This window comes from Pleurodeles waltl, chromosome 6 (genome assembly GCF_031143425.1).
Source record: "Pleurodeles waltl isolate 20211129_DDA chromosome 6, aPleWal1.hap1.20221129, whole genome shotgun sequence".
In the NCBI taxonomy this organism is placed as follows: Eukaryota; Metazoa; Chordata; class Amphibia; order Caudata; family Salamandridae; genus Pleurodeles; species Pleurodeles waltl.
The window spans coordinates 202933149-203077327 of NC_090445.1; the positions used below are offsets into that span (position 1 = coordinate 202933149).

The window sequence follows — 144179 nt, forward strand, 5'->3', positions numbered from 1 at the left end:
GCACAACAACTTGTACTCCATAGTGCATAGTGCCATACTCATAAATGAGAGGTAATTCATTTTTATTTTTCCACTAAAGGTGTCTGTTTAGTTACTAGAAAAGCCTTTAAAAGAAAAAAATGAAATCACAGTTTTTTAATCTGGTGTTATTCTGAGTGAATTCTTTTCTGCCAGTCAGTGCTTTTTATGTGAGGCATGTGTAAGTAAACTAAATTGGCCCTGTGACTCTCCTAATCATAATCAAATCAAATTCCAATGTCCCTAGGAGACCAACAACGTAGTGCTACTGTGCCACTCACTACCTACTTTTGAAGAAGTGTTTGTTCAGAGCATTGTTTACAATTTGTCTTTTTTTTTTTTTTGCTTTCCTCGAAATAGCTACTCCTGCTGGTCGACCACCAACCAGGCAGGAGATAGTGGCCTGTCTGCGGCGGCAGAGACCGGAGAACATTTAGGCTAAATACCGGTGGCTGGTGGTCCTGAAGGAGGAAGAGAGTGAAATAGCTGCCTCGGACCCAGGACCCAGCTCAGCAGCACGCCAGCCTCGGCCTCCCTGCCATTACATCGCCAGCAGTGCTGCCAGCTGTCAGGGTCCATGACTGCACCTGCTGCCGCCCCCTCCTGCTCTGACAGGGCAGTGCTCCACCGTATCCTGCAGCAGATGGACTAGAGAACTGGCTCACAATGATGGCGCATAGCATGGACCAGCTCTGTACCCATATAGACAGTGTTCTCTTCTGAGCACTTTAAAAAAAAATTGTTATGATGGGAGTGACTTGTTGTGGGTAGAAAAGATGAGGACAGAGCTGGAATGGGGTTTTCATATTGGACTTTTCATTTAACTGTTTGGGGCCAGGCTATTTGTTTGGGGAGACGGTTGGGCCTGTTGTGGGTGGAAAGGGTGGGTTTTTGTTTTTGTTAAAAATAAAAAGGGGATAATTTATTTTACTTGATTTGTGCCTCAAATGTTTATTTTGGTGTTTTAGTTTGCACTGCTTTTAGTGTAGCCTGCTATTTAAGTCTGCTAAAACAGTGTATGACCTTTACTTATACCCTTGCTCTATTACCCTCTGCAACTACATTGACCACTAGGAGATGATTGTCATTGCCTGTTTTGCCCCCAAAAACCTAGATATCCACAGACGACATCTTCTTCGGATGGAGTTAATTACTAACTAAACAAGTTCACTTCAATCCATAGTTATTCTCTTACCTTTTCTTACCTCCCACCAAGGAACACACCTGGTCAGACCACTATATCCTACACTTAATCCTCTATGGGTCTCCCTATACCGCCCCCATCTGCCACAGCCCCCACTCCCGTGGCTAGACCAAGGTCACTCAGCAGCAATGGACCAACACCCTCAGCACCTCACAGCCCAGCACCACCAACAACTTGGATCAGGCAGTACAGAACTTTAATGACTGGATCATCAGTGCTGCCGACCTGGTTGCTCCGACCAAACCAGCCAAGACCCACAGGGCCACTAAAAAAGCCAGCTGGTACATCCCGGAACTCAGCAAATCAAAGCGCAGGTGCAAACAACTGGAGATAAGGTGGCGCACCAGCAAGAACCACGCCGACCGAGCCACCTTCAAAAGGCCCTCAACGACTACCACCACCAGATCAAAGCTTCAAAAAAAGAGGCTCGACCTGCCGGATCAAGGACAGCACCTACCAAACCAAGGAACTCTTCACCATCGTCAGAGTCTGCCTACCCATCAGCCACTGAAAACTTCATCCCCCTCACAAGAACTCTGCAATGCCCTTGCCGAACACCTCCAGAAAAAGAAAAAGATAGAAAACATCTGCAGTAACTTCGATCCCCAACCCTCCGACCTCCCAAGCATCCAATCAACCTCCACCGCCGACCACCAGTTCTCCGCCTGGAGACAACTCAGCACACCGAACATGATCACACTCATGACCTCCATTTATTCGCGATCAGCCACCGGCCCCTGCCCCCACAGGATCGTCAACCTCAGAAGAAATTAGATCAGCCGCAAGCTCACTATCATCCTCAACGCCTCGTTAACTACGGCCACATTTCCAGAAGCCTGGAAACATGCAGAGATCAGACCCCTCCTCAAGAAGCCATTTGCAGACCACAGCGAGCTCCAGAACTACCACCAGATCTCTCCCATTCCCCACCAAAGTCCTGGAGAAGGCCATCAACCTCCAACTCACCGAACACCTGGGGAGAAACAGCCTGCAATACCCCTCCCAATCAAGCTTCGCCGCAACAGATGACATCCTCGCCCTGCTCACAGATGATGCGCTCAAAAGGATGGCATCCTTCCTCACGGGATGCACCCAGAGAGTCCGCCTCCCCCCCTTCACCTCACAGGTCAAGCACACCATCTGTGGCATCCCCAAGGCTCCTCCCTAAGCCCAACCCTCTTCAACATCTACATGACACAACTCGCAGACATTGTGAGATCGCGCAACATCAACATCATCTCCTACGCTGACAACACACAGCTCGACCTCTCACTCTCAACAGACCCCACCAAGACGAAGACCGACTTCCACAATTGTATGAAGAACATATCCACCTGGATGAAAAACAACTGCCTATAGCTCAAGACAGACAAAAAGGAGGTTCTGATCTTCAGCAGACATTTAACCCACTGGATCGACTCCTGGTGGCCAGTAGAGCTCGGATTCACCACCACACCAAAAGATCACACCCGTAACCTCAGCATCATTCTTGACAGCAAACTCTCTATGATACACCAGGTCAACGCAGTTTCCTCATCCTGATTGCACACACTCCACATGCTGCGCAAGATCTTTGAGTGGCTCCCCATCGGCACGTGGAAGACAGTGATGTATGCCCTCATCACCAGCCCACTGGACTACGGCAATGCACTCTAAGCAAGCACCACCACTAAAGTCATGCAAAGACTCCAGATGATCCAGAACGCAGCTGCCAATCTTATCCTCAACCTGCCCAAGAGAACCCACATCACCCAGCACCTGCAGGACCTCCATTGGCTCCCAGTCCAGAAAATATGCCATTTCAAGTTCCTTACCCATGCCTACAAAGCCCTCCATAACCTAAGACCCACCTACATGAACTACCGCCTTTATCTCCACCAACCGACCAGGAACCTCAGTTCGGCACACATTGCCCTCACAAAGATAGCACACATATGCTGCTGCTGCGCCAGAGGATGCTCCTTCCCCCACCTTGCCGCCAAAGCCCGGAAAGCCCTCCCCCTCCAACTCTGCATCGTACCCCACTGACCCACTTCAGAAAGGGACTGAAACCCTAGCTTTTAAACACCTGCGCCAAGTGCCTGGATACCTACTTGAGTGACAAGCCATGCTATACAAATAACACCTTATTGACTGATTGATTGACCTGAATAGATGAAGCTAGGGTGTCCTCTTACTGCATGTTTTTTTTTACCCAGGTGGCATCTTAAGGGGGTGGTAGGTAGTAGCTGTAGCAGGCTAGCATGCTTACAGGGAAGACAGAAGGTGCCACTCCCATTTATGCGAAACTACAACTGCAGGATTAATTAAAGGGTTATCCATCACTGTCAATTAGATTGAAAGAAACCAGAGAGTTAGTGGGTCATATTATTTCATAAGTTTAGAAAGACCAAGACCATACTCCAACAATGACAGTATTTAACACAGAACAAAGAAGACCTGACATGAAAATAAAAACTAGCAATATCAACGTCTTCTGAACAATGGTGGGAATCTAGTATTTAAAAACTAAACTTAGGAAACAAAATCATGGGGTCGGGAGAAGTAGGCTGAGAATTAAGAGTGGTTAGACAAGGTTAAGCGTTTACGCAGCACACAACACAAGACATGAATGATGATGGGGCAGGTGTGGAATATTGCTCAGGTAATAGAAGATCATGCAGTGAGTTGGTGTCGCTTTCACCACATCCGCCCAGCAAGTGTGTGATCCATTTATGGTGTAAAATTAAGTCACACCTCAATAAATCACACAGCCCGGGGGAAGAGAGTTAGGGGCTTGATGAATAGATGGGAAAGGGAATTTAGGGAAAGGTGTGACAAAGACAAAAACTACACAAAAGAAAACACAACAATATTCAGTGGGGCGCTGAACAGCACACCATTATCAATCTGTTGTGCAAGGAAAGGATGAAGGGAGCATAAGACAGTTCAGTTAAATGCAACAGTCCTTCTGCTCCAGAGAGAGACCCAAGATAGTATATCTCTAAATGTTATATCTTCTAGGTTTGAAAAACACAAATTATGGAGGATAGAAGTTAATCCACCCAGTTCTAAAAATTATAATTGTAAAAAGGAAAATTATACAGTATTGCCACATTGTACAGTGCATCTCCATTCTTCTTGGAAGGTGTGTCACTCTTGGGTGCCTTGCTGAACCTATCCAGTAGGTAATCTGGAGTCTTGAGCTTTCACCAACTTTTGTTTGTACCGGAGAGGACTAAGAAAAGGCCTGCGAATTGAGGAAAACAGAGTAAAGGTACAGGAGAAGGGCAAAAGGAAGTAAGGTAAGTTTCATGAGGAGTCAGGAGTGTACCAAGAAGATTCAGAGGCAGAGCAAGAACATAAGAAGATGTTTACTGCTGAGTATGAACAGCAAACACATACTCAGTAGCATTTCCCAAATCAGCGCACCTCTCTTCAGTCCACAGAGATGAGTGAGTATTAGGCCTCAGAGTCTTCACCATCATCATGGTTTCTCTTTGAAGTTGAGAACTTTCCCCTTCTAGCTGTTGAGGTAGTCCCTCCCTGAGTCATTCCATCCTCCTCCTCCTGGTTCTGAGTAACTTCGTCCCAGTCCCAAACCGAGCGAGGTAGACATGTGTAGTGCACTGTTGTTGAAGAACAAACAAAGAAACAGAACTGAAATATTTTGTATAGATTTGAGTTTGGTAACTAAAGTGACTGGTCTGGCCTGAGGAACAAGTAAAAAGGAGTGGACTCTGCATGTAAATTTCACTATGTTTCAAAGACCAATCACTTTCAGAAAAAATTATCACCCATCACCCCATAAACATTGCAAATCATCAGAATCAAGTTTACAAATTAGTTGAACTTCCTCCCTCAATACCAGCCACCACATACATCATCAATCATCACTCACAATCACTCATATATCACCATTCATTGGTGCAATAGATAGTAGTTATCTCTTCCAATCCAAGCACAGTGGTTGAACAAACTATTATATCCTCTTTGATGGTAGCAAGTAGCAACACATTGGAATTTGGCATTGGCAGCCTTTCAGTCAATGATCTTCTGGGGCAGCCCTGCTAGGTGATATAAAAAAAGAATAGGCAATGGCATGTGATGGAGGTAGGCATTGTCTTCAAAGTCCTGGAGGGACTGTGGGGGCTTCTTCACTGCACATGAGTCCAACTCCAATACGGTCATATGTGATAAATAAATGGTGGGGCAGCATAAATCCGGCACAAACATAATGTTCCACTAGCCATTGTTTTTTTGCAAAGAAAGAAAGAGTTCAATGAGAAATAATTAAAAAGTTCTGTGGTGGCACTGGCATACTCAGTACGGGATGTAGAGTTTGTCCTCAAACTCAAGTGGTTCACCCAGAGGTTGGTCAGCAGAAGCACTTGATTCTGATCAATCATCCTCTTCCTCCTCCTGTGCTGTTTCAGGAATAATCAGGTGGTATAAAATGCTGGTTCATTTTGATAATGGTTAATCTCTCCTCATTTTGAGGTGAAACACTGGTCCTTCTCACTGTTACAAATGCAAAAGCTGCACTGAACACACGTTCAGCAGACACACTGGCTAAGGACAAACCAGATTCTTTATTGCCAACCTGCTGAGTTCTGGCCCATCGTCCCATATAAATACACCATTGGGTTTTGATCCACATTCACCACGTTTGGGTCATCCAGATACTCCTGGAACATCCTCTGAAGTGTCATTGGTGCTGCCACTTGTTCGGCCTCTTTTGCCTTTGTACCTGCACTGGACTTCAGACCTGCCAAGGTCTTAAGACAAACCAAGACAATGCAGAGGTTGGGTCCAATTATGATGCTGTTGTTGCCGGTGTTCTTGTTGCCAGTTTTGGCTGCTGTGAGACAAGACTGCCCTCTCTGGAAGTTGAAGGTGGCACCCCAGAACTACAGAGTGGGACTCTAAGTTCCAGCCAGTCTTCTTCCAGTTCTCTGGCTTGCGCAACAATCCACCTCTTGTAATTTGAAACATCCCCTTCAGAAAAAGGAATGAAAGTGTGAAGATTTTTTTGTAGTGTGGATCAAGTAGGGTGGTACAAATGTACCTTTTGGATGAGATAATGTCATTTTGCAGCCTTGCACTGCAAGCTAAGCGAAGGATTAAGCTTGCAACTAAGGAATGGGCTTCTGGGTTTTCGTTCACACTTTCGAATGCAAACTTTTCAGAAACCTTCTTTAGCTGCTCCTGTAGCAGGTGCAACAATGGGATAGCTTGGTAGTGTTCTCCTTGCTAACTTACTGTGGGAAAACCTAAAAAGGGAGCAGCATCTGTGTCAGGCATTTGAATTGGCCTCGTTTGTCCCCATCCATAGCCACAGCTTTCCCAATTGCAACCTCTCTTAGAATGACAGTCATTGATCTGTCTGTACTGCTCACACAGATGTTGCAACGTATAATAGCTAGAGTTCCACTGTGTTGGCACCTACTGTATTAGCTTCCGGGCTTTAAAAGAATGGTTGAAATGAGTGCAGATTCATCTGCAGGTGCTCAGTATGTTGCTGACTATATCTTCTTTCTTGAGAAAGTCTTGTACCACCAGGTTGACGCAGTATGCCAAACACAGGACCCTGAAAAAGCCACCATCTGCCATGGCCTTGATTATGTTACTGCCATAGTCCGTGGCAACAAATCCAATTCGGAGATATTTGGGTCGCAGCCATTCAGACACCCTGCTATTAAATTTGTCCAAGATGTTTGCAGCTGTATGTGATTTCTCCATGGTGAACATGGCTACTACTGCATGCAGCCGAACACTCTTAAAAATGTCTTCAAGGCCAAGACCTGTAGCTTGCTTTTGCTTTACCCTAGCAAAAAAGATCCAGTGTGCAGTGTAATCAGTAGCCTGACAACTGGTCCACATGTCTGTTGTCAGGTGGATAGTATGGACTACACTTTGCTGCAAAGCTTGTCCAACCAACTGCAAGACATTGTGATGCAACAGCAAACCTGGCAAAATAGGTCTGACTTGGAACCTTCCATTTTGGGCAGATGGGTGCCACAAACTCTAAGAATCCCACTCCTTCTACAAAAGAAAAAGGGAGGAGGTCCATTGCTAACATGTTTGCCAGCTTCCTATTGTACATTGGGTGGTTGTAGTCATAGGGCCCCTCCTGCCAAAACATGTCTGTAATAGTAGACTGGATTTTCTTCTTTTGGGAGGCCACTGACGCAGGTGACTTTTGAGATGTAGGTGGTGGTAGAATCAATGTGCGTCGTGGTGCAGTCACCGTATGTCGTGGTGTCCATCTGTCTCGAGTCTTCCTGTGCCACTGTGAGGTCACCTAGGTGGATGATTCTGGCGCACTGCTATGGAGAAGGTTGCTTTGCGCAAGGATGTCACCTTCTTCTTCCTCACCGTCCACATTGATTTGACCAGTTATAGCTGATTTTTGCTGGCTCTCCTCCCCTTCACCACCGCAACCATGTTCAGCAATTTTTTAAGGTGCTCCTCCGACCGGATTGCAGGATGTTTTTCACCTGGATTGTCTAGCTTCTTGTACCATAATGTGAACCAGGCATACCTCGACAAACACTTGTGTGGCAAATGAAGCATATCACAATGTTCTGCTCCTGTTTTCTGATCATAAAAAGGGGAAAGTACTTTTTTACTGTGCCACTGCCAATGCCTGAAGAACAACTGGAGGTAGATGGGCATGTCGATTGCCTCTCTGCAGTGCATACTTCTACTGAGGTACGGGTTGGTGCAGCTCTCTGCTGGGGCCTTACAAATATGGGTGCTGGCAGTGCTGCCTGTGCCACATCCCTCAGAGCAGGTTAAACTGTAATGTCGGACTCCTCTGTGCCAGATTCCACAATGACTGTCTCATTATCATCATCCTCCTTATCATCGCCTTCCATTATTCTAAGGCTTTCTGGAACTTTTCAATTCCCTTGCCTCTCCTGGCATCTTCTGGACTCTGCCGGTGTCTACTCCATTACCCTATCATCATCATCAGAAGTGGTGCTTGGAGAAGAAGGTGGAGTAGTACCCTTCGTTTTTCTTGCTGGAGATCTGGGAGCCATTGAATCTAAAATCTTACTCAGTAGTAAGCTTCACCTCCTGTTCTGCTCCAACTTCGGGAAGAGCTATTATTGCTGGCTGCGGATTCTGTCCACTTTGCTCTGTTTCCTGAAACGACATTGTACTACTTTGCAAAAGTGACAAATCCAATTCAATGTCACTGCTTGTCTCCGTCGCCATGACTGAAGTGCCTGCCTCAGTCTCAGACATGGTCTTGGACTTAGGTTGGGGTGGTGCTGTTGATGCGGGAGAGCTGCTCCCAAGTTCCTCACTTGAGGCCGGTGTGGCAGGCACACGTCTTTCAAAAAAAGTTGCAGCCGGCACACCACTGGTGAAAAGCTGCTTCTTCTCATTGACCACTTTCTTGGAAGCAACTTTCTTTGGGGCCATCTTATGCTCTCAGTTGGCAGTGGCAGTAAGATGCACATGCCAAAGAGTTTGGGGGACCAAAGTAACTGTACAGGCCTTCTCTTTGGCAGTACTGCGGGTGATGTGACATCTCTTCTCTTGTGCACCTAAAAGCAACCAAGTGAGAAAAACATGTAGTTAGTGAAATGCGGCATTGTTGCAGGTTGAAATAGTAGAGAAAAATGCAATATGAGTGCCATTGGTTACTTATGTAATAAATACATACCAATTTAATCAAACATTGTAAAGTCAAACCACGCCATAAAATGTCATTTCAAATCAAACAGCACAACATGCAGATATAGCTTTTTGCTTCACTTCCATCTGTTTTAAAGGAGGAACCCGTCGTAGCCAGAGAGTTGCATGGGTAAATGGAATAATCTATGGCGGTAAGGTGTTGGAAGGGAAATGGAATAATCATTAAAAAAAATATATATATGCTGCTGATGTGCAGTGCACCGCATTCAGGGTATCCAGGAGGAAATGGAATTATTATATGCCTAAAGGAACTGAATGCTATAGCGTGGCTGTGCGCCTTTGGTGAATGGATGGATAGAGGAATGGATGGATGGATAGAACAAGGCATATTGCTGAATTAGATAAAATGAAATACATTTTAAAAAGTGAAAATTAGTTTTTTTTTATTAAATAGAAATTAAAATAAAAACAAGAAATTATAAAATAAAAAACAAAATTAAAAACCTAAAATTAAAAATTAAACTTAAATACAATAAAAAAACAAAATAATAAAAAAACAAAATTAAAAAATAAAATAGAAATTAAAATAAAAAAATGTAAATATAAACTTAAATTAAACAAATAACGTGATCAATAATTGCGGATGTTTGTATGCGTATGGGAAAGACATACTGGCTGGACACACAAAATGGCTGCCAATAACATGGGAAAACAACAACAAGGAGCAAAGAGGCATGGCAAACAAAGAACACATGCAAGCCTGTGGCAAAGGGACACTGTATGGATGGACAAAATGGCCACCAGCCCCATTGTCAAACAAAAAGGAGCAAGTAGACATGGGAAACAAAGATGAACCCAAAGAAGCCTACAGCAAAGACACTCTGGCTGGATGCACAAAATGGTGTCAACAACATGATAAAACAACAAGGAGTGAGGAGGCATCGCAAACAAAGAATACAGGCAAGCCTATGGCAAAGGGACACTGTCTGGATGCAGAAAACAGCCGCCAGCCACATATCAAACAACAAGGGGTAAGGAGGCATAGGGAACAAAAATGAACCCATGAAAACCTATGGCAAAGATATACTGTCTAGATACACAAAATGGGTGCTAACAACATGGTAAAACAGCAACAAGGAGCAAGGAGGCACGGCAAAAAAGAACACATGCAATCCTACGGCAAAGGGACACTGTCTGGATACAGAAAATGGTTGTCAGCCTCATGGCCAAACAACAAGGAGCAAGGAGGCATGGGGAAAAAAAAAGAATGCATGCAAGCCTATGGCAAAGACACACTGGCTGCATGCACAAAATGGCTGCGAAGAACATTGTAAAAAAAACAACAAAGAGCAAGGAGGGATGGCAAACAAAGAACACATGCAAGCCTATGGCAAAGGGACACTGACTGGATGGAAAAAATGGCCCCCAGCCACATGGTCAAACAACAACAAGGAGCAGGGAGGCATGGGGAACAAAGAAGAACCCATGCAAGCATATGGCAAAGACACATTGGCTGAATGAAGAAAATGGCCACCACTTACATGGTCAAACAACTGCGAAACAAGGAAGCATGGAGAGCAAAGAACACATGCAAGTCTACGAACAAACACTACACAAAATGTCCCCTGGCCACACGGCATAGACAACAAAGACAAATGGTGGATGATGACAAACACATACATACAAACAGGCCACAAGGAAGCATGGTGGTTAAAATCAAGAAAACACTAACATTAATTCAGAAATGCAAAACATGAAAATTAACAGAGCTGTAAAAATTTGACAACACACATCCTCCTATGCCATAAAATATTACCCCATAGCATATACACTTTTTGCAAAAAACTCATGAAATGCAAGCAATAGCCAACATTTTTAATTGAATCCGATGCCATCCTTGCCCTAAATGACATTTTAAAAAATTATACCACTAAAATATTTATTTCATTCACTGATGACTACTAGTACTAGCTCCTACTGGCTAGATGGCCCTCTGAAAATCTAGGCCACAGAGTCAAATAATATTGCAAATGTTACAAACATGTGTGAGAGAATGCAAAGTCTCGCAGGCACTCGCTAGCAGCACAAGCATTTCGTGGTGCTCGCTTGCGAGTGCCAAAGCCAAATTTCACGCAAACAAACTCTGCTGTGTACCTAAAGATGGAATTCAGGAACTCTGCATCACTCTGCATAGCGTGAAGTGGCAAAATTCCACAAATCCCACTAGCGGAGTGGAGTTCTACATCTCGGCCTACTCGTTACTTCCTCTTTGCATGTGTGCTGCATCAAGCAGCACACAAGCAAAAATAAACCTTTAAGTACATATTTTGTGCAGGGAGGTATAACTTCCTGCACAAAAACTATTCTGACCAAAACCTAGACAGCCTTGCATGATTGCGCAAAGGCTCCTTCGTTAGCTTTCACAAGTGCCCCAAACAATCGAGAGCAGGAACGCACCATATGTTGATAAATATGGTGCACTGCTGCTCTCTCCCTTTCATGCAACACAACACAGTAAGTTCCCTTGCTGCATGGAAATGTAGTGAATCTGGGCCATAGTGTTTAGCACCAGAATGGTATTCATTTAGTACAAAACTTATGCTAGACTTACTATGGTGTAAAGGTGTGTGTGTGGCACTAAGCAGCCTGGTTGTTCACAGGTGCTTGGACAGAGAGCAGCATTTCTTTGTATTTTTCTGTCCTGCTCTGTCCCTTTTATGCAGTGCTGCAACTTTGATTGCTGCACTGCATGAAATAATAGTAAATGTTTCCCTCAGGTCCAGAGCTGATTCTAATAAATGCTGCATTCTTCTCAGCACCAGTGCCCCTTTCATCCCATGTAAACACTGGCTTAAGGAATGTGTATTTTGGGTGCTGTTGTTTCTGTTGTACTGTAAGATGCATTTTTTTTTTACAGAACCTGTTTTGGGGTGTTTGGGTGAACTATTGGGCCTTGAAGCTGCCTGTACTGGTGGGTTTCCTCGTTCATTCAATACTTTATTTTGGTCAAAGACCATAAAAGCACATACAAAAATACATGGAATAAGATAAACATTTTGGCCCAACACGTATTAAAACTCAAAATTAAACTAATCCACAATCAAATAGGTCTCTACTGTGAAAGAAGAAAACACAAAAGTGCTTACAATTTCTCAAAGAACAATGAAACACAACAATTAAGAACTTTAGTTAAAAAGATGTACTACAGTGCAATACTTAACAGAATTTATCACACTTTATCCTTCTAAAGTCGTGTCCTTGGGACTCGAAGACACTGATCATGGAATCACGATTCATACAGTTCAAAGTGGTAAAGGTCTCGGTTGAATATGCCATGCACTTTCTAAATATTTTCCGACTGAGAATATAATAGAGGGTGTGGTGTCAAACTGAGAAATTCTCAAAGTGATCCATAGATGACTCATGCCCAGGGTGCAACATAATGGGACAATCCAGTGTTTAAATTAGCAGGCGTATTTAGGGCAAAAAAAGGAAGTACTCAACTGATTCCGCCTGCATGGTACATGCTGGACATAAATTATTTCCCTACTTAGTGCCCGTTCAATTAGAAGTAAAGGATGCCAGTGGAAGGGTGCCCAGCCTGAGTCTTATATATAGAGCCTTAATAAAAATGCATCAATCTCGTCTATTTGTGGCTCAAATCGAGGGACAAATTTCACTTTCAAAAAAGCTCTTTGTAAGTGAGCCTGTAGTTACTTGATGGATCAAAGCTGGCCAATCTTTCTCCCAAAAGATGCGCTTCACCACGACGTGATCAACTCTGGGGTAGACCACAATTTGGACAGGTTTAAAGATGCTAGCAACGACCTCAAGTACTTCACCCATAGAAGGGTGACCACTTCTTTTTGTCTGCCTAGAATATATTTCAGCCCATGTCTATATGGTTCCACCTCCGGGGTCAGCCAGATCTTTAAACAATACAGCAATGGTTTCAGTCTTACTGTAGGAATAATAGCCTGAATGTCCAGATCAAGTCTGTACGATCAAGTACGCTAATGGAGTACTCTGAGGGAGCTAAAGGGCAGCCCTAAAAAACGTTTTTCAGCTACTCCCAAAGCATCAATATTGCAATATCTTCACAGTTCTGCCCCATAAGCTGCGGCTGTGAAAGCTTGCACTCTCCAGATTTGCAAGATGGGAGATACAGGATGGACAGAAGTCCTTTTGGCCGGGCCCAGGGCAGCTCCCGTCCTATAATTAAGTAGGAGTGTACTCTTCACAATCTAACTGGCCCAGGAGCTACTACTAGAAAGACATACCCCAGGTAATCAAAGTTCATGACTCTCGCACAACCCCTCTAAAATGGCAATGGGGTGGATTGCCATGAACTTTGTTTTTTTAGTGTTAATGTCCAGGTCGTGGTTAGTACCTAATAATTTAAACCCAGTAAGAAGGTTATCGATCCCCTGAGGTGTTTTAGATACCAAAAGGGTATCATCTGCAAATAATAGTGCTGGAATTCTTGTGCCTCTTAGAGTTGGTGAATCACTGCTGCAACTCTTCAGGAAGTCAATGCAACCATTTATAAAGAGCAGAAACAGCGCAGGGGCAAGGACACAGCCTTGCCTACCCCCTTTATTCACTTTGTGTGCTCTGTGACTTACTCATTCACTCCCTGCCTAACTGGGGCATAGTTGTCCTGATTTAATCGAACTATAACATTCAAAAGTGGGGCAAGAAGACCTAACTCCTTGGGGACACTCTGCAATCTGTCCTGGGAAACCATATCAAAGGCAGCCCTTAAGTCTACAAATGCCACATAAAGGCTTCCTTTGCTGACATCCACCTTCTTCCACCTTATCAACAGAAATCTGAACACCTGATCTACTGTGCTCATTTTTGTATGAAAACCTGCTTGAAATTGTGTTAAGATTTTGTTATCCTCAATACAATCCAGCAAATAATCCAAAATGGGCCTGCAGAAAATGTTCTGCCCTGCATCTATTAGGCTTATTAGATGAAAATTGTCTGGGTTGGATTTGAGACCCTTCTTAAAAATGGGTACTATCTCTGCTCCATTCCAGGTAGCAGAGAAGTGGCCCCCTGCATTGATGGCATTGGCGAGTCGATATAGGTAGGGGGCCCAAATAGTGGGTTCAGACTTAAACAGATACGCAAGGATATTGTCCGGGCCTAGGGGCTTTACCTGCTTTCTGCAAGCAAAATGCACAATGGGTCTCAGCCAAAGTAAAATAACTTGACAGATCATTAGCATTAGTCTGTACGGCAAGTGGATTTAACGCTGGGGGCCCTCCTTCCTTTAACAGGGTCTGGTAGACCTTCCGGGTCTGTACAGTATAGTACCTGGCAATGCCTGACCCAGTCCTAGGGGAGGATGACATTTTCTGGTCTCAAAGTGATTGTTTTGGCACCATGACTAACCACATGCCAAAAATCACTCTGATTACCAGAACCTCCCATTACTGGGGGTTTTTAATTGATTCTGCCTCTCCCACCCTTTCTCTACACCATCATTTGTTCCTCCTGTATTCCATCTTCTGATCAGTCTCACAAGGGGGTACTGCTTGTTCCCTGCACTGCTCAACCCGTGTTCTCCACTGAAACACAGTGAATGAGCCTACCCACGTAATTGTGGAGAGAAAGAATGTGAATTAAAGGGGCTTTAGACTTGTGTATAGCATATATTTTATCTTCACACTGCTCCTTTCCTGAATGTCCTAGTCCTTCTTAACCTGCCCTCTCACCAATACATGAGCAAAGGAGGGTTCTTAGTGAGCAGGATGGATGTAGTTCAGGGGCATCAAATAGAGGTCAACAGAAGAGAACCAGGGTTAAAGTTCCTCCACCCAGTACAGCATCCATTTTAGGACATCCTCACTCCTCATCCCTACTTCTGATCCCTGATTCTCATCCATAATCCGTACTTCTCATCCATATTTCTTATCCATCATCTCTACTTCTCATCCATCATACATCATCCCTACTTCTCATCCATCATCCCTACTTCTCATCCATCATACATCATCCCTACTTCTTATCCATCATACCTACTTCTCATCCATCGTACATCATCCTTACTTCTCATGCATCATCCTTACTTCTCATCAATCATCCCTACTACTCATCCATCATACATCATCCCTACTTCTCATCCATCATCCCTACTTCCATCATCCCTACTTCCCATCCATCATCCCTGCTTCTCATCCATCATTCCTACTTCTCATCCATCATACATCATCCCTACTTCTCATACATCATCCCTGCTTCTCTTCCATCATCCCTACTTCTCATCCATCATACTTAATTCTCATCCATCATACATCATCCCTATTTCTCATTCATCATCCCTGCTTCTCATCCATCATCCCTGCTTCTCATCTATCATCCCTGCTTCTCATTCATCATACATCATCCCTACTTGTCATCCATCATCCTTACTTCTCTTCCATCATCCCTACTTCTCATCCCTCACCCCTGCTTCTCATCCATTCTTCTTTTCCATCATCCCTACTTCTATTCCATCAATACTACTTCTCATCCCTACTTCTCATCCATCTTCCATCATTCCTACTTCTCATGCCTCAGCCATCATCCCTACTCCTCATCCATCATCCCTACTCCTACTCCTCATTCCTCATCCCTCAGTCATACCAACACATTTTCAGTTTTGTGAAACACACCTTCACATTGATTGGCTGGCAAGAGCCAATCAGAGTTACGAGAGAGACCTGCATTTTATTTCACTGAAAAACAGCCTTCTCATTGCATGTGCTGGGTGAAGATGGATGAGAGGCAATGCAACTGTGCATCTGTTTCTAGTGAATTCAAGGCTGTACAACATTTCATTTTATTCACCTAATTGTTTTTCTGTTTACACAGGCCTCTGCAGAAAGCTCTACTGGTTAGGGAAATACAAGGAGCCCACAGCTTGGGCCATAAATCAGCTCTTGGAGAAAGGGTTATAGATTTCATCTACAGTTCAACCAAAAACCTTTCTGGTTTCAGTTTCACATGTAGAAAGAAAATGTTTAAAATCAACTCTGGTGGCAGTGCAATCAAATTCATCCAAACCTTTTCTGGTTTCATTTTTATTTGTAACAAATAAAGGGCCTGATTACGACTTCGGGGGAGGGGATCACTCCGTCTCAAGTGTGATGGATATCCCGCCTGTCGAAATACAAGTCCATTATATCCAATGGAACTCGTAATTCGGCGGGCGGCATATCTGTCACATTTGAGGCGGAGTAATCCCCTCCGCCAAAGTCGTAATCAGGCCCAAAATGTTTAAATCTAAGGCTGTTTTTTTCTCTGAGAGCTGTTTTCTTTTTCTTTTCTGAAACCAGAAAGTTTCCCAGCTCCTATAAAAATTACAAAACACTTTGAGAACATTCCAAATAAATCAAAAGTGCCCTGTGTACATCAATTGAATGTAAGGCTTCCCCATCCCAAGAAGAAGAGGGAAGGGAAAAAGACAGACAAAACAATCTCGTTATCCATATGAGGTAAGCTACCTTGGGCAGATCTTCAAGATCTGTAAAAAGCAAAATACCATTCTCTAGGATTTTCAAGCAAGGGGGTCTGCAAAATAAACAAATCCGGGCTCGACAATTCAGACGAGCTGAAGATATTAAAATCCAGAAAATCAGACTTCTTTGTCAGAAATTTAAAATCAACAGGAGGTAGAAGTTCAAAAGGGTAGGCCAGAAGTGATTTTAAGACCCCATACAAGACCAAAGGAGAAGAAGAAAGCCTTGATATAGAACGAGAGAAGAGAAAATGTTCAGGTCATTGGAAACTGGAACCTCCTCTTCACCCAAACTGATCCAAGGATCCTGAGATGGTCTGATTGTTGCCCATTGTGTTCTTAGAGTGAGGGTAGAAAGATTCTCCTGAAACCCCTCAAAGCAAAACAGTAATACAGAAAGGAGTTTACAATGAATAGAGGAAAGAGAGTGAGTAGTACATCAATGTTGGAAAGATTTCCAGTGTATGTGGAGAAAGGGAAACAGATTGAGTTTCCAAACTGAAAAATTAGACATAGACAAAGAAGGGGAACTGGGACCTGCATTGTCAGATGGATGCATAAGGCTAAGTTAAATGCTTTGTCTCTATTCCAAAGAAGTATCTGAGGAATCAACAGTAAAGGAGTTAAGGCACAGAGTAGATGACGAAGTCAAAGGAAAACATCCACCTTCCAAGGAACTGGCATGAGGTACTGGAAGAAAACATGGCCAGTTGGGCATTTTCAGTGAGGGCACACAGATCTACAAAAGGTCCCCTAAACGTTTGCCATAATCTCCTGAAAATTGATTAACATATGCACGGGTCCTGAAAGGTGGATATATCCTTCTTAATCTGCTTATCTGTCTGACCCTCGATGTGAAAAGCCCTTAAGGAGAGAAGATGTGATTCTTCCCAAACCTCTTAACGCAGGGCTTCTAGTCAGAGATAACTTAACTGAAGTCCTACTTGTCAGTTCAGATAAGCACAGCCATTCTATTTGCTGACTAGAAAAGTTTGTCCCATCATTTGAGGTTGGAAGTGACAGAGATCAATATAGTGCAGACAAATCCCTCCATTTTGAAGTCAACGAATATCCTCCTTGAGCTGACAGTGTCTCTAATGTGGCACTCCATCCTAAGGAACTGACTTCCTTTGTTGGCACCATTGGAAAACCGTCATGAAGTATAAAACCTCTGATTAAGGATTATGTGGCCAACTACAAATGCAGAGGATGAATAAAACTTGCCACAAAAATCAAAAAGGTAATAGTTCTGAGACTCTGTATTCCAATAATGTAATATATAAAGATGAGGATGGTGAGGATGCAAATATACCCAAGAAACTGAATATGTATGAGGCCATAAGTCACTGCTAGGAACAACCAGAAAAAAACATTATTGTGCTTATTTGAAGGTTGAGGTATATCTTTTGAGGATGAGTACCACAACTATGTGAGAACTACTTGATTTGAGGTACTAGCAACAAAGGTTTTGTTTGTATGTAGTATAGAATAGATTTATGACAGAACAAGTAACAAGCAGTAATACTGAGAACTAATTGGAACTCACTCAATCTCAGGAGGAAGGTGTGTTAAAAATCAAATCAGTAATTTGTTACTCACCTCGGCCCCAACACCATGTGTGTTAACCCGCTAAGCTCAATATTTGGAGACATGCACACATAGAAATATTGAATGTCCTTACAGACTAAAAATGTGTGTTTGGTCAACAATCAAGCTGGAGTTCCTTCCTGGACCTGCCTGCAATTATAAATATTTCCCAAGAATTGCCTCTGAAAGAATTGTGTGAGAATTGGCAAAAAGTGTTATCTACTTTAAATAACTTTGCGAAAAATTGTTCTAATATGCTTCATAATAAAATTGGTAAAAGGTGCCTTTTAGTTTTAAATGCACTAAATGCCCTTTCAAACATCACTGACACTAGCCTATATGGTGTCAATTTCACAAAACATTTGTTGTAATCTGATCAGTTTTGTCCACTATATTTACAAAGCACAGTTTATTATTCCATTTTGTCATATGACTCTGAGGTAGTGCTGCCCCATCGCTTGAAGTGTTACAGCAACCAGTGCTTGATGTTTAGCCCTGGCAACTTGCTTTAAGTGTTTGCCCCCCACCCCCTTTAAAGTTCAGGTCTAGTTGTGCCCGTGTTCATGGTACTGTCTCCCACCTGCTGACCCTCCGTTACCCGTGTTGCCCCCCAACACCCGCCCTCCCTCCATGGTCCACCTTGCACCCACTCTCCCATTGCCCATAGCTCATCCCCTCTCCAGGGCCCATGTGTACCGTGTCCTCTCTCCGTTACTCGGGTTACTACCTTTCCAATAAAAACTTTCCGGCTATTTGTTGTTGTTTTAAAAGTCTGCAGAGGCAGGCTAAATAGGACTGAAAACACAATAGGATGAATTCGCTTGTAATAGAACTTGTTTGCCTTTGTTTCCTTTATTACTCGATTATCTTTAGCACATCTGTAGAACACAATTAGAAGTGATTTCTATTTGCTTTTTGACATGTGTACGACCGGGCCATTAAAACACCTTTGGCGCAGAAAGAAAACGGACCAGGTAGCAACCCTATCCTTTGTCCGTGTCAACCCCACTACTCAAAAATAATAATGATAACTCAGTGACGCAACTTGTGTCATAGCCACAGTGACACTGCACCCTTTGCTCCTCACATCCTCTAAAAACGAAAAAAAAAGGCTATGACGCACCATGGCTAAAAAATATTACGAGGCATATTGATATGTCTGGTGTTTCTAAAAAAAACAGTTGGTCAATGAAAAGAGAAAAAACGCACATAGAACGGCCCTCGCCTTCGTTTCCGGCACAAACACTGGTAGCCGAGGTCCTCCGGAACTCCACCCCTCCGGGTCATGATGGCACGTCCCACAAGGGGCGTGGCAAGGCTTGTTTACCCGCTGTGATTGGCAAGAGTGTTGACTTGCGCTGATTGGTTGCATTCAGACAGACGGTTCGTTCGGTAGGAGACGTAGAGTCAATCGAGACCCCCTGGACAAGGGCCATGATAGGGGACCCCGAAATCTAGGAGCGGCAGGAAGAGAGTTTAGATTGAGATCCTGAAGAAATAGCAGGCTGGGAGAGTGGAGCCTGATAACCCTGAAACCGAGCCCAGGATTAGGGCTGCAGAGAGCTGACACACAGCCGCCTATGCACGTCCTCCACTGCCGGCCCCGCTATGAGGATGCAGTTGGTTCGCACCCTGATGCTGGCCGCCAGCAGGGCAGGGGGCGCCCCGAAGCAGATCGACCATTTCTCCAAGTTTTCTCCCTCTCCGCTCTCCATGAAACAATTCCTGGACTTCGGTGAGTACTGCTTGCCTCCGTAGCCAAATACCTTGTGGGGAGCAAACACCAGCAGAGGGGCATTTACAGTGGGGTAAATACTGTGGAAGGTACCACTGTTAGAGGTTGTGTCATTTGGCCGTCCAATAATACAGGGAGAAATGACCTCCTCCCCAAGTATGTTTTTTTTTAAAATGCCAGCCAAGGGAACATAACTGGTGATGCGTATTTTTGGCGATAATATGGTAATGGGAGCCCATCAAGAACACAAGCTATGCAGAAAATGTCTATAACCAAGTGGGTGGGGTGGATGTGCATTTTTTAGTGAATGATCTGTCAGTTCCTGGGCTGTCATATACTGTAGTCAGTAGATTTTACATTTAACAACTTTTTATAATAATTCTGTTTTAACTGTTTGTAATTACCTTACATCACCAATATTACTATTAGCCAATTTAAGGATGCACGAATTGTCCAACTTGGAGATATGAAAGGCTGGGTTCACCTTCCTGGGTGGGATTCTAACTTGTGACCTGTGCATGTATTGAGCACGTATCTGTCTGAGCCATCTTACTTGACAGGGGTGTACATAGCACAGGTAGAGCTGGGAATGTATCGATGTATGCCACATTTACTTGATGTGCACCAATAGGAGTGGGTCACATACAACTTTTGGGGTGAAGCAACTGTTTCTGACTGTATAAGTAAGCCATAAACGGCTAGGGAGAAGGTATATGCTAAATGTTAGAATATGTATATACATCACGGGTCATATATTTGGATAGGTGTATCTATCACAAGCGGAGAGTATATCCCAGGGGTATATTTCACAGACAGGAGTACTGTGTTCATATTGATTTAGATTTATGTAGTGATGAAACATTTGTAGGGCTCCGAGTGGTTTCTGCACTGCAAACATACATTTAGATTTGCTCGGTAATTGTTTATGGTAGATAAACAGGGGTTCTGGCCTCTGAAAGCAGCTGTGATGTAACACTGGGGCTATCCCAAAAGCAGTTTATCTATTACAATAAGAGATTTGTATTCTGCTGTAGATCTTAAAACTCCTTTCGTCTATTAATTTCATGCTACTGCTTTGGCATGTAGTGCAATTCTTCATTTTTATAGGTAGGTGCAGAGTGCCACCACCCACTGTTTATTATTGTTTTAGTTTTGAGGAAGCTGTATTGACTGATAGGTAGATGGTTGGTCCCATACCCATAACCTAAGTGAGACATCAGATCATTGTGGGACTTTTGCCGCAGATATGGATGCCCTTTGAATTTTCTGTAGGTGCCTCACTAGTTTCTTAGGGATGCCAAATTACAGAACCAGTCTTGTCCTATCCAAGAATTACTGTTGCTGTGGTGACTGTGTACTAGTTTTCCTGAGGATTTGCAGCCCACACATTAGTATCCGTCTAAAAGCAAAATTTGAAGGACATCCTCTTTGGTTAGGATCTAGTGTTGAAGATCGGTGCCAAGGTAAACTTTTGGGTGGTGGACCCTTTACATATACTTTTGTTTACTCTGTCAGTCACATAAGAGAGTGGGTCAAAAGCAATTAAAATTGTCTTTTCTTTGGAACACAGGGTAGTTTCATCCATTGGAAAAGATTTGCATTTTGGTGCTAAAATAGTTGCTACATCGTGTGCCCTTCTATCTTTAGCTTGGTCATGTCACCATACAAGGACAACCAGTTATTGTGCATCCACAATTAAATAACACCCTGGTGACAAGTCACAGTCTCAGCATCTTTGCTGTGAGCCGACCCCATAGCTGTGAAAATGTATCCATCTTACATAAACAGGTCGTATAGTGTGGGACCGGCAGTACGCATTAAATGGGCGAGGTCACAATTATGGTTGCGGTTCCCAGAGAAAATATGTCTTGCGTGGACGTTCCTATGCCTTGATGCTTAATATTAATTTTCTATCTAAAAGGGGTATGGATACATGGGCGTAGGAAGTGTGGGGGACGAGGGGGATGTATCCCCCCCAGATTTTGGAGGGTGGGGGACACGGGGGACGAAGGTGGGGGGGACAAGGGGACACAATAATTTCCCCTCACATCTATTATTCAGAGGGCCATTAGCACACAAAAGCGCTACTTATACAGGGAGTGCAGAATTATTAGGCAAATGAGTATTTTGACCACATCATCATCCTCTTTATGCATGTTGTCTTACTCCAAGCTGTATAGGCTCGAAAGCCTACTACCAATTAAGCATATTAGGTGATGTGCATCTCTGTAATGAGAAGGGGTGTGGTCTAATGACATCAACACCCTATATCAGGTGTGCATAATTATTAGGCAACTTCCTTTCCTTTGGCAAAATGGGTCAAAAGAAGGACTTGACAGGCTCAGAAAAGTCAAAAATAGTGAGATATCTTGCAGAGGGATGCAGCACTCTTAAAATTGCAAAGCTTCTGAAGCGTGATCATCGAACAATCAAGCGTTTCATTCAAAATAGTCAACAGGGTCGCAAGAAGCGTGTGGAAAAACCAAGGCGCAAAATAACTGCCCATGAACTGAGAAAAGTCAAGCGTGCAGCTGCCACGATGCCACTTGCCACCAGTTTGGCCATATTTCAGAGCTGCAACATCACTGGAGTGCCCAAAAGCACAAGGTGTGCAATACTCAGAGACATGGCCAAGGTAAGAAAGGCTGAAATACGACCACCACTGAACAAGACACACAAGCTGAAACGTCAAGACTGGGCCAAGAAATATCTCAAGACTGATTTTTCTAAGGTTTTATGGACTGATGAAATGAGAGTGAGTCTTGATGGGCCAGATGGATGGGCCCGTGGCTGGATTGGTAAAGGGCAGAGAGCTCCAGTCCGACTCAGACGCCAGCAAGGTGGAGGTGGAGTACTGGTTTGGGCTGGTATCATCAAAGATGAGCTTGTGGGGCCTTTTCGGGTTGAGGATGGAGTCAAGCTCAACTCCCAGTCCTACTGCCAGTTCCTGGAAGACACCTTCTTCAAGCAGTGGTACAGGAAGAAGTCTGCATCCTTCAAGAAAAACATGATTTTCATGCAGGACAATGCTCCATCACACGCGTCCAAGTACTCCACAGCGTGGCTGGCAAGAAAGGGTATAAAAGAAGGAAATCTAATGACATGGCCTCCTTGTTCACCTGATCTGAACCCCATTGAGAACCTGTGGTCCATCATCAAATGTGAGATTTACAAGGAGGGAAAACAGTACACCTCTCTGAACAGTGTCTGGGAGGCTGTGGTTGCTGCTGCACGCAATGTTGATGGTGAACAGATCAAAACACTGACAGAATCCATGGATGGCAGGCTTTTGAGTGTCCTTGCAAAGAAAGGTGGCTATATTGGTCACTGATTTGTTTTTGTTTTGTTTTTGAATGTCAGAAATGTATATTTGTGAATGTTGAGATGTTATATTGGTTTCACTGGTAATAATTAATAATTGAAATGGGTATATATTTTTTTTGTTAAGTTGCCTAATAATTATGCACAGTAATAGTCACCTGCACACACAGATATCCCCTTAACATAGCTAAAACTAAAAACAAACTAAAAACTACTTCCAAAAATATTCAGCTTTGATATTAATGAGTTTTTTGGGTTCATTGAGAACATGGTTGTTGTTCAATAATAAAATTAATCCTCAAAAATACAACTTGCCTAATAATTCTGCACTCCCTGTAATAGCCCTGTACCGACCATCCTCCAATCTGATGGTAACAGAATGAAGGTGAGTCAGGAAGCCCCCTGGGCCCTCTGCCCTTTTATTTGTCCTGTTCACAGCTGTGGGCATTAAGGGTGCTCATAAGAACAAAGGGCACGAGGAGGAGAAAAGAGTTTTGGATGATTACTGTCTGCATCACCTGCTGCGCCTTGAAGAGGACACTGCAGGAGGCCTTCAAGAGGAGCTGCAAGACAATGAGGAAGATCTAAAGAGAGAACAGAGTCCCACTCAGCCTGACACCTGCAGGCTAGAAAGGAGACTCTGTGAAACACAATTTTTGTATTTGCCCAAGATCACACCAGTTGGTGAAACAGTGAAGTCGAGATTGAGCCCAGATTTTACCTTTTCACACAACAATTTAGCTATTAGAAGGGTATATATTTCTAACATTTATGTTTAATGTTTTGTTTTCTAGGTAATGAAGCGCTTGATTACAGCGTGGCTAACAGGGAGAAGCCATATTTCATTTTGGGCTGTTATGCCTAGCGTTATTATTTATGTTGTTGTTATCGTTACATGCTTAAGCATATTGAAGTATATTATCTTTTCTCTATCTTTTCTTCACTCTACTCTGAAACAATCTACCCTATGCCACTGCACCCTACACCACTTTTCTCCACTCTGTGCAACTCTACGCCACTGCAATCTATGCTGTACCACTCCACTCTACACCACGCCACTGCAATCTATGCTATTCTACTCTAACCATTGTACCCTACGCCCCTGCACTCTGCCAGTGCACTGTTCACCACTTTACTCAAAACCAATGCACTCCATCCCACTGCACTCTATGCCAATCTACTCTGCACCACAGCACTCTATTCCACTGTTTTCAATGCCACAGCACTCTATGCCACTGCACTCTGTCACTCTACAATACACCACTGTACTCTGCGACCCTCTAATCCGCAACAGTGCACTTTATGCCACTGAACTCCACGCCACTCTACTCTGCACCACTGCATTCAATGCCACTGTACTCTGTCCCACTGCACTCTTTTCTGCACCACTGCACTCTAATCTACTCTACACCACTCCACTGTAGGACACTTCACTCTTCTTTAAAATCAGCTCCTCTATGGCACTGCAATCTACGCAACTCTACTCTATGCTATGCCACTCTAATCTATCCTGCACCACGCCAATGTACCCTGCGCCACTCCAATCTGCTCTGCACCACTCTATGCTACTGCACTCTACATCACTATGCCCCACTCTGCAACCATCTACCCTCCACCACTATACTGTACTCTGCAGCAATCCACTCAATGCCACTGCACTCTATGCCACTCTATTGTACTCTGCACCACTGTACTCTACGCCACTATTCTCTACTCTGCATCACTCTACATCACTGCCCTCTACACCAATGCATTCTATGCCACTCTACTCAACAGCACTGCCCTTTATGACACTTTACTCTGCAACAATGCACTCTGCCTCTGAACTATACTCCTCTCTACTCTGCACCGCTCAACTATATGCCACTACACTCTATGCCACTCTACTCAACACCACTGTCCTTTATGACACTGTACTCTGCAACACTGTACTCTGCCACTGAACTATACTCCTCTCTACTCTGCACCGCTCAACTATATGCCACTCTACTGCACTCTAGACCAATGTACTATATGCCGCTACACTCTATGCCACTCTACTCTGCATCACTACACTCCACCACTGCACTCTACACCAGTCTACTCTACCTTGCACCACTCCACTCTACCATGCAACGCATCACTCTATGACACAGCACTCTGAACCACTGCAATCTATGCTGTGCCACTCCACTCTGCTCCCCTCTACTCTTCACCACTCTACGCTACTGCACTGTACGCTAAACCAGTGCAGTACTCGCCAATGCACTCTACACCACTTTACTCAAAACCAATGCACTCTATACCACTACACTCTACAGCAATCTACTTTGCACCACTGTACTCTATGCCACTTCACTCTAGACCACCCAACTCCACTCTATGACACTTCACTCTGACATTACACTCCATGATACTAGACTCTGACACTCTATTCCATTAAACTAACACTTTCTCCACTCTGTAACTCCCTACACAACTCCCTCTACGCCACTCCATTCCACTTTACTCCACTGTATGCCACTCCACACCACTCTATGCCACTTCAATCTACGATACTATACTCAACACCACTGCACAACCCTCTATGCCACTCCACTATACAACAATGTACTATGTTCACTGTAACACTCTACCCAACTTTCTCTATGCCACTTCACATTACTTACCTTCACTCTACTCCAGTTCACTCTTCCTTATGCCTTTCCACTCTATGACACTCTATTACACTGTGACACTAATCCACTCTACTACTACTTTATGGCATTGGCGCTTGATTAGAGATTCAGATCTCCATTGATTGCCTTCTCACTCATATGAGAAGTGAGTCCGATTTATCTTCGCCGTTTTGGTTACAAGCACTCTGTAACCCTTTTAACTCAAGCTTAATGAAGGCTTAGGATGATCCTGATACTTGTCTAGGGGATCGAAATATCTTCGGCCAAAGTACCTTGACTTGAATTTGTGATATTGTACATAAGTTGGCATAAGCATAGGTACTATGAGCTAATGACTTCTTGATTCACTATTTGAGTCATTCATGTAAAAGTCGGTGTATAAGAGCTTGTAAATCATTATTGTGGATGCTAATCTTGTAGGAAAGTAGCCTCTTTCTAGCTTGGTTACCCCCACATTTGGCCTGTTTGCCAGTTTGTTTGAGTGTGTCTACTGGGATCCTGCTAATCAGGACCCCAGTAGTTATGCTCTCTCCTTTAAATTATGGTTGTTGCATACTGGTAACCCAGTATTTCACCCAAAATTGGCATACTGGTGCCCCCTTATAAGTCCCTAGTATATGGTACTTAGGTACCCAGGGCATTGGGGTTCCAGGAGCTCCCTATGGGCTGCAGCATTTCTTTTGCCACCCATAGGGAGCCCATGCAAAGGCTTCTGCAGGACTGCCATTGCAGCCTGCGTGAAAAGGTGCATGCACCCTTTCACTGCCAGTTACACTGCACCAGGTCACTTATAAGTCACCCCTATAGCAGGCCCTCCAGCCCTGAGGGCAGGGTGCAGAGTAACTGTGTGTGAGGGCACCCCTGCACTAGCAGAGGTGCCCCCACGACCTCCAGGACCATTTTCCCAGACTTCCTGAGTGTGGGGATGCCATTTTACACGTGTACTTGAAATAGGTCACTACCTATTCCCAGCTACATAATGGTAACTCCGAACATCGGTATGTTTAGTATCAAACATGTTGGAATCATAATCCAAGGCTTTTGCAAGCATTGGTTGTATGATTTCATGCACTCTCGGGGCTCTTTAGAGGACCCCCAGTACTGCCATTCCATCCTTCTGAGGTTTTACAGACAGCCCCAGCTGCTGCCACCTCTCAGACAGGTTTCTGCCCTCCTGTTGCTTGAGAAGCTCAAGCCCAGGAAGGTAGAACAAAGGATTTCCTTTGGGAGAGAGGTGTTACACCCTCTCCCTTTGGAAATAGGAGTTACAGGCTTGGGAGGCGAAGCTTCCTTCCCCAGGCCACTGGAAATGCTTTGAAGGGCACATTTGGTGCCCTCCTTGCATAATCCAGTCTACACCGGTTCAGGTACCCCCAGTCCCTGCTCTGGCACGAAACTGGACAAAGGAAAGGGGAGTGACCACTCCCCTGTCCATCACCACCCCAGGTGTGGTGCTCAGAGCTCCTCCAGAGGGTCCCTGTGTTTTGCCATCTTGGATTCCTAGTTGGCAGCGAACTCTGGGAGCATCTGAGTGGCCAGTGCCAGCAGGTGGTGTCAGAGCCGTCCCCTGATAGGTGCTTACCTGTTTAGCTGACCAATCCCCCTTTCATGGCTATTTAGGGTCTCTTCTTTGGGCGGTTCTTCAGATTCGGATTGCAAGACTCCAGCAGAAATCCTCTGCATCCTTTACTTCACCTTCTCACTGAAGAAACTGCATCTGGACCCTCCAGGAACTCCACAAACTGCAACAACGAAGCAAAGACAACTTCTGCAACATTGTATCTTCAGCTCTTACCAGGAAATGCAACTGTTTCCCGGTCGTGCATCCTCACAGGACAGCCTGTCTTCAGCCTGCACCAGAAGAATGAACAAATCTCCCTTGGAGTGAAGGAGTCACTCCCCTGCTTCAGCAGGCACCTCTCTGCAACGACGACCATTTGCTTGGGTCCCCTCTCCTGTTGAGTTGCATGGATCCTACATCACGGGTGGTGGACTGAAGTGGTCCCGATGGTCTGGCCGTCCTACTGTTCAACTTTGGTGGAGGTAAGAGCTTGCCTTCCCACGCTAGACAGTAACCCTGTTCACCACGTGTTTTTCAGTTGCCAAGGCTTGTTGGCATCCCTCTATGAAATTCTTTGTGCACAATGTAACTCTGGCCCCCAGCACTCCTTCCTGCAATGCACAGCTTCCTGAGTGGTTCTCTGGCGGTGTGGGATCCTTTGTTTTTGTGCTGCATGGGCCTCCTTTTGCAACTCCTTTGTCCCTGTGCTGGAGGACTCCTGTGTGCATTGGCTGGTCTTCTCTGGGCTCTATCAGTTGCTGAGAGCCCCCTCTGACTCCTCCTCCTGGGTAGAGTGAACCAGGTCCCTCCTGGTCCCAGGCAGTGCCATTTTTCTAATCGTGAGCTTTGCGTGTGCCAAGGTTTGTTGGTGGAATCCAGCGACGCAAACCAGACTGCAATCATCCATCCAGTGTGGGATATCATCTGCACCAACCAGGAACCCGCATCCATATTCTTGGGTGCAGTACTGACTGTTGTTCTTCACCAGTGGTTCTTCTTTTGCACCTTGATTCGGGTTAGCAGGGGCTCCTGTCCTCCCTGTACTCTTCTGTGCTTCTTGGACCTAATCCCATTCTTCCACAGGTCTTTAGGTCCAGGAATCCACCCTTTGTGTCTTGAAGTATCTTCTGGTTCTTGCATTATCTTCTTTCTCGTGTTCTTGTGTGTTCTAGGAAAGTTACTGTGATTTACTCTTGCTTTCCTGGGCTCTGAGGTGGGTTCTATTACTTACCTTTGGTGTTTTCTAATACTCCCAGCGCCCCTCTACACGCCACACTTGCCTAGGTGGAAAACCGACATTCGCATTCTACTTTCTTAGTATATGGTTTGTGTTTCCCCTATGCCCATTTCTAACCATTGTGATTTTCACTAATTGCACTTTTCTAACTGGTTTTATTGCTATTGCTGCATACTTGTGTATATAATTGGCGTATTACTTACCTCCTAAGGGAGTATAGTCTCTATGGTATTTTTGGCATTTGTGTCACTAAAATAAAGTACCTTTATTTTTGTAACACTGAGTATTTTCTTTCATGTGTGTGAGTGCTGTGTGACTACAGCGGTATTGCATTAGCTTTGCATGTCTCCTAGATAAGCCTTGGCTACAACTACCCCTAGAGAGCCTGGCTTCTAGACACTGCCTACATTTCACTAATAAGGGATAACTGGGCCTGGTATAAGGTGTAAGTACCATAGGTACCCAATACAAACCAGGCCAGCCTCCTCTAAACCACTGTACTATATAGGTTACTTTTTACATTTTTCTTGTAATTGGTGACATTGGGTCATCCAGATAACTTGTGTAATGCCCGAATACCAGTCTTTCTCGATTTCCCCTGTTGATGGTTTCCCAGTACATTTGATCTTTTATATTTTGATTGAATAAATGTATGAAACATTCCATTTGCATACTACTTTAATATCATTGTTTATGGGAGTGGTGTTGCATTTTATTCAAGGGACCCCTGTTCCTTTAAAGTTAGTTTACTGCTCCATTTTAGGACACTCTACTTACTACATGACACTACGCCACACCAGTCGATGACACATCATTCTCCTTTATGCCATTAAATTTGAGCCATGCTGAATAGTAGTCTCACTAGTGTACAGCATGGCTAAAACACATTGGCAAAGGCAATAGAACTTGCATAGGCGAGACCTATTGGCTTTGCCAATGCTTGTTTATAATGTATGATCTTCAAGGTGACTTGCAATATCCTTATGTATGCCAGGGGTATTTTACCCAATATAATACATGGTCACACTACCAACTTTCCTTAAAACCTTAGTGCATAGCTTCTGTCATTCCAAGCTATTAAAGTAGAGCAGAAGAAAGAAAAGCAACATTCAATTTTTTGCTTTAAACAGCTGCATTAATTATGCTCTGTGACCTGATCTGCCTTTTACCTTGGCTGCTAGCTCTGGCAGAAGGCACTGTAATGTCAGAACTCGACTGTAATAACCCTATCATAGTCATTTTCCGATGTCTTTTCTTCGGTGCCTTGGTGCATCACAAACAGCCGTTTCTAAAGAAATTAGTGACTGCAGTTTATACAGAGATTAGAGAATCCATGTTCATATAGCCTTTAACTGCAAGAGCTTCTTCAGTTGAAATGCTTCTAGTTATGACTGATGTGGAGCTGAGCTGCCCAAGATCACACACAGGAGTAGAAGTGTTGTTAGAACTATGGTTTCCGAGCACAGTTTACAACTCTTGTACATAATCGCTTTTTGATATCTCCAGTGCGGTTCCAATTGGCATGAGGCGAAGGGCATGGTGGGTGTGGGGCGCAAAGGGCATGTTCTTCCTTTTTACCCTCCTGCCTTTATTTGCTTGGTGCATGAAGATGCAAGGTTAATCAACATGTTATTTTCACATTTGAGCTAATTACTTTGTGAATGTAAATAACAATTAAAGATACTTTCAGACTGTGAAAACATGCCTTCCTTTCTCCCTTTCTCCCTATTTCACTTCCAGTATATATGATTGTGTATATTTATCGGAGCCTGCAGTTCGTAAACAACGAGCGATTTGTATAGGGTTGATTGAAAGTCCCCAAGACTGTCCCTGTCCCACCCAGAAATTTACTGTCTCCTACGCCCCTGTGTGGATATCACCTACTGGTATTTTCTGAGGTGCACGCTACCTATTCGAACCCTGCTAGTACAGCGGAGTGATGGCTAAGGTCGTCAAGTCGAGCAATGATAGCAAGTGTGCTTTAGCTCTGTAGGCCTCCATTAACAGCAGTTTTTTGGCAGCGGCCAAACAACCTCTTTCCCTGTATCTCAGCAGAACGCTGGTTAGCAGTCGTAAGACTGAATTGTTTTTGAATACAGGAACCTTGTTCGGACTGATAATTCCTATTGTTCTTGGGCAAAAAGCGTTGTTTTTGATTGAGGACTAAAGCTAACAGAATTTGATGGGTCTAGGCTCAGGGAGGAGCAGGAGTCACATGTCAGAAGCAGAGAAGTATATACCGTGTTGAGGCATGTTTCAGACAAGAGGATCATTTCAACGGAAGTGACATAGACAGTTTCCTAAGGGTAGCACTTGGGTGCACTTGTCACAGGTAGAGGGCACGTACTTGTGCACAGATTTGTGGGAGGGGAACGTGTTCTAAGGCAAGCCACCTAACTGCATCATACCAGCGGAGTTATATAACACAAGGACTGCTTATAGCACCTTTAAGATACATGTATGGAGGTTAAACTGGGCCTTCCTTTGGGCACTCGAGGGAGCTTAGCCTCGCATTGGAAGCTGTGTTGTGGGCTTGTCGTACTTGGTTCCCTTCCATGCTGGAACCTCCTGCGATTCAGTTACCAGGGAACTCCAGGCAATAAAGTAAATTCTGCATCTTGTGTGATCGCCTTGATTATTCACTCTACTCTATAATAGCTTATGTTCAGTATACTTTTCTGAAGTTTAAACCATATGGCATAGACTCGAGTTACTATTTCGGACCAAGACAACTTTAACATCAAATAACATGTTTTTTAATTTAGAATGAAGGATGGCAGTAATACGATCTGCATAGGAATGTAGACGTGTTTTATAATTTTGTAGTATTATTTATATCGTGAAACATTGCTTATTAATTGATACCAAATGTTTATGTTGTTTTATGAGCTAGAATACATGTGTGTAATTAAATGAAAACCAAGGGAAGGCATTTCCATGGAATACAGTTGCGTCCAAGTCCGAGGGATACTCAAAAGGTGGTAATTCGACAGAACGACATTGCCAGAAAGCATGTGTAATTTCACCTTTCATTAGGTGTTTTTCGGGGAGGAGTGGGGTGGGGGGATGAGCGCGCGCACATGGTGTAGTAGGTGTTGTCAAGAGATAGGCAGTGCCACGCAGTGCCACTTTGTGTAAGTCTGAAGTAGTGCCCTGACTTTGCCATAGAGGTGCTATGGGCCATCAGTGCTAGTTACATTGTGAAGGAGAGTTGCAGTGAATAAATGTGCCTAAATGACAAAATGCCAAAAAAGAAAGGAGGTGGTATAGGCTATGATAAGGAGTTGTCTCCAAAGGGGCTGATCAAGTCAAGGAAACAACATAGATCGTGTCAAAGCAGTAAAAGAGTGGGAAGACAGTACAATGTTATGGGTAATGGGGCAGCCTGTAGTGAGGGCAGACAATACTTGGCAATGAACAAAAAGGGTCAAAAGACTTAATTGGACAGAAGGACCCGTAGGAGCAAGCTTCACACTGAGGGAGGGTTAGAGGTACCCATCAGCGGGACGCCACGGCAGAGATCAGCTTGAGTACTCAATATTAGGAAAAGTCAACTAATTTGTGGTAAATCTGCACTCGCTGACCCAGTAACTCGGCTATCAGTTGAATATGTTGGGATACTAAAGCCAGCATAAGATTATACCCTTAAACTACTCAACATTCCTAGCTTCACCACAAACTGCCAAAGTGGGTAAACAGGGCATAAGTTGGGAGGGCTAACCAAGTTAGACAGTATACAAGTGACATCATGGTGCGTGATATCGCATGTGACATCACAGGAAGTGACATCGCAAGAAGTGACATCCGATCTTAAGACCTTACAGATGTGTTTAGCAGGCCTATAAGGAGTACATTTGAGCGAATTACCAGATTTAATAAATGAGATTTTGTGTTGGGGTTGTGCCAAAAAAAGTGACACAACCTGACGCAAAATCTGGGCCTCAACCTCAAAATCAACATTTACTTTTTAAAATCTCTGCCACAAAGACACTTGGCAGGATGGACGGCGTCCACCTTGGGAAAATAGTGGTTGGACGCCCCCGAATTGTGCCCGGTGGATAAACATTCCCCGTATTTGTCATTGGTTTTCGATTCAGTGAGCAATTGTTTATGATATTGCTTTGGGTTAGCGGGTCTATGGTCGAAAGAATGATTGAAACAAGGATATTGCTATGACGTGGGGAGCTGTTCTCTTGGTTAGTAAGATGATGCCTAGTTCTCCTTGCTCAGTAATCTTGCTGTCCTTTAGTTCTCATTAAGTAAGGCTGGAGCCGTTGTGATGTTACGTCTGCGTCCCACCTTTGCTGAGTGAATGAGACCGGATCCAAATTCTTTTTGGCTAAAGTCTGTGGGTTTTTTGTGTGCCGGGTAAGTTAAGGCCATCGCCATGTTATGGTTGTTAGGTCTGTGATGCTGTAATGAGTAAGGCGGGAGCCGGGATGTGACGTCAGAGTTATGTCTGCCCCCCTTGTGCTGGGTGCCAACCATGTTGTGGTGGTTGGTTTGACTCCAGGGGGCTTTGCATTGGGGGACTCATGTTGGAGCCAAGTTTTACTGGCGGGGTTAAGTCTGCGGATCTTTGTGATGCGCGAGTAAGGCTGGGTTCATGTTGTTTTGGTTGGGTTAAGTCTGCACTGCACCCCTGTGCTGCGGCAGTAAGTAATTTGGCATGTTCTATAACTAGTACGCGAGGCAGTTTACCCTTTTGGGTAAATCTATCGTACTGATTGTGTTCGTCAGTTGACCGATACCAGTGACGTTTGAACCAACGTGTCCTAGCTGTCGGAGACTGCTATCCTGGCCGGGAAAGGCTATCATCTGAGTCGGGTTGGGGGTGATACTGCCTTGACTGGGGAATGCCGTTCTTCTGGCTGTTTGTCACTGTTTCTTTCATTGAAAAAACTAGTGGGGGAGGCAGCGTCTTCAGTCACTGCTCAGTGGCAGCTCGTGTCTCGCAGGAGTCTTCACACTGCCCACGTCGTGTGTCCAGAGTCTGGTCCACCTTTGACCCCACCTCATACTGCCAGATAGGAAAACATGACCCTGCAATAAACTGCACCGATTTCATCAGCAGTCTGCGCTGCGCGCGCAGCGTCAACAACACACCCCCTCATCTGACAACGCCCCCCTCCAGCGTGTTCCTGCCAGCAGCCCAGGTCCACGCCTAACGCCGGGACTCCAGGAGGTGGGAGGCAGGCGTTTACTTGGAGAGGTGCCCTCTGTCCTCCTTCGCCAGGTCGTTGATGTCTGCTTCATGTACTTTCACTGCAGTTTTTTTCTTCCCTTGTTTTCCTCCCTTGTTGACGTTGAGCTTTGCTCAAGGGGGCTTCCCGTAGAGCTTGATTTCTACCGCCACATTCACTAAGGCACCTGTGCATCTGCTGTTTCTGTGAATCACCGTGTCTCAGCAACGCCTTTATGGTTTTGAGGAAGTTTCGAGTTTAGGGAGTTAACGTTGACATTTTCTTTACTTGTTTGAACGTTCCATGATTGCTGACCAACACAATGTCACCCCTACTTCAGTAGTCCACTGAACCAATATCACATTGATCTTTGCTGCATTATGGTTCTTGTAGGTCTCGTCGAGGCACGTTGCAGCTGTTGTCAATAAATACAGCATCTCTACAGGCAGCTATGTTACCCATCGACTGTGGCACCGCATTTTCTGCTTTTCTCTAGCTCTGTCTTTGCCCTTAATACAGGCGTTTTCAAATTCGTCAATGACTTGGCTTTCTGCACCACTACTGCAAAGCAGTTCGGTGCATTCCGCCCCTTTCTTTCAGATAGAAGCTCGGTACTTTTCGTACAGGTTTAGTCTTCATGTTCTAGAACCACATGGCTGCCTTTTTACTATACTTCTATCCTTGGGCATTCAGATTTCTGTCGGAGGGAAGGGGAGACTTCAAAGGTTGAAGGTCAAGATCAGGGTTTGCTGCAGAGGTTTAGGCGGCTCACACCTCAAGCCAGCATGCCAGAAGTTGAGGGGTAATGGGAGGGAAGTAGACGTGTAAATATCAGCCGCGTACAAGTAGCAGGACTGGGCCGCTAGGGGGTACATGCTCCAGGCACTCCTTCGCAGACAACAGGCCTGGTGCCCATTGTAGTAATCAGATGCGCTCTGTTTAGAGGTCTTCCCTTATTTATTTCTTTGTGCTACTCGTTCAGATATCGGTTGCAGCCATTTTTTAAAGACAGCTTAATTTCCTAAAGTTTGTTGCCCCCACAGGTACAGGTTTCTTTCTTGTGTACAATTTATTTTGTTTGTGTTTGTTGCCGGCTACATCTACCCACCAACGTGTTGTACTAACACGCACTGTTGTGTAAATTTGAAAATGATACCCTTAATATCCAGGTCATAGAGCAGTAAGGTATGTGGACCCTGTTGAAGGTAATGGCTGGATTTCAGTAACAGGAGGCTTTTTTTATTTAATTTAATTTAGTGGATTGATATTGTACCCCTGAACCAGTGCACTTTGCTATAAACGGGATAGAACAACACAGCAAAAACAACTGTACATTGATCAAGTTAGAGGATTACCTCTAGATTTAATTGAAAGAATGGTCATTCAGGTCTGCAGGAGTTTCAGTGGGTAATGGTGACTCAGAAGAAAATTTAGTTCAGAGCGTTGGGGGCCTTGAGCTTTCGGTATTTTTAGATACTGAGTATTTTGCTCTTGCGATGTTGTTGACCAGCAACAATGTTGACTAGATTTGCCAGGTACGGGCGCTATTGTGACTGGATAGGTTTATAATTTAAATATGGATGTGTTGCTCTTTGAGAATGGGTGGAGTGTAATCAGATTTTTTTTATGGATGATTTACGTCTTGCCATTCACTGAAGGGTTGCTTTGATGGTAGCAAGTGAAGCTTGAGACATTTCAACAAGGTTGGCTTTGGTTTTAGAGTGTGCAGGAGAAAGGATATGCTTGATCTTTTTTTCTTTTTCTTTACGTTTTTCTTTATTGGCATTTGTCTTTTCAAACAGTACACCAAAAAGCTGCCACAATGTGTAGTAATTTGTTGGCAGAACAGTATAGCACACCACAGTCTCCAGCAGGAACAGACACTGCGATAAGCATGAGATGACCATACATTATGTCATGTCAAGGTCACATAAGAACACATGCAGTATTTCGTTCTCAAAGGAGGTGTTGGGGCAGCTTAATTATTGCAAAATAATGACATAGGAGGTCCCTGTGAACCTCGGGATGGCCACAGGCAACTTAAACATAAAGAAGGTGGAGGGCTATCCCTCCAAACTGGTATCCGCTGCGGTAGCGGCTGCTGCCTGTGTATCAGGGTTTGTTATGAAGGAAGGTGATGAAAGGCCCCAAATATTATTAGCGCAGAATATTTGAGGCATAAATTCCCAGAAGTTTGTCAGTTGTCCTGACAGTACACTACATCACTCAACCATGTCCTGGTGGAGGGAGTCTGTTTCCTACCCCAGTGTATAGCCACTCTATGCTTATCCATGAGAAGTAGCATGGCAATCAGACGACAATACATGTTGGGTACATCTTTAACTTAACTCAGCAGGCCCACCAAAGGGATGAAAGGGGGGGAATGACCAGTTATGTGTATAGTTTGAAAGACGTCTGTCCAAAAGAGTACCACTTTCGGACAGAACCATGCAACGTGAATAAAAGATGCTGGTGTGAAATCACAGCACAAGCTCCTAGAGTCAGGAACCAGCCCCATTCTGAAAAGCTGAAGGGGAGTGCAGTAAAGGCTGCGCAGAAAGTTAAAATGGATAAGCCAAAGTCTATAATTAGGGGAAGTTGTAGTAGCTGACCGCAGGAGAAGGACCACTGTGATTCTGTGAGGGACAGGTCCAAATCTTTGTCCCAATGTGAACACACACATGGGGGAGCTGCCGGCGGCGAGTTCTGTGTAGTATTATATAGGCGAGTGATCAGTTTGCGCAGAGAAGGGGAGGTGAGGATACATACTGATGTCAGGAACGGCAGTGGAGGGGATGGAATGGTGTCATGTAAAGCGCAGCATGTGGGGTGTGGTCTCTAAGCCTAAAAACGGTGGGAACAATCGGCCATCAGGATAAGGATCCGAGAATGTATTAAGATTTTGTTTGCAGGCGCGAGCAAGTGCATCCTTTTCCAAGAGCAGTGGCATCATAAGGTTGTTGGCAAGAGGTAGGGATGGTACATATAGCAATGAAAAGCCCGTTCTCCTCCTCAATCCCTCCCATGCCCATCTCACACACTCAACTGTGTTGATTTCAGCCTGAGGGACTTTGTAAGGCAGGTATAAGGCTGTCGAAAGCAGCCAGGGCGTTGCACGGTCAATCTCCAGGGCTACGTGGGGCTGGAATGGAGTTGGGTGGAGCCAGAAGTGTTAAACTTGGGCTTGAGCGCAGAAGGCGTATAGTGTCATATCTTGGGCTCCCAACCCATCTTGTGCAAGTGGTAGGGTCAGAACCTCCAAAGAGATCCATGGCTGCTTCCCCACCCAAACCAAGGAAAGCAAGTTAGTCTTCAATCGCCTCAGGAATTTGACTTTAAGAGGGAGGAGAATATTTATGAAAAGGTAGAGAAACTTAAGAAGAATGATCATCTTGGCGATCGCGATGCAACCAGCCACAGAGAGGGGCAGTTTGGACCATACAGGTATTCTGTCCTGTAACCAAGACATGGCACAGCTGTAATTTGCGTGCCATATTTCTTCTGAGTCGCGACTCTGCTAGATCCTGAGATATGCGGTCAGCATCTCCACCCACTTTATTGGGTATTCAGTGGAAAATGGGAACGTGCTATCAGTAAGAGGAAATATTATTGACCTGGCCCAATTGACCTGTATGCCTGAAAAGCCTCCAAATTTCACCACTTCCCTGGTCAGTGCGGCTAGGTTCTCCCAAGGGTTACACGTTTAGAAGGTGACGTTTTCCTCAAACATTGAAACCACTAAGCCCCTAGTGGTGAATCCTGTACCCCTGTTAGCATGGCATTGATGCAGTCTGGCAGCCAGGGGCTCCATTGCAATAGCAAAGAGTAATGGAGAGAGCAGGCATCCCTGCCTCGTACCTCGGAACACTGGGAAGGGGTCGGAGGAGAGGCCATTAAGTTGCATTCTGGCCATTGGTTATGTATAGAGAAGTTGTATTTGTTTAATGTAATGTGTACTGAGGCCGACCCGTGCTAGCAGAGGAAAGATGTAAGCCCATTCCAGGGAGTCCAACGCTTTAGTGGCCTTGAGCTGATATTTGAGGGTTTGGATGATGAATAATAGCAAAATCAGTTCGGAGGTTATGTGATGTGGCCCTACCCAGGACAAAACCATACTGGTCAGGCCTCACTGTCTTGGGTAAGAGAGGTAGCATGTGATAGGCAAACACCTTGGCGTCGATTTTATTGTCCACGTTTATGAGTGAGAGGGGTCTGTATGAGTTGCAACTGTCAGCTGATTTATCTGGTTTGAGGGGGGGGTGATAATTATCACCACACGAGGGCGGGAGCGAGCCTGTATGTAGGGATTCCTGATACATTGCAAGGATATGTGGGGCTTAGACGGGAGCATATTCCTGGTGAAAGCCTGTAGTTAGCCCATCTAGGCCAGGCGCCTTGTCTCTAGGGAGGACGCTTATAACCTGGATGATTTCTTCAGAAGTGATCGGGACGTCTAGGTAGGCACGGTGGGTCTTATCAAGCCATATCAACTGTATGTTGTAGAAGTATTTAGTGAGCTCCTCCATGCCAAGAACCGGAGTGGCTGTGTCAAGTTTGGCATAGAAACTTGACATTGCGTTCAGTATTTCTGGTAAGGATGACGCTACGTTTGGTGAGTCGGAATCATAAAGTTGAGCGATATATCCTGAAGTCTGTGATGGATGAAATAGATCCACCAGTGTTTTGCCCGTCCAATCACCCTCGCTGTATCGTTGAGGCTGTGCTTCCTAGTGTAAATAGCGAGTTTTACAGAAGGCCTTCTCCTGGAATTTGTGGCGGAAATTAGCCAGCATGTCAGTATCCTTGGAGTGAAAGTATTACGTTTCAAGGGTGAGAATTTCCTGCTTCTGTCTGGTCAAGGACCCTCCGATTGCTCTCAGGACCTCTGATTGTTTTGCGACACAGGAACCTCGCATTACTGCCTTAAAGGCTTTCGAGAGTGTGGGTGGCGAGTTTACAGAGTCATTGTTGTGAGTGAAGTAGTCTATGATTTCAGTGCCGATTTCCTCACTGAATACAGTATCCCGCAATGCAGCTCACAGTAGCCTCCAAGTAAATGCTCAGGGGTGTCGTTGGTGGCACTTCCAGAGGACCCAGATCAGTTCGCCTGGTCACCCAACATGCATCAAAATCACTGCCCCAGAAATGAGCACGGGTACTAAATCCGATTATTTTGTCCAAAGGTTGTCGAAAAACTCAAGATCGTCGGTGTATGGACCATACACCACAGCTAGAGTCACTGGGTGCCAGTGAAGGGCGCCCGCAAAGATGACTTTACGTTTGTCAGGGTCAATAAGGAGAATTATTATATGGTCAATGCAAAGGGGAAGTAATCCTAGATTTCCATGGCATGCTGTCCGTGTGATAATTACGTAAAACAATTATTGCTACATTAATTGTACTTTATTTCTTTTAGCTTTCTCAAAGAAATGTAACAGCATATATTGCACATTTTCTTTATAAGGTATCTGTGATAGTAGGTGCTCCTATATTGAAAAACAGTGAAAAGTGAATAAAAGTGATAGTGTTATATACAATATGTACAGAAAGTGGTTAAGAACAATATGGACTTCTTACGGCTCCGTCAATCCAGGAAGCCCTGAAGTCACAAAGGGGGTCATTACAACCCTGGCAGTCTTTGACCGCCAGGGTTGTTTTGGCGGATTTCACCACCAACAGGGTGGCGGTGAAATCCTGGGGATTATGACTGCGGCGGAAGCGCCGCGGTCGCACCGCCGGGACCGGCGGTTTCCTGCCACTTTTGTCCCTGCGGGAGTAATCCGCCAGGGCAGCGCTGCCCAGAGGATTACGAGTCCCCCTCCCGTCAGCCTTTTCATGGCGGTTTGCACTGCCATGAAAAGGCTGGCGGAAAGGGGAGTCGTGGGGCCCCTGGGGGCCCCTGCATTGCCCATGCCACTGGCAAGGGCAGTGCAGGGGCCCCCTGCCACGGCCCTGTGCAGCTTTTCACTGTCTGCTATGCAGACAGTGAAAAGCGCGACGGGTGCAACTGGGCCCGTCACACAACCGCAACACCGCTTGCTCCATTTGGAGCCGGCTCCTGTGTTGCAGCAGAGATCCCCGCTAGGCCGGTGGGCGGAGACCAGGTTTCCGCCCGCCGGCCCAGCGGGGATCTCATAATGACCGGCGGTCAGACCTTGGCGGGCGGCTTCGTAATGACCCCCAAAGTATTTTTACAATTTATAATCCACATTCAATCTCAAGTCAACGTTTCAACCCCATTACATGACGTAAATCAATAGAGGGTCCTCATCAGGACTGGGGATATTTCTTTCGGTAGCACCTAGAGATACCAGTAATTAGTTATGGTCTTCTGGTCAGTGTCTTGTACATTATCGGTATTTGTATTATTTAGCATTGACCATATCTCAATTATCGCGTCTTTCTGTGGTGCATTTCAGTGGGCCAGCCGTGACGGTTCTTAAAAAAATATATATATTTCCCCGGCTACACGAGCGTAGATAATACAAATACCGTGTGCCTCCCCAGCCACCATTATTGCACGGCTGGCCCACTGAAATGCACCACGGAAGGACGTGATAATTGAGATATGGTCAATGCTAAATAATACAAATACTGTGAGCCTCACCAGCCACCATTATTGCTTGGCTAGCCCACTCACGTGAACTTAAGAAGGACGCCACAATTTGGAAATACAGAATTTATCCGGGCTTCGCCTACATCTTTAATAATAATTGATGATGTACAAGACACTGACCAGAAGACCATAACTAATTACTGGTATCTCTAGGTGCTACAGAGAGAAATATCCCCAGTCCTGATGATGACCCTCTATTGATTTACGTCTTGAAATGGGGTCACAACGTCGACATGAGATTGAATGTGGATTATAAATTGTAAAAATACTTTGTGACTTCAGGGCTTCCTGGATTGACGGAGCCGTTAGAAGTCCGTATTGTTCTTAACCACTTTCTGTACATATTGTATATAACACTATCACTTTTAGTCACAATATTCACTTTTCACTGTGTTTCAATATAGGAGCACCTACTATCACAGATACCGTATAATTAAAATGTGCAATATGCTGTTACATTTCTTTGAGGAAGCTAAAAGAAATAAAGTACAATTAATGTAGCAATAATTGTTTTACGTAATTATCACATAGACAGCTTACCGTGGAAGTCTAGGATTACTTCCCCCTTGCATTGACCATATAATAATTCTGTTTATTGCCCTGGTCAAAATGGTTAGAGGGTTTTGCCTCATTGCTTTGAACTGGGGTCAGTAAGGAAGCTGAATAGCTGCCATGGGAGCCCTCCATGAAGCAGAATTGAAACACCCTGAACGCAGTTAGAGTACGTGGAGGAATAGGAGTCCCTGCACCATCTTGCGCGGACGGTTAATGGTCTGTGCATATGGGTTTCCCGAAGAAAGCATCTTTCTGTTTTGTGTCTGTTGAGATAGGAGTGTAGCAAGCGTGCTTTATTGTGATCATTTAGGCCCCGGATATTCCAGGTTACGCAATTGAAGGTGGCCATGTTATGTGAGGGGTTAGGGCACTAAGATTGATGAGCAATTGCTGTGTGACCTATAGCAAGCGGGTGCTGTTGCAGAAAAGTGTGTCCTGTGGCGAGGACTGAACAAGAAGCTACAAACTCAACAGAAAACCATCATTAGAAAACAAATCCTTGACCTGGTCAGTGCACTGCTCTGCCTCCTGTGGCTCCACCTTGCAAGTAGAGCCCTTCCCCTGGCTCCTCTGAACTCCTGACCCCTGTCAGAAGTTCGAGGCCCTCCTCCACCTGCAGGCTTCTGCCTGCGCCTCATCCCTGGTGTCTAGTGGGAGAGCTCTGCTTTCCTACTAGGCTACCTTTTGCCTCTCTCCTCCTTTTCTCTGCTTTGCTCTCTGTTCTGCTTCACTTCTGTCCCTTTGTGCTCCTTTTGCTTCGCGCTACACTCTTCCTCGTTTTTCTCTCACTCCGCGCTCTCTCACTTTCGCTCTCCCCCCTTCTCACTCTCTCCTGCCCCTGTGGCCCCGCCCCCTCCTCTCTCTTGCGCTGCACTCCAGCCGCTGTTGCCCCGCCCCCTTTTTCGTGCAGTTTTTCGCCCCTGCTCCTGCCTCCCAGCTGTCCTCAACCCCCCCACCACCCCACTTAATGCACCTTCACCAGCCTCCACACCAACGACCCACCCACCAAGGCAGGACGCAACCATCTCGGATGTATCGTCCTCAAAGCCTGCTCCATCCACAAGCATGCAGTAGAGCTATGGAATCTACTCGACTCAGCCTCCCCAGACGTCGCCTTCCTGACGGAGACCTTGATGAACCCCTCCCTCAGCGCCTGATATCGCCATAGCCATCCCGGACGGCTACAAGATCACCCGCAGGGACCGCTCCAACAAACCAGGAGGAGGCATCGCCATCATCCACAAGAACACCCTCAGGATCACGACCAGCACCGAAGACACCCTCAGCACTGCCGAACACCTGCACTTCCAGATCCACACTGACCCAAACACCACCCCCTGAGGGACCCTCGTCTACAGGCTCGCTGGTCCCCGACAGCAGTTCAGCAACTCCATCATCAACATCATCAGCACGAACGCTCTCGCAAACACTGACTACATACTCTTCTGGGACTTAAAGTCCCACCTTGAGAACACCAACGACAACAACACCGCCGCCCTGCTCGACAGCCTCTCCAACCCCAGCCTTACACAGCTCCTCACGACACCGACCCACTCCGCAGGACACACACGCCACCCTATTTTCTCCGCCAGCAATCACGTCTTCTTCAGCCACACCCCTGAACTCCACTGGACAGAGCACTGCTGCGTCCACTTCTCCTTCAAGAAACCCACAACACACCACCATCCACAACGGATCCTCCACCGCAGTTGGAACAAGGTCACTGAAGACCAACTTATCGCGACCCTCTCCCGAAACCCACCCATCAATACCACCGACACTGATGCAGCTGCCCACAAATTCAGGCAATGGGTCGACATCTGTGCCAGTACTCTCACCCCAATCAAGAATCCCTCCAACAGACACACCGACAGAAAGGCCTTCTGGTTTACCGCCGACCTCCACGAATCTAAGCAAACCTGCAGAAGACTCGAAAGAAAGTGGTGCCAAGATTAGACTCTGGACAACCACACAGCCTTCAAAAACGCCATCCGCAGACACCACCAACTCATCCTAGCCGCCAAGAGAACCGCCTTCAAAGACTGAATCAACAACAACGCACACAGCCACAAGGAGCTCTTCAACGTCGTGAAGGAACTCTCCAACCCCAGCTCCACCGCCAACGACATCCAGCCATCCCAAGACCTCTGCGACTCCATAGCCTCTGACTTCCACAGCAGGATTGCAGACATCCACGACAGCTTTAGCACCAAGACCTTCCCCGGCAACCACCAACACCACAGATTCACCTCTGACCAACCTCCTGCTCCCCTGGACCCCCATCAACAACAACGACACTCCGGCTCCCCATCTGACCCCTGCCCTCATCACATCCTCAACAAAGCAAGCTCCATCATCGCACCCAAACTACGGAAGATCATCAATAGCTCCTTCGAGTCCGCCACCTTCACGGAGAGCTGGAAACACGCTGAGATCAACTTCCTCCTCAAAAAACATAAGGCGGACCCAAAGGACCTCAAGAATGTCCGGCCTATCTCCCTGCTCCCCTTCCCGGAAAAAGTAATCGAGAAGGCTGTCAACAGACAACTAACCCGCTTCCTCGAGGAGAACTTCACCCTGGACCCTTCCCAATCCGGATACCACTGCAACCACAGTACTGAAACAGCCCCCATCACCGCAACCGACGACATCAGAACCATATTGGACAATGGCAAAACCACGGCCCTCATCCTCCTGGACCTCTCGGCCGCGTTTGACACCGTAAGCTACCACACCCTACGCTCACGCCTCAGCAGTGCAGGAATCCTCGACAGAGTCCTGGACTAGGTCACCTCATTTCTCAATGAGAGAACCCATAGAGTCCGCCTCCCCCCTGTTCCACTCGGAGGCCACAGAAATCATCTGCGGCGTACCCCAGGGTTCATCCCTCAGCCCGACCCTCTTCAACAACTACATGGTCCCACTCGCTAACATCGCCTGATCCCACAACCTCAACATCATCTCATACGCCGACGACACCCAGCTGATCCTCTCCCTCACCAAGGACTCTGCCAAGACCAACCTCCACAACGGAATGAAGGCCAACGCCGAATGGGTGAAGAGCAGCTTCCTCAAACTCAATTCCAACAAGACGGAAGTCCTCATCTTCGGCTCCACTCCCTCCGCATGGGATGACTCCTGGTGGCCTGCCACTCTTGGAGCCGCTCTGACTCCCACCGACCAGGCATGCAACCTAAGATTCATCTTGGACTCCTCATTATCCATGATCCAGCAAGTCGGCGCCATCTCCTCCTCCTGCTACAACACCCTCTGCATGCTCTAAAAGATCTACAAATGGATACCCACCGAAACCAGAGGAACAGTCACCCAAGCCCTTGTAAGCAGCAAACTGGACTACGGCAATGCCCTCTATGCACGAACCACTGCCAAACTCTAGAAGAGGCTGCAACGCATTCAGAAATCTTCCACACGCCTCATCCTGGACATCCCCCGCCACTGCCACATCACAGACCACCTGAGAAACCTGCATTGCATCCCAGTCAACAAGAGAATCACCTTCAAACTCCTCGCCCACGCTCCCCACAAAGCACTGCACAACACCGGACCAGAATACCTCAACAGACTGCTCTCCTTCTACACCCTGACCCGGCATCTCTGCTCTGCTGACCTCGCCCTCGCAACCGTCCCACGTGTCTGCAGAACTACAACCGGCGGTAGATCATTCTCACACCTCGCCGCCAAAACGTGGAACACTCTTCCCACCCACCCACCTGCGCCGGACCAAAGACCTCCTTACCTTCAGGAAACTTCTCAAGACTTGGCTGTCGAGCAGTAGCAGCATCTCCCCACCCCCCACCTCAGCGCCTTGAGACCCTCACGTGAGAGTAGTGTGCTTTACAAATTCCTGATTGATTGACTCCCCCACTCCAACCCCCCAATCAGGTTGAGAAAAACCCACCCTACCTACACTCTTCAAACCTACAACCCACAATGTGAGAGCAACGGGAAACAACCCTTGAAGCCGGGGTATACCAGGCGACAGCCCTGCTATGTACAACAAGGTTGGCCGAATGAGAAGTGGAAGGGGCACCCCAACATGTATGAATGCATTGATAGATTAGCACGGTTGTGAGATATCATTAGCAAAGAGACTGAGAAATCAAAGCCTCCAGCACCTGGGCCACTAGGAGGGGCATCATGGGACACATCAACATGAGCGAACGTGATTGAGTTGGTACAGTGTTTGTTAATCATTATCGCTCAGTGGGGTCTCAGCTCTTCATAGCTTGTTTGGTAAATTTCAGAGCAGATTTAGCATCCGTGAAGAAATGAGGTTTGCCCTTGTGAGAGATTCGTAGTTTGGTCGGATACAGGAGGGCATAAGGGATCTCCGCCTTCTGGAGAAGCCTTTCAACGGGCATGAAGTTGCGGCGGGTGCACAGGATGGCCGGTCCGGAGATGCCTCTTCCCTCCAGACGATCTTGCCCTACGGGAACGAGAGGACCACCTTCACCACAACCAGTGCGAATGAGTGTACTCCCAACAAAGGAAGCAGAGGTAATGAATTTCAGGGTGTGACCAGCAGCTTTCGTTATATTAAAGCGTGGAGTGGGATTTCTAGAGCCATCAGGCCAAACAGGCTATGCGGGCACATGTTGGATTGTGAGGTGAAGGATTGTGATGCCTTTATTGGCCGTGAAGGCCTGTACTTCCTGCAGGCTCAGATCTCTGTTGCCCAACCCATAGTCTATGCTGCCAGCAACGGTGACTGCGCCGGTTAGCAGCAGTGCGAGGCCACCGACCTGCGGGCGAGCAGCACGGGCACCCTGTCGCTCTACGGCTCAGGAAAGAAGCAATTGTTTAGGGCCGCTAGGCCACACCCAGGTCCTCGGCGGCCTCGCCTGCCCGCCTAAGTTTCCTTCTCCGGTACGACCCGGTGGGCCAAAGGAGAGTTCTGCCTGGTCCAGGGGCCGCCTCAGGGACCCCGTGCAGTTTGGTTTCAAGCGGTGGGTGTCCCGTTTATGTTGGATGGATGGTGGATGGTTCGTTCGGCTGGCAGAGCTCTCTACCTAGTGGCAATCTTGCAGCCCAGGGTAACCAATCCCCTTCGCGTTTTTTTTTTGTGAGTGTAGTTTATTGGCTTTTCTGTTCATGTGAGCAATAAGAGTCAGTGCGGAATCAAGTATGAATCCCAATGATTTTACTTAAGTTGAGAGTGAGGGAGTGAATCCATGCACTTTGTGTTCATCAGTCAGCGCTGCGTTAGTTTTGTTAGTGTGAATGTGAGGTAACTGAAGGGAATCAGTTTTTAATCATACTAGCAGTAAGAAGCAAGTCCAGATCTGCAGTTTAGCAAGGCTGGGTTCGAGTCTGTAAATATCATTGCTGAATGATGATTTGGTGTACTGCTGATTATTTACTGGTGTGTATTTGTGTTATGAGAGATAGCATTCAGTTGTATGGGTCAGATTGGTGTGGCGTAGAGCAGTGGTTCCCAACCTGTGGTCCGGGGACCCCTGGGGGTCCGCGAAGCCTTCTCAGGGGGTCCAAATATTGACAAATTAGGTCCCCAGATTTCAGTAATGACTGGGGGGGGGGTGTCATGATGATTCAGTGGGGGTCCCTGGGTTCCATTAATGTTAAAGTGGGGGTCCACAGAAATCAAAAGGTTGGGAACCACTGGGTAGAGAATAGGCCTGTAGTGTAAGCAACACTGCAGTCCTGTTCTTCTTACACTTCCAACGTCATTCCCTTAGTGGGGGAATTACGGTGGAACTGTGGTGGATAGTCGGAGTGATATAGTGATGGGTGTGGGACAGAGGTGATCTGTAAGGGGTGGGTGCAGTGTATTAAACCGATTGGAGCAGTGTGTCACACTGAAGTGCATGTTTGAGGGAAAAAACAGTGCATTCCAGTGCTCAGAAGAGTGATGTCTTTGGGCAAGAAGGGTGTATTGCATGAATTATATGGCGGGCCTTTGAGGTGCATCGGAAAGTATGGCTCCATTACAAAGCTGATGTATCCTTCTTCTCCAATCCAGGATCTAGCAATGCCTGTGAAAAGACATCCTTTGCCTTCCTGCGCCAGGAGCTGCCAGTGCGCCTCGCCAATATCATGAAAGAGATTAACTTGTTACCAGATCGACTGCTGGGAACCCCTTCAGTTCAACTGGTGCAGAGCTGGTAAGAGCCAAATCCACTACATCTTTGTCCTTTAACCTATTCTACAACTTCAAGGCCACTGCCCACCTCCCTGAGCCTTACCCTCTAACGCATTTACCCAGTGTCATGAAGTTCAACAACCGAGTGTTTGGTGGGCACACCGTTCACTCACCACACTTCTCAAAGAGCCTGCTTATGCAACCAGCTATGACTGGTACCAGACAGGCATCCGGAGACACTTCTGTCTAACTGATGGCTGCACTGTCCGCTGCAGAACCGCCAACCGCAAGGAAATACATGGTCCCGTTTACCAGCATCATTGGTGCTACTAGATGAGAATCAAAATCAATCTCTCTCCCTATTTTTTTGTGTTTTTGCTCCACAAAATGCAAGATATCAAAAATGAATGGAAGATCATGGTGAGGCTTGGTACATTTTGTTATAATAAAAAAAACAGCTGCAATGAAATCTATGCTTCTTGAAGAGGGAATACATTTAGTTGGAGCATTTTCTAACCCCTGAAACCTTTACATATTTTTGTAAGTTTATGTTTAATTCACGTTCTATATGTATGGTTTTTCACTGCTGTAACCCGCCAGAATCAAGGGTGTTCATGTTCTTGACCTTGTAATGAAGGATGAAGAAGCGGAGTCCGACCGCAAGGTTTGGAACCAACATGTTGTACAAATGTAAAATGAACAAATCCACAAACATGTTTTATAACGTTACCAGAAGGTACTACTGGTTGGCCACAAAGACCCAACGATATCACTTGATACAAACAGTGAAGTTTGCATAAAATAGGAAAGATGAAATGTCCTATTTTTAGTTTTCTACCTGGGGATAATTTCCTTCCAGTTGACCTTGATGGGAACAGTTCCCATAGAAACCTTGGTCTGGAGAGAGTGAATCTGGCCTAATGTGCCTCATTTAGGCACGTTTGTCTGCAGCTTTTTTTTTTTTTTACGATGTTCACCTTTCCCCTACTTTCTGGCTGGCGCATGCCCGGCAGCGAGCAACCTTTGCCCTATTTTGTGGTCACGTGGCAGCCTGTCTAGCGTTCTGTTGTGAACGTGCTGGGGTGTACGTGCGGCTACGCCACGCTGCCGGGGAAGAGAGGATAATGGAAAGAGCCGTCAGCAAGTGAACTGGAAACACGATAACGTGACGACCACCTTATGTTTGTGTTTGACAGAACTGTGCAGGGAGACAGCCAACGAACAAATGAGTAATAGGACAAGCACGCCAGATAGTTTATTTTCATACTCTGTGTTAGTTTCTCTTCTTGATAGAGTAGTGCATTTCATACCTCATTTGTTTCACCGGACTCCATTTTTTAAAATCAAGATAATACCTTTATTTTTGAAAATTATAGGAACTTTGAATCATATATACTGTTTCTATTGATAAACGGTGCTTTTGCATTTTCTGCACCGACGGGTTGTGAACTGGGATGCAGGGAGTGATGCCGCCTGATGCCACCTATAAGTTAATAGGTTGCATCGCAAATCCATACATGGCAACGTTTTGTAACAGGAAAGTAGGAGCTGGATTTAAAAAATCGGAGCGATTTATTTTCCCCATTGACTAACATTGAAAAGGGCAATTTTAGGGTCCGAATAATCTAAAGTAAAGCCATTTTGGCTTTAAAAATTGTGAGTCTCCTGCCTAACGCATACCATTTTGGCATGTATGCAAATTGTCCATGAATAGGAGATTTCAAAAAGACCTGCCTAAAGAATATTAATTGAGCAAGTTGCAGTTTGCGACGCACCGTGATTAGTTCCAAATGATTTGATGAAGGCCTCCAGTGCTCTATCTCTTCATTTACATTTTTGAACTAGAAATACTTTTCTTTAAAACGCTGCCAGTGTCCATAAAATGGACAGTTGCTGCTTAAAAAAAAAAAAAAAAAGTTTACTGTTTGGCAAGTCAAGAGGAGGAGTAGGCAGCGCTCCCTTTTCCTATTGCTTGCTCCCCACAAGACCAACAGTACAATTACTAAAGGGAAGGATGCTGTGGAACACTATTTCATGGCGATTCAGTTACCACTCCAACGCTGGGGTCAGTAACTGATTAGTGATTTGCGACTGTTGTGGTCCCAACAAACCAATGCTACATAACCTTTTTCGAAAAATAAATAATCAAGGGGCAATGCCTCTTTCACACCTACTCTTATTTGCAGTTTGGAAAGGGTAAGCACTTTTATGAGCCGGAAAAAATCTGACTCCTAAACGGTCTTTTGTACATAGCAAAACAAAAATCTCTTTTGCAGTCACAAACTGTGATTCTCTGAATCGAACGCTTTGCGAATGCAAAAGACCATTGTAATATGGTCCCTCATAACGAGGGTATTGTGCAGAATTTGTAGGGTGTCCTGGAAAATGTTAACTCCCAAGCATTTATTCAAAATATTGCTGTAGGAGCCCCCAACTTGCAGGAAACAGACCTTATTGAACTTAGAAAAGGTGTTCAATTTCCAGAATAATGTGGAGAACTTTGTTAATGTGATTTTCGAGTTGTGGAATGGAAGCACAGGGAGGCATCACAGGTGTAACACATGGATGCATAGAGTGGCAGTGTTCTCTGGACTGCTGACCTAGTGGAGGAGAGATAGGTTTGTGTGTGAATGCTTTTAGTTGTGCATAAAGAACATGGACTAAAACTGTTTGCACCCAAGGATAATGTAAAGGCATATGAAAAAAACCCTGCCCTTTCGTGAGAGCCAATATGGAGCTTTTAATGCTGTGGAGTCTTTTCTCTAGAGATTTTCTGCCAGACATATTCCTTCAAACTGTACCCTCTTAAGTGCTGCATGGCCAGGCTCATTAAAATGGCATCACCATAGTCTAGGTTAGTGTCTACAACAACTGTATTGAAGGATGCCTGTGGGGATGGAGGAATAAAGTTGATTACCTTGCAAAGTTACAGTACAGGATGTAGATTAGATCTACAAATGGATACCCACTGAAACCAGAAGAACAGTCACCCAAGCCCTTGTAAGCAGCAAACTAGACTACGACAATGCCCTCTACGCAGGAACCACGGGCAAACTCCAGAAGAGCCTGCTATGCATCCAGAACGCCTCTGCACACCTCATCCTGGACGTCCCCGCCACTGCCACATCACAGACCACCTGAAAAACCTGCACTGGCTCCCAGTCAACATGGGAATCACCTTCAAACTCCTCACCCACGCTCACAAAGCATTGCACAACACCGGACCAGAATACCTCAACAGATGACTCTCCTTCTACACCTCGCCCTTGCAACCGTCCCACGCATCTGCAGAACTACAACCGGCAGTAGATCATTCTCGCACCTCGCCGTCAAAATGTGGAACACTTCCCACCCACCTGCGCCACACCAAAGACCTCCTTACCTTCAGGACACTTCTCAAGACCTGGCTGTTTGGGCAGTAGCAGCACCCCCCTGCCTTCTTCCCCCCCCCCTTCTCTTTCCACCTCTCCTCCTCAGCATCTTGAGACCCTCACAGGTGAGTAGTGCGCTTTACAAATCCCTGATTGATTGATGTGGTATCAAACGTTACCAGTAACAGTATTAATATGAGCATCGTTAGATGGAGCGTTGTCAAGGTGGACCACGGCCTTGTGAGAGATGGTGTGTTTAAAGAACAGGGAATAAAGACAGAGCTTGGTTTTTATCACACAAGCCAAACAGAATAACTTCTGTTTTCCCTTGGTAAGGTTGTAGCCTATTTTATCCCATTTATATCTTGAAGCCATTCAGTCACCTAGTGGTTTATCAAAAATTGTCTCCGGGTTATCAGTTGTTAATAATACACTGGTATTTGGGTGTCTTCAGCTGAGGACTGAATACATAGCTGATGATGACTTGGAGGTCTGTGACGGCTAGGCAATCATGTTACTTTAGTCCTCCACGAAAGCCAATCCGGTGGCCATCAAATGTGAAGGGGCATAAGTCAACCCGTCAGCATCTGGCCCATCTCATCTATGCTTCGAGCCCTCCCAGACACACAAAGTGCAGATGGTGATATGGATGACAGTTCTGTCTCTGGCTGATGCTGTCCATGGCTCTGAATTCTGTCTGGACCGGAGTCTTCATATTATGCTTCTCTTTCTTTTCTTAGCTTTCACAGGAGCCACATACCAAAACATATATAACTTAAAATTGCATATCCCATGAGCCCATAGCCCACTGTCTTCTCCAGTCACAGGTATCAAGTCCCCTTTAAATGTTACTAACACCATAATACGTGCTCTTTCTTTGCTGCTGCAGCAGTTGAGCTAAGAGTTTTGTTCTTATTGATTGTATGCATTTATTTGCATACTACAATTGGTTTAACAGCGGTATACCTACCGTGAGAGAGGGCACTTGGCTATTGCTGCCCTTTGTGTATTGCCAGTGTGAAGTGGGAGCGGGGAGTCAGAGCAGTCTACGCGCAGAACAAGGATGTTGTCCTCATTCTATGACTGTGCTTGTGCATGTGCGCGTAGCAGTTTTTGTCTTTATTTCAGTCCTGACCGTCTCCTAAATACGTGCACAATCTAAAACACTCTTTGGCCACAGTGAACGCCTGATGGGGCGAATAAACAAATATAAAGGCTCTGCTTTAGGGAATTTGTCGGTGGCTCCCTGCACAACTATTTGGCTGGCTTTGAAGCAGTTTTCAACTGCTTTTTTTGTCCTGTGAGACCTTTACACCTGCTCAGATCTCTTATTCCCCCCTTAAACCTCTTCCAGCTCCTCACTGGTCTTGATTGTTCAAGCAGTATGGTGTACTACGCTGATGAGGAGGATAGTTATATGGAATACAGAGAGGTGCCTTCTGAAGACCAAATGTAAGAGAGATTGGTGGAGTTGCTCAGTAATTAAGTGCAGGATTCCATGAACCAAGCTCTAATTAGGGCTTTAAGGCCTTTCACTTAACCCTTGTTCCGTTTTGGTAGTCAAGAGTTTGGGGGACTTTCAGGGGGACTCTTTGTACCACAATGTTGAGACTAGCGATGGGGGCCTCGCCCCGAGAGCCTCAGGTGGGGGTAATGTGGCATCTTTTGCTTCCAGGTCAGCAGAAGTTCTATCCCAGATTGCTGCCTTAGTCCTATGGGACCATGAGTATGGGAATGCTCTGCCCTTGGGACCATCTGAGAGCTCAGTGGGGCCATCCCCATAATTAACAACGTTGTCCTCCACGTCTTCCCACCTTCCAGTTCTAACAAATCCCCAGATGATCTGCGTCCAGCATCTAAATGCAAATGTAAGACACGTAATACCACAGCCAATCATTCATCTGTGGATCCTTAGAACCTCTTGTTCAAACCAGAAAATATAATTCACCCTTGCTCATCTGATTGGATACCATGTATGGAGGTAGCGCACTACATACAGGACAAACTGCGTAAGGGTTTTGAGCGTGGGGTGCGCAACACTCTCAGGTTGGAATGTCAGAGACAAACCCTATTAGGCAAAGTGGTAGACATGCCGGAATTAGATCCCAACATTCACCTTTTCTCAAAATGTTTGCATAGGACCCCAAAAAAAGGTTTAGACAGGGCATGGGGTGGCTGCAAAGATGAGTTACTTGACATTTCTGGGGCCCTCATGAAAATATTAGAACCGGCTGTCCAAGCGGAGGATAACAATTCATAGTTGGCATGGAGACTTTCAGGAGTCGTTGGCAACTGCCAGGAGTTTCGCAAAATGCTATGTTCTTGTCAGAATCGTGGGCTCCCTCTATACATACACAATACGAGGCCACCTGGCATCGATGGGCGTGTTGGTGTGAGGAATGGAACTTGGTTTCTGTGGGGGCAGGTGTCCATATGATTGTGCATTCCCTCTCAGAATTGGCTAGTCAGGGTCTTGGTTGGGTATATCTGCTGGACACCAACATCTGGATGGGGCCAGTTGGGAAACATCCTTTGGCATGTAAAGTTCTTAGAGGTATTAGGATGGTTCTGCCTCAACAACCAAAATATACTCTGTTATGGGATGTCAGAGCATGGCCAGCTAACGGAGATCTGTCCTTTAAGCAATTGTCAGCTACGTTGACGATTCTGCGATGTCTAAACTCTTGCAGATGGGTCTCAGATATACGGGCCCTAGACTTAGCAAGTTGAGTATTTACCCTTTCCGGGTTTTCCTTTACTGTTTCCAGATGGACAAGATCTGCGTAAGAATGTATCAGTTACTCTGACTTTCTTCACCATCAGAAATTGTGTGTGGTTAAATGTATTAAAGCCTATGAGGAGTGCACCTGTGAATTGTGGAGGGATTCCGCAGGTCAGTTCCTTATTTCTTTACAGAAATCTTTCCGTCCAGTCACGTCAACAACTTTGACCATATGGGTAGATGTCTCCACCGTTGGGGCTCATTCTTTCAGAGGTGGTATGGCCTCTAAAGCTTTTTCTGTTGGAGGACATTATGGCTGCGGTGGATTGGTCTTCTACTTCCACTTTTAAGGTATTTTAGCATAATCCTATTGTGTATGTGGCATCTATGGTGATAGATCAACTTTAAACTAGCATAATCCGAAGCCTCCGGTCCTGACATAGAATACAAACTTTTCAAGCTGATGTGTTAAGAAGTTTCAATTCTATTAACCCCTCTTGTAAGCCACGGACATAATGGTTATATCCGTGGCTGCGCCTCTCAGGCGCCACGGAAGTAACCATTACGTCAGTGTACCGGCCCTCGGGGAAGCGCTAGTGCTCACCCGAGGACCCCCGTGGCGTCTGATGACATCAGCGCGTGTGATCGCGCGCTGACCGCATCAGAGGCCTGCCCCTCCATGCTTGAAGCTGCGCTTCCAGCGCGGATCAGAAGAGAAATGCTTTTGCATTTCTCTTCAGATCACTGGAGGGGCCAAGAAAGGCATGAAAGGACAGGAAAGGCCTTTCCTCTCCTTCTCATGTTTCTCTCAGCATTTCTGCTGCCCGATCGCGATGCAATCAGGCAGCAGAAATGCCCACTAGACACCAGGGAATTAATTTTATTGTTGAAATTGACATGAGGGGAGTGGCCCCTTGGACGAGGGCCACTCCCCAGGGGGGCAATTTCTTTTTTTTTTTTTAGGCCATTTCTGCCCCCGAGGGGGGCAGAAAACCCCTAGACACCAGGGGTGTTATGTATGGGGAGCGACCCCTTAGGCAAGGGTCGCTCCCCTGGGGGGCAAATTGTATTTAGGCCATTTCTGCCCCCCTTGGGGGCAGATCGGTCTATTTTTGTTAGGCCAGTCTGCCTCAAAGGGGGCAGAAACCACTAGACACCAGGGATTGGTGTATGTGTTTTGTTTGGGAGGGGTGCAGCCCCTTGGGCAAGGGTCGCTCCCCATGGGGGCACAATACTGTTGGCCATGTCTGCCCCCCTTGGAGGCAGATCGGCCTATTTTTAGAAGGCTCATCTACCCCCAAGGGGGGCAGAAAGCCCACCAGAGACCAGGGAAGATATTTTTTCAAAATAAGAGGGTGGAGGTATGGCCATACCCCTACCCCAAATAAATAGGGCCAAAGTTGTTCTGCCCACCAGTGGGCAGATTGGGCAATTACCCCCGATCCACACCACAAGGGGGCAGAAAGTCTACTAGTTTCCAGGGAATTAAAAAAAACAAAATAGTGGGGTGGTGGCTACTAACCAGTATGTGCCTGGTTATGCCCCCGCCCCAACTGAAGGGGGTAACAGTCTTTCAGCTTTCCCCCGCACACTAAAACATGTTATCCCACGGCAAGCAAGAGGACGTTTGAATATTTTGGGTTTTGGTTTTACATTTGGGCCAAGGGAGCTTGGCTATCTTTCAAAATCATCCCACTTGGAATGGTGAGGGCTGCACTTTTTGGACTTTGGGACGCTGCGATGTAGAAAAATCCACAAGACCTAGACACATCTGAAAAATAAGCACCTTGGTGAGTCCAGGGTGGTGTGCTTCACATGCACCCAGCACCATTTTCTTACCCACAATGCTCTGCAGACCTCCAACTTTGCTGGAAATCACAAATTTTTCCCACATATTTGTGATGGAACCTTGCGGAATCTGCAGGAATCCACAAAATTCCTACTACCCAACATTGTCTCATCTATATAAATAAAAATTCTGCTGCACTTGTCAGCCTAAGTTTTTTTTTTTTCAAACTACCCTTTTGGAGCCGCTTTGGTTCCCCCTCAATTTCGACATGTTTTTGGCTCTTCCCTGTCACAGGCACTTGACCCACCTACACAAGTGATGTATAATTTTTACCAGGAGACTGAGGGGAACGTTGGGTGGTAGGAAATTTGTCCCGTTGCAGTGATCCCACACACAAATGTGGGGAATTTTTTTTTTTTTCTTCTTTTTTTTTTTTTTTAGCTACATTTGAGGTTTGCTGAGTAATCTGGCTGTGAAAACATTGGGGGATCCACGCAAGTCGCACCTCCCTTGACTCCCTCGGGTGTCTAGTTTTCACAAATGTCTGGGTTTGGTAGGTTTCCCTAGATGGCTGCTGAGCCCAAGTCCAAAAATGCAGGTGCCCCCTCCACCCCCGCAAAAACAGGTAGTTTTGTATTTGATCATTTTGATGTGTCCAGATAGTGTTTTGGGGCATTTCCTGTTGTGTGCAGTAGGTCTACCCACACAAGTGAGGTACCATTTTTATCGGGAGGCTTGAGGGCACGCTGGGTGGAAGGAAGTTTGTGGCTCCTCTCAGATTCCAGAACTTTCTGTCACTGAAATGAGAGGAAAAAGTGTTTTTTTTTTTTTGTCCAAATTTTGAGGTTTGCAAAGGATTCTGGGTAACAGAACCTAGTGAGAGCACCACAAGTCACCCCATCTTGGATTCCCCTAGGTGTCTAGTTTTCAAAAATGCGCAGGTTTGGTATGTTTCCCTAGGTGCCGGCTGAGCTAGAGACCAAAATCCACAGCTAGGCACTTTGCAAAAAACACGTCAGATTTCAGTGTAAAAATGTGATGAGCCCATGTTGCGTTTCCTGTTGTGAGCATTAGGCCTACTCACGCAAGTGAGGTACCATTTTTATTGGGAGACTTTGGGGAACACAGAATAGCAAAACACGTGTTATTGCCCTTTGTCTTTCTCTACATTTTTTCTTTCCAAATGTAAGACAGTGTGTAAAAAAGACATCTATTTGAGAAATGCCCTGTAATTCACATGCTAGTATGGGCACCCCGGAATTCAGAGATGTGCAAATAACCACTGCTTCTCAACACCTTATCTTGTGCCCATTCTGGAAACACAAGGGTTTTCATGATAGCTACGGTATTTCTCAGTCTTTATATTTCAGCAAATGAATTGCTGTATACCCGGTATATAATGAAAACATGTTGCTATGTGCAGCTCATTTATTGGCTCTGGGTACCTAGGGTTCTTGATGAACCTACAAGCCCTATATATCCCCGCAACCAGAAGAGTCCAGCAGACGTAATGGTATATTGCTTTAAAAAATCTGACATTGCAGGAAAAATTTGAAGAGTAAAATGTTGAGAAAAATGTCTGTTTTGTTTACCTCAATTTCAATATTTTTGTTATTTCAGCTGTCATTTTCTGTAGGAAACCCTTGTAGGATCTACACAAATTACCCCTTGCTGAATTCAGAATTTTGTCTACTTTTCAGAAATGTTTAGCTGTCTGGGGTCCAGCATTGGTTTCACACCCATTTCTGTCACTAATTGGAAGGAGGCTGAAAGCACAAATAATATTTAAAATGGGGTATGTCCCAGTAAAATGCCAAAATTGTGTTGAAAAATGTGTTTTTCTGATTCACGTCTACCTGTTCCTGAAAGCTGGGAAGATGGTGATTTTTGCACCACAAACCCTTTGTTGATGCCATTTTCAGGGAAAAAAACACAAGCCCTCTTTTACAGCCCTTTTTCCCCATTTGTTTGAAAAAGCAAAATGTTCACTGTATTTTGTCTAATTTCTTGGTCTTCTTCAGGGGAACCCACAAAGTATGGGTACCTCTAGAATCCCTAGGATGTTGGAAAAAAAGGACACAAATTTGGCGTGGGTAGCTTATGTGGACAAAAAGTTAAGAGGGCCTAAACGCGAGCTGCCCCAAACAGCCAAAAAAGGCTTGGCACCTGAGGGGGAAAGGCCTGGCAGCAAAGGAGTTAAGTACACGGAGGCGAGGATTAACCCACCCTGCGAAGATGTATTAGCAAGCAATGTGAATTGTTCATTCTACATGTGTTCTATTTTTATAGATCATTTCATATATGTTATTTTGTATATGATGCATTGTCAGGAGTTATTGCATTCTAATTATCCCCTCCCTTAATGAAAATGAAATTTCTATGAGATGGGTATTACTTGGATGTCCTTTTATTTCAGATGCAGATGCAAAAGCGATGTGAGTGGTTATATTGAGGCCCTGGTGGCTGAGCTGTCTTAATTGCGAACAAAGTTCTTTCATCTGATGGAGGTCGTTCAGGTGGAATAGTTGTTTGGTTCCAGTACAGTTTTAAGTTGGATTCGAGTTTTAAAAATCTTGCTTATAATTGGCATAGAAAGAGGACAGACTATGGTGTTAGCGACATTTATAGGAGACTTGACACCTGTGATTGGAGGAGATGGTGGGCTGTGGGCTCATGGGATATTCAGTTTAAAGTTTTACATGTTTTGATTGGCTACTGTGAAAGCTAAGTAAAGAAAGAGAAGCATAATCCTCACCTCCATGTCCTTAATAGAATTTAAAATTCTTAATGCCCCAGCTTGAATTTTTTTAATCTTTCTATCAAAAATACATATCAGAAGATTTTCACCTAATATTCCTGGCCCCTTGATATACCTCCGTAAAAAAATTGTTGTTCAGAGATTTTCATTTTTGTTTTGTGTTTTTGTATCATTAGAGAAGTAATTAAGCTTAGGTAGACATTGCTAATTCCGGCTGAATTTTCTGGATGGCATTTTTAAAAATGGCAGATGTGTTGCAGTGATGATGAAAGACTTCAGGAATCATGATACCTGTGTACTTCATTTTGGTGTCAAAACATAGGTTTTGAGGGTCAAGTAGTATTACAGAGACAAAAAATAACTCCTCAGAGCAACCCTTCTGCCATTTTCTAAAATGGCAGCTCTATAATGATGTGTTTTAGCCATCATATTAGTAATTTATTGTAATATTGTTTTTGTTTCAGGTTTTTCATTGATTCAGATTCGTAAACAAAAGCGAAGCAGGTGGGGGCAGAGGATCTTTACCTCCTGACAGAGTGTTGCTAAGTACAAAATCTGAGGACTCCTTCAACAAAGATAAATGTGTCATATTCCAAACTAATCCGAAAGAAAAGTTATTATCAGCTGTGGCTGGACAGAAGAGAGTTTGAGATGCTGCAGAAATGCGGCAAGACCAAGTTCACAAAAGATTGAAACTGATGGGTGAAGAGGATCAAATGTTTTATCATTCTAAGAACAAGTGCTACACGTTGTATACAATAGAAAAAAGCCTGGAAAAAAATTGTCAAAAGATAGCAGAAACCAGTGGATCGCAACAAGAATCCAAGTCTCCTGAGAAGGCAGAGGATCTTCAATGTGTTAGCCAGAACAAGGGCCAAAGGGATTGATGAAAGAATAAAGTACACAGAATGTGAGTCTCAAAGGGCAATCATGTTTTTATCTGCAGCTAGTTTCTTCCAAGATTAAGTTTTCAGCTGAGTAGCTGATCTAAACTGTGAAGGGAATGTATTTGCAGCATATGCCCACCCATTCGAAAATATGGATGTACAATGAGCTCCCAGCAGGAACAGAATCGCCATTCTTCAGTTAAGTTAGCACTCTGACAAAGCAAATGAAGTTTTAAAGCCACTCTTGAGTGTTGGTTACAGGTTCATACTCTGTGAGATTAGAGAAATAATAGTCAGCATTGATGTAACTATATTGATACATAATAATGAAATAAAAAAAATTCTGGTGAGAATGTACGACAGAATTTGTTTTTGTCAGTCTAACAAAAGAATGAGCCACATATGGTGTTCTCAGCTGACTTGACTCCTGAAGTTTTGCTGCCAAAATAAGATCCAGGATGCATTAAAAGCAGCAGGGACCATTTTCAGAAATATCCTGATAGATTTAGATTTTGGACTTCATGACAAATTCTGTGATGCCCCAGCACTCCGCAAATTGTGGGAGTCAACAAGAATGCCTGATGTTGTCTTAACATTTTTTACAACATTGTTCAATACCAGCAAAGTAAAACTGTTGCAAACTAAAGTTATTTAAATCAGAACAGAAACCGACAACATTGATGATGGCTTTGAAGATATAAGTGAAGAAGTAGAAGACAAACCCATGAACCGACAGGCTTATGCTGTGCAGATGTTCTGTCTTCCGTTACACTTGATGACTGCCCACGCAATCTATAACAAGTGCAAAAGTAGCAAGCTAATCACATCAATGAAAAACATAGGTGTATCAACAAGTTATGATGACATAGGACGTAGCAGGAACTTGTTAGCTGCTCATGCTGTAAAATCTTGTGAATCCGACGGCACACCACTTCCAAGTCACTTTACCAGGAAAGAATTTACAATTGCTGCTCTAGATAATTTTGATTTTGAAGATAGCTCTTCTTTGTCTGGAACATCCAGCACACATGATACTGGGTTTTTACTAGTAATTCCATCTCCAGTCACAAATTACGTAACAGTATACACAGCTCTAAAAAAATTCTAAAATGTGCGTACTCAGTTTGAATTATTGTGCCAATTTTCTGCGATAAAGGTGTTTTCAGTATTGTAGCTGACATTTCTTTGAGCAATCAAATAGAATTTGATGATCTTTATCCAGTGATGGACATTTTACACATGACAAAAGTTGTGTTGTGATGTGCAGGAAGTTATCTCAGTGGATGAAGCAAAACTGTCCAGTCAGCGCAGAGCTCATTATGTTTGTGTGTTACAAGGTATGCCCATCATTTCTGAGGCTATGGAAATGCTGCATTGGAAAGGTTTCTGGAACACGAATGACAAATTAGGTTTTGCATATCTTATATCAGAAGTGAGCAAAGCACAGGGTGCACTTAATTCAAAAGACATAATGCAAAGCTAGGCAATGTTTAATACACTCAGTTCAAAATCAGAAAACCTGAAAACCAAGTTCGTAGAGTTTGTCAAAGAATGTGAAGAAAAATCAGAACTTTGCAAGTGCTGGGGAAATGTTTTACATATGATAACTCTTGTGAAAAACTTGGTACAGGCTGATTGGGAAGGTGATTAGGAGCTGCACGTGAAGACTGCGGAGTAACTGATTACTGTGTTTTGCGAATTCAATTCCATAAAATGCCTGAGATATGGGTCCTGATATTTGGAAAGAGTGAAGAAGCTGGAGGTGGAAAAACCATACCTCTAGAAAAAATGCATCCAAAGACACTTTGTGGTAAAAGATTGAAGGTTCAGTGCTGTGTCTCCCGATATGAAGCTGGAACAGGCGATCCAGAGATCACAGACTAGCTCCAAGGGAATTGTTGGTCTGACACGTAAAAGTGAATATGTTGCCTAATGGCAGTTAGTTTACCATGAAGTCCTTTCTCTTTGGACTGTTTTCAGAGAGATGACAAATTCAAAATTAATGGGCCATCATGAAATTGTTCCTCACCACAAGCTTGTGGGAAAGAGAGGGGAACGTTTTAATAACATGTTGACAGCCATCTTACTTTCATGCATCAGCAAGGAAAGAAATCCCTTTAAAATGACTGAGCCTGTGCGACTACACAACTACACAAACAACATGTGGATAATGATACAAAGACACATCTACTAGATGTCCTGGAACATGGATCGAAACTATGCACAGAACCGGAGCAGGAGAGATGTGTATTGAAAGAGAAAAAATTGATATAATCACTAAAGCTAAACTTCCACTTTTTAATTGCATAGTAAGAGTTTCATCCAACCAGTCACTACAAAACAGTTTACATAAAACAACTTTCGCGAGCACATAGACAGATGGATGTAGCAAAAGAAAGGGGTGAATTTATTAAGGACATTCTGTTGCATGATCTTCTTACAACAAACGCATTATTTGATGGAGTTGCTGCAACCAAACCAGTGAAGCACAAACTCGTATAAGAGGTGAAAAAAATCTTTCACCTGAAGAATTTCAATAAAAAAATGTGTCCTCATTGAAAACTGTGGTTGTGGACTATATATCACAATTGCGAATGGTCAAGATTTCATCCATGCAAATCTTCGAAGAGGTCGGTCAGACTCTTCTTCAGCTATCAAAGTCAGTGTGCACCTTGCAAGAACTGCACATTGTCTTTGACAGTTATCTTGAACTATCTGTCAAAAAACGTGAGAGAATCAGATGAATGTTTACAAAGTGGAACAATTGACCTTGCCTTGATCAAAAATTCGACATCTAAAGCTGTGCAACTTGACAAACTCTGGTCATCAACATCTAACAAGATGAACTTTGAGATGTTAACTCGCCAAAACATTGCTGATGCTTCGATGAACAATGAAGTTTTAATTATTACAAGTGGAATGATTGTCAATGAGGAATTGGTGCCTGCAGAGAGAGATTCAAAAGGTACGGGCCATTATTGTTCAATAGCTTAGCAGCAAATTGAAGGAAGCTGACCGTCGTGTTGTGCCAGATGTTGAGTGGGCTGTTCCAAATGGTTCCAATCCAGTCATTGTGCTCGCAAATGACACAGATGTTGTTATTATTGTGCTACTTAGATTTGTTGCAATGTTCATAAGTCCAGGGTTGCTAGAGTTACAGATACATTACAGAACAGGCTAGAAAATACACATAATCCTGCTTCATATTCTGTACAAGAAACTTGACTCCGAGATGCCCAGTGTTCTTATCAAGGCACATATTCTTACAGGTGAAGACACTATGAGCAAAACTGGAACAGAGCCTGGAGCTTTAACTGCTGAACCTGTGAAGTTTCTAAAAGGATTTGCTGAGACAGAAGAACAATGTGACTTTAAAGGTGTAGAATAATACCTTGTGTGTATGTATGGAAAACAAGTTCTGACTGTCACACATTTGACGATCTTTGGTACAGTGAGTTCAAGAGATCAGTCTCACTAAATGACATTCCACCGACGTCATATTTGGTGCGTGGACACATTAAAAGAGCGTTCTGCTTGATCAGAAGATGTGTAAATATTTTGGATCATGCATGTGTGAATTTGGTTGGGAAGATATTGATGGGGTGCTAAAAACCTACAAAATTTCAAAAGCCTCTGCCCACAGAACCTACACATATGGGTACTTGAAAAACCTGTGCTACAAAACATGTCCCTGTCTATATGCTGTTTTCAAATGTTCAACATTCTGCAAATATACCATGAGCGATTTGCCGAAACAAATAAATAAATTGAACTATGAAAATGTTTAAACAGGAGTGATAAACCTATTTTTTCCATATTCAGATCAGAAACATTGTTTGGTGCATACATAAAAGGATTACAAACCATTATTATTTGTCTCATTTCTATGTATGTCTCTTCTTTCTCCACCATAGCCCCCAGTTGGGAAACCAGCAGAAGGGTTGCTCGGAGGAGTTATTTTCTGTTTCTGTATGACTACTTAACCCCCCATAATGTATGTTTTGATACCAAAAAGAAGTATATAGGTCTCATGCTTCCTGAAATATTACATCATCACTGCAATACATCCATTTTTAAAATGTTGTCTATAAAAATTTGGCCCGAATCAGCAATGTCTTCCCAAGCTAAATTACTTCTCTAATGATCCAAATAACACAAATCAAAAATGAAAATCTCTGAACAATTGTTTCACGGCGGTATATCAGGAGGCTGGGATTATAAGTTTTGAGGAATCTACATTTGTCATGGTGAAGCCTGAGACAATTCTTACAGTTTTCTTGTAGGTTTGTCTTTAGTCTTTGGTGGAGTTTCTATATCATGGTATTTCTACAACATGGTGTTTCTATACCATCTCTCACCATGAGGAATCCCTGAATTCTGGGCAGTTCCTTCTGTATGATATTTACAAACCCCTCCAGAGTTAAAGATAGGCTAAAGCTAAGACTTTGGTATCCCCATTGTTGGATGTGAGAGTGAAATATTCCAGTGCTCTTGGACAGCCTTGTTTGAATTACATTAGATGATCATATCATGCCTTGAGATCCTGCTTTGAAACCCACTGTGCTCATGTAGGTTATCCGCTATCAAGGTTACGTACCTCTCCCTTTTGACTGATTTGTTGAGTTACCTTATATCCATTCAAATTCTCACTTATGCCAGCTGTTTGTCCTAATGAGTGACCACAGTAGAGAATATCCTTGGAAACTTTCAATAAAATGGTTGCTCTAGTTTCTGTAGTTCTGGCTTCGCATGCCAGCAGGGTGGCATGATATACTGTGATGTTGTAGCACCACTGGTCATACAGTGGTGTCAATAAGTAGTCTTACTTGTTTCTGATTGGGGCATCTCAGGCTCGTGTAGTGTATTTTTCCAGTACTGTGTCTGCCCAACATTGCCTGATACACCATGTTGCTGCTCAGCAGAGTTCCAAACCGTGCTCATTTGACATAGATTTACTCAGGGGTGTTCCACTTATGCATAGCTAATAACTGAATCGAAGCCAAGCCAGCCAGAATTTAGGAATACAAGGAAGTGCACAATAAGCAACATACATTTGCATGTTTCCACTGGTGATAGCCTTGGGCTCGCTTGTCTTTCTTGGTCTTTTTATTTTAGCATTTGCATTTTAATGCTGTAGCATGGCCAGGCCTAAAATCGTGCAGCAAAACACTGCAGTGAAAAGAAATTGTAGGATTGGAGAATAGAGCAGGTCTATAATACAGAGATAATTGGCATAAGTGCAGACAAATGCAGAGGAAGTACAAAATATCAGTTAACAGCTTATTAAAGTAATGTATAGCATTTTGCAAAAATGACCCAAGTAAAAGTAAAAGCGTGGTTTTAGTTGCGATGAATAATTGGGTTAAGTATGAAATAGTTACTTTAGAAGAAGAGGCTAAGAAAACCCCTTTTTGGCCTTTAGTGAATGTTTTAATAATACACAGAAAATAAACAACATATTTACCAGTTCTGAGCACTATAAATATCATGGTATTTCCCAGTTATCAGTATTCAGTATATTGACCCAAGGAAGCTTGGAGGCGGAGTTTGGCTTATCAGGATGTCAACTCCACGACCTCTGAAACGCCACATCTAACTAAATGGCAAACGTTTACCTCAGTGAACCATCTTGCCAGCTGTTCCGAACATATAGGAAAGAAAATACATCAAGACGGAGGGCGCCCTCTACAAAAAACATGATAAGCTGCAATAGCGTTTTGGGGAAATATCCCTCGCCTGTGCATATAAGGAAAAGTCGGAGATCAGCTCATACTTTTTTTACACATTACTATATTACAGAAGTAGAAGAATGACTCCACCAGCAAGACAAGTGATGATAAGGAATTTTTCTGTTACATCATTCCTGCTTTCTCTGTGGGTATACATTTCCAGGTCTGTTGCAAATTTCTTTTAACCGTTGATTAGAATAGTGCATAATTGTTCTTTGTTTAGTCCTACTCATCTTCATAACCCAATTTTGTGAAGTCAACATTGGTATAATTTTCCACATTTGCATAAGTAACGGACAAGCAATCAATACAGCATTAACAATTGATTACAAGTTTAAGACTAGATACTTTTCAAATGTAGATGCCTACCAAGGAGTTATAAATGTGGGAGGCACAAGCTTTTAATTGCTCTCTGGATTTCAGGGTGGTTGCAGTTTACTCTTATTCTTGAAAGGAATGTGTTCCATATCTTAGCTGTTGGGATTGAGAAGTAGTTTTCTACAATCCCCAATTTATTGACGGAAGGGGCAGACTTGGAGGAGCCTACCCTGATCTCTGGATTAGTTGTAAGTTTGGAGCCATTGATGAATACTCTTGCCAGGATGGCAGTTAAGCTATTGATGAGGATGTCATTGAATATATGGGCTGGTGAAGAATTCATAAGCGATCTCGAAGCACCTTGTGTGTATGAGATGGGTGAAGTAACCACTATCTAGATGATTGAAGAGTAGATTGTATCAAGAGATGGGTTGAGAAGATGAGGTGATGGGCAAGTTGACTTATAGGTCCTTTAGGGTTTAGTCTCAAGATATCTTTGACTTTGTTGATAAAGTGGTTAACTGGTGTCACATCCTTCTTGTATATTGGTGGTTTTGACCACAAAATATATAATTCTCTTCTGAGACATAATTGGGTTAGATCTACATGAGCAACTTAAAGTCTTCATGGAGAGCATGTATAGAAATGCTAGAAATTATTAATGTGCATTGAAATGCAAATACGCATCTAAGCATTAGGTAACTAATTATTTAATATTTTTAACACTGAGATATTTGTGTCTATGTGGATTGGCGTGGCTGGATTTTTGTATCGAAGAATAAAAGTGTTTTGATGACTTTACATTGTAGCTCCAGTGCATCTGTGGACTGAATGATGTCCTAGTTTATGGCTATATAATTGAATTACCTAGGTGCCCCATTGTGATTTTCTGTTGGGATTGTTCTGTGAGAAGGTGGTGTCCGGGAGCAGTAGGACCCATTGAAGGTGTAGCACTGTGACCTCAAGATATATATATATATATATATATATATATATATATATATATATATATATATATATACATATATATATATATGTATATATACAACTGGCGGTCGCCAGTAGGTAGTTATAGTTAGGACCTAGTTTCCGTAGACAGGGCATTTTTTGTTTTGCCTATATTTTAGGCACTGCTTGATGAAACTGCACGAAATTTTTTAAACGTATACTTTGGTAAGTTCAGCTGAGTTTCGGGGTGCTCATCAAGCGGGGGCGAGAAAAAGAGGGCTCCCAAAATGCGTTTTTCACATTCATTTTTTTCATAGGGTCTTTGGACACACCTATAGCCTAAACAGCTGAACGGAATTACACCTTATTTAGCAGGAAGATAGATCCTGTTCTGCTGATTACGCTTTTTGTGGTTTGGTGTAAATCTGTTCAGTAGGTTTGGAGTTAAGACCCAAAAGATATACACTGACGCAGATCCTCTGTAGATCCGGACCCGCGAATTGGGGAAAAGCAAGGCCCTGATTGGCTGGCTGCAACCTGACAGAAAAGTTGCACCGCCATTTTGTCTTTTGCATCGGCTCGGGGAGAGAAAAGAAGAGTGCAGAAACACATAGGACACATAGAGGGCAAAAAATTGCCCAATTATTTATTTTTTCCGTCCGATCTGCGGATCCATGGCTGGATCCACGGATCCGTGAATCCTCTGGTGGATCCACAGTTCCATAAAAAAATTGAAAAAAAAACCACCCCCTGCATCCAACCTCATGCTGCGCAGGGCTGAAGACGGTGCACAGCTTGGATTTAGGTGCATGCAGGAGGGTTGACCACTGGGCCTGGCCATAGGCAAGGCCTCCGGACAATCCCTGCTGTGCAAGGCTGAAGGCCGTATGCAGCGCTGGTTATATATACCTTTGTACATGCTATAAAAAAAAATAGAAATTCACTGAAAACTATAACTTGCGCCTTCGCCATGCACAGCTAAATACTCCACATATTACATCATTGATGACACCTTCTATGGCATCATTGATATTATTACTGCAACATCTGCTATAAAATTATTAATGAGAAAACGGTGCATGGCTGAGGCGCAAGTAATAGTTACCTTAGGACGCGAATTATAGTTACTTGAGTATTTCTTTGGTTTTGTGTGAAGGAATTCAGAACCTAACTAGAACGTCCCTGTAATCTTTGTTTTTTTCAGATATATATACACACACACTCACATTGGTGCAGTCAAGGTAAGCCTTTCTACTGCTCTGCTTTTTGGTTTTTCCTCAAGCCATTGATCATCTGGCAAAAACCGAACTTCAAGATGTTGCCTTTTTGTTAGAGATACTTCTGTCTAATGTAAAATAACTCTCTAACTCAGGAAGACCAATCAGCCTGGTGATGGGTCATCAGGATGTGCAGGGCACACTTCAGCTCCCTTTGTGAGACTGTCTAGAGTGAATGCACAAACAGCTTAGCTGTGATCCTGACCCAGACATGTATTAAGCAGACAGGTAGAGGCACAGAATGGTTAAGGAAGAAACTGTCTCCTTTCTAAGAGTGTCATTTTCAAACTTAAAATTCAATAACCAACTTCACCAAAAGATGTATTTTTAAATTGTGAGTTCAGAGACCCCAAACTCTATATATCTATCTATCTGCACCCAATGGGAAATTGCACTTAAAAGATATTTCAAGGCAATCCCCATGTTACCGTATGGGAGAGATAGGTCAATAGTGAAAAACGAAATTAGTAGTATTTTACTATATGGGCATGTTAAACACACCAGTACATGCTCTATCTTTTAAATATACTGCACCCTGCCCATGGGCCTGCCTTGGGCCTACCTTAGAGGTGCCGTACAGGTAATAAAAGAAAAGGTTTGGACCTGACAAGTGAGCACATTTGCCAGGTTGAATTGGTAGTGCAAAACTGCACACACAGGCACTGCAGTGGCAGGCCTGAGACATATTTGCAGGGCCACTCGTGGGTGGCACAATCAGTGCTGCAGGCCCACTAGTAGCATTTGATTTACAGGCCCTGGGCACACATGGTGCACTATACTATGGACTTACTAGTAAACTAAATATGCCAACCATGGAGAAACCAATATCTCATAGATTTTAGAGAGCAAATGCCCTTTAGCACAGGTTAGCAGTGGTAAAGTGCCCAGAGTCCTAAAGCCAGCAAAAACAGGTCAGAAAACAAAATAGGAGGAAGAAGGCAAAATGTTTGGGGATAACCCTGCAAAAATGGCCTGGTCCAATTTGCCCCACTCCAATCCAGTCTACCTCACCCTAGTCCAATCTACCCCACTCCATCTCAATTCATCCCACCACAATCCAACCCACTCCAGTCCAGTCCAATCCACCCCAATCCAGTCCTGTCCAATCTACCTCACTCCAATAGTATACACATCACCCCAATCCAATACGCTGCAGTCCGATCAGCCACACTCCAGTGCGATCTGCCCCACTTTCTGATCTGATCTGCCGCACTCCAGTCCGATCCGCCCCACTCGAGTCAGATCCATCCCACTCCAGTCCAACTCGCTCCACTCCAATCCACCCTACTCCAATCCAACCTAACCTAATCCACCCACTCAAATCTCAACCCACCCCACCCCAGTCCAATCCAACCCACCCCAATCCAACTCACTCCAGTCCAACCCACGCTACTCCAGTCCAACCTACCACACTTCAGTTCAACCCAGTCCACCCATTCAAATCCAACCCACCCCAGTTCACTCCAGTCCAACCCACCCTACTCCAATCCACCCCCACCACCCCAGTCATCCCACTCCAATACAGTCTACTTTAATCCGCCCACTCCAGTCTAACCCAGTCCACATTAATCCACTGTACTCCAGTCCAATCCACCCAACTACAAACCAACTAAATCTACCCCTTCCACTCTACCCACTCAAATCCAATACAAGCTGCTTCACTAACTGCACTCATTCCAATACACCACAATCTACCCCACTCCACTTCAGTCCACCCACCCCACCCATAGTCAGTCAACCTCAATCCAATTCACCACACTCAATCCAATACACACCTCATGCCAATCCAGTCCACCTCACCTCAGTGCAATCCAACCCCGTCCAGTATACCCCCTCCAGTTTACCTCACCTCAATCCACCCCATCCCTTTTCAATCCACCCACCCTACTCCAGTCCAACCCACCCCACTCCAATCCACCCCACTCCAGTTCAGCCCACTCCAATCAGCCCAACCCACTCTAATGCAACCCACCCCAATCCAACCCAGTCCACCCACTTGGATCCAGTCCACCTCACTCCAATCAAGTTCACTGCTACCCAATCCATCTCAGTCCAGTCCGCCCACACCACCCCTATCCATCCCACTCCAATACAATCTACTTTAATCCACCTCGCTCCACATTAATCCACCCCACCTCAGTCCACAATAATCCACCCTACTCCAGTCCAATCTAGTCCACATTAATCCACCCTACTCCAGTCTAATCCAGTGCACAATAATTATCTACCCTACTCCTGTTCAATGCAGCCCACAGCAAAACATCTTCATCTACCTTACTCCAGTTCACCCCACTCCAATTCACCCGACTCCAATCCAGTCCTACCCCACTCCAGTCCTTCACAATCCACCCACTCCAGTCCACCCCACCCCTCTCCAGTCCACCCCACCCCTCTCCAGTCCCCACCGATCCAGTCCACACCACCACACCCCAATCCAGTCCACTCAATCAAATCCACTTCACTCCAATCCACCCACCCCAAATCCGTCCACTCTACTCTTGTCCATCTCACTCTAATCTAGTTCACTGCATTCCAGTCCAATCCACCTCACCTAAGTACAAATCTCCCCTACTCCAATCCACCCCAATCAAACGCACCTCACCCCAATTCAATCCACCCCCTCAGTCAACCCATTTCAATCCACTCCAATTCACCCTACTCTACCCCAATTCACCACACTCTACCCCACTCCAATCCACCTCACCCCACTCAAATCCACCCCACTCGACTCCACTCCACCACACTACACTATACTCCAATCCACCCCACGCTATCCCACTCCAATCCACCCCATCCCAGTTCAGCCCATCCCATCCCACTCCAGTCCAATCCATCCAGCATACCCCAATCCAAACCAGTCCATCCCACTCTACTCTTATCAACCCCAATACAGCCTAATCCTCCTCACTCCAATCTACCCTACTCCAATCCATTCCAACCCACTCCAGTCCAATTCACTCCACCCCAGTCCTATCACTCCAGTTTAAACCACCTAATGTAAAAGTGATTTGTGGCAGCCCATCGTATGACTCTTACACCCCTCGGGGAAGTCATGGTGGAAATAGATCGTGCCCCGTACTCTCAATTACACAAGTCTCATACATGTAATGACAAGCAGAAGCATATCTTGGTTAAATAGGGTTTACTGAAGCAAATGCATTCTATGTAAAAAGGCATGAAGTGTGATTATAAGGATGATGAAACCAGGCACTATTACAACGGTGAGCAAGAAATTAAAACATAGAAACAGTCCCATCATATTTGTCACAGTAGTATTACTAATATTCCTACACACACTGCTAAGATTCCTACATGAAAGCATGTAGCAGTGATATCCCTAATCTGCCCATCTAGTTGCGGAAGTGTAGCGTGTGTTGTAGGTAAAGGAGAGGTTGGTTAGTCTGCTGGAAATCCTCCTCCGCGACAGAAGAGGAAGCTCCAAGTTTCTGCTGAAACTCCAAAGGCGATGGGCAGCATAAGAGGACAATCTGACTGAATGTCCCCTCTAAGAATACTAAGGCAGCGTAATGTTGTATAATAAACATTGTGTTATTCTAGGAACTGCCGTGACATGACAACAGATCCCTTTCTTTGTAAGGAAGGCGCACTTTACTCTCTGAACCGGCAATACTTGGGAACCTATCATATGTAGCCTTGATGCGAGCACAGAATGAAATGTTGTGCAAAGCAATGAATAACAAAATTCTGCAGAGAAGGACAATAGATAAGAATAATAAAACATCACCACTAAAATAATGCCTTGCTAAAATAATAATAAAAAAAAAATGCCAAGTGAAGGGTCACAGGCCTCAGACCTATGCTAAAATAGGCAAAATAAGTGTATGTGCCTAACAACTAACCTCGCGACAGGGTGAGCTGGCGAACTAAGGCCGCTTTACTTGTTTTGGTTCTGCCTTCTAATTTACACATTCCATGCCTTTTTGTTTTATTTGTGTTTAGCAGTTGCAATTTTTGATGCATTGGGATAGTTCTCCCATTACCTCAAATGTTGTAATTTGACTATGTGGTTGAAAAGTGCTTTAATGCTCCTGGACCATGCCTGCGCTACATAAAACCACAAAAATAAAATTTAAAAGTCTGTTACTACGTAGTGTTCATTGCAAAAATGTGTCTTTATGGGGCATTCAGTGCCGCTTTGTGTGCCAAAGGCTACTAAGACAAAATGTGCTAAATAGAGCTTGAAACTTGAACCGAAACATCCCCCAGTTTCAGTGTAAATTGAGTTTGTTTAATCTGCTGCTCACAGTGTTAATGTTGAATATGATACTTTTCTAGCATAACGCATTTCAAATAATATTTTCTAGTAGCTTTGCTTGTACCATTTTGACCAGTACGTTTGCTTACGAACTCAAAGATAGGTGAAGTGGTGGCGTGCTAAAGCTCTCCAAGGCACCCTTAGGCTGCCACATATGTCTAAATCATGCATCTGGTATAACTTGTTGTCCAATATGTGCGTGATGACCACCTTTTAACCCTCCTCTCCTTTTTGTCTCATCTTCCTCTCTCCTATCTCACCCTCTTACTCTCCTCACTGCACCCTCGGCAGGTATGTTCAGAGTTTGTTGGACATCCTGGAGTTTCTGCATAAGAGTCCAGAGGACCAGAGCACTCTTGAACAGTGAGTGGAGTTCTATGTCTTATCCAGTTATGGAAATTGATGCATGTGTCATGTTGTGCCAAGTCATGTGGAAACACGGGGTCAGGTCGATGTGTCAAATTTGGTTATGGCATCTCTAAACGCAACCTTATGTCATGCAGATTTGTACTGGGCACTATCACCATGGAGGGTATCCTCGCACTTAGCAGGTGTGAGTCTAGGCACCCCTAGGACCTAGTGGGACTACTCAAAAAGCCAGGTCTTCAGCTTCTTTCAAAATTCAAGAAGTGAAGAGGCTCTTATCTGTAGCAGCAAGTTACTCTACCTTTTACAAGCGTTGTAGAATCTGTTAGGTTTGGTTTTCCTTATGTGTGGGATTTATGCAAGTAGTAGTCCGGATGAGCACCGGTGTCTGGAAGGTTTGTTGTAAGCGTGATGCGATTGATATCAGGTCACGTAATATCCAGTTCCTCATTTGTAACAAAGAAGTACGAAGGACCAGTGGTTATATTAGGATTCAGACATAGCCAAATTCTGACTTTCTTAGTTTTGATTTCCGCACCCTGTATATCCCAGTCCCTTATCTCTTTCTTGCAGGTTATTTTTCTCCTCTGCTTTCCCCTTTTATCAAAGTTTCATCTTACTCTTCTTCCTCATTTGTCCGTTTTCTGCCTGTGCCTCTGTTGTTTAGAGTCAAAGTTTGAAAATAAAAAAGAAGTCCTTATTCGCAAAATTAACACGGTTGCCCAGCAGCAGAAATCACTGCCACAAATTAGGAACTGAATAGTAATGGTCTTAATGCAGGCTAGGTTGTCATTGCAGGCTTTTTTCAAGTTTTGAGTACAGGTTTGATCTCAGGAATGGCTGTGTAAAAGTGAGTGGGTAACGTTATGTCTTGTTAAGTGTTGAGGAAGTGTGGGAGATCAGTGCAAGGGCGTGTTAAAAAATTATTGATGCCTCGGACGACTCGTGATGGCCAGGTGTGATGTCATGGCAGGTGTGTCAAAATATAGGTGCAAGTATAACGTTGTCAGGATGCATCGTTGAATTTAGTGTGTGTCGTGAGCTGTCTGATTTTGATAAAATCTGTGCTGTAAGTGCATTGTAATGAGAGGCCATATTGAATTCTGTAAACGTAGTGGTGGTTTGCTCTGGTGTAATGAGGTACTTGAGTGCAGGTTTGTTTGGGGGTCCCTCAGAAATGTGTGATTGTAGTCTGCTGATGCCTATAGCTTGTCCCTATGTGCTCTTGTCTGAGAGCTAGCGATAAGAGGACTGCCAGTACTGTTGAGTGCTGGCTGAAATATTTTGGTGAAAAGTCCAAAATAAGTCTGCAGTTAACTAACGGGTTCACCACGTTGCCGTGAATGTGCTCTGCAGCGTGAGTTCTTTGTGTTTTTGGTGGATCTTGGGTGTTTTCTTCGAATTACACTGTGAACCACGATCAGTTTGTATCATTTTGTTTTATGCAAACCATGAAACTGGTACCGGAAACAGAAAAATGTTGTGCATCATCACGGTGTTTCACTACTGGTGCTCCAAGAAAACCGAAAATAATTACATTTGACCCAGTCCCAGACCTTGTCAGAATGGTATGGAAAGGCGTGGCTAGGCGAGGGTGTTGGTTTTTATCTAATGCCTGTGTGATGTTGCCTAAGTATACAATAGGGACATAATAGATGTGCTGTTATAGTGCCATTCTCATGAGGTGTATGAGTATATGTACGAAGAGGTCTGTGAATGCAGGTTTTACAACATGGCTGGGTGTTATTCCAGTAGGTATGTCTTGATGTGGTTGGTCTGGGTGTATTGGTGTAATAAGGTCTGTGAGTGCAGGTTTCATATTAGGCCTAGGTGAGAATCGGTCTATGAATGTGATGATAATGATTGTATGCCTAAACGTGAAGAAGTCATTGAATGTTAGTGTGAAGCCATGCTGCTTAAGGCTCTTGGAGAGCAGTCCCTTTGGACTATCTCTTTGTACCTTCCGATTCAGTCGTAGGTTTTTAATTGTATTATTAATTTCTCACAGTGCTTTTTTTTTTTACTTCTACAGAACAGATACTCTTTGTGCAATAACAGAAACACACGCTGAAACAAAAAAAGAGAAATATATGAGTGACGTTCAAACAAAACATAAGAAATATAGCCCTCTCTTCACTTCTCACAGATGTATAATTTTGTTTAAAAAAAAAAAAGGTTCTGTACAGTGAGTCGTATATTTCTCAGTTGGAAGTGTAGTGGAGCAATTTGTTTAATGTGTGGCGGATTGCTCTTGGACCCAGAGAGTGAAGTGTTTGTACTCACCTGATATTTATCTGAGGTGCTTGAAGATATTCACTGTTCTTGTTGAGCTATTACTTGAAGCATTTCTATTCAGAGGTTTATGATTATGGATGACTCACTCTGGTGCATTGACAGTCATTGTCCTAATGAGACCTGGATAATCTCTGCGGGTCGAAACATCGGCACAACACCCTTGGTTGACTTTGGATTGAGTCCTTTAGAATATCTTGGACACAACTGTTGACAGGATTCTTTTTGTTGCTGGACTTGGACATAAACCGTGCCTGCATACATTTATTTCTACAATATTACACTTGAGCACCGCACCATCTGCACTATACCAATCATTGTACAATGCCGTTTTTGCCTAAAATATATAGTTTGTGTGTTGGTGTTCCCTGTTTTTGTTCAAAGAGCACATGTTCTACCGAAGTTTAAAAAAAAAAAGCGTATGTGAGAAATGAATAATATACTTTAATACCTTCAATGGAGCCACCCTGAAAATTTAACCCACAATATCGGTGGCACAGAAAATCGAGCACAAAATATCAGAAAAAAATATTGACTGTTAAGCAAGTCTAGATTTTCTCTAGCTAACGCCACATATATGTATGTACCCAGTGCTTATATGTTCAAGGTGCGTAGATGTAGGAATAGTACATCTGTGCTTCCATATATGCACTTACCCTTTCCCCCTCGATATTCCATCCTTGATACTGGTATACCACGATATTGTTGGTGTGTCTATTCAGTGTAACTACTTTTTAGAGTTAATTTGAAAGGTACAAAGGAATACTTAGTCCAATGGGCCCAATCGTTTTCTAACGTGACCAGTAAATTAATGCCTCGGGTCTGTGGTGACAAGGAGTTGTCTTTGTTTTTCATATTCTATGTTGTGATCTTTGAACATAGTGGGTATAGCTGAGTGACGCAGATATGGGAGAACATTCGTGTATTTCACTAATAATAAAAGCTTACTTAATGCTTCAGAGAAAACTTATGTCACTTCTAAGCCTTGCTAATAATAGTTGTTCCTGTTACTCGTTGTGAAGCTGCTCAGTTTACTTCTTTTGGAAGGACGGAAGGATAAGCCAATAGCGCTAGGTTTAGAACTCTGCACACCAATGGACTTTTAACTCACTGAGCAACCCATCGCCCTCAAAGAGGCTTCTGAGTACAGATCCAGTATTAGGCACAGGTGTCATTGTACAAGAGTTTAGATACGATATTATAACTTGGTTTATTAGTTTAGGTGTTGTGTTAAACCTCGTTCTTGGCGTTAAAATATGACACCATGCCTTCATGTGTTACGAAAGGTGTTTGTAATGTATGTATATTTACTGTCGCCTGGCACAATGCAGTGATATTACAAACAATTATTGTTACAGACCTTTTGATAGTGAATATTATATACAGTTTTCTGAGCTCGCTGGCCAAGAGAGGGGATAAGTGGGGTTATCGCAGTGGTGGTTTGGATGCTCTGATCATTAAGGTTGACCTTAAGAGGGGGGTCCACGCGGAGAGATAGTTTGAACTAGGGTTTCCGTGTTGAGGGCATTGCAGCAGAAGATCGTGATAAGCCCAAAGTAGCTATTTGGAGTGGGTCATAAGGTGGCTTTGGGCAGGGAAGTGTTATGTGCTGAGCACATCATTCATTGGGAGGCGGCAGGAAAGGTTCCTTGCGAGGTGGTGGAGTGAGGTGCCATAGACAAAGATGAGGAGTTAAGTCTCCATTTGTGTTGTGTGGAGAGGAGGGTGTTTGCCTTTGGAGGTTGAAAAGCAAGTAGCAAAGCTAAAGATTTTGCTGAGAAGGAGTGCTGTTGGACGTTGATCTATGAGATAAAAATCCATCTTATGATCAGGATGTTGGTAATGGATATGGTAGATTGAAAGTGTTAGAATGAGCTGATACACTCATGGACAGGTGGTGGAACCTGGAAGGAGTGAGCTGAGGAAGAATTCTAGACTCGTGTTTGACTTGAATTGCCCTCGAGGTTCCCGTTTGAGGAGGGAGACAGGTCATTAGATTTCAACCTTGAAGGGCAGAGGAGGGAGTAGTGTGCCACCCTCTGTGTGATTGCAGTGAAACGGTCAGATTGTAGACCGGAAGTGAGACTGAGGGATGAATAGGAGAAAATTGTGTGCTTGTCTCTGACATAGAGGTGATACGAGATGAAGACGAAGTTGCAGAGGAAAACGGTTTGTAGAGAGAAAAACTAGACCAATTCCATCTCCTTACTTTCTTCAAGGTTCACAAATGCCCTCATCACCATCAGGAACCGGCACAATGATGTGGTCCCAACTATGGCCCAGGGGGTCATTGAGTACAAGGAAGCCTTCGGCGCTGATCCAGTGACAAATCAGAATGTGCAATACTTCCTGGATCGCTTCTACCTGAGCCGTATCTCCATCCGAATGCTGATCAACCAGCACAGTGAGTAAGAGTGTTTCTTAACAGAGAGGAAACATCCCAGAAATTACGAGGGATGGAGAAAGGCAAGCCCAGAAATCTTCACGCATAGGACGAGTGCAATAGAGAAGGTAATTTGGATCTGACAATATAGTGTGTGGGTTGCATATATACCTATTGTGCATCTCATAACCATAACTTCAAACACCACCCAGATTACATGCCATATGTTAGAAATGTGCCACCGTAGTTTACTATGCACCATGCACCTTACAGACGTTTACAAAACCCGCGACATGGTAATTTGTACATGGAGTCGCAAAACACTATGCATGAGTGAATTGTACAGTCCAAACCTAGTCAAAAGCCAGAGGGGTGCTGCACAGTGGCAAATAATGTATTGTGGATGCTCTAACTAGAAGAAAAGCCAGACCGTTTTAAAGGCAATGTCCTTCTTTTTCCACTACACGCCAAGCATCACTTTTGCAAGCAGTTACTTTATAGTCCGTGCACAGCATTCACATTTACAATAGATTAAGGCAGCAAACAGAAAACCTTCTTTAACTATAACCATCAGTTTCCCCTGAACTAGATTTACATGTGACCACGCACATCTGGGCGGTGCAAGAAGAACAAGCTAACATGCAAAAACCTTACACACATTTAAGTGGAATGCAGCACACGGCATCCTGAGGGAGATTAATCTGAGGTGGAAGCTGTATCCCAGTACATGGTGATCTTCAAGGTAAAGTAGAGAATGAGTCATTAAGACGCATGATGGAAACCGAAAGCAGGATATCGGAAAAAACAGCAGTTACTTCTAAGGACCAACTTTAAATGAGAGGAGTTTGCACAGAATATGATCTCCAACCAAATGAGCTACAGATAAATAACTTGTTCCGTACCTCGGTACCCAAAGCAAGTTAGAGGCGGTTCCTTCTACAGGGTGAGGAAGACTTAGCCTTAGCTTGCTGCCCAGCTGGGCCTGTGCTGGACTTCCAGTGGTGAAGACCTCACAGTAGGTCACCTAGCTGGACGTGTTGGTGAAGCCTCTGCCATTAAGCCCAGCTGCGGTTCTAAGCTTACCCAGGAGAAATGCAGAACATGAAGCCGGTTTTGCTTCAAGTTTGGCTAAAAAAACTCTTTGAAGGACGTCAGCCTCACCACCTCACAACACACTGGGGTTTCTGTCATACCACAGCTCTTGTACGGCAGTAGAGAATCCCCTTCTTAATGAGACACAATTCACTTATTTTCAAGATATTTTGTCTTCAGCGAAGTTTGCTGCCTTCACCCAGGTGCATTACCGCTTGTCTAGATAATGACTTTAGTTTCAAACTTTAACATAGTGGTCTAATGTGGGTTTTCTCTTACTCTCTGTCACAGCAGCATATCACTTTCTTTACCCTGGAAACGATATGCCATTTTTTCGATAAGGAAAAACTATTAATTCTTTCTTACAAATGGTGGCCAGTTACTAAAATTGTTAAAGATATTCCAGTCGAATTCTACGATACCATGTATGGTGTATTATCTCACTTCCACTTTTCTAGAAGCTGAGACTTTAAATGTCGTGGTGCCGGGCTTCACATCCACAGTGCCTGAGGGATATGATCACTAGGTTACATCTTGCCGTTTTAAATCGAACACCACTGAGTATGAGTGGTTATTTCTTTAATTAGTAACGTGTTTGAAGTGTCCAACCAAGGTGAATCGGAATTAACTGTCCATATGTTAGTGGTTGCCCACTACCAGTATCTTTGCCTTGTACATCTAGATGAGTGGAACAGGGTTGTTAAGGTGCTTTACACATTTTAATATTTTTGTATTATTAATTAAATATATATATAAATCTCCCCAGCTGCCCCCTCTGCTGGAAACTAGCGCCAGGGCGAGGTCCCCTGGACGGGACCTCATGGCATTCTGTTTTATACCCGGAGGACCATTTTATACCGCCCTTCGAGGCCTCCAAGACCCTATGTTCAACCGCACTTGAGACACTACTTTATCATAAACTCACGGCAACCTTCCCTGCCCCCGACTGTCCAGGCTCTTGAACACAAATTTACCAATCCCTTGCCGCACAAGCTCGTTACCCACTTGTATCCCACCAAGCAGTCCTTAGTACCGATGGCGTCACCAGTAGCTCGCACTGCCCAGGATATGGACATTAACTCTTCCCCCCAGTACAGAGTCCCAATGGTCTTATTGCAGTGGCCAGACTAAACTTCTCTTTCCAAATTACAGACTGAGGCTAATACATTTTAAGTTTCTGCCTCGTTTGTACTGCAACATGCTCTTTAAAATGGGACTTGTGGCGGAGGCCTGTTGCCTGAGGTGCAACTTGCCACATTCCTCCATCTTGCTTGGGGGTATCCCAGAGTGGCATGATTCTGGAAAGGGGTATTCTCCAGCATACATACAATAACTGGGCATGCCCTGTCGCACACTCCCCAGGTGGACCTCTTAGGCCCATGAAAGGCGTACCGGCCCCAGATCGCCGACTCGCTGTCATGCGCCTTCTTCTGGTCAAACGCAGAGTGGCCATGCACGGGGGCCTGGCAAGCCCGCTCGCACCATCGTTACCTGGCTACAGGATGTCACATCTTGCCAGGAACTAAAAACCATGCTTTGGGAACAGATGTTGGTGCGTTCCTGTCCCAAGGATATTTGCGAGCCCTTCTTATCCTTTAAGGCACCAGAGGGACTCCTCCATGTCCTTTCCTGACATAATTGACTCGGGAGGTGACCCTATACCTATATTAATCAGTTCCAAGATAACTTTTAAGGACATGATACTGTTGTCAAACAGGCAAAGGTACAACGGCAAGTTAGGATCAGGCTTATTGATCTGTTCATGGCTGATCAGACTGAAGTTGCATTAGTTGAACACGTGCATATGTTCCCACCGTCTCATCCTGCCCTCCAGGTTAGGTGTGTGCAGATGGATAAACTGTTTCATAGTGATCTGTCGCAGAAGTGCTCGATTTTATCGCCATTCTAAGGGTTGAACTGCTTGTAGAACGTTTTAATGTGATGTGTGATTATTTACACATGGTTGTTTTGCAGTTAATGTTCTCTGTCCATAAATGTATCATTGCCTCATTAGGCAGTATCCTAAAATAGAATTAAGGCAGTGTAGTCTAGCAGAACTCGATTTTGGCTAATGCACACATTTCAGAAGTGTCATGTGCTTTTCTAATGCCGGTTAGCTCACAAGTGACCTATCTCTTCTGTCCGATGAACAGCCCTGCATGAAGATCGAAATGCCCTTTGGTAGCGTTCCATATTGTGAATTAAAAGGAAAAGTATGCTATTGACTGTACCGTTCCAAAGCGAGAAAATATGAAAATACAAAACCCACCATTAATTTGTAACTTTATTTTTCTCACAGACAATTCACTAGGTTCGACATTTCAGTTGCTGGTAATATCATATTCGATGGCATGTGTGGCTGTAGTTACACATGCTCTACATAAGCTCGCCATCTATAGATAGATATGTATTGTTGGTATTGTTGACATTTTATATAAGTTAAGTGCCAGTACAGAATGAAATCAGCCTAATAAACATGCTTTAAGTGCCAACGGCAGAACAAAATCAGCCAGCGTGTGTTTCGCAGCTCCTCCGGCCACTTTACTGAGGCCACAAGAATCAAAATTATATAACAAAGCATCTGATTCACCACACTGGAGATGTAATAATGTTGAAACCTCAAAGCATCTGATTCACCACACCGGAGATGTAATAATGTTGAAACCTCACATCAAATGCAGTTTCTAAATCTCTTGGTCACAGTTGGTGAGGCTATGAGAAAAATCCAGTTTTATTTCAACATTAAAATGTTATTATTCTATCCTTAAATGTATTGCTTTATGTGCTCAATTAATGCAATATTAATCAGTTCAAAGATAACTTCTAAGAACATGATACTGTCACCAAACAGGCAAAGGTACAATGGCAGGCCATGATCAGGCTTACTAATCTGTTCATGACTGATCAGACTGAAGTTGCATTAGTTGAACACGTGCATATGTTCCCATCGTCTCATCCTGCCCTCCAGGTTAGGTGTGTGCAGATGGCTAAACTGTTTCACAGTGATCTCCTGTAGCAGAAGTGCTTTATTTTATCATCATTCTGAGGGTGAAACTGCTTGTAGAACATTTTAATGTGATGTGTGATTATTTACACATGGTTGTTTTGCAATTAATGTTCTCTGTCCATAAATATATCATTGCCTCATTAGGCAGCATCCTAAAATAGAATTAAGGCAGTGTAGTCTAGCAGGATTCTATTTTGGCTAATGCACACATTTCAGAAGTGTCATGTGCTTTTCTAATGCTGGTTAGCTCACAAGTGACCTATCTCTTCTGCCCGATGAACAGCCCTGCATGAAGATCGAAATGCCCTTTGGTAGCTTTCCATATTGTGAATTAAGAGGAAAAGTATGGTACTGACTGTACCTTTCCAAAGTGAGAAATATATGAAAATACAAAACCCACCATGAATTTGTAACTTTATTTTTCTCACAGACAATTCCCTAGGTTTTACATTTCAGTCGCTGGTAATATCATATTCGATGGCATGTGTGGCTGTAGATACACATGCTCTACATAAGCTCGCCATCTAGTGTTGGGCTTGGAGTGGTACTTCTTGTTTTTCTTCAAAGAATCTTTTTGAGTCACAGGATCAAGTGACTCCTCCTCTTGGTAAATAGTGCTCATGGGAATCGAGTCCTTTGTTAAATTGTTTTCTGTCTGCCGATGGAAGTTTGTTCCTCTCACTTTGAATTCTCGGTTCGATACAGCCCTAAATCGGTTTCTCTCTGTCTCCCTCTCAGCGATGGTATTGTTTTAGATCGCATTTCTTTCTCGTACGGTAATCTTGGTTCGATCTTCACTCTCAGAAGCGACGCACTGACCTTCGGGGCATTCGCGCCCCCCGTTGGGTCTACATCTCACACAACACATCTTGCTAAACTGCAGACCTGATAGAATGGACTCCATTTTGATTTTGCCCTCAATATCATTCAAAGTTCCCACACACCGATCAACTTCAGATGTGTAATTTGTGTCTCTCCCCCGACCACAGTAAGCAAACTTTTGACGCCTGTCGATCATTTCGGTCCAAATAGACACTTTGCGACAGAAGAGCCCTTCTACTCGAAATGGCGTCTCAGACTCCAGACGACACACCAGACATTTTTGGGGAAGAGCATGCACAAGAGGAACCTCAAGAAGAAGATGCCTTTTCTATACAGGATTCCGACTTAGCCGTCAACCACTTGAGGCTCCACCTCTTCTGCTAAACAATGACCCTCCACCTTCCATTGCCACACAACACTCCTGTAGGGGGAAGGATTCAACTTTTTTACCAGCAACAGTCAGACGCCACCACCAACCAATGGGTTCGAGCCATTATCCAAAATGGTTACTGTCTGGAGCTCATTTTCACCTCCCTAAACATTCCCCCTCACAATCACAAACTCACACAAGAACATCTCACACTTCTCAAAGAGGAAATGCAGTCTCTTTTCCTCAAAAGGGCCATAGAGCCAGTGCCAGTAAAGCTTCAGGGCACACAAGTATACTCTCTGTACTTTCTTATTCCCCAAAAAGACAGATCTCTGAGACCAGTTCTGGATCTCAGACCCTTAAACACATACATTCTTTCAGAGAATTTCCATATGGTCAGTCTTCAAGATGTCATTCCCCTTCCTCAACAAGGTGATTTGATGACAGCATTAGATCTAAAGGATGCATATTTTCACATTCCTATTCATCCAGCACACTGCAAATATCTCAGAATTTTAGTTGCATGAAAACATTATCAGTTCAAGGTGTTACCTTTTGGGGTCACAACCGCTCCCAGAATATTCACCAAATGTCTCACAGTGGTTGCCCCACACCTCCAGGAGACAACACATTCATGTCTTCCCTTACTTGGACGACAGGCTTATCAAAGTCGACACGTTTCAACAATGTCACCAGCACACTCAGCTCACAATCAATCAATCTACACACTCTAGGATTCACAATTATTTACCTCAAATCATATCTTTGACCACTTCAGATACAACCTTATCTAAGGATTGTTCAAAATACGCAGTCGGGCCTAGCGTTTCCCAGTTCAGCACGTGTGCAAACCTTTCACTCATTAATGTCTCAACTAACAGAGAACCATTCATACACAGTGAGAACATTTATTCTCCTCCTAGGCATGATGGCATCCTGTATTGCCATCGTAACTCATGCCAGACTTCATGTGCCCCCTTCAGCAATGTCTTTCTTGTAAGTGGTCTCAGGCACAGGATCAGTTGGAGGATCTAGTGTTGTTGGACCGCCAGACTCCTCACTCTCTGCAATGGTGGAACACCACCAACATTATGAAAGGGCGGCCCTTCGTAGACCCTATACCTTAGCTCATTCTCACCATATATGCATCACATAGGTTGGGGAGCTCATCTCCACAACTTCACAATGCAGGGTGTTTAGGATATTATTCACCAGTCCTTACACATCAATTACTTGGAGCTTCAAGCAATCGAGGAGCCTCACTATTTCCACACCAGAAGCTCTCCAATAGGCCAGAACTTCTAACACAAAATCAAGGGCAAATACGACATCCAGACCCCAAATCACTCAACCTAGCAATATGGCTCCTGAGGTCAAAGAGTTTGGATACTTATCAAGAGTGTATTGATATTCTTAGAGGCCCGTAGACCTCCAACAAGGTAATTTTACACCACAAAGTGGAAACGCTTTGTCTGCTATTGCCAAATAAAAAACATTGATCTTCTCAAGCCAGTGGTACAAGAAATGAACTGTTGCGTGCTGCATTTACAAAAAGCTAATTTATCATACACATCTATTAGTCTTCATTTAGCTGCTATAGCTGCATATCTTCAAAACAGACAGCATACTTCTTTATTTAGGGTTCCAGTCATGAAAGCATTTATGGAAGGATTTAAAAGTCATTCCACCACAGGTCTCTCCGGCAGCCTCCTGGGACCTTAACATTGTTCTCACAAGGCTCATGGGTCCTCCTTTTGAGCCTCTACATGCATGTCCCTTACAATTCCTTTCATAGAAAGTAGCTTTTCTTGTGTCAATCACTTCCCTTAGATGTGCCAGTGAGCTCCAGACTTTAATCTTTTAAGAACCATTCTTCCAAATTCACAAAGATAAAGTTGTTCTCAGAACTAACCCTAAATTTCTCCCAAAGGTCGTTTCGCAGTTCCACATTAATCAAGCAATTGAACTACCAGTTTTCTTTCCCCAGCCAGATTCTGTGGCGGAAAGGGCTGTACACACTCTTTATGTTAAAAGAGTCTTTATGTATTACATAGAAAGAACCAGACAGTTCAGGAAAACACAACAAGGTTTTGTGGCTTTTTCAATACCCCACAAAGGAAACCTTCTATCTAAAACAAGTATAGCTAGATGGATAGTTAAATGCATTCAAACTTGCTATGCGAAAGCAAAACGCCACTTACAAGTCACGTCTAGAGCACACTCCACTAGACAGAAGGGTGATTCAATGGCACTCATAGGAAACATACCTATAGCAGATATTTATAAAGCAACTACATGGTCTACTCCATATACCTTTATCAAGCATTATTGTATAGCTCTATTCGCACACCAACAAGCTAATGCAGGCCAAGCAGTGCTTAAAACACTTTTTAAAACAATTGCATCTCCTGCACGTAGCCACCGTTTTATGGAGGGACAGCCTTACAGTCTATGCAGAGTATGTGAATCTACAGCCACACATGCCATTGAATGGAAAATACTACTTACCAGTAGACTTCTGTTCGTGGTATGTAGTGCTGTAGATTCACATGCGCCCTCCCCTCCCCAGACGCCTGCGGCCCTTGCAATTACTATTACATATGAATATTGTACATATTTAATTACATTGCATGGGCATCTTTCTCTCTCACTTTTTTCACACCTTTTTACTCTCCCTCGCGGGAAAAAACAATCTAACAAAGGCCTCAATATCCTTGCACACTATTACAGAGAGGAGGAGTCACTCGATCCCATGGCTCTTCGAAGAAAAACAAGTTGTACCACTCCAAGCCCAACTCTAGATGGCAAGCTTATGCAGAGCATGTGAACCTACAGCACTACATGCCGCAAATAGATGTCTACTGGAAAGTAACATTTTCCTTTTTTCTTGTGTGTAACTTAAGGTGCATTAATAGGTAGTGTAGTTGTTATAAGATCCCTAAGTTTACAAAATGAGGGACACATTCTTTCAAGGTCAGAAACTGTGATATGAAAATCTTTACCCAAGATTTGAATGCCTTAACCAAGCTGCAAGCATGCCAAAACCAATTAGCAGCCATGGTGCTGTTGGTTAAAGGCATTGCAAGACTCATACTCGACCTCCCCAGAAGGATCTACATCATGCCTCATCTCAAGAAACTACACTGGCTCCCGATTCAGAATAGATGCCAGTTCAAGCTGCTTAATCCATGCCTACAAGGCCCCGAACAACGTCTGACGTGCCACCAACCAAGCAGACACTTCCGATCAGCTTCCTTCTCCCTCGTAGACACCCTACAGATCTGTTGAGGCAACAGCGGAGGACCCTGCTTCTCGCACTTGGCAGTCAAAGTTTGGAATAACCTCCCCTACGCTTTAGGACCGCACCATCACTCCAGCGATTCAGAAGAGAACTAAAGACCTGGTTGTTCAAAGGATCATACCGCAACGCAGCAGCATACAGCTCCAGCACCTTGAGACCCCCCTCAGGTGATTTGTGGCGCTCTATAAAAGTTTAATTGACTAATAGGGTGTTACTATTACTTTCTTTAAGGTTAGGGAAGAAAACTTAAAGAGAATAGATTGCCATTAAAATCATATTCCCTCAATATTCTGATAGGTTTGTCGGAACGCTTTCTATCTAGTCATTCCAAGCAAGCAGGTAACATTGCTGGATAATCACTCACATTTAAATTAGCCATTAGAAAGACATTCACAATCTTACTGGCAAGCTGTAAGAGGGAAGGCCTTCCGCTGCACATTCTTTGCTCATGTCTGCAAATTATGTAGAAGCATATTTTGAAAACAGTTGTTTAGCTCATTCTCATGAAGGCTTAGAATCAGATTGTGATCTGAAAGGCCTACTCAAGTAAAGGCTTTTAAAAGAGTAAGTATTCTTCCTTAGTCAACTGCTTGTTTAGTACCTTATGTTTCAGCAGTATTTGTAGTTCAGAAGAAAATAAACATGCATATAACGTTACTTTCTTTTGGACGTCTCTGTGGAGACCTTTTTGTGATCTGGGGTTGTTATGGATGTGATTTGATCAAAATGAATGGCCACCTCTTCACTTCTTGACTTGGCTATTCAGCACAATTCTATAAAGAATGTATGCATAGCAACAAAGTTACAAGTAAGTGACATTGGGGTAATTGACTCCTGTCCTCTAATCCTACTTGAACTCTCCGCGGCATGACACTGTATGTCATGGTATCCTCATTCTCAATATGAAAGACCGCATATGATTTAGCAGTAAAGTTCTTGACTGGTTTACTTTTTATCTAACGTACCGATCTCAAGTAATCAGAATCGACAATTCTTTCTCTTGTCCAATGCTGATGTCGGAGTGTGTTCCTTAGGGTTCTTTGTTAGCCCCAGATTTGTTTTATATCTACCCAGAATTAGTGGGGAAACTCAGCTGACAGTCTGGGATTGCTTACCACCAATACACAGATGACATCCAGGTCTACCTAACGGTGATCGCCCCTGATGACTTCACTTAAACCACTTCGACAGTTGATAATATTCAGACCCGTATGACTAATGATCATCAAATTTAATACCAATAAAATTGAGTTTCTGAGGATTGATTCTATCAACATCTGTGGTTGCTCTTCATCCATTATTGATGATGAAAAATCACTGGACTTCGTTTTGGACTCACTCCTCAATCTACACAGGCGTATCCATGCCCTCGCCAGTGGGTCAAACCACCAACTTAGATTGAGTCATTAAATGAACCCATTCTTGTCTTTTCAAGATCTCAAAGATGTGACTTAAGAACTTGTTCTTTCTAGGCTTGATCATGGTAATGCCATTATTGCCAGCATTCTGAAAACTCACCTGGCCCCACTTGATGCCTCATTACCTGCAGCAGCTCGCTTGCTGGTAGTGGACACTATGACCATATTTCCACCATCTTATACATCCCGTATGATTGCTTCTGGTTTTGGGATGGCCGTATACAAACTGTTTTGCTTGAAACTTAAACTCCTTAACTCTGACACTCCCCCTATTGAGCTTGAAATTGAAAATCTCTGGGGCATCCGCCTCCTCCCAAGCTCTGAATCTGTCCTAGAGATTCCTACCTTTCACAAAAAAAATACTATGATTCAGTTGTTCTCTGTAGATGCCCCCAGAGTACAGAATACTGCCGGACCTCTTCTGCGTACATTAGCATCCTTTTCATCCTTGAAAAGAGAACTAAAAAGTTTTGTCTGCATCAGTACTTCCCCCATGTCTTTAGACTTTGCTGACAATTTCTGGCTTGCCTTTCCTGTTGAACTATAACAAATAGGTTTGACGAATGGTTTGTTTAGTGTCTTTAGCTCCCCCAAAGTGTCTTTAGCTCCCCTGATAGAACTGCTTGCATCTTGCTTTGTTATCTATGCTTTTGACTTGTATATTATTTATTATAACCGTATTTATTTGCATTCTTACACATTTGGGCGTTGATTCTACTGTAACTATGCATTTATTATTACTTCATACTCTCTTTGTTACTGCTTTACACCTTGCTATATGAAGCTCTTTGACGCTCGAGGGACTATTATGCACTGTATAACAATGCTAAATGAATAAGTAAATATGTGGCTTTGTGGGAACTCTGCCAGAAATAGGCAGAACATGCGATCGGCCAGACTCTGTGAACTGCTGATTGACTCTCATGTAGGCCACACCAGTGGTCCACTCTTGACGGCTGCCCATACCCCACAGACACATGGCTTTTGCTGCATCAGAAGGCCTGCCAACCCAGGGCTATTTTTTGTCTCTCAGGAACAAATTGATGCTTTGAGAGATTATTTCTGAGAAGCAAAAGAAATGTAGAGTGGGCCACAATAGGGCAACCTGATGGGTATTAAGTTTTGCTGAGAGTGCTTCAACACATTGACAAAAACACTTTTATCTAAACGAAGTCTGCCATGTCAGCTGGGGTCGTTAGAGGGCAGAAGTAGACCTCAGAGCCTCCATGTGCTCGGTGGACCAGTCTTGTTGACCACCAGGATGAAAGTGAGCCTCAATAACAAGCCGGATACAGGAAGAATGATGGCCCAATGAAGAGCGTATCAGGTAAATGTCAGAAGAAGTTCTTACCTTAATTTTGATTCACTTGATTTATGAACCAACACAAGAAGTGTTGGATAAGAAGAAGATGACAGAATTGATGGCACAATGTGGGGCGCAACTACAAGCTAAGCGGGACACATATCACACTGAGGACAAATATTTTAATATGCCCTCTGTGCCGTACTTTGGCACACCAGTACAGACACCTTTGCCTACAGTGTTCCTCATCTCACTCTTACTCTGTTTATCTTTCCAGCTTTGATTTTTGATGGAACGACGAACCCTGCACATCCAAAACACATTGGAAGCATTGATCCGAACTGTGATGTGACTGACGTAGTGAGAGGTATGTGGACATATGTTCTTGTGGAAAAGCTTTCATAGACTTCCCCTTCCTACGTCTCCAGTCCTTTCAGAGAAGGCAATAAGAAACAAAGTCAATGATTTCTATGGTTTTGTTCGTGTAAAATCTGAACCTAGCTATAACGTCCCTGTAACCTTTGGATGTTTAGTGAGTTTCTAAGTTAAAAACAAAAACAAAATTCCTAACTATAGTGTCCCTTTGTTTTTCAGTGAATTTCTAAGTTTTTTAAATGTTCAGTAACATGCCCATCGCAACGCATGCTGAGGGGGGAGAGGGAGTTGGACGCAGGGCCTGGCCTGGCCTGGCATTGGGCTGCCCCCACCAAAGCTTATTGCTCCTGCCCCCCTCCTCCTTGCTATCTATTTTCCAAGTCAATGCCCCGGCTCCCTCATTACAGCCCTGTGTGGCCTTGTTCTGCCTCTGCCCTTCCCGCCTGCCCTGAATAGTTAGCTTGCTGCCCCATCCACCTCCTCCCTACCCTCTGTTGTCCGAGTCCATGCTCCAGCCCACTCTCTCCTGGTCTGCATGGTCCGATGTGCTGCCACCGCCCTCTATTTAGCTTGATGCCGCAGCCCACCCCTACTGCCCTCTGGTGCCCAATTCTGTGCCCCATCATTGCCCTCCTGTTTAGCCTTTGTTCCCCTACCCTCCTTCCCCTTTTCCTCTGATGTCTGTGTGCTTGCCTCTGCGCCCTCCTTTTTGCCCACCATGTTCCATGGACCTGCCACTGCCCCTCCTATCCACACTGAGTGTTCACTTGAGCTGCCACTGCCTCTCCTACCACCCTAGCATGGTCAGATGACTGCCTCCTGTCCCCACCACCTCCACTGTGCCTGTCCGAGTTCCATGCCCCTAAAGCTGCCCTCCTGTCCTCCATGGTCTATTTTGCTGCCTCTCCCTGCCCTCCATGCTCTGTTGTGCTGCAGCTGCTTCTCCTGCCTACCTCTTGTCTGATTCCAGCCCTTAATCATCCATTCTGTCCTCCATGGTCCTTTGTGCATGGCCTACCCACTCTTGCCAACCATGGTCTGTTGTGCTGCAGCTGCTTCTCCTGCCTACCTCTTGTCTGAGTCCAGCCCTTAATCATCCATTCTGTCCTCCATGGTCCTTTGTGCATGGCCCACCCACTCTTGCCAACCACGGCCGTTGTGCTGCCACTAACCCTCCCGCTTGCTATGTATGGCCTTCTGTGCTGCAACAGCCCCTCCCACCTGCCCTGTGTGGTCAGCGTGCTGCATCTGAACCCCTCTCACCTTCTCTCCTTTGTCTGTGCGTATGACGTTATCATCTCACTGTTGCCCTTCATGATGTGTTGTGCTTCCACTGCCCATCCCACCTGCTCTCCATTGCCATCTTGCTGCTCCAGCCCTGCCCTCTGTTTTCCATGTGCAGGCCCCTATCCCATCCATCCTGCCTTATCTGGTCCGTTGTCATACCCCTGCCCCCTCTCTCCTGCCCTTCATGGTCTGTTATGCTGCAACTGTCCCTCCTTTCTGTCCAGTATGGTCAGCTTGCTGCCCTTGTCTCTTTCCACACTGCTCTCGGTTGTCCATGTTCATGGCCCTGTCCCCTCCCTATTGCTTTTCATGCGTCATTGTGCTGCACTGAGGTAAGGCTTGCCCTATGTGGTCTATTGTGCTGCTGCATTCCCTGGCTCCTGCCTTGTAGGACAGTTTGGTGCACCTGTCCATATCCCTCCTTCCCTTTATTATCCAAGTCCATGTCCCTACCCCATTCCTCCATCATGTTGAACTTGGTAAGAGGGAGTGAAAACAAGCTTTGGGAACTGATTTACCCCATTGACTTACATTGAAAAAGAGGAGATTTTAAGCAGTAGACATATAAAATAAGGCCCTTTTGAGCTTAAAAAACATTGAAAATCGCCTGCCTGAATTGGGTCTGTTGGCATATATGGTTGTACTGCTACTGCTTCTTCCTTCTGCCCTCAGTGGTCTGCTATAATGCCACAGCCTCTCATGCCTGTCCTGCAAGGTTGGTTTGTTTCCCCTGCCCGTAATAGGTTGTTGTACTGCTACTGTCCCTCAACCTGTTGCCTCTGCACCCTCCTTCCTGCCCTCAATTATCCAAGTCCATGCCACAGACATCTGCCTCCCCCAGTATTCTAACGAACAACTAGATTTCTAACATTCTTTTTTTATTACAGAAGTGTGGCACGCCTGAGGTCATCTTGATGTAATCAAAACTAATACCTAGTGCATTTCCTTTAGAAATTATAAAAATGAGAGGGTCTTAGCCCCATAGAAATTATGGTTAGTGCACAAAAAAACTAAAATGAGCACATATTTTCTGAGTTCTCAAATAGCGACAAAGCACTTTTAAATTATTTGCTATGTTTTTATCCAGTTGATCACTTTATTATAAGTTACACTTAGGGGAGATAACATGGTGTAAGGCCAGAGCTGCAGACTTTGCAACTGGAGAACCAGGTTCGCGTTTTGGCATCAGCTTGACATCCTGTGATTCTGGGCAAGTCACTTAATCTCCCCATGCCTAAAGCCCAAAAGTAATGTGTCCATATAAAATGGAACTGAGGCTCATGTAAAGCATGTAAAGCACTCCAATACCTTCAGGTCAAGTCTGCACTATATAAAACTGCAAATACCTCGATTTGGCAGCACTCATAGTTGCAGTCCTTCCAATAAAGCTTGGTAGGTATTCATTTTGTTTGAAATATTGGAAGAAACGTTAGCAAGCTTTGCTTCACTAGGTAGACTGCAGCTTTACAAAAGATGAACCACATTGGCAAGAATGCACTGGGACAGCAGTAGGTGTTGGTGAGTGCTAGTCCTGTTTTGAGTGCTGCCAAATAAATGTAGGTTTTTGTTTTTTGCATAAAAAGTTTCCTTGGGACAGTGGCTGTGCACAATAGGGAGATGGCCCCTACAGTAGCATGTGATTTGTTGAACAGTTAAGAAGGCACTGGTCTTTAAATGTTATGTTGTAAGCATGTTTGGCACTCAGTACCTGCTGTGCTCCACCGAAGAGCTTGTAAAGAGTGAAACTTACTTCATTTCCGCAATTGAACTCAGTCTCCCAGGCTCCAAATGGGATCCTCATTATTTGGGAAGACAGGGCTGCTGGTGCTACAAGAGGTGCCAGGGCTTCCTGCAGCGCCGGACTAGCTCCGACGAAGAGTAGACTGTCTGCGCCCATCACACCTGAAATGAGTTCGGGCCAGGCCACCCCTCTTAAATGTAAGTTTTCCCTCTTCTTTTTGAAGTACCGATATATTGATCTTCGTTGTACCAAAGATCATCTAGTTTGCTCATAAGGAGTGCCCTATATGTAATTCAATTGTGAACTTCCTTGCTAATGCAGTGAGAGCCTTGGATCAGGAAATCGATTCGGTGGAGGAACGGTCATCCATTGCAAATAAATTGGTCCCGGAAAAGTTAGTAATGATAAGAGTAAATCAACTTGTGACTCTGCCTCATTGCTGTGTAACCTTCGAACTTCAGTGAAGGACAGGGGTCCAACCCCAATATTTTTAATCATCCTTTGACATTCGATGTGGCTGACGATGCAGGTTCTAAATCAGCCTTTGACCTGACATGCTCTTCTCCACCAACCAAAAAACTGCAAGGCATGCCCCGCATGGGAAAGGGAAATCTGTGTGTAACCCGGTGGAGTCTCAAGGCACAGAAAATTCCTTAACTGTTAGAATGAAGGGAGGGGAGACTAGCAAATTTACTCTAATTTGTTACAAGTTGCAATTCTTGGAGGGTTGGATTACAGCTTTTATGGACCGCGTTATATGCTGATTGGGAACCATTGAAAGTCAACTTTTAAAGTTGAAGGCAAATGATGTTCATCCTATTATTATTATTATTAAGTCTGATGCCTCAGGTTCAACTTCTTTGGATCAGCTCCTCCTAAATATTGTAACCCACATCCCTGTTACTCCTATCCACATGACTTCGATTCAGCCTCTTCATGATTCCTAATCTCTTGTGTCGGTGCCTATAGAGATGAATAAACAATCTTTCTTTCCCACAATATCTACAGCTGAGACACCATTAGTATTAAAACTGCCACCTGAAGCAACTCCATTCTTTATTGTCCTTAATGGAGTCCACCCCCCCCCCCCTTAGGCCTTGCCAACCGGAGAAATGCAAAAAGAACAAGTGATGGACGGAATGCTGAACAATGTCAAACATTCACCTACAGTACAGAGATCTGGGCCTAAATCCATAGTTCTTTTTGCTACTCATACAAATCAAGTTTGGACCCAGCCAAATGCAAATCAGTCTGGACCCTGCTCCCCATGGAAATAGTCCAGCCCGGAGGGACATGACCAGCTGGTTACCAAGATTGCTCATTGGCTGGCTCAAAGGGAGAACCACAGCTTTTCAAAAGATGAAGCACATTGACCAGAATGTACTGGGAGGGCTACTGAGTCATATTTCAATTGAAACCCACAGCTGAAGGTTATTGATGAGTGCCAGTCCTGTTTTGAGTGCTGCCAAATGGAGGGAACGAGGAGGGTGGTGTGTGTGTGTGTGTGTGTGTGTGTGTGTGTGTGTGTGTTGTTATGTATAGGTATGTTTGATAGACGGGCTTTCAAAACCTAGTCCTAAAAATGGGAAGCAAAATGTACTTTTTTTCCCCCTGTATAGAGACGATGAGAAAGCTGAAAAAAGACTATTTTTGAGTGCTGCTAAATGGAGGTGTGCATGCATTTTTAGCTATAGGTCTGTTTGATAGCTATGCTTTCAAAACCCAGCCCTAAAATTAGAAAACAGAATGTACTTCCTTGTCCTTGCATATTGAAGATGAGAAAGCTGAAATACCTTTTTCCACGTAGTGTGAGTTTAGCTTATCACTCCTTGGATAACACTCAGGAATATTCTGCCGTTAGAGGAAGAAGCAATGAATGTTTTTAGTTGGAAAGTCTGCAAACTCATTGTTTATGTCTAGATTGTTAAATCCAAAGGGTTGCGAAGCTGTATTTTCACAATGCTGCACACATTTCCCTGGAGCATTACATGTGTAACAGGAGCTTGATAAAATACTAACTCATCAAACCAGTCTCTCTCACCTCGGTTTACCTACAGAAACTCAGATCAAGACCTTATTTTTCTTGATATTTGCTGGAATGAAGTTAAAGCAGAGGCAGAGAAAGGGAGACACAATTTTGGGGTGAGAAAAATCAGATTGTTATGATGGGTGTTCGTGGTATCTTTTTAAAATCTGAAACTTTTTACCCATTCAAATATATCGTTGACCCCTATGGAAAGAGGAACTCACAGGGAACAAAGGAAACTGCACATTTGTGATATTGTAAACACAGAAAGAGGAAAATCAGTTTGACCCATGTTTATGCAGCATCAAAAGCACTATTCGAACCCACATTAGAGAAGTAATGTATCTCCAGAAACGAGAGGTAACAACTCAGGCGTGATCATTATTTACATCAGAAATTTCTTTGCAGCACTGTAATCTGGTAATTGCTTGTCATATCTATGCTGTTGACATATCTTTATAAAACAAGAAATATCCGGCAGGCTTCAGGGTACGGAAACCTACAAATCTCTGAAAGGAACTGAACGGAAATGACTAGGTTTATTTGACAGGAGTCTTACTCATCATATCCTGACATCCATAGTTGCATTAATAGAAAAATTATCTTCATAAACCAATAGTAGTGATACCACCATTGATCGGGGTCTGTAGTAGAGCCACATTGGCACTTCTGCCTAGAAAGGTAAGGCCATTGAATCTTCGAACATAGGGTGCTTCAGGAGGAGTGGTAATCCGAAATGCCCCTCCAGATTTTGTTTGTTTCAGGGGCATCCAAAGAAGGGGTGCTGTAATGAGTCTGTTTAGATTTTCTCCGCGGGCCAATACTGTCACTTATCTCTGTGCAGATGCCTATGAAATGGCGAAGATGCTGTGTGATAAATACTATATGGCTTCACCTAATCTGGAAATCCAGGCAGTCAATGGTAAGAAATTGTGTGTACCGTTGTGTTCTGTATTTGCATGTGATTGCATCACTTTCTGTGAGAGTACTATGTCCACCTTCTGCAGGCTCCGTTTTGGAGTCTGTATATATGAATATTTGACATGCATAAGCGGATAATATGCCTGTACATGTTTGTGCACATCTTGACCTGTATATATTAGTCTTGTAATCTGTTTAGAAATTGGTTTCTGTACATGTTGGAATGAAGGAGCTTAACTGAATTGAATCATTGACCTGTATTCTGCTTTTCTCCCCATAGCTAATGATCCGAGACACCCCATCCACATTGTATATGTCCCATCTCATCTCTATCACATGCTCTTTGAGCTCTTCAAGGTAGGCATGGCTCGCCTCTTGCTATTGTATTGCCCCCACAAAACAGAGCTATTCTGCACTTTAGAGCTTACACAACTGCCAGGGCCATGTGTGCCGCTTCTCCTGTGTCAGCTTTACTTGCAATACATACAATTTGAAAAAGCAGCAGTCATTGTTGCTTCTCCTGTGTAAAGGCCTTTTTTACCCTTCTTACCATGTCAACCCCCCTCTTCCTAGCATACCTGAGCAGCAGATCTTGATACTGTGTGATCTTGATTTCCTTCTAGAATGCCATGCGAGCAACAGTGGAACACCACAGCTCTAATCCCTCGCTTCCCCCCATCAAGGTGATGGTGGCTCTTGGCGGCGAAGATGTTGCTATTAAGGTACGATTAGATGTAGTGTGTTATCATAGATGCATATGTAGTAAGCCTTGATTACACTTGTTCTAAAGCAGTGAATCCCACAATTTGGTCCAGATGGATAATGGAGATGTTTTTGCTTTAGCTAGGAATGGGATTATTTTTTTTTTAGAAAAGTTGAGTGTTCTCAGAAGGACAAAACTATGTCTGTTATGCTTTCTGATATTAGAATTCCTGTGGAACGCAAATCCATAGACCTAGCTGGAGTAAAAAATAGGAAAAAACAAATAGTAAAAGGAGAATTCCGTTTAAATCCCTATCTCAAGCAGCTGCATATTTATGAGAAGCTTCACTTCAGTGGGAGCTTTTCTTTTCCTGGCATCTGGGGCCTTTTCACTGTGAGAGATATTGATTTGTGACATAGCACACAAATGTCCAGAAAGAACTCACAAACATCTACACAGGGATAAAATAGTAGACAAAAATAAACCAATAGTGGCTGCATGCGTGCACATTTATTTCAGTCTAAATTTTTCCATGATCAACGGAGGAAGTAAGGATGCATCCTACCTGAGTCTTTTGTTTTCGTGATGGGCCTTAACCTCAGAGTATAGACAAAAAAAGTTAACCTGGCAGCTGTGTATGTTTTGGATGTAAGTCTCTGTATGTTGTGCTGCAACTAGGTAAAGTGCACGGGAAGGCAAGAGTGTCTTCATGTAAGTGTATTGAATGATTGGTACTCGTGTGTTGGAGCCAAATTCTAGGTTCTCTAGTGTCTGAAGTAGCAGGTGACCCCTGTGCCCGAGAACACCCAGTTGCTCTTTTGTGTTTAGACCATTTGTTCCCCAGTAAAACATGTGCTGTCGTCAGCCTACTGTAATACGACCGTGGCTTGATGCAGGAGCTGAACCTGCACTGCAAGATAGAGGGTTTTGTTTTTGGACTTGTGTGAGGAGCTGCACTTGGTTATGTTTGATGGGGGCAGTGGATAACAGTTGTATGTCTTAAGTGGTTGGTTGCCGTTAGGCCTGGCATCCATGGGGTGGTCTTACCCCAGACCTTTCGTCTTTTCCTCCTGTTTTGTTGCTGTTTTCTTTTTGTTTTTTGTTGTTGTTTTTTTTAGGACTCTGAGCACTTTACCACTGCTAACCAGTGAAAAAGTGCACGTGCTTCTCCCCTACAAACATGGTTACGTTGGTGTACCCACAATTGGCATATTTGAGTTACTTGTAACTCCCTTGTAGAGTGGTATATCATATGCCCAGGGCCTGTAAATTAAATGCTACCAATGGCCCTGCAGCACTGATTGTACCACCCACTAAGTAGCCCTGTAAACATGTTTCAGGCCAGCCACTGCAGAGCCTTTTTGTGCAGTTCCCCTGCCACCCCGACGTGGCATTTAAAACCACTTGCCAAGCCTTACACTCCCCTTTTGCTCACCTCTAAATCCTCTGTACTGGTAAAGTTGGATTTATTGCCACTTGTAGAAAGTGGACATTTCTCTGCACTTACTACCCTGTGAGCTTACAGCCTCCCTCCAATACACGTCTGGCTGGCGTCCGTCTGGCAGTTCCACTTGTGCATTCCCTTCAGACACCCACAGCACAGGATACTCAGCCATATCTGCATTCAAATGCATACCGATGGGTCTTCCTGAGGAAGGGGTGGAGAGGGACACACACTTATATCTGAAAGGGTAAGGGCTGGGTTCCACACAAGAGGAATGAATACCTCCCACTGGCTGTCTGGAGCCGAGAGTAACTTGAAAGGGGGACCTACGCACTTCACAAGCCTTCTCTGTTAGTCACCCCCCACATCAAAGGCACTTTTCTATATAAGTAGTGGGCCCCTACACCCACTCCTCAGATCACGACTGGACCCAGGAGAGACCCTGCCAGGAGTACGGGCTGCTGCGTCCACAGGATTGCCTCTGAGCTGACTGTTCCCAGTGATTGCTGCCCGGTCGCTATGAGCTGCCCTGTGACCTACAGCCCTTTGCACAGCATAATCAACTTTCCAAATATATCATCAGAGTGACTTCAGGGCCTTGTGGCGTGCCTTGTCCCACCAAGAACCACGTTCCGTAAAGGACCGACCAGCTGTGCTTAGCCGTCTGCCAGGACTGCAGTGACTTACCCCAAAGCCTGGCACAGTAACTCAGTTTCCCACTGCCTGTCCTGACAAGCGAGCCGTCGCTCTTGGCAGATAAACCCTCCCTCCATTGCGGCCCCCATTCCTGCTGACCAGGTTACTGGAGTAATTCCCGATGTGATCACCCGGAAGGGTGCAAGAACACTGGGTCTCTGTGTGGTGGCCACCAGGATACTGCGAGGACTCCTTCACGCATCCCGAGTAGCAGATGTGCCCTCTTGAGCTTTAAGAAGTGCGACCTCTCCTGCCGGTGGGGGTACCCTCGGGACCCTCGCTCCAGCTCGATAGCGTGGGGCACCTGGGTCCACCTACACCGGGTAAGCCGCTCCTCCCCTGTAAGTGGACTCCAGCAATAACCTCCCACACCACCCGTAACTCACCTGGACCGGCGCATATACAGGGCCAGGCTCGACCAAAGGAGCCTTCATTACGGCCTGTCCTCCTCCACCTTCGCCTGCAAACAGCATTTCTTCCCACTGCATCGGTGAGGAAGCCTGATTTTTCTGAGACATACTTTTCTCAGTCGCTCAAGGAAGGAGAGCGCGACAGAGAAAATACTGTATTACCTAGAGGTGAATTGCCTCCACATTTTGCTCTCAAATCCCCCTTACTGTGCCGGACATTCAGCAAAGTAAAACTTCATCGCAGTGCATGCCCCGAAGCACTGCTTTTTAAATTATTATTGCGTTGTGTTTCCTATAATACTACCAAATTGAATCCTCATCGAATCACATATGCTGAGATATGACTAAATAGATTATTATTGTTTTTGAATATATACTTAAAAATATAAAGATTCTGATTATTTTTAATAACCTGTGTGGAGTCTTTTTTTTTTTTTGTGCTGCATACATTGGGTCACTGTGGGAGTAAATTGCACAAATACTTAACACACTGCCTTCTAAGCTAAGCCTTCCTGATCTAGGCCAAGCTACCAGAGGGTGAGCACAGGTCAATTTAAGTTGTTTCTGACTTGCCCTGTCTAGAGTGGGTGAATTATGCTTGGCTGAGATGCCTACCCTAGTCAACCAGAAGCCCCATTTCTAACAGTTCCCATGTCTCTTTTGGAAGGTGTTGGCACAATGTATTGCAGGATCCATTTACTCCTATGCAATGAGATGATAGTTATATGTCTGTATTAGGTGTTTTTGTATGCTTGTGTGCTTAATGGAAAGTCTCTTTCCATGTGTGGTGGCGCATTAAGTAGCTGTGTCTGTTATGATCACTAGTTGGCTCTTTTATGTCTTGTGCAGAGGCGATCCTATGTCTTGGGTGTCTGTTAATCCTGTGTGATGCAGAATAGAGGCTTCTCTTACAGTCTTGTGTGGGATGGGGACTTGTCTGGGTTGTGTTTATAGTGTTACTTGGCCCAGAGTTAGGAGGTGCTGATCATCTCTCTGACAAATGGACAGTGGTTGCCGATGTGAGACCATGGTGAGCTCTGTGTATCTCAGACACAGGGCATGCTTTTGTGATGGAGTAAGTGTGATAGAATAGTGTGTCACCCTTCATGTTGGGGTGGTGGTCAAATATTTGTTTTCTTGGTAGTAGTTGGCATGTGTGATGAGGACGGTGAAGGTTGCTGAGCACTAGGTAGCCATATGTGCTTTGCATGGCAGTTGGCCATTAAATGAGTGGATTTCTCTGTGATGTCAGGTGGTATTGACCCGGCATACCTTGGGTAGTGGTTGACCGTACACAACTCGGTTAGTGGTCAGGCCTATTTGTATTGTCTGTTTTTTGGGTCTGTCTGCCTTTGGTAGTGGATTGACCTGTGTAAGGGTTTAGTATCAGTCTTTTGTAATGGATGCAGCTGAGTCTGGCCTCTGCTTCTGTAGCCAAAAGACCATCTTTGTTTAAATGGAAAATCTATGTCTCTTACAGATGAGTGACCGAGGAGGTGGTGTCCCACTACGCAAGATTGAAAGGCTCTTCAGCTATATGTATTCTACTGCACCCATGCCACAGCTAGGGGCAGGTGGAACACCTCTGGTGGGTATCATTCGCACACTTTCTTGCCCCTGTATTAGTCCTACCTCGCAATAATGACCCTAATATAATTCTGCTTTACTCTCCCAACATTTTCCCATCTCTTCCTTGATTCAAGTATGCTGCCATTTTGTATGTCTTCTTTTAATTATACTCATTTCTTCCCAGGCTGGTTTTGGATATGGGCTTCCTATTTCTAGACTCTATGCCAAGTACTTCCAGGGTGACCTGCAGCTTTACTCCATGGAGGGCTTTGGAACTGATGCAGTCATTTATCTTAAGGTATGGCGTTTTGACAGTCACCCATTGCTACGGAGCATGAAAGAGGCAGGTGGCAAGATGGTCAGTTGGGGTGTGGGAAGAAAGGCGCAGGAGGATTGACTGTCACACCTATTGTGATAGAGTGGTTGTGAGCTTCCTTTTGTCAAATGGTTCATACAGCCCATACACCTAGCTAGAGCCTACATTCTCAATAGCAGGTAGCAGAGAGAGATTTTTAGAGTATATAGTAGGCAGTGTTGCAGACCTGTATCTGTGGCTGTGTATCATTTGATTGCTCATGGTGCATTGAGACAGTTTATGAATTGATCATGCAATTTGTGGTGGGTTTTTGGGAGTTCTGTAGATGAGACTCTTTAAATTGTAAGTAGGGTTATTTGGATCCTAGAAACAATTCCAATGCCCCTAGTTACAATTGCCAGCAACCAAAAATACCAATACTTTGTGTCACAGTACCTTGAACTGAGAACAGTTGGCAATAATATTTAAATCAACTGGTCACAGAAAGGTCTTTACGTGTTTCCTCTTTACACATAATTCAGGAAGTTATCAACAAACTGAGGCACTCTGAAGCTGGAATAATCCTTATGGTGGCAGGAGTGGCCTTGACAGTGGTGGTTTCTGGATCGCCAACATATGTGGAGAAGACCACGCCTTAAACTGCTGCTCAGACCAAAGATCCTACCCAGACTGCAAAAGAACACCTCACCATACCATCCTTAAGCTTAACATCTTGGTTCATGAGGTCCACAGCACAGCCGTTTGAACCTTCCACTAGACTGTTTTGATGTTTTGGAAGAAGCAAAATTTCCATCCACCAGATTGGCCCACGCATTAGTGTGTATGATTGCCTGTGTATGGTGCCTACAGAATTCCATCAATACTGTTGCAGGAGGATCGGTTAGCAGTATACTCTCCATCTAGCCAAGGCAGCAGAGCTGTCTTTTACCATCACTACCTACATAAAAAGCCAGACCTCTTCTCTTTGTAGTCATTCACTGTGATTAGAAAATTATCCCTTCCATTGAGTGCAGTATATCCCTAGTCCGTAAAAAAGTTACATCATCTGTCATGGTAAGCAACCTTCTTAGCGCAACTCCTAACCTCATACATTGACTAAAATCCATATCCTAAATTCTCATGAACCATAGGCAGTTTTTCACAAGAATGATTTAGTCTTTCATCCTTTGAGGAAAGCTGGGTAACAATAAACATCTATTATCTGTTGCTCATATTAGAAAATCCCTTGGATATGAAAGTAAGCTCTACAGATGCACATCCTCTGCATTGAAATGTCCTTCTTCTTTCTTTTACAATATTGCATTTTGTTACCCATGACTATTGTCATGTCATGTTATTGCATGACTTGCATATAATTCATCCATACCTCTGCCCATTTTCTTGGAGAACCCTACTTCTACAGCAACACAATCTTCATACAGTAGATGCGAAAAGGTGTTTAACAAAGTAAATTAGAAAAATGGCCATTTTGTCAATTAAGGTCTGACCCAGTGTTGGGGACTTAATTCTAATTGACCAAATAGAAATAGTGTAGACATTTCACAAACACACCTGCTGATATCCTGGCAGCAACATTTTAGTTGATGAGGTCAGTACTAACAGGTCTTGAACCTGTACTTTCTGATGGAAATTTCCATCTGCAGATTTCTAACGTTTTGAATTTTCTTCCGGCGTCAGACTGTATCCAGACATTTTGCAGCAGTACCTCTGTGCACCTGAAGGTGGCACCTTGCAGCTCCACATTGTTGGAATTCCAATCCGGAATTAACATTCCGGTTTTATATAGGTGTTACTCCACCCGTTGATGTCAATTCCTTTCTATCTGCACCTCCAGACCTTCCCCTCATCTCTATGAAACAATTTCCCTTAACTTTTTTCAAAATTTTAATACAATGTGCTAGGGATGTCGGCCCTTAAAGCAACAGGTTTCAAGCCCTGTAGAGACTGTTGCAATCATATGTTTGTGATGGATCCCTATCTGGTATGCTTGTGGTGTTTGAAGTCGAGCTACAACTCCAAGACCTGTGGCGACTGCGCGTCGATGAACCTAAAGGCCTTCAGGGAATGCGAGGCACAACTTTGTCGCGAAGCATATGAATACTCAGCACTGGGACCGCTAAAAGTCCTGTCCTGCTTTGAAGTACAATCCCGGTCCCATTCTTGTTTCTGGGGTCAACAGAGCCTCTCTAGAGACCGGTCTTCATCATACTCCAAGTCTTCAGGTGTTACATCAACCAACAAAAGCAGCCATATCCAATAAGAACCTTGGCCATATCAGTTTTCACAAAACAATAGCGGTTCTTATTAGTGATATGTGTATTCTCAGTGAAATAAGAGCAGAACCACATTATTAACCCAATAATAGGATGTCATATGAAAAAACCAACCCCAAGACGTAACATGATGAATAAGGGCACACACAATTGTTTATATCTCAATCAGTATATTAGTGCAAAAATCATAAGAAAGTACAAAGTGTCCCAAGTGAAAATGTAGCCCACAGTCAACAGAAGCAGTGAACAAATAATATTCATTAGAGAAAAAGACATAACAACCTAAATCAATAGTATATCTCAATACTAGACCCAATTAAGATATAAAAAGTCAAACTACTAGGTTCGTTATAGCACAGTCGATGGCGTTTCGACCCTCTAATGATTGTGGGGTCTCATCAGGACCAAAAAGTACAAGGGACACCTAAAATCAAGAACTGAATAATAAACATAATTAAGAACATAAGGAGACCATGAAACCGGTTAAAATTGAGCAATAGTAAGCCCAAAAGGTATAGTAAAAGTGGTAATGAACCCACCTGGTGAATATGGCAAGCACAAGAAATACAAGAAGTCAAAGCAGAGTTCTGCTCCTCCATGCTTCTCGCACTCCCCTGAGCAAGGGCATGGGCGGCGTCAGCTGTCTCGATCATGCTCTCCAAGTTAGCCGACTGTGGAGCCGATTCCAAAGCTTGTTCCTGCAAAACCAGCGTTTCCAGTGGCTTAAGCCACGCTGCGCCAGATTGAAGAGTTCGGCACAGGTATGCTCTGGCTCTTTGGCTCCCTCCCAACTCCTTGAGTTAAGAGGCTTTCCACCTAAAATACTGCCGGCGAGTTTGCCGTCAGTACCAGCTAGTCCCTCTTAACCCCTCTTGCCTCCGGTTCCTGTTTCAACACCACTCCCAGTGCCTAAACCCATGCCACGCCCAGTGCCTAAACCCATGCCGGGCGCGTACATCACCCAGAAATGTGGCCCCTGTTTTCCTCTCGGACACTGACTCAACTCCAGTCTGAGTTTGTGCCTGAATCCACCAGCGACGCCCATTTCTGCTCTTAACCTATCCAGTAGGCAACCTGCTTTGCATTCCCTTTTGGCACAGACTCAGACATCGAGTGTGACCAAGGTGATGAGTTTGCTCAGCCCTGTCAAGATGACTCCTGGTAAGAGAACGTACAAGAGGTCAGTGGTCTGGACACCAGTGCAGAGACAGCTCTTTTCTCTCCTCCTGGACCAGCCACGGAATAATTGGCATCCTATGCCATGGTCATGTACAGTGCGGCGGAAGTCCTTGACCTCCAGCTCCCCACCCTGGAGGTGAAAATCAGTGCCTGACTGAGGTCCTGCAGCTGTGCCAAACTTCTTTTGAGCCCCTTCTGCCCTTCAATGAGTCTGTCACCTTTTTGAACTTGGGCCAGGCGCTGCTCTGGCCCGACAGATAACAGACAAATCCCCAAGGATCACATTCCTGCTCCATGCGACCCAGCCTTGTCTCAGCACCCTTCTCTGGAAAGTCTCAAGGTGCAGGCTTACACAAACCAATCCAATCCAAGCACATTTCCTACAACTCCCGCTGATAGGAAATCAAAGGTAATGTAGACATTTGGAAAACACCTGTTTTCGTCCATTAGTTTGGCTTTGCATTGTGTTAATGCTTCCTGTTTGTTAGGCTGTTACAGTCATGCCCTTTGGTATTCGTCTGCACAAGTCCTCCCCGGTGTGCCTGAAGATCTTCACCTGGCAGTGTCTCAGGTGATTCAAGATCTTTGTGATGCTGCCAAGCTCATAATTTGTTGTGGCTTGGACACCACTGATTACATTGGACGTGCAAGTGGCACTAGTGTTGCCATCCACTGCATGCGTCTCTGTGCTCAACTGGGTTCTCTGGTGATGTCCCGTCCTCCCTTGATAGGGCTCCTCTGTTCGGGGACAAGTCTGACTCCACCATTAAAAGTTTCAAAGAGAGTAGGGCCACCACTCGCTCTTGGGCCTTTCCCCTCTGCTTCTTCAACCACACTAGTTCCAAGCCCCCTTTTGTAGCTTTGGCAGAGGCGTCCCTTCTCGCCAGCCTGTCCAGCCCCTTAAGGGACCCAGCAGTTTTGCAGGAGAGGCAGAGGTGCCCACCATCAACCACCCCATGGCCAAGGTCAGTGTGCCGCTCAACCTACAGCCTCCTGTCCCACCTCCCCCAATGCTCCTCACCACCCCTTGTCAAGCCTCTTGCGTACCCTTTCAGTCCTATTCTCGGTCTGCGATCTCTTGACACTTTCCTCCAGAAGCAAAAATTCAAGATGCTCACACTGGCCCAGGTCTTGTCTCATCTACCCTGGAGACTGAACCGTGGTGTTGGACCTGTTGGACACCTATTTCCATAATTCCACCCTGCCGGCCCATTGGCTCTACCTGTGGTTTGTGGTGGGATAGGAGCACTTTGTTTGCTCTGTTCCCCTTTGGTCTCACCAGCTCCCCTCGGGTGTTCACGAAAGTGATGGCATTGGTAGCAGCACACCTTTGAAGGTTAGTGGTGCCAGCCTTTCCCTACCTTGACAACTGGCTGTTAAATGCTGCCTCGCCCCAGACAGTTCTCACCCACCTCAAGACTACGACAATTCTCCTGTCATCTTTGAGGTTCACTATCAACATCAAGGAGCCCTCTCCGACCAAGTTTAGGTTCAGAGGAGACTGCGAAAGATCTGCAGTGATGGTTACTGAACTGTGATTGGTTCAGTGGCAAGCCCTTCTCCCGTCCCTACCCAGAGCTGACAGTGGTGACCGATGCATTGCTTCTGGGTTGGGGAGGCCATATGGGAGAGGTGGTGATCGGAGGTCTGCCAGTGGAGTCCCGGCTTCACATCATCTTTCTGGACCTGATGGCCATACGTTTGGCATATAAAGCCTTCCTTCTGTCAAACAGAGGAAGTCTGGTACAGATGCTCACCACTACAATGTGTCACTGCAACAAACAGGGCAAGGTGGGGTCATGGATCCTATGCCTATGCCTATGTCTTTGGAGTCTATTTATAAGGGGAGGAATCTGCAGCTAGAAGTCTGTCAGAAGAACAGGTTACTTATCTTCGCTAACAGCTCTTTCTGGTATCTAGCTGCAGATTTCTCACCAACCCTCCCATTACCCCATTCTGTGATTGAACACTATCCGTTAATAAAATACTGAATCTAAGAATCTGCACACTGTCTACATATTTACCTCTGGAACTCTGTTTCTGAGGGCAGTCTTGAAGGCAACTGGCGTCAACACCTATCTAGGTCCCGCAGGTAATTTTCAGAGCAGAACAGTGTCAATGCAGAGCTGCAAGGCTCTATCTTCAAGCTCTCAGAGGTAATGCTAAAAAGTTTCCGGATCCAATCTGATGCCTGGAGATTCAACAGGTGAGGAATCAGACGCTTGAAAGAGTCTCTGGAGAACGAGTGTTACAGAAGGTAAGTAAGTTGTTCTGCATATCCATGATGATAAAATGTGCTAGAGTAATGGTAAAGAAAAAATAATTATAGTAACGTTATTGAAAATACCCAAATATTGAAGACCTTACCGAAATTATTCACTGTGCGTTTGCATAGTATAATACTGTAAGAGTAGCTGAGCCATGCAAAAAGTAAAGAAATGGTAACCCCAGGTGTGTATCATTTCTTAAAAAGAGCTATTTTGGTAAATAGTTGAAGCTATTTCTGTGAAGTAAAGAAGCTACTTCTGCCACCAGAACTTGTCATTTCACTGCTAGAATGTGCTTCAAGAACCTCTATACCATAGTGTACTGGATTGCAGTGTTTCTAAACATTTAATCAGATAAGTCTTAAAATCGTAGATTAAAAGCTCCCCTTATAGAGACTGCAAACCTCGAGCATACCAAAAACTTGAAGTGCCACACATTAAAAATACAGAACACACGTTTTGAATGTGACATAATCAATGCAGTGACAGGTCCAGCGACCTGGTTTAGTATACTGATCATTCAGTTTTATTTTGGAAATATTTATGTGAGAGTAAACCTTTGTGATCCCTGAACTTAGCAGTGTACTGTATCCTCGTAATTCTCAAATAACACCAACAAGATCAATGATAGTAACAAGTACATTTAAATGCCAATATGGTGCTGTGTTTGAAGTTTTACTATAATTCATACCTCGCCCAATCAACAAAGGAATCTGTTAAACGGTTATTTCAGCTACTTAAATTGATGAAATGTGTTATGGAGGAGAGTAGTTGGGGCTATTTGGAGGCAATTAAAGGAGGATATTGGAAGGAATATCAATAGAGCTAGATGCTAATATCTGGTCGAGACTGGATGATGCTGTATGCTGACAGTTGGTGGGGTCGTTTGAGGCGAGTACTTGGGGTTGTTTGGAGCTAAGTACATAGGCATGTTTGGGGCGAGTAGATTTTTGAAGGTGAGTAGGGTGGGATTTTTGGAGGTGAGGAGTAGAGAAGACGATTATCTGGAGAATAGATGGAGATGTTTATAGGCAAGTCGATGGGGGTGTTTTGGATACAAATACAGTGATGTCTGAAGGAGACTAGATGGGAAAGTTTGAAAGAGAGTATGTGGCAATGTTCGTAGAAGAGCAGATGGAGATGAATGTTTGGAGTAAAGTAGACTGAGGTGTGGAGGAATGTTTATGGGGATGTTTTTTGGCCAAGGTTGGGGTGTTAATGTGAGTTGTTAGGAAGTTAAGTTAATGGGCAGTCCATGAGCATATTTATATAGAGTAGGTGGTGGTATGTATGTTGCGTCAATATGTATGTTTAGGAAGGGTGAAAATAGATGTTTGTGCCAAGAATTGGCAACAGCGGCGCTCCTGAGGCTAGGAATGCCTGAGTCACCCTAAATGTAACTTTGTCATCTGTGGTGGGGGTGCAGTTGTTTTTTGCAATAGATATATGTTAGAAATGGGGTTTTTGGTTGGCAGTCAGGTTACTCTCTGTCCAAGAAAGAACCCTCACTCTAGTCAGGGTAAGTCACACACAATCCAAAATTATCCTGTGCCCACCCTATGGTAGCTTGGCACGAGCAGTCAGGCTTAACTTAGAAGGCAATGTGTAAAGCATTTGTGCAATAAATCATACAATACCATAATATAGCACCACAAAAATACACCACAGTGTTTAGAAAAATATATAATATTTATCTGGGTATTTGCAGGTCAAAACGATCAAAGCTGCAATATGAATTTGTAAAGATATCACTAAAAAGTGATATAAAGTGTCTTAAGTCTTTAAAAAGCAAACAAAGTCTCTCAAGCACAAAGTACCTGGTTTGGGGTGGAAAATCTCCGCAAAGGGCCGCAGAAGAAGAGATACGTGGAAAAATGGTGTGTGCGTCGATTTCTCCCCAGCACACACGGACTTGCTTCGTTATTTTTCACGCGGGGAAGTCGTGCGTCGTTTTCCGGTGCGCGGACAGTCTCTTTCTGTGGGTCGCGGGATTACCAGATGTCCCGGGGTCTGTGCGTGGATTCTCCTGCTTTTTTTCCAGCTGCGCGTCGTTCCGCGGTGCTGTGCGGCAAAGTTTCGCTCTCACGGCAGGCGTTGCGTCGATTTCCCCTCTGGAAGTCAGGCGGCGTTGTCCTTGCAAGGCCGTGCGTCGAAGTTCCGGTCGCCCCGAAGGCATCGCGTCGATCAGCGTCGGTGTGCGGCGATTTTCTCGCCGCGGAGCAAGCTGTGCGTTGAAATGTTTGGCGCACGAAGAGTCCAAATGAAAAAGAGAAGTCTTTTTGGTCCTGAGACTTCAGGGAACAGGAGGCAAGCTCTATCCAAGCCCTTGGAGAGCACTCTTACAGCCAGACAAGAGTTCAGCAAGGCAGCAGGCCAACAGCAAGGCAGCAGTCCTTTGTAGAAAAGCAGACAGGTGAGTCCTTTGAGCAGCCAGGCAGTTCTTCTTGGCAGGATGTAGTTTCTGGTTCAGATTTTTTCTCCAGCAAGTGTCTGATGAGGTAGGGCAGAGGCCCTGTTTTATACTAAAGTGTGCCTTTGAAGTGGGGGTGACTTCAAAGAGTGTCTAAGAAATGCACCAGGTCCCCTTTCAGTTCAATCCTGTCTGCCAGAGTCCCAGTAGGGGATGTGGCAGTCCTTTGTGTGAGGGCAGGCCCTCCACCCTCCCAGCCCAGGAAGACCCATTCAAAATGGAGATGTATGCAAGTGAGGCTGAGTACCCTGTGTTTGGGGTGTGTCTGAGTGAATGCAGAAGGAGCTGTCAACTAAACCTAGCCAGACGTGGATTGTAAGGCACAGAAAGATTTAAGTGCAAAGAAATGCTCACTTTCTAAAAGTGGCATTTCTAGAATAGTAATATTAAATCCAACTTCACCAGTTAGCAGGATTTTGTATTACCATTCTGGCCATACTAAATATGACCTTCCTGCTCCTTTCAGATCAGCAGCTGCCACTTCAACAATGTATGAGGGCAGCCCCAATGTTAGCCTATGAAGGGAGCAGGCCTCACAGTAGTGTAAAAACGAATTTAGGAGTTTTACACTACCAGGACATATAAACTACACAGGTACATGTCCTGCCTTTAACCCACACAGCACCCTGTTCTAGGGGTTACCTAGGGCACACATTAGGGATGACTTATATGTAGAAAAAGGGGAGTTTTAGGCTTGGCAAGTACTTTTAAATGCCAAGTCGAAGTGGCAGTGAAACTGCACACACAGGCCTTGCAATGGCAGGCCTGAGGCAAGGTTAAGGGGCTACTGAAGTGGGTGGCACAACCAGTGCTGCAGGCCCACTAGTAGCATTTAATCTACAGGCCCTAGGCACATATAGTGCACTCTACTAGGGACTTACAAGTAAATTAAATAGCCAATCATGGATAAACCAATCAATAGTACAATTTACACAGAGAGCATATGCACTTTAGCACTGGTTAGCAATGGTAAAGTGCCCAGAGTTCAAAAGCCAACAACAACAGGTCAGAAAAAATAGGAGGAAGAAGGCAAAAAGTTTGGGGATGACCCTGTAAAAAAAGCCAGGTCCAACAATATATATTTGTGTCAATAGGATACAATTTGTGGATATGTTACAATGGTTGTTTCTTGGAGTTGCTTTATTAACGTCTGTCTTATTCGCAGGCACTGTCGACGGACTCAGTAGAACGCCTTCCTGTCTACAACAAATCTGCCTGGAAGCACTACCAGCCAACACAAGAAGCAGACGACTGGTGCATACCCAGCACGGAACCTAAAAATCTATCCACATATCGGCTCAGCTAGCTTGCAGCATTTTTTACACTGCCCTGGCACTAGGGCAAAGACTAGCTCCTACACCCTCAAAAGACTTAAGTCATGAACTGATCACACACCTGCTGCAGTATAGAGGGTGATGTATGTAAGTGGCATGGGGGACCTCACTGTGTGAGGTTTTGTGCAGTGTTCATCTGTTTTGTGTGTCCAGAGTCTTCACTATGGGACCAGTGTGTCTGATTTTCCCACTTCGCATGAGTGCTGAGGGATTTCAAAGAACATGTCTCACAACTTCCTTGGAATGATTTCCAGCACTTTGAACAATCCGAGTATTTTGGCCTCCTTGCAGTCATTACCACTAAACTGAAAAAAAAACCTGATGGAAAGGCCTGAAGGGGGCTTTAGAATGTGACATTTTGAGACCGGTGGAGAGAAATTGAGAGACCAGACGTGTGAAAAGTGGGAATTCATCTCTCCAGACAAAGATGATGGTTGATCATAATCGGATTTTAATTTTACTGGAGAATAAATCTTTCTCCATTTTATCATCTTTATACAAATATTTTATTTATTCTGCAAAACTGTTATCTCTGCAGGTAGAATGTGAAAAACAATGCAGAAATGGTGAAAGAAGACTGATGAGGAATGGGATTGGGAAGTGTTTTGCTTGATGGTTCGCTTAAACTTTCACATGCTGTTCCTGATCCTGCTGTTTAGTAGGCTGGGTCTCGATAGGTTAGTTGGTTCGCTCGTAAAGCTCAAACGTTGGGCTTGCTGTAGTTCAGCCTCACTACCATATTGACTGAACAGCCTCAGTGTTCCTCTCCATAGCACTATATCCCTTCTTTGGGCTTGATCTGATGCAACAGGGCTGAAAAATGTTATGGAAGAGAAGGAGCACAACTGATGATTCATTGAGGTTGAGGGCTTCATTATATTGTTGGCAATTGAATCACTCCTGAAGCTAGTCACTGGAGAACTGTTTACTTGTTTTATACATTTGTGAGGTGTGCAGTATGTTTTGTTTGTTCATGTTTAGAAAATTGACTATTATGCCCAGGATTTATTTAGAAGTTTCACTGGACAAACAAACATTGATAGTCCAGTTCACAGAGGTTTTCTCCAGTAATAGGTACAACTCTTGAAATTTCATGGAGAAACAAGAACCAATTCAAGAACGTCACACTCATTTATACAAAAAAGGTAGTGATTCAGGACATTGGTCTGTAACCAGTTTATTCCAAGTCACCACAACGATGCCTCATATTGTGGTTGTGATTGTGGTTGTTGGCATTTCAAACTGAAGAAATGAAAACAGAGTAGTTGATGAAAGTCAAGGACTACATGAGAGCAAGAGAGAGGTTTCCTGAGTCAGTAGATAATACGGAATTAGGATCAGACGGCTTTGGAAAACAAAATCCCTGAAGACCTTATGATGGTGAAAATATCAATTCCCAATCACACAAAGCACTTCAAAGATACTACATTCTCAGACTATCAGACCTAAAACGTCAGATTCCCAGGGGACACCTCAGAGGTGAAACGCATTTGACTTCAGGTGAGTCAAGTGTTAAAGGAGCAATTTCAAAGCAGTTGCCTGAAAACATGTTCTGAAACATGCAGGACTGACAGACTTGTCCTTGATCGTCTCCTAATTCAATGGCAACAGATTTGACATCTACACATTTACATCCACAGATGTTATTCAAAGAAACCTTAGATATGTGATGAAACATCTAATGAGAAACCTTAGATAGTCTTCAGTAAAAATAGCATAATACTTGACTAATTCGAAAATTATTAACATTGCAGATACTGTTAGATACAGACTCTGGTAGTTATAGAACACACAACAGAAAAACAGAAACCTTTAGTGGATATATTAGAGGGTTTGGATCAGTAGTCTTAGGTTTGTGTTGTGGGTTAATTGATTGCATCTATGGCTTCACTTGACTCCTGATAAGGAGAATGAAAAATCTGTTACATTCTGTAGGAAGGTCGAACATTGACAATTACGTTGATGGTTGTCAACACTAGAGCTTTATTTGTAATATGTGAGCTTGGTCATTGGAAAGAAGTGGAAGAAATGTTGACGTATTAGAACATAATAAGAGAACAGGTAGGTTACTAAAGGAGGTAAATATATCCCACCACATATGTTAAGCTGTATTTTATGATATATAGCCACTACATGCCATTGGTGCCTAGGTGAGAGGAGAGTCTTGGCTCAGAGGTGTAGTGTTTGGTCCCAAGTGGAGGCATTAGTCTGAAATATTCCATTTGCCAGACAAACTTTATTAGGTAAACTGCTGGAAGAGGCACAATGTGAAACGTAAAATCAAACTGATATAACTTAACTTTTTTGTGGTTTGCAGGTGCCTATGTACTTACAATAATAACATCAGGGCATAGATAGGTGTACACTGCAGTATACAGGACAACACAGAAGATAATGGCCCCCATTGCAGACTCCTCAGTAACTCCTATGAAAATTATTGTGCAGTTAGCAGAAAAAGGGGGTGTACAGACATAGGTACCACTATCACTAAATAGTGGCTAAATAGAAGGAAAATGTTTGCTTGAAAAAAGCACCCGAGTCAATTTGACAACCCGGACAAAGTTAATGGAGGCTGGAATTGGGGGTAAAAACTGATGATTTTACATACATATATGCTTAAGTTGCCTCCAAAGTGAAGATAAATCTCATGAAAACAAGGGCTTATCAACTGGGATGTAACCTCATCTTAACCCCATTCATCATGTATGTATGTGATAGTTGTATAATGTGAGCCTAGCCTGAAGGCTGCAGAATGCGTACATGGTCAAAGGCAAAGATACAATCATTGAATGATTGGAGTGGTATTTAGGTTGTGGGATCAGAAGTGGACTGGTACTGTATCGTGATGAAATAGTCTTTAAAGATAGTGTGTTCAGCGCTTTCTAAAATTGGAGCTGTGTTGGCATGGTCTTGATTAGCAAGGGAATGTTATGTTTGATGGCATGTTTGGCTGTAGATACACATGCTCAGCATACTTCCGCCATCTAGTGTTGGATCCCGAAGGTTGCAAGTTGTTTTTGTTCGAAAAGTCTTTTGAGTTACAAGTTAGAGTGACTCCTCTTGCTGGCAATGCACATGGTCCTGGACTTCATCTTCAGATTGTTTTACTTCGCTGTCTGGTCCAGTTGTGTTTCTTTGGAGCTCTGGTTCGAGACCGTAATAAGTCTCTTCTGTTCGAGGAAACCCACTCCAACCCTGTTGGTATTGTTTTGACTGTGTTACCTTTGTTCCTTTTGCTACGGGACCGAAGAAATCTCTGTCTAAACAAACTTTTCTATACAGGCCCTCGGGACCGCGCCGTAGGGTGGCCATTTTCTCAATCGTACAACTTAGAGAATGAAAGACTGATGGAACGGACGCCTTTCCGTTTCTGTCCAAAGTGCCATTCCAAATTACCTCAGACCGACCAACATTAGGTCTGTAACCTCTGCTTGTCACCGGAGCACAGGGAAGACGATTGTGAGGCCTTCCAATCTTTCAGATCAAAGAAGACTGCATTACAAAAGAGCTCCTGAAGAGGTAGGAGAAAGAGGACACACCCCAATATTTTTGGTATCGAGGACACCATGTCGGAAACAAAGTAGGAGATTCAGGAGGCCTCAGCTGCAGATGAGGAGGCATTCTCCATACAAGACTCGGACCCTGAGGCTGAAGTGATGCTCGAAATGCTGGACATTCTTCCAGGGCAACAGATCATGAGTAAATCACTCCCTGCTCCACCCAAAAAATCCACCACTTCAGAAGCAAAGGCTATCGAGCCGCCACTGCATTCTAGCCCTGGCAGGCATCGAAAACCTTTTTCGGACTACCTCTGGCTCTCTCCGAAACCTAAGCCTAAAATATCCACTTCCTCACTGAGCCAAACACCTTCGGTTTCGGCACCCGAAGCTTCCACTTCCCATTGGGCACGTTTCTTTCAGCACCGAAGAAATCACCAGCCTTGGCTCATACAACGCCAGCACTGAAAACAAAACCCACTTCGGCACCGAAAAAACTCAAATCAAAGACATTTTTAGAATCGAAATCTTTATTGGAGCCCATTCCACAAACAATGAAGCAACAGCTTCAAAGCAAGCAGTCTCAGCTTCATATCCAGCCAAAAATGGGAACGGTGCTGGTAAAGATTGTTATCGCCACCCCTTCCAAGAGAGAGCTTGCGATTGAGGAGGCTCTAGAGCAATCTACACCCCCATTCAAACAAAGGAGAATGGACAAAGATGTAAGAGGCTCAGCCACCTCCCTTTACATCTCCTTCACCAACCACCACACATTATCTGTCTCCCCAGCACTGTCAAGATAACAATTTGGACATTTCACCACCGGGATCACCACTTTCCCTCTATCTGTCACAAGATGCAGGAGATGGTATGGAGCACTTTATACTGACATAGACCCTTTGTGTCAGTATGATGTAGATACTTATACAGACACAGCTATAGAAGCTTATCCAGTTAGACCATCGCCACCTGACAACACTTCTTCTTTCCAAGAGTTAGTAGAGTGGGTAGCAGCTTACCATCAGGTACCCCTTCATAATGATCCTATAGAAGATTATTTCCTTTTTGAAACATTAACTGCCTCGCACTCACAAACTCGCACAAGATCACATCGCTCTCCTCAAACAGGAGGTTTAATCTCTGCTTGCAAAAGCAGCACTAGAACCAGTACCTGTTCAACATCAAGGATCAGGAGTGTATTCCCTTTACTTTTTCATCCCCAAGAAGAATGGCTTTTTAAGACCCATTCTGGATCTCAGACCCTTAAACCATTACATCATATCAGAACATTTCCATATCGTCACAATCAAGATGTGTTAACCTTATTACATCAGTGCGACTTTCTATCAGCATCAGATCTAAAGGACGCCTATTTCTATATTCCAATTCATCCAGCGCATCCAAAATGTCTCAGATTTGTCATACAAGAGAAGCACTATCAAGTCAAAGTACTCCCATTCAGGGTTACTACAGCACCAAGAGTGTTCACAAAGTGCCTCGCGGTGGTAGAAGCTCACTTCTGCGGACAAAAGGTTCAGGTGTACCCTTACCTAGACAACTGGCTTATTAAAGTCAGCTCTCGCAATCAGTGCCTCGCTCATATTCAAACCACAATAGATTTTCTTCACCAGTTAGGGTTCACAATCAACTTTCAGAAATCACATCTCATCCCACTTCAGGTATAGCCTTACCTTGGGGGCATAATCAATACACAGCTAGGCATAGCTTATCCAAATGCACAAAGAGTATAGAACTTTCAAGCGCAACTTCTTCACTTTTGTCCCAATATCCGGGTCACAGTGAAATTATTCATGAAATTCCTGAGACTGATGACCCCCTGCATTGCCATACTGCCACAGTCACGTCTTCACATGCGCCCGTTGCAGGAATGTCTATCACACCAATGGTTTCAGGCACAGGGTGACTTACAGGATCTAGTGTTGGTAGACAAGCACAACTTTTGCTCTCTACAATGGTGGAACACAACAAACCTTTCGAAAGGGCAGACATTTCTGGACCCTGTTCCACAAGTCATTCTGACAATGGACGCTTCCCTAACGGGATGGGGTGTTCACGCACAGGAATTCACAATACAGGGTACTTGGGATCACACACAAAGAGTTCTGCACATCAACTATCTAAAGCTGCTAGCTGTTCATCTAGCACTCAATGCTTTTGTGACGCGTCTTATCAGCAAAGTAGTCCTCATCCGCACGAACAACATGACTACCGTGTTCTACCTGCAGAACAGGGGGACACACTCATTGCAGTTGTCTCGCCCTGCACAGACAATTTGGCGTTGTGCGATTCAACACAACATTCACCTGTTAGCGGAACACCTTCCGGGTTCACACAACAATTTTGCCGGCCTCTCAGCAGGATGCGACAACAAGTGCATGAGTGGGAACTCCACCCCAGAGTCCTGCAACCCTACTTCCAAAAGTGGAGATTCCCAGATATGGATTTATTTGCAAGAAAGATAAATGCAAATTGCCCAGACTTGGCCTCCAGGTTTCCACACCGCAGTTTCAGGGCAGTGCTCTATGGATGAATTGGTCAGTAATATTTGCCTAGGCTTTTCCACCTTCCCCACTCCTTCCATACGTGGTTCAGAAACTCAGGCAAACTTCTCTCGCACTAATAATAGTGGCACCCACCTGGGTAAGACAACCATGGTTCACCACTCTACAAGACCTATCAGTATCGCCTCATGAGAAGCTTTCCCTCAACACAGACCTTCTCACTCAAAACCAGGGTGAAGTCAGGCACCCAAATCCCAAGGAGTTGAATCTTGAAATTTGGATCTGAAGTCTTAGAATTCGGATATCTAAATCAACCTCAAGAATGTATGGACATTTTTAAAGAAGCATGTAGACCAACCACAAGAGCATGTTATGCAGCAAAGTGGAAATGATTTGTCCGCTTTCTAAAAATTGGAACCCTTTACAAGTGTCAGTACAAAATATTATTTTGTATATCCTACATTTACATAGGCAAACTTGGCATATACTGCTATAAAATTACACTTGGAAGCCATTGCTGCTTATCTTCAGAACAAACAACGGTCTTTTCTTTTCAAAATCCCAGTCATAAAGGCTTTTAGGGATGGGCTTAAAAGGGTAATACCACTAAGACTGCCTCCAGTTCCTTCTTGGAACCTTAATGTGGGACCACCTTTTGAACCACTACAATCAATTTCTTTCGTGGAAGCTGGCCTTTTTAGTTGCAATCACTTCCCTTAGACGTGTAAATGATCTCCAGGCACTAACCTTGCAAGAACCCCTTTTCCAAATACATAAAGACTAAGTGGTTCTAAGTATCAACCCAAAATTTCTACCAAAAGTAGTATCTCATGTTCATATTAGCCAGACCAGAAAGAGCCAAACCAGAAAGAGCCCTCCACCAGTTTGACATGAAAAAAGCGCGGATGTTCTATATTGATAGAATTGAAACATTTAGGAAGACAAAACAACTCTTTGTTGCCTTTTCTCCACTTCATAAAGGTAACTCTATTACTAAATCAAGTATTGCAAGATGGATTGTTAAATGTATTCAAACTTGTTATGCAAAGGTCATGAGGGTACTTACTTCCTGTTACCCCTAGAGAACACTCAACACATAAAAAGGGTGCATCTACAGGTAACATACCCATAGCTGACATTTGTAAATCAGCTACATGGTTTACAGCACACACATTCACTAAACACTATTGTGTCAATGTTCTGGCACGCCAGCCAGCCAGTTTAGGTCAGGCAATGCTATGTTTACTTTTTCAGACTACTGTAACACCCGCAGGTTAGCCACTGCTTCCTGGGAGGCACTGCCTTACACTCTATGCAGAGCATGTGTATCTACAGCCACACATGCCATCAAACAGAAAATGTTATTTACCAGTGCTGTAGATTCACATGTGCCCACCCACCTCCCCGGACACCTGTGGTCGTTTGTTTTTTAATACACATTTACACCCGTGGTCATTTTCTTTAGTATATATTTGCATTACACTCCATTCGCAACTGCCCGCGGGAAAACAGTCTGAAGATGGAGTCAAGGACCATGCGCATTGCCAGCAAGAGGAGAAGTTGTGATTCAGCAGACTTTCAAACAAAAAGTGCTTGCAATCTTCCGGACCCAAAACTAGATGGCGAAAGTAAGCAGAGCATGTGAATCTACAGCACTACATGCCACATACAGATGCTTATTGGGTGAGTAACATTTCCCTTCTGATCCTTGGTGCATAGTTAAAGAGGTTTGTCGCCTTGTTTTTATTGTTCCTCTGTCTTTGCCTACAGTCTGATGGGGTCCTGTCTGTGAGTGTGCCAATAAAAACACCTGAGATGATCTGTTTAGCAGAATGGTGGGGGTGCTGTTTGTGATGGCTTGCTAAATGATGGAACTGGTTTTGAAGCTTGTGCAGGCCAAGTGGAGCTAGTTTAGTTACATCAGTATTGGGGTGATGCTTTAGGTTCTGTATAGAAATGTGCTGTGGTGTGCAGGATGCCTCTAAGAAGAACCATTGTGAATTCTGGGATGCCATGGGGCAGGACATTGGCATCATCCAGATGTGAGAGTGCACAGGTCTGAACAGTAGCTCTCAAGTCACTTTCTGTGAAGAGTTTTTACACATTCTTTAACATCTACTTTTAGAAGAAGTTCAGGTGCCATATCTGGCACCAAATAGCTTAGAAGTAAATGTTTGCTATAAGAGGATGTGTGGGATAACAAATAGCATGCTGAGGCGTTGTGGATCTGGTTTATTCTTCCCTCTACCTTAATAAATGTTAACCTCTTTGCTGCCCAATCTTCCTTATGTGTGCTGACAAGCATTGCATGTGAGAAAAGAGTAAAGAAAAGTGAATGAAGCAAAAATATATATATATATATATATATATATATATATGTGTGTGTGTGTGTATGTATATATATATGTTCTCAAATACATTAGATGAACAGTCCTCTAAATCACCAAAGACATCAGAATATATTTCTGAAGATTCTGACATTCAGCCTATACTTGAGATCATGGATGACAAACAATCAAGGAGACTGGGAGGATCATTGCTGCACCTCCTCCACAAACAAAAAGAAAGATGGCTTTTCAGGAACATCTTGATACTGCTCCACCACCAGCAAAGATTTTTAAAAGGAAGGAGAAGCCATTACCTTTGCAAGATTCTCCACCACATTCGTCACAACTTTCTTTCTCACCACCACCCGTTCGCCCACCACCATTGTCTTCACCGACACACTCCCACTCTTATTCGCATGGTGATACAATTGATCCCTGGGATCTGTATGATCCAGATCCCATACCACTAAATGACCCAGACCTTTATCCTTCCAAACCTTCGTCACCAGAAGATACAACAACATACACACAGGTAATTTCAAGGGAAGCCGCGGACCATGGAGTACTTATGCATAGTGTGCCTTTAGAAGAGGATTTCCTTTTCAATACACTATTCTCCACAAATCCACGTTACCAGTGCCTACCAATGCTTCCTGGCATGATCAGGCATGCAGACGAAATATTTAAAGAGCCTGTTAATGCTAGGATTTTAACACCACGTATAGACAAAAAATGCAAGCCTGCACCTACAGATCCAGCTTGCATCACGCATCAGATACCACCAGACTCTGTTGTCGTCAGTGCTGCCAGAAAAAGGGCCAATAGCCAACCGTCCGGGAATACCCCTCCCCGACAAAGAAAGCAGGAAGTTTGATGCTGCTGGCAAGAGGGTAGCTACACAGGCAGCTAACCAGTGGCGCATTGCCAATTCACAAGTCTTGCTAGCAAGGTATGATAGGGCACACTGAGACTAAATGCAGGAATTATTACAACACCTACCAAAAGAACATCAAAAAAGGGCTCAACAAATTGTTGAAGGTCAGGCAATAAGTAACAACCAAATAAGGTCTGCTCTTGATGCTGCAGATTCAGCAGCTAGGAGCGTAAATACTGCTATAACCATACATAGACATGCATGGTTAAGATCTGGCTTCAAACCAGAAATACAACAAGCAGTACTATATATGCCATTCAACAAAAAACACCTGTTTGGTCCTGAAGTTGACACAACAACCGAGAAAGTCAGGAAAGATTCAGACACTACAAAAGCAATGGGAGCCCTATACGCAACACCTTATAGATGCTGCTTTTGTAAACAATTCAGAGGAGGCTTCAAGACCCAATCTACAGATGCTTCTACCTCCCAACCTAAACAAGGCCAACCACAATACCAAAGAGTAGCATTTAGGGGCTCTTATAGAGGCCAACACTTCAAAGCCAGAGGAAAATTCAAGGCCTAAAAACATGTTACCACTCCAACAAAACAGTGACTTCTTAAACATACCACAACCCCACACATCTCCTGTGGGGGGCAGACTACAGCAATTCCACTCCCAATGGCAAAATATCACCACAGACCAATGGGTACCCTCAATTATCCGCAATGGTAATTGCCTAGAATTGATTTCTACTCCTCCAAACATTCCTTCTCGTTATCACAAGCTGTCCCCAGAACACAACGTTCTGTTACAACAAGAAGTACAATTGCTACTACTAAAAGAGGCAATAAAATTAGTTCCAAAATCTCAACACAGAACATGGTATACTCACTATACTTCCTCATTCCCAAAAAGGATGGCACTCTCAGACCCATTCTAGATCCCAGACCACTAAATCTATATATCCTGTCAAATTATTTTCACATGGTAACTCTGCAGGATGTCATTCCACTACTACAAAAACAAGATTACATGACTGCATTAGATCTCAAAGATGCGTATTTTCATATCCCCATATTGGAAAGCATTACCAATTCAAAGTTCTACCATTCGGCATAACAGCCCCAAGAGTATTCACAAAATGCCTAGCAGTAGTAGCAACTTACCCAAGAAGACAACACATACATGTCTTTCCTTATCTAGACGATTGGCTAATAAAAATCAAGCACTATTATACAATGTCAACAACACACTCAATACACAATACAAACCCTTCACACATTAGGGTTTACTGTCAGTTACCAAAAATCTCATCTTCAACCAGCACAGATTCAACCTTACCTAGGTGCAATTCTAAATACACAAAAAGCCTTAGCCTATCCAAATACACAAAGGATACAAGCTTTTCAAAACCTTATACCACAAATGCAGTCAAATCAACGTTACACTGTAAGATTTATCATGAAATTATTGGGAATGATGGCATCCTGCATAGCAATAGTACCGCATGCAAGATTAAATATGAGAACACTTCAACAGTGTCTCTCACAACAATGGTCTCGGGCACAGGGTCAGTTGCAAGATCTAGTGTTGTTAGACCGCCAGACGCACAAGTCCCTTCACTGGTGGAATCACAGCAATTTGATGAAGGGGCAGTCATTTCAGGACCCTGTGCCTCAAACCACAATAACAACAGATGCATCAATGATAGGTTGGGGAGCTCATCTCAACAACCTCACCATAAAGGGGGAATGGAACTCAAAACAGTTAACTTATCACATAAACCATTTAGAATTGTTAGCTGTGTTCCTTACCCTAAAAGTATTTTAACCACTTCTCAAACACAAAACTGTCTTGATAAAAACAGACCATATGACAACCATGTACTATCTGAAGAAACAAGGGTGGACACATTCATCTCAACTGTCCCTTCTAGCCCAAACAATTCGGAAATGGGTGACTCACTATCATACATCCAAGGAATACACAATCAGCTAGTGGACCTGCTAAGCAGGACACACCAACAGATACACAAATGGGAGATTCACACTGAGGTACTTCAACAGTACTTTCAAAGGTGGGGGACACCAGAAATAGACCTCTTCGCAGCAAGCAAAAACGTAAAATGCCAAAACTTCGCTTCCAGGCACCCACTCCTTCTCTCCAGGGGAAATGCTCTATGGATCAACTGGTCAGGGATATTTGTTTATGCTTTTCCCCCTCTTCCACTAATTCCATATCTGGTCAACAAACTGTCAAACTTCTCTCACCATGCTACTCATAGCCCCTATGTGGGCACGACACCATTGGTACACAAAACTCGTAGATCTGTCTGTAGTACCTCACTGAAAACTTCCAAACAGACCAGATTTGTTAACACAAAACAAAGGTCAAATCAGACATCCCAATCCCAGTGCTCTCAATTTAGCGATTTGGCTTCAGAAGTCATAGAATTTGGATATTTGCTACTTCCGTTAGAATGTATGGAAGTTCTGAAACAAGCATGCAAACCTACAACTAGGCAATGTTATGCCAATAAGTGGAAACATTTTGTTTATTACAGTCAATCTAAAAATTATAATTAAAAAAAAATATATATTTGTATTGATTTTATCATATAAAACATACATAAACACAAACAGCCCCCCTCATCGGTACAACAAATAGTATATGGAATAGCCATCATCAAGTATACCAATGTTACATCTCGCAAGGGGAATCAACAGGTAGTCTCACATTAAGCGATAGGATCTAGGGCTCTGCTTTAAATTTCCCCCATCAATTGTCGAATAGCAAAGTCCGTAGCAATAGTCCAGGAGGCGTACTGCAAGCAGCAGTGGACTGAGAGTAACATAGCAAAAAAAGGGGGGACAACAGAGGAAACAGACAAGAAGGCAGGTGGAGTACACAGCCAGACAATAGCAGCCAGCCACATTTTCCCAGACTTATACACGAACAGGGAGAGGAAGTGAGGCTTCTTCTGTTATACCCCTTACTCGTTTCGGGCCGCTAAAAATTTGTTTAACGGGGCCCAAATATCTTTGGGTCGAGACCCTTCAGGCTTCAAGTTTCAGAAAACCATCAGCTGGTCATGACAAAAAGCGGCATCACGCAACCATTCAGAACTACGCGGCACTCTCGACCCACCCCAGCACTTGGCAACTCTGCGCTTAGCCAGCAGCAAAAGCAGACCCACCAAACGCCTGTGCGTCACCCGAATATCCTCCACGCACCCAAGCAGCGCAATCCTGGGAGAAGCAGATATTTCTAGGTCAACCATTTCAGAAATCGCCTTAAAAACTGCTACCCAAAAAACATAAACATCCGCACATTCCCATGCCAAATGCAGAAAACCTGCATCCGGCGCCAAGTGCGGCAAGTATCGGATCGGGTTCAGCCAGTAATACGCAACGTGCGCCTGAGCACAAAGATAGTATAACTCCAGGTCTGGCGCAGCGAGCCCACCAAGTTCAAACGGTAACGTCAACCTCTTTCAAGAAATGCGCGCACGTCGTCCCGCCCATGCCAGACGAATCAGCACAGAACGCAGGTGTTTTAAATAGCCTCTCGAGAGCGGAAGAGGAAGATTCACAAATAGGTACAGGAACTTCGGAAGGACCACCATATTCGCAATGGCAATACGCCCAATCAACGATAGTGGTAGGGCCCGCCAGATCTTGACTTTCCCCTCCAGCCACGTCAAAGCAGCACCGTAGTTAGCCAGCCATAACGTGTCCGTATCACAACTCAGCTGTATACCCAAATACCGTACCGGCCCCTCCGCCCAAACCAGAGGATATCGTGACTCAAATCTCGACACCTTAGGGGTCAAAGGCAGAACCATTGATTTGGACCAATTAATAGTGATGCCTGAAAAGGTACCAAAACGCACAATCTCCTCTAACAACGTGTCCAGATTCTGATCTGGATTCCATACATATAGTGCGATGTCATCGGCATACAGAGATATCAGGATTGGTCGCTGCCGGAACTGTAACCCTCTGTCATTATATTTCTGTCGAAGCCCAGCCGCCAGAGGCTCCATCGCCGCAGCAAAAAGGAGGGGGGCAACGGGCACCCCTGACGCGTGCCTCGCGCAACAGGGAATGAAGCCGACACACTTCCATTAAGGCGCAAACCTAGCCGTAGGCAATGTATACAACAGTTTGATCCAATTTACAAAGCGAGCACTGAGTCCCACCCGGCCCAAGAGGGCAAACATATAGTCCCAGGCCAAGGAATCAAAAGCCTTGGCAGCATCGAGGAAGACTGCCGCTGCCTTATCCTCCTCCACCAGTGTGCCCGCCACCGCGAAAAAGAAGCGCAAGTTATGGTATGTAGACCTCCCAGGGATGAAACCCGACTGATCTGGTAGCACCAACCTGGGCAGGAGGGGCTGCAATCGCGCGCAATCATTTTGGCCAAGATTTTATTGTCATTATTGATCATGGAGAGCGGACGGTACGAATCGCATCGGGTCGGGTCCTTTCCAGGCTTTAAGATCAAAGCCTCACGGAGCGAGGCCGGCAGTGACCCAGTCTCCAGGGCTTCCACATATACCTCTAACAAGCAGGGAGCTAAAATATCCACATATTCTTTATAAAACGCTGGGGACAGACCATCCACACCAGGGGACTTATCTCCAGGGAAACCTCGGATGGCGCGCCATTCCGCATTACTGCCTCCAAAGACTTAGCCGCTGAGACATGCTGCATCCTGGCCAAACTCTCTCGATCCATCCTGGCATCCAGAACCACGTTAAAATCACCACCCCAGGTCACTGCACCCGCCCCCAGCGATTCAACTAGGCGCCACAGCTCCAGAAAGAATTCTGGATCATCAACATTCGGCCCATACACAGCAACAAGTCGACAAGCTCTGTCCAGCAACATACCACTCAGTATTACGTATCTACCATTTGGATCCACTAAGACCTCTCTCGTGCGCCACTGCAATCCCTTGCGGAGTAAAATTGCAACTCCGTGAGAATAGCCGGAGTACGTGGAGCAGTGCGTCTCTTCATCCCACCCAGCCTTCAGTCTACCCACGGTAGCCCTCACCAAAAGCGTCTCTTGTAGCATACAAATATCAATTTCATGCCGTTTAACATATCCAGCCACAAGTCGAGCTTTCCGCCTGTCGTTGAGCCCACGCACGTTCCAAGTCAAACACCGAACCACAGACACTTCCTCACCACTCAACCCCATCGATAGTCATCCAGCATCGCACACGAAAGCAAACCTCCACCTGCATGAGACCAACCAGAACAGCAAAAAGGAAAAAAAACAATTTTCCTACAAACAAGGGGAACCCCCACCACCCCCCACCCACTCAGGCCCCCCAAACGGACCCTTACAGGGACCCACCCATACAGGCCCCCAACCATTCCCCAATTACAAAAACAGGGAATGTCAGGACTCATCCCAGGGGCAATAACCAGCCTGATACCTCTCCACCCAGCTAGCACTAGGGAAGAGGGGCCCATGGGCCAAGATACAGGTTACTTAGTAGACGTGACCAGGCAAGGAGCAGTCCAGCGCACTCCAGTAGTTAATATTAGGCCAACCGGAGCCAGTTAGTCATTATCACTTAAGGCGGTGTCGTCAGCGCCCAGACCCTGGTGCTCCGCGGCCCCCCCCGCACCTTAGGCAAGCGTCTAGCAAATCTGGCCGCCCGTTTCAGATCCGTGAAGTACATCGTCTTGCCCTCATGTCGCACCCTCAACTTGGCAGGATACCATAGGGCAAAACCTACACCCGCTTGATTCAGCAGATGTTTAATTGGCAAAAAAGCACACCTCTGAGCTTGCACGGCAAGGGTGTAATCGGGGAAAAAATTCATTTCCGAATTCTTATATAACAACGGTCGTCTCTCCCTTGCTAAACTGAGAACAGCGTCTCAGTCCCGGTAGTTCAGAAAGACGCGCGATAATTGGACGCGGGGGGGTCCCCAGCAGGGGCCAAGGCCCCAAGGACCTGTGCGCTCTCTCAACCACCAGCATCTGAGAGAGCTCGCCAGCAAACAGGTCAGTTAGCGTCCGCTCCACAAAGTCTTCCATGCGACCCATATCGGTCGCCTCCAGCATCCCCACAATACGGATGTTATTACGGTGGGATCACGCCTCCAAATCCTCGTTCTTTTATCGTATGACCTCAAGAATTCTCTCCATTCGTGCAATCTGGTCTCTATCACCCTGGCGTGCATCTTCTATTTCGGATGTACGTGACTCCAGAACCTCAAACCTGGAATCGTGATCGTCCACACGGGCCCTGATGCGGTCGAGCTGTTCTGTTACATGGTCCAGCTTGGCGTCAATGCCAGCCAGACTAGTCTTAAGTTCCAAAAACATGGACCTTACCGACACCTCAGGGTTATCCTCTCTATTCACCTCATCACTGGGCTGAGGGGCAGCAACAGCACTCCTTTTTTCTCCCACTCTCAAAGGTGAGTTTTGCCTGACGTTGTTCAGCCTTGCCCATTATTCCACTCTGCGCCAACAGCCCTTGCCAGAGCCTGAGCAACTGAAATGGCCAGAGCAAAGACCCCCAAAGTCTATGTCTCTCTCCTTGCAGCACAAGTCACTCCACAGGACCACCAGCAAGCACCAGAGTCCCAGTAAACAGCAGAGCCCCCCAAGGAGCCAGTCAGTTCACGCAGATTCTCGCAGTCTACACTGACGTTATATAGACAGAGCAAATTTACACTACCGTGGGGAGAGTGGCCCCAGGACAGAGCCCGCACCACCAAGCAAGGGAACCTCCACTCTTCGCCCTCAGCGGGCCGCTACGGTCTCAGCCAGTACCACCTCTGTCTGCGCGTATCTCCAACAGGCAGCTCGAGGAGTTTAATTAGGCGCTCCAGATGGTTCCTCCCCCGACTCCAGGGAGAACACCGACGAGCCCCCAGGGCCACACCAGGAGGGGCCCCACCACGCCAATCCACCGCTCCACGGGCAATCCACACCGCAAAGGCTGCTGCTCCCGGCCACCACTGACCTCAGGGCCAACCCCTTCCACTCAGGGTCGGCCCTAGATCCAGAACCGGGCCCGCTCCTCTCACGGCCCTCCGCAATTCTGTTCCCACCGAGCCCAATAGCTCCCGGCGGCCACAGCGGCTGAAAATCTCAAGGACAGCGAGGTCCAGCAATGTCTCCGTGGGCGCAGAGGCGCAAAATCCGGATGTGCCCCGGGGCCGCGACTCTACCCAGTCGCCAATCGGCCCCCAGTCAAACCACCGCTCCCGGCCTGTACTCTCGCAGGAAGCGGCCGCGGGCCTCCACGTCTGCCCGCCCAATACCTTGCGCGCACGAGCGAGGCCGTCTGCAGGCCCGCCCACGCAATTCTGCACCAGCTCCGGCCGCACTCTCGCTCCCGGGCCGCCGGTGACGACCCAGGGGTTCTTCTCGGGGAGCACGCTAGGTCCGCTCCCGCCAGCACCATCCAAAGGAGAAATAAAATGGAGAAACGGCCAGGGCCCGGCAGAGCCTCACACGGTGACGGCCATTTTGCCCGGCGGCCAGGCCACACCCCCGACAGTCAATCTAAAAATATTGACCCACTTACAGCATCTATACAAGATATCGTATCCTACCTACTTCATTTGCAAAAGGCCAATTTAGCTTTCTCATCTATTAAAATTCATCTTACTGCTATATCAGCATACTTACAAACTATACAACATACCTCTCTCTTTAGAGTTCCAGTTATTAAAGCCTCCATGGAAGGACTGAAACGTATTATTCCACCAAGAACCCCACCAGTTCCTGCTTTGAATTTAAATATTGTACTCAGTAGACTAATGGAGCCACCATTTGAACCCATGCATTCGTGTGAGATTCAGTTTCTAACTTGGAAAGTTGCTTTCTTAGTAGCAATTACTTCATTAGGAAGAGTAAGTGAAATACAGGCATTCACTCTGGAGGAACCTTTTTTCCAAGTACACAAGCATAACCAGTTGGCCGACAATCTCAGTCGAGATCACCAACAAACACACGAATGGGAAATAAATCCCCAGATCCTACAAGATTACTTTCTACACTGGGGAACGCCAAAAATAGACCTATTCGCAACAAAAGAAAATGCAAAATGCCAAAACTTCACGTCCAGGTACCCACACCCTCAGTCCAAGGGCAATGCGCTATGGATCAGTTGGTCAGGGATATTTGCTTACACTTTTCCCCCTCTCCCACTCATTCCTTATCTGGTAAACAAACTAAGTCAAAACAAACTCAAACTAATACTTATAGCACCAACCTGGGCTCGCCAACCTTGGTACACAACACTGATAGTAGTACCTCACATCAAATTACCGAACAGGCCAGATCTGTTAACGCAAAACAAACAACAGATCAGACACCCGAATCCAGCATCGCTCAATCTAGCAATCTAGCTCCTGAGATCTTAGAATTTGGACATTTAGACTTTACACAAGAATGTATGGAGGTCATTAAACAAGCTAGAAAACCCACTACAAGACATTGCTACGCAAACAAATGGAAAAGATTTGTTTACTACTGCCACACTAATTAAATACAACCACTGCATGCTTCCGCAAAATACATTGTAGGCTACTTATTACACTTACAAAAGTCTAAGCTAGCATTCTCTTCGATTATAATACATCTCACTGCAATATCTGCTTATCTGCAGATTATCGAAGAAACAACAAAAGGAGGGGCAAAAAATGGGATATTTGGAGTGCAAACTCCTGGTCCCGTGCGTAAAGTTCCCAATAGTGAATGAATCAAAAAAGATTACACACGGTTCCAAATAATAAAGAGGGTTTCTTTCAAGGGGATGGTTCAATCAGTAAATGGAAACCGAAATTTTCGAAGCAAGAGCCCTCACTCACCTTCCGGTGACATGCTTCATCATAGGGCCCAGCTCCTCGTCAGGCCGGCGCTGCAATGCCTGACGGGCCCCACAAGGGGGCTCTTTGCCGGAGATCTTTTAAGAATCGTGTATAGCCGGTCAAGAACAATAAGGTGAAGGATTGGTATATGGGAAAATGTTACAAATGACTAGAGGTAACTAATAATGATTTTTATTCTAATGCTGATACCTCTGACATGATTAAAACCAGTATGCGGGGAATTAGTGGAATGATGTCTACATACCCCTTAAAAAACAGGTAGGTATAGTTGCTATGTCTCTTAATGGAGAATAGTAAGAAAGAGACAGTGCACACAGGATCCCCTGTGTCACTCTATGTAGTTGGTCAACATGTTTCTCGCTTTTTTCTCGTCAAAAAATTATCTTATGCGATTCGTCAGGACCTAAGTACATACCTAATCCTTTAAACAATGGATAATCCCAAAATTAAGGAAATCAAAACCCTCCAAAAACTAATGGTAGGGCCTCATCAGGGAGGTACAAGGCTCTAAAAATCCACTATGATTTTAACAGAAGTCGGGCACTGCCGGACCACCTATGCCTGTTCCTGTCCCCCGGTATCTGCAGATTACACATTCAACATCGCTTTTTAGAATCCCAGTCATCAAAGCATTTATGGAGGGACTAAAAAGAATCATACCCCCAAGAACACCACCAGTACCTTCGTGGAACCTTAATGTTGTATTAACACGACTCATGGGACCACCATTCGAACCCATGCACTCTTGTGAGATGCAATACTTAGCTATTAGAAAGGCTACCTTCCAAGTTATCACATCACTTCGAAGAGTAAGTGAGATACAAGCATTTACTATACAAGAACCCTTTATACAAATACATAAACATAAAGTGGTTCTATGTACAAATCCCAAATTCTTACCAAAAGTCATATCGCCGTTCCACCTCAACCAAACAGTGGAACTCCCAGTCTTCTTTCCACAACCAGACTCAGTAGCCGAAAGAGCCTTACATACATTAGACATAAAGAGAGCACTAATGTATTACATTGACAGGACAAAACAATTTCGTAAAACAAAACAATTGTTTGTAGCCTTCCAAAAACCTCATGCCGGTAAACCTATATCCAAACAAGGCATTGCCAGATGGATAGTTAAATGTATTCAAACTTGTTATATCAAAGCAAAAAGAGATCTACCTATTATACCAAAAGCGCATTCCACTAGTAAAAAAGGCGCCACAATGGCCTTTCTGGGGAATATACCTGTGACTGAAATTTGTCAGGCAGCCACCTGGTCTACGCCTCATACATTCACAAAACATTACTGTGTAGATGTGTTAACAACACAACAAGCCACAGTAGGACAGGACAGGCTGTATTAAGGACATTATTTCAAACAACTTCAACTCCTACAGGCTAAGCCACCGCTTTTTAGGGGAGGTTACTGCTTAGTAGTCTGTGCACAGCATGTGTATCTGCAGCTACACATGCCACCGAACGGAAAATGTCACTTACCCAGTGTACATCTGTTCGTGGCATGAGACGCTGCAGATTCACATGCGCCCTCCCACCTCCCCGGGAGCCTGTAGCTGTTGTTAGTTGATTACGATTTGTAAATTTGTAAATAAATATTATTTTAATACACATTATGTACATACACACCTACTCCATTGCATGGGCACATCTAGTATACTCTCAACTCCTACCTCACCCTCAGCGGGGAAAACAATCTAAGATGGAGTCGACGCCCATGCGCAATGGAGCCGAAAGGGAGGAGTCCCTCGGTCTTGTGACTCGAAAAGACTTCTTCGAAGAAAAACAACTTGTAACACTCCGAGCCCAACACTAGATGGCAGGATAATGCACAGCATGTGAATCTGCAGCGTCTCATGCCACGAACAGATGTACACTGGGTAAGTGACATTTTCCATATAAATATATATATATATATATATATATATATATATATATATATATCTCTATATATATGTTCAATGGCATTGTGGCTGCTTCGGTGCCTACAAAAGAACTCTGACCGAAACCATTGGTGCAGAAAACAAGGGAGGCAACATCTTCCGCGCACAAAGACTCCTGCCGGTCTTCAGCTACGCCATCACCCGTTGAGCCTATTTTTTGAAACTTACGTGCAGGAGGAAACTGTCCTTCCAAGCGACTTTGGACACTGCACCTCCAAAGAAGGCCACTAAGGACAGGGCTACCACAACTTCTCCCAAGCCTTTTCCTCTTCCCCCTTCTCCTCCTGATCCACCTTCTCCACCACTTCCAGTCCCTGCTTCTCCTCTACCCCCTTCTTTAATCATTCATCTGATTTTCCTACTGCAGGACATCTGATACCTCAGGGTTCCTTTTTATTTACTAGGGAAGGTTTGGGTGGGACCCAGCAGGACTCAGATCCATGGGACACGTATGACCTCGAGTCCATGATAAGTACAGACCCAGATTTGTACCCTGCAAGACCCTCCCCACAGAGGATACTATACCCTACCAGCAGGTAGTAGCTTGTGCAGCTGCCATACATGATCTGCACAGGGACCCCATTGAGCAGGACTTCCTTTTTGACACATAAATCTTCACACACACGGATATCCAGTTCCTCCCCTTGACCGATGACATGCTTTGTCACCCAGACAACATTTGTAAAGAACCAGTCCTCCCTAGGGTTATCACCCCTAGAGTAAACAAAAAGTATAAACTTGCTCCCTCTGATCCACTATATATCAGATACCCGGTCCGCCAGACTCCATAATGGCCACCAGTGCAAGAAAATTGGCTAATAGGCCACAGTGGACTCTCCTCTCCCAGACAAGAAGAGCAAGCAAAAATCTGGATGCTGCCGGCAAAAGAGTGGCTGCACAGGCAGCCAATCATCGGCGCATCGCCAATTCACAGGCCTTGCTAGCGAGATAGGATCGAGCTCACTGGGATGAAATGGAGGAGGTCCTCCAATATGTTCCAGATGAGCACTGCAAAGAGGACAACAGATTGTTGCAGAGGGACAAACAATCTCCAATCATTCCATCAGTTGTGCCCTGAATGCCCCAGACATGGCTGCACATGGTATAAACACCAGTATAATAGTAGGGAGGCATGCCTGGCTTAGATGCTCTGACTTCACGCCAGAGGTCCAGCAACAAGGAGCATCTTTTGGGCCCTCAAGTGGACTCCACCCTTGAGAAGTTGAAAAAAGATGCCAACACCCGAAAAGCCCTGGGTGCTCTTTAGTCCTCCACACAAAGGCACTTTTCCCCACTCCACACCTGTTGGGTGAAGACTTAAAATTTTTCATACAGAATGGGTCAACATCACCTTGGACCAATAGGTCCTTTCCATTATCCAACATGGGTACTGTCTGGAGCTCATTATTACACCTCCAAACATTTCCCCTCGCTCTCGCAGGCTATCCCACGAGCACCTCACCCTTCTCGAACCAGAGGTACAAACCCTTCTTCTCAAAGGGCCATAAAGCCTGTTTCATTACAACACCAGGGAACAGGAGTGTACTTCCTATACTTCCTCATTCCGAAAAAGGATGGCTCTCTCAGGCCTATTCTGGATCTCAGACCATTATACCACTGCATTCTCTCAGAACACTTTCACATGTTTACTCTTCAAGACATTATTCCGCTTCTACAACAAGGCAACTTTATGGCTGCCCTAGATCTAAAGAACGCCTACTTCCATATCCCTATCCACCCTGCACTCCAAAAATACCTACGATTTGTGGTTGCAGGCAAATATTACCAGTTCAAAGACCTGCATTTCGGAGTCATGACTGCTCCCAGAGTCTTCACAAAGTGTTTAGCAGTAATCGCCGCACATCTTAGAAGACAAAACATGCAAGTGTTTCCTTATCTGGACGACTGACTCATCATAGCCAGCACACTATGACAGTGCCAATATCACACTCAGATGACAGCAGACCTTCACACACTGGGATTCACAATCAGCTTTGTTAAATACCATCTCCAACCTCTAGATTCAGCCCTATCTAGAAGCAATTCTCAATGCAGAGTAGGGGCTAGCATGCACCACCATGGCATACGTTCGGAGTTTTCAGTCTTTTCTCCCCCAGTTCCAGGAGAATCACACATACACAGTCAGGGCAATCATGCGCCTCTTAGGGGTGATGACATCCTGCATTGCCATTTTTCCCCATGCCAGAATCCACATCATCTTACAGAAGTGTCTATCTCGTCAGTGGTCTCAGTCACAGGGTCACCTGGAGGATCTAGTGTTGTTAGACCGTCATACTCACTGCGCTCTGCAATGGTGGAACACCGCCAACCTGTTGAAAGGGCAGCCTTTTCTGGACCATGTGCCTTAGGTCATTCTGACCACAGACGCATCATTCACAGGCTGGGGCGCTCACCTTCAAGACATTGCAGTACAGGATCTCAGTCAGCAATCTCTACATATCAATTACCTCCAGCTTTAGACAGTCTTTCTGGCTCTGAAAGCATTTCTTCATCACCTGTCTCGCAAGGTAGTCTTAGTCCGTGCGGGCAACATGACAGCCATGTATTATTTACAGAAAGAGTGGTGGACACTGTTATCCCAACTGTGTCAACTCTCTCAGACAATATGGAAATGAGCGCTCTACCACCACATTCATCTGGTAGCAGAGTATCTCCTAGCAACGGACAACGACGTTGCAGACCTGCTCAGCAGGATGCAGCAACGAGTCCACGAATTGGAACTCCACCCACAAGTTCTTCAAACGTACTTTGCAAAGTAAGGAACTCCTCAGATAGACATTTTTGCCACAGCAGAAAATGCCCAATCTTCGTCTCTAGGTATCCACACCCTCTATCTAAGGGCAACGCCCTATGGATGAACTGGTCAGGGATATTTGCTTATGCTTTTCCACCTCTTCCTCTCATTCGATTTCTGGTTTGGAGGATCAAACAGGCATCTCTCACCATCATCCTTGCAGCTCCCACTTGGTTGCAGCATCCACTTTTGGACCTCTAAGTAGTTCCCCATGAGAAGCTCCCCAGCAGACGGGACTTTCTCATTCAAAATTAAGGACAGTCCAGACACTCAACCTTGCGATATGGCTCCTGAAGTCATAGAGTTTGGTTACTTAGGATTGCCTGCAGAATGTATTGCCATTCTCAGGGAAGCTCACTGACCCACAACCAAATCATGTTATGCTGCAAAATGGAAACATTTTGTATGCCACTGCCAACCCAAATGTATTAATCCAATTAAAGCTACTGTCCAATACATCGTTTGTCTCCACTTACAGAAAGCCAGTCTAGTTTACACTTCCATTCGCTTACATCTCGCAGCTATAGCTGCATATCTGCAGAACAGATAACATGCTTCCTTGTTCAGAATCCCAGTCATCAAAGCTTTCATGGAAGGCCTTAGAAGAGTTTTTCCAGCCAGAACGCATTCTGCACCATCCTGAAACCTCAATATTGTGCTTACCAGGCTCACAGGCCCTCCTTTTCAGCCACTTCATTCATGCCCTCTTCAGTACCTTTCTTGGAAAGTGGCGTTATTAGTCCCTGTCACATCACTCAGACATGCTAGTGAGCTCCAGGCCCTAACCCTGGAAGAACATTTCTTCCAAATGCATAGAGGCAAGGTGGTCCTTCGTACAAACCCAAAGGTCCTTCCTATAGTAGTTTCCCAATTCCATATGAGCCAATCTAGCAGTCTTCTTTCCATAGGCTGACTCTGTTGCAGAAAGCTATACACACACTAAATGTTAAACAAGCATTTATGGTTTATTTTGATAGTACCAAAGAATTTAGGAAAACCAAACAGCTTTTTGTCAATCAATCAATCAATTAATGAGAATTTATAAAACACGGCTAATCATCCGATAGGATATCCAGAAGCTTGCAGGTCCCGGACACTTATTCGAACAGCCAGGTCTTGAGGGGCATTCGGAATTTTGAAAGTGAGGTGATGGTTCAGAGGTGCGTGGGGAGGTTGTTCCAGGTTTTTGCTGTGTTGTGAGAGAAGGAGCGTCCTCCACTTATGCTTCGGTAGATGCGGGAAGTACAGGCAAGTGAAAGAGAGACACAACACAGTCTTCTCAATGGTTGGTGGAAGTTCAGGCAGTGGTTAATGTACGTGGATCCTTGGTTGTGTAGAGCCTTATGTGTATGGGTCAGCAACTTGAATTGGCATCTCTTCTGTATGGGGAGTCAGTGGAGTTGCCTGAGGTGAGGTGTGATGTGGCTTTGTCGGGGAGGGCAGAGGATGAGTCTGACTGTGGCCTTCTCTATGGTCTGAAGTCTCTGAAGGAGGTGTGCAGCGAAGTATAGGGCGTTGTAGGCCAGTTGGCTGGTGATGAGGCCTGTGTCACAGTGTGCCTCGTGTGTAGGGGTAGTCACTTGAAGATCTTACGTAGCATACACAAAGTGAGGAAGCAGGCAGAGGAGACAGCGCGTTGATCTGTGATTTCATGGTGAGCTTGTTGTCAGTGATGATTCCAAGGTTTCTGGAATCGTCGGAGGGAGTGGGTGCCAGGAGTCATTCCGTGTGTATCTGCTATTGCCAAAGATCAATACTGCCGTCTTCCCTATGTTCAGCTGCAGGCAATTGTTCTTCATCCAGTCAACAATGTTTGTCATGCATCTGTGGAAACTGGTTCTAGTTTGTGGAGGGGTCGTCGGTGAGTGAGAGAATGAGCTGGGTGTTATCTGTGTAGGAAATTATGTTGAGACGTGGGAACTGACGATGTTGGCCAGCGGGGTTATATATGCGTTGAAAACTGTAGGGCTGAAGGATGAACCCTGTGGCACACCGGAGGTGATCTCCTTGGGTTCAGAGGTGAGCAGTGGATACTCTGGGTTCTTCCAGTGAGGAAGGAGGTGATCTATCTGCGTGTGTTCCCTTGGATGCAGATGTGGTGGAGTCTTTCTATCAGCATATGGTGGGATACGGTGTCAAAGAGACCTGGTCACGGGGGACGCCGTTTGGGACGGGTTCTTGATGTTTGTGGTTCCTGCTTTTCGTGTTCATGGCCAACAGGCCATAGGGAGAGCTGGTGACGCTTATCCTCATCTCTAACATTTACAGGGCCTATCAAATTTGTTGTAAGCATCGGGGTATTTTAATTGTTTGGGTAGTTTTTCCCAACAAGTTTAATATTCTGATTGTACATTTTTATAATGCAGTGTGAGAGCAGGGCTGCCAACTTCAAGCCTTATTTTCAGCCCTGTCTGCATTGAGAGTCAGAATGGAGTCCATTTTCAATAATTTTTGCATCATTGTTGCAGGGGATTTTAATGCTAAAATTGGTTCTTACCCTATCTTGCTTAACTCGTGTGAAAGGAAGAATTGTTTTTTAATTACTGATCAGAGCATGGATCATAGAGGTGGGACCTTACGTAATGCTCTCTTAAACTTAGGGCTGATAAATACTGCAGAGGTGATGCATAATCCCTGTGAGCAGGCCCTTACTTTTGTGGGAAAGGGGCTGGCACCACTATTGATTATATTTTTGGGTCACCGATTATGAGCCAATACGTCCAACGGGGTGAGGTACAAGAGGAGTTGGAGTGCAGTGACCATAACTCTCTCCTGATAACTTTTGAATTGCCCACTGTTAGACGCCCCCCTGTTGCTATGGGACTTAGGGTTCTGGGAATTAAGGACCAAGGTCTTAGTGTGAGCTGGCATCATGCCGGTATTTTTTTGACTGTGGTGAAAAGTAATTTCAATATGATCTTGGCGATACTGCTGATGGAGAATCCGTCTTCTTTGGAGGTTATGAACACAATGGTCAAGTTGAACAATTTTATCAGAATCATTGTTAACACCGCTGGTGGTCTAACTAACAACTAACTAACTATCTAAGAGTGGTTGGTTTAAGAAATCATGTAAAGTTGAGAGGAAAACTTTGCATAGGGAGTTAAAACTGCTCCCCGGATATAGGGGAAAAGTGATTGAAACTAGGATCCAGTATAAGCTAGCAATCAGAAACCCAAAGTGGGGGATGTGGGAGGATTTAGCACAACCTTGCCGTATCAGGAATACAAGGTTGTTCTGGAGCGTTATTAACAAGATAAGTTTTGCAACAGAATTATCTGAAAGGTTGGGGTGCAATAGTCCGTCTGATAGTTGGCTTGATCACTTTTGTAGTATCTATTTGTATGGGGTGCCCAGGGCAGATGAAGAGGGCTTGGTTGAACCCTATAACAGCCTAGATATTAGATTCTGCTTTGATGAGGTGATTGCCGCTGTGCAGAAGAGCCCAGCAAATGAGTAGCCAGGGCCGGATGGCATTCCTATGGACCTCTATAAAGAGAATGTTCACTTTTGGGCCCCTAATATTATAAATATTCTGAGTCATGGGATTCCCTCCCTTGTGAAAGACAGCCTGTATAGTGCCCGTGTTTAAAACAGGTTACCGTGGCGATCATAAATGTTATTGCTCTATCGCCTTGCTAGACTCTGGTTCAGATCTTGGGCTGCACTGTTTTGCGGCGTATTGAGAGTTGGGTGGAGGGAAAGGCTATTATGAGCCAAGTACAGTTCTAAATCTGCTACTGTTCATTGGTAAATATACGACTGCCAAGAAAGGTACTCTTTACTTGGTCTTTATGGACTTTAGCAGCGCTTTTGATAGGGTTAATCGAGCTAAGCTTCGGGGGTCCTTATATAAGATGGGGGTACCTAACTCAATTGTGGATTTTTTGCAAGCACTCCATGCCGGAACCAAAGCCTTTGTAAGGTATGGGCAGAAAGGGGAATGTACTGAATCTTTTAATTTTCCTAGAGGGGTGCACCAGGGATGTAATTTTGTGCCAATGTTATTCCTTTTATATATATTATATTTTATATAATGGCCTGCATGACTACTTAGTGGATAGGTGTAAGGACATGCCAGAGATACTTGCTTCCCTGCAGCTCTTGAGAAGATCTGATAAGCTGTGGGTTAAGACTGAGTTAAAAAAAACTTGCTATGGGAAAAAGGGAAGCTAATGAACTGATAAAACCCACTGTGTGAAAGTTTGCTATGATAAAGGTCCTCCAAGGGATTGAGCCCTGTTTACAACTGGTTAAAAGTGTGAGAGAAAGGAAGCCCATCACCAGATTTTGATTGGTCACTAATAGGTGTAACCGGGCTTCCCTCTAGGTCAGTTCGACCCAAAAAGCATTCTTGGATGTCCTTGTGATGGTGCCTCTTTTCAAACCCTATTGCACTTTATATTTTTTGGTGAGCTTTATGCACATTTTAGGTGCAGATTTTTATTTCCCATCTTAAAAGGAAAGTTTTTTTTTTACAGTGCCTTCCAGCCTTTTATGACTTATGTATGGCAGCAGATGAACTAGGTTGCTGTGCCGTGGGGTCTTTTCTCAATTGTGCAACACGTTGGCATAATTGTGTGAATTTTTAATTTATTTTTATGTATTTTTAACCATGGATTTATGACTATTACTGTTATATTTTTTTATTGTGTTAAAATTTCTGTATTATGGTTATTTGTTCTTAAAACCAAATAAATTTTAATTTGATTTGATTTGACCCAACTTGACATTTTTTGGGGAAAATGTCATGATGATTCGTCAGCAACGCCAAAGATATAGCCAAGTCAAACACCCCAACCCAGAGACCCATTGTAATCAATGGGAGCCTCTGTTTAACACCTGCACTTAGCAGGCATTAAAAATGTAGATAAAACTTACACAGAGGAATCTCATAGATTGCTTTGCGCCTTTAGGGCCCCCCTTGTGTGGGTCACAAAAGGGAGCAAATATAAAAGATGATAAGTTTTAGTCACAGTAAAAATCATTTGTTGGTGGTACCATTCTAATTTTAAGAATTGTGGTGTGTTCTATTGTGATTTTACTCTGCTGATCCTCTGCTGCGATTGGATGATCCACACTTGAGAGAAAACTGTGTTTTCTCGTGATTTTCTCACACGAAGTGATAGAAGGTGCTCCGGACGCTAAAATGAAAACATTTTTAGTAAAGTCTGATATTCTGAATAAAACTGTACATCCCACAGTAGCAGCAGCCTATCCGTTGATTCCCCAGTGTTGTTCTGCAGTTTCCCACAGTGTTCTAATGAACAGCTAGGGTGCTAACATTCTGTATTTTTGACAAAGCTGAATCAAAGCTCTAAAACCTAAGCATTTTGTCTAGAAATAAACACACTAAGGGGGTTCTTTTTGCCTTTGAAATTGTGGATAGTGCTCTAGAACAGTGGTTCCCAACCTGTGGTCCGAGGACCCCTGGGGGTCCACGAAGACATCTCAGGGGGTCCGCGAGAGCCTAGAAAATTAAAAAGTATTAACAAATATTGACAAATTAGGTCCCCAGCTTCCAGTAATGACTCAGGCGGGGGTCCCCGGATTCCCATGATGATTCAGTGAGGGTCCCTGGGTTCCATTAATGCTTAAGTGGGGGTCCACAGAAATCAAAAGGTTGGGAACCACTGCTCTAGAAAGCTAACATGAGGACACATTATCTTAGTTCTCAAACACCTTCCTCCTTCATTTCAGTAAAACATGCTGACTTGGACTGAAACATACTTTCAACACCAGCAGCTACCTGCCAATTCACTCCCTGGTGAACAACTGCAGCTTTACCATAAAGTTATAACGAACAACTAGAGTTTTGACAAAAGTGTGGCACACCTAAAAGCCATCTTGATGGCATCACAGCTGTAAAACTGAAAGTATTTCCCTACAGAAGATACTGCAGTAACTGAAGAAATGAGGGGTTTCTTTGTGTGTTAGAAATTATGATTAGTGCCCTAGAGAGCTAAAGTCAGGTCACATTTTCTACGATTTATATCATATCTTCCTCATCCATATCAGTAAACATTCTGACATGCAGAGCCAAACATACTTCCAACACCAGCAGCAGTCTATCAGTTAACTCCCTAGTAATCAACTACAGTGTTTCCACAGAGGTCTAATGAACAATAAGATGCTAACATTTTGCATTCAAGACAAAAGTAAGGCACTCTTGCACCTCATTTTGTTGGAATAGGTGTTTCGAGTATAAGGCTGAATTAAATGAACATTAAAATGTTGATGCAGAAATGAAACCAGAGAGTTGCGAATGTGAGAGGTGATGTGGGTTTTTTAGTAATTTGAGGGATAATGTATTTTTAAAGAGGCTGAAAAGTGTTAAAAGAGAGAAATATCTGCATAAGTACAACATCCCTTGTCCAGATCTGTTTACACCGCCTACCCATCATCTCAGTCTCAGTTGTTCCATAATTTGAAAATAAAGGTTTAAGCAATGTTATAGTTGTCTATGTTAATAAGATCTTAGCTCATGATAAAAACCCTAGAAGTTCACTGAAAAAAAACAAATGTTCAAAGTGATGTTATAGTTGGGTATTTTAAGAAGATCTCAGTTCATGTTAAATAAAACATGATAAGTTTACAGGAAAAAAACAGAGATTAAACTTATGGTATAGTTAAGTGTGCTAATAAGATCTTAGCTTTTGTTAAAAAAACTCCTGGAAGTTTATTGAAAAAAGTCCAAAGGTTAAAGTTAGGCTCCGGTGAAACTGAAATTCTTATTGTGTAATTTTGTGTTACGCTTGTTACTTAAAATTTCTGAAATGACTCAATTTTTCGTAATTTTGTGCCAAAGCTGTTCATAGTGCTCTTTCATTGTTGCACTAAAAATTTAAACAAAGTTGCATTTTGTGCTAACGTTTAGCTCAGAATGACACATTTGTATTTTGCATAATTTTAATTTTGTGTAGTTATTCAAATTGCTCACATTTCGCAAACCCCTACTTAAAGTGACGTTATAGTTAGGTGTTGAAATAAGGTAAAAACTAACAGTTTTGAAAGAAAACCTGAAATTTACCATTTATAGTTCACTGAGCTAACTATTACCCCGCCAGTAGGCACTGCTTATGGCCTACCATTTTACATGACATCTTAAATTACATTGTTGATGACATCACTGATTATCTCAGTGATAACACTATAGTCATATACAGAATAGAGTTACTTAGTGTACACTTGTAGCTCAATAGCATGAAAATCTCAAACAGGGTCTGGAAAGCCTTAAAATGCAATAAATAAAAAAAGATAGACAGCGCAGCTCAAGCTCCGCAGCCAATCCTGCCTTTGCACAGCCAATGACCGTGCACAGATGGGGTTGGCTGTCCATAGACAGCCATCCCCAGCTGCTTATGGCCAAACGTTGCACGCAACAGGGACTAGCAATGCGCAGTGTGTTGGATGCAAGCCTAGTCGAAGGCCTGGTCCTACTGTCAAATGCTACTGTGCACAGCCTTTAACCTCACACTGGGGATAGCCAGTGTGTAGTTACGTGTAGGCGAGAGTTTATATTGAGCAGACAGTGTTTGATCTCTTAATACCATCAGTTTTAGTTTTGTTTTGCATGGTAGGATTTCTGCAGCACCATTATGTGTGGGCAAAAAAGGGGCGGGGGCTGCAAAAAGATGACATTTCCCATTTTAATTCCCATTAGGAGCCTTTCCTCTCCAATATAGGAAAAAACTGCTGAACGAAACCACAGCAAACTTGACTTGAAAGTACCACTTTATTCGAGGCAGTACCTTTGATTGGTTTGAGGTAAATCGATTCAGTACGTTTCAAGAAGTTAGGGTTTAAAACATTTTTTGGGGTGGCTTGAGTGAGTTCAAAATAAAGATTTTGTGATAGATGGAAAGGGGCATCTTTGATTTGCCTAAAACGTTAATGCAGTTTAACAGATTTACCCGCAATTTGGCAGATGCTTAGTATGTTTAGCATGTTTAGCTCACTATTGGTATTTTTAAATTTAGACATCTCCGATTTCATACAGATCCAACAAGGCGGATATAATAATTGATATGCTAATACCATTCGCACCTTTGTATGGCTCTGCACAACACTTGACAAATGACCTGTGTTTAGTTTGGAATAAATCCATTCAGTAGTTTTTAAGAACTTAGCGATACAAAAATGTTGATCGGGTTCAAAGGGTTCACTTTTAAAGATATCTGGCACACTAGTCCGAATAATGTCCTTGAACCTTGGTTTGCAGACTCTTCACAGACCTGAATTTAAAAAATAACCCTCCGCTGACCCTCATTGTACAAGGGAGTGTTTTGCTTCCATCATCCATTTTCGGAATGCTGTACAAAAGTTAAGTTGGAAAACCCCAAAGAGGGTTTGGAAACCCTTTTATTAGATAGATAGATAGATAGATAGATAGATAGATAGATAGATAGATAGATGGATCGATCGATCACAGGCCAAGCTCCACAGCCAATCCTGGTTGTGTGCAATTGGTCTGGTCATGCACATGGTGTTGAGTGTATGGTCTAGTCTAGTATGGTCCATAGGCTTTGGCCCCACAGGCAGCCTACAAGACCTCTTCAACACAAGCTGCGCACAGCCTCTTTACCTTTGCACTCCTTGTCAAACCTTGTCCAAAATGGATATTCCTGTACTTAACTTACAAACAGACTGTCAAAAACCATGCAGATTCAATAACCAGCACTAAAGTTATTAGAAGAGGAACACCCCCTTTAACAGTGCTTCCTCTTGTCTGAGTTGCATGAAAATCAATACATTATGAAGAAAGCTAAACATTCTAAGAGTCTACCATATTACATACAGAGCCATGATAGTCACCAAAGATATTGGCAAGTAAATGATTTATTTGCCCAGTCGCAGCTCGCGCTGATTGAAAGGGGCGGAGCAGCGCGCACATGCAGGGGGTATTAAATAAAAGAAAAAAAACACTTACCTCCGCTCCTGCACCGCTCCTCAACCTCTTCCTGTCTCGCTGCACGCAGAAACAGGCTCCCAGCCTGCCCTATGCCAATCCTGACGCTGCTCATAACAGTGTCCGGATTGGCTGGGAGCGCCCAGCCGGGACGCTCCCAGGCAGACTGGGAGCCTGTGCAGGCTCTCTGCAGCCCAGGAACATGGTTGCTGGGCTGGAGAGAGCCCTGTGCGCATGTGTGTTTGGCTGGCCCGAGACGGCAAGCAAACACACATGCGCTCTGAGGGGGAGTACTGAGAACTCTTCCTCACACTCGTCACACCCGTGGCCCCACCCCTTTTCCCCAAAAAACGATCATAAACATAGTTTATGATTGTTGTTTTGGAAAAAGGTTTGCTGCTGCCGCTGCTGGCGCAGGGTTGACACTCCTCCACCCCTATGGAGGGGCCACCCCGGTATTTGCCCTGCACTTTAAATGTGATCGCCATTAATGAATTAGCACACATTTGAAAATACTAAGAGTGACCAGAACATGCTAAATATCTGCCATAATTGTGTGTAAAATCAGACGTTAAAGTTATACGCAAATCAGTATTTTCTATTTATCTCCAACTCGAGGGACACAAGGCGAAGTCAGCACTCAAAACAATCGATTCTGTGCTTGTCAGCTGATCCTGACACTATTCCTTGGAGATTAAGTGCCTCGAATTTACAAGGCCAGCCTCACCTGCACAACAGGTAAAGGCCATGCTGCAGCTCTCCTCAATGCTCCAGATTCCTCTGGAGAGCCTTCAGGCCCTCAGTCAGACTTCCACCAGCAGGCCTCCCCTAGCAGCGTGTGACCTCTTTATGTCTTTGCCCTGCGCCGGGCCATGTGTCCTCTCCCAATTGGAAGGTCATCTTGGTTCCCATTAGCCCCAAAGGTACCGGTTGCACAGCTGATGTTGGTCTTTGCCTTGGTGCCAGTTTCTTCCACACCTAGAGGCCTTGCTTGACTCAAACACAGATGCCATGCAGGACCATCAGGATGTTCTACATGATGGAGATGATAAGGAGAGGGCAGACAATTTGTTGCCCCCACACTATACTGCTGATGGTGTACTAGACTACCCAAATGCTATTGGTTCTCATACCTGCCCAGAGACGAAACTGGACTCCCCTTTGGGGCTCTCCCCTGAGGGAAGTGCCTCCTTTGCTGGTGGTACAAAGGGCAGGAAAGGTGTTAGACCTGCGTTTGCCAGCAGTGAAAACTAAACATAATAACCTTATTAAAATTCTGTAGCCTGGGCCTTCAATTTTAGAACATTTACCACCTTTGAATGACGCTTAGACAGACACTTTGGCTGCTAGTTAGTCACTCTTACTTGGCATCACAGATCTTCTTCAGGTGATCTAGCTTTCGTTACATGCCAATCTCCAACAAATGTCATTGATGATTGCTTATTGATATCTGTTAAGAGTTGTTAAAACTGCCGTCTTAACGTGAAATCCTTTTTTTTTTATAAACAAGTTTTATTGTTTTGAGAAAAATAATAAACCAGCAACAAGGAACAAAAACAGTGATAGGTCAGGCAGAGCACAATTACAGTTCCATATAACATTGTATACGAGGTTAAGGAAATTAGAGATTATCAAACAGATAGATACCATACGGGAAGTCAAAGTTTAGAACTGTGGGATTTGTCCATTGCCTTGTTTCCAGTACTGCCGTCTTGGCCAGGTTCCCATCTTCTATTATAGTAGCAAGTCTACCCATCTCCCCCATATCTTTTCAAATTTCCGGGGACACCCTCTAGAATCATAGACCACCTTTTCTTGGGTCGCACACCAGTCTACCCCTTTCTTCCATTTATGGAGTTTTGGGCCCTCGGGGGAGATCCATGTTGCTGCTATGTCCCTTTTAGCTATCAACAGGGCTGTGGCTACCAGTGCTCGGTGAGCCCGTGTTCCTCTCATGCCCTCCATTACGCCCAGCAGGACTAATTTGGCAGTTCTTTGTATTTCACCATTTAAGACTTTCTCCAGCACTCGAAACACTGATTCCCAATAGGACTGAATCACTTGACATGACCAGACCATGTGGAAAAAATCTGCAGGTTCAAGCAAGCATCTTGGGCATTGGGCCGAGGGTCGTAGACCTGCGCGGTATAGCCTAGCAGGAGATAAGTACGTACTGTGCAGGTAATAGAATTGCACTGTGCGGAGCTTGGCCGACACTACTAAGGACCTGGGTGCCATCAGTGCTTCCCTCCATTCTGTGTCATCTAGGGCTCCCACCCATGCTTCCCATCTGGGTCTAATGAGGTTCACGTCTCCAGGGGCATTGTTAACTAACATTTTATAGATTTGGGAGACCCCTTTCCCTCCCAGGTTTCCCATGAGTAGTTTGGCTTCTAGCGGGTTAGATTCTGGTAGAGAACTTGCCGTCGGTATGTGGGTTTTTAAAGCATGCCTGAGATGGAGATATCGGAAGAATTGTGTTGGGGCTAGTTGAAAATCCCTCCTTAAGTCTTGAAAAGATTTCATGGAGTCCCCTGCCCACACGTCACCAACCAGGGAGATGCCCACCAGATCCCATTCCCGGAATCCCTCTAGAGCTGCAGTTGCGCTTAACCATTTCCCTCTCCACAGTGGTGTTTGGTGTGTAACAGTGGTATTCCAGTGGGTGTATCTCAGGGCAGCTCACCATGTCTGGAAAATCACTTTGGTAACTTCTCCCATCTCTCGGGGCAGGGGATTCCCGTACATGATGTCTAAAAGGCGGGGAAACCCTAGGGTCTCCAATTCTACTCGGTAGGCTGGGTCTCCCCATCCCCCATTAAACCAGTCGTGTATCACTATTAATTGGGAGGCTAAGTAGTAAAGGTAGGGGTCTGAGGCACCCAGGCCTCCATCGTAAATCCCTCTTTGGCAGTGGTGGGCCCCTACGCGGTGTCTGGTACCCCTCCAGAAGAACAACCCTGTAGCTCTTTCAAGGGCCTTGAACCATGAGCGGGGGATGGGTAGGGGGAAGTTTTGAAAGGTGTAGAGGAGCCTCGGCAAAATCATCATCTTGTATAAAGCTACTCGGCCCATTATGTTTAGTGGTAGAGTTTGCCATTTCTGGAGATCCGTTTTTATGCGTGACAGTAAGGGGGTCAAATTTTTAGCCCAGGTCAGTTCTGGCAGCAGTGATACCCAGATGCCCAGAATACCCAGACGCCCAGAACGTGAAATCCTTTTAACCATCACCACTCGTGGCTCTACTTTCATGCAACCTCACCAATTGATAACAAACCTCCTGCTGTCTAAATGCCTAGTATATTCCGGTCTATTGTGGACTTGCATACTGACCACAAGTGTATTTTGAATTGCTAAATCACAGCCTTAATGTTAAACCATTGACCTTCTACCGCTGAAAACCCCTGACACCTCGCACGTTACCAGTATATGAATGATTTTTAGGCTTGCAACAAAGTCAATATCTAATTTTTAATTCAATGTCCAGTCACCAAACGTTGAACAAAGATACTTCTTTATGGTATGGGCTTGGTTCCCCCTTTTCTTACCTAACCCTGCTGCACTGACTTGTACATTTCCCAAGCGGGTCACCTACAAAAAGTAAAGATATTTTAAGCAACCAATTTCGATGGAACAAACATGTAAGCCATCTGCGACTCCAATCACCCATGTACAAGTTGTACTGACACTAACATACTATTGTGACGCCAACCTTAGTGACACATGTACATTATTCAGTACCCGAGTCTGAACAGTCTGTTGATCTATACCTGTTCCATCATTCTAAAGTATATTCAGACCCTACCTACTCCTCCCTCATACTTACTTCCTCAGAAGTAGTGATACCAGAAGTAGTGATACCAGAAGTAGTGTTTTTCTGGTTGTGTCTTAGCATACCTCCTTTCTCTTATCTACTGCCATCAATTCTCTGCTTCCACTTTTTGCTACCCATTCTGCCGAATGATTGTATCCTTCCTCTCAAAGTATGTACTACTGTGCTCTTCTACAAGTTTCAAACTATCAATGCAAATG

General features: G+C 44.4%; 1 protein-coding gene across 4 annotated transcripts; it reads left to right on the top strand.

Annotated features, from left to right (window-relative positions):
* The first annotated feature begins 19304 nt into the window (after positions 1-19304).
* PDK2 (pyruvate dehydrogenase kinase 2) lies at positions 19305-108861 on the top strand. 4 transcript variants are annotated; one of them, XM_069237818.1, is made up of 12 exons: positions 19305-19683; positions 45079-45331; positions 46815-46956; positions 71301-71372; positions 75887-76071; positions 87641-87730; positions 93637-93714; positions 93994-94070; positions 94337-94435; positions 98447-98554; positions 98720-98833; positions 108206-108861. In XM_069237818.1, exons 3-12 carry the CDS (start codon positions 46889-46891, stop codon positions 108344-108346), a joined length of 1032 nt encoding a protein of 343 aa, XP_069093919.1. In that variant the 5' UTR covers positions 19305-19683; positions 45079-45331; positions 46815-46888; the 3' UTR covers positions 108347-108861. The 4 variants fall into 4 exon arrangements, with proteins under 4 accessions (XP_069093919.1, XP_069093918.1, XP_069093921.1 ...); XM_069237817.1 differs by lacking the exon at positions 45079-45331; XM_069237820.1 differs by lacking the exons at positions 19305-19683; positions 45079-45331 and adding an exon at positions 33619-33695.
* Positions 108862-144179: the final 35318 nt, after the last annotated feature.

Bases quoted from the DNA above. Each gene is read 5' to 3' on its own strand.
- PDK2 (XM_069237817.1), top strand. From the start codon at position 19,557: ATGAGGATGCAGTTGGTTCGCACCCTGATGCTGGCCGCCAGCAGGGCA. The intron at 46,957-71,300 runs GTAAGAGCCAAA...CACCCTCGGCAG, and splicing joins GTTCAACTGGTGCAGAGCTG to GTATGTTCAGAGTTTGTTGG. The intron at 87,731-93,636 runs GTATGTGGACAT...ATCTCTGTGCAG, and splicing joins TGTGACTGACGTAGTGAGAG to ATGCCTATGAAATGGCGAAG.